At 36.4% G+C, this 144,179-nt stretch overlaps 1 protein-coding gene across 1 annotated transcript; it reads left to right on the top strand.

Moving 5' to 3' along the window:
* Positions 1-35,350: 35,350 nt before the first annotated feature.
* Positions 35,351-133,673, top strand: NETO1 (neuropilin and tolloid like 1). The gene is made up of 11 exons (XM_070940993.1): positions 35,351-35,400; positions 38,647-38,860; positions 56,076-56,211; positions 61,045-61,182; positions 66,767-67,015; positions 97,017-97,058; positions 97,151-97,278; positions 108,335-108,563; positions 121,716-121,829; positions 128,334-128,892; positions 133,625-133,673. The coding sequence occupies exons 1-11, from the start codon at positions 35,351-35,353 to the stop codon at positions 133,671-133,673; spliced, it is 1,908 nt and encodes a 635-aa protein (XP_070797094.1).
* Positions 133,674-144,179: the final 10,506 nt, after the last annotated feature.

Below are 144,179 nucleotides of genomic sequence, written 5' to 3'. Positions count from 1 at the left end.
AAAATGAAAGCTCTGTAGTACCTCCATTAAAGGTCAGTATATGGGCAAATCCTGTCACCTATGATATCCAGTTACTTGCTGGATATCATAGGTGACAGGAACCTGAAGAAAACTTACACATGAGGCAAGAGGAAAAATGAGAAAAGATTATGGGTTTTGAGGTTTTGGTAAGAATTTCCCCATATTTTGTAAACTTATTTTGCATTATTTGCTTTTTTTCTTTAAAAAAAATGGAAGAAAGCAAAACAAACTTGTCCATCTACAAATATAGCTTAAGTGTAGTCTTAAGAGTCAAGATTTGAGTAATGTCTCTCAGTGGTGGGTTCCTCCCGGTTCGGCCCAGTTCTCCAGTTCTCAGTGCCTGCAAAAAATAAATGAGTAGATCGGTACAGCTCTGCAAGCAGTTAAAAGCCTGGTAGACCACTACCTCTGCTAAATCCTAAATAATTGTCACATGACTATCAAGCCACACCCACAAAATAAGCCACACCCACAGAACCGGTAGTAAAAAAATTTAGAACCCACCCCTGATGTCTCTTTATTATGCATCTATAAACATTTCTGAATTAATGCTTAAAAAATTGTGATCCCTTTTGAATTTGAAATATCCCTGCATAAATATAACCTAAAATATAATCTGTTCCCCATACAAGTTCTAAAACTAGATATACAGAGCACAATTAAACAAATGAGTCAAATCCATTATACTTGTTCATTTATTTATTGAGGAAAATGATCCATTTCCATTACTTATTGAGGAAATGATCATTTCCATTAGTTCTGCGAAATTAAAATTACTAGCCTCTTTTCTGACAGAAGTCTAATTTTTCACAGCTTCCTAGCGCCTTTATTGGAATTAAATATTTGGAGAAGGAGCTGTTTATTACGTGCTTGGCTTCTACCTCATGTATGCAGAAACCCTTATTTATTAACTTACCTGGTCAGATTCATCTCCACATGATGCTGAAGTTAAATAGATTCTCAAATTACTTTCTGTAAATAACACTAATTAACCTTTCTACCCTGAGAGCATTTTCAATTTAAGATGCTGTCCAGACAAAGGAGCCTGCATTTTTAATCCTCCTGTTGAATATTCACTGTCTTCTATCTTACTGTTAAAGATACTGCTAAAATTCCTCAAGCAGCTTGTCTTAGTAGATGTGGCATATTATGACCTTTGGGAAACTAGTCGAAATTAATTTCTGGGGATTTAAAACCAAAGTATACAGCCCAAATGTTAATTGTGTCCATGAAAATATACTCTTCTTACTTTGTAGAATTATAAAGTAAGAGGGGTCATTGCCTCTGCTCATTGACAATATCCAGTTTAAAACATCTCAAACATTCTGTTGGGATATTTTGTATGACAAAAATTGACATTGTCCTAATTTAAGATTCTTTGCTTGTGTTTCATTGAAAACTATATTTCTGTAATGTAAGGTTATTATTCCTGTCCAATATTGAGATGGTTTTTCTATATAACAACTCTGGCTATAATTTATGTATGTGTCCTTGTGTGTATCATTATAATACCTCCCCGATGACAATCAGAATCTCAGTTTCCTTAATTCTTATGCATATTTAAGAATTGCATAACACTTAGATGCATTCCCTAATCTTTTTAATGTCCTTCTCGGATGTATTTCTTTGTGTTGCACACCTGGTCAAATTCAGCAAAATAACTATCCCAACGGAAGTGTCCATCTTGCTAATAGTTATAAATAATGCAAAATGAATAACTGTTCAGCTCTATAATTTCAATGCAGAAATTTTAATTTTACAAGTGCTCCAAGGAAAGAAAGGTAAGAATTAAAGGTTATGGTGTATTTCAAACCAGATTGATTATGATCCCTTTATCAAATGCTGTTCTGTTTATTTATGTAGCCATATATTTTTCTTTTTTTGTTTGCTTCTGTTTTATCAAATGCCTTACTGAAGTCCAAATAAATGATTTCCATAGCATTTCATCTTCAGGTTACCTTACTCAAAGACATAGGAGCTGACAAAAGATGAAATGAGAGGCTATGAAAACATAATCTGCTAATTACCAAAGTACACATAACTGTCATAGATGTATATAGGATTATTTTGTCAGATTAAATCACAATCTGAAAACTTGTGGCCATAAATAAAATCATATTTGTTGTGTCTTGTTTCAAGCTCTCCTGTGTCTATCTGAGTCAGCCTTTTATTTTTAATCTCTCAAAGGTTCCTGTGTTTGTTCTGGCCTCCACTTGCTTGTTTGGTCAAATTAGCATTCATTATTTATTTGTTAATTTACTTCCAGGAAATGTATCATACTTTTCTCTTCACTGATATTCAAGGTTAACAATAACAATACAAATGTAGTAAAATGCAACCAAAACCATAACATCCAAAATAAACATAAAAGCAGTATAATCATTAACACCTTTCATAAGGTAGAGGCTATATACTTTGCCTTGCTCTCTTGGAGGAAAGGTGAAGTCTACATCTACAAATAAAGGAATGAAATTAATGTATATTTTGTAATAATATTATTTATAATAACACTTTAATGTCAGAATACAGACTAGACTAGACTAGACTAGACTAGACTAGACTAGACTAGACTAGACTAGACTAGACTAGACTAGACTAGACTAGACTAGACTAGAATAGAATAGAATAGAATAGAATAGAATAGAATAGAATAACACAGTTGGAAGAGACATTGGAGGTCTTCTAGTCCAGGGGTCTCCAACCTTGGCAAGTTTAAGACTTGTGGACTTCAACTCCCAGAATTCCTCAGCCAGCAAAGCTGGGAGTTGAAGTCCACAAGTCTTAAACTTGCCAAGGTTGGAGACCCCTGTTCTAGTCCAACCCCCTACTTAGGCAGGAAACTCTATACCATTGCAGACAAATGGTTATCCAATCTCTTCTTAAAAACTTCCAAACACTAAATATAACCATACATGGCCTGATGAAAAATCATCACATACTGGATTAGATATACCTCTCTTGGCTAGGAATACCTAAATCTGATGGGTGGAACAAAATTGCCTCTCTTAAGAACTTTTGCCTTATTTCTGTATTTGATAATAATCAGGAACATATTTTAAGTTTTGCTAGATATTAACACTGAGAAATGAAATCTTAAATCATACTGACATTTTTGATGACTGAAGGGCTCCATGATGTATGGGCAATTTCAAGTTCTCAGTTCTGAGTAACATAGACAGGGTAGACTCTTATAGCATCCAATCTGACTCAGTCACCTGAGTTTTTGTCTTCTGAGCTTTTGGACTTGTGCTGGAGCCCAACTTCAGGGAACTTCTAGCTAGAACTTCTGGCAATAGAGAAGTTCCTGATGATGGGTTCCAGCACAAGTCTGAAAGCTTGGAAGACAAAACCTCTGGTCCTGATGACCGAACCAGATTGGATCCTGCAACATTATCCTGGGAGATGTATATATGCCTTCATTCATAGACTTTTATGACCAACTCTGGCTTTACCTTCTCTGTCTCCCTGCCCATTCACGAATCCTTGTCTGTTTCAGTACAGTCTTCCCTGCATCCTTATGCCAGACTGGCATAGATAAGAAGCTCAGAGGCCAGAAGTTGTGTCATCTTAAAGCCTTTGGCAGACAGTGGATGTGAGCTTAATATTACAAATAGCAATAATGCACTTGTGTCCATAGAAGATGGTTCAAAACAGAGTCCTGTGATTTGGCCAGCTCCAATACGGCTAATCTGTGAGCATAAGCAGAATTGAGCCTCTGTTTTTGTTCTTGGCAATTATCTATCCTAAATGCAGCTGGCTCAGAAACACCCTTGGGAGGTTGCTTACCCAGCAGGAAAGGAATTGCCTGTTATTTCAGCAGAACTGAACACAATAGGCTGGACCCTGTAGTAAGTGACAGTATTGCTGAGTGGGGTCTGATAAAGATTGAGGTTGAAAAGACAACAAATTATTGCATGTTAATCATTGATGAATGTTCCAAAAGTCATTCTACCTTCACTTTACTGTCTTATAATTATCTCATCAGTAACATTTGACTTTGCCTAGCTAGTCATTATTATATCTGCTCATAGAAAAAAGAAATGTCAACAGAAGAGAAAATGGAGAATAAATGCCTGGCCAGGCAACATTTTCATCATCATCATATCAGAACCATATAATCTCTTTTGCTGAATTTAAGTTTCTGGCAGCCAGCTTGAATGCTTCCTTTAATCTTAATGGTGGGGGAGGTTGGAGGTGGGAAGTAGGTAAAATCTCAAGAACTCATCATTTCAAAGGGTTGGAAGCATCTTGAAGTTCTTGCTTTCTATGTTGAGAGGGCTTTATGACACTTTCATGAACAGAAAGAATGGGCTTGTGATTCATAGGGAAGATGTTTTCAACTGCTGAATTTCATAGGTCCTACCTGGTTTCACAGATACTGGTAGGCTCTAGTGTGATTTTATTGATTTTGGAGTATGTTATGCGAACTTAACCATTATGGCTTGTAAGCTAAAGGAAATCATATTTGTGTACTGTATTCCACAAACAAATGGTAATTTGTAATCATATGTACAAAAGATCATTCTTGACCTAGGACAATAACCCTCTTGATTTCTCTTTGCACATGATCTGGCCAAAATCTATTTCTTTGGAGAAGAAAGAAGAGAAATCCTGGAAAAACTTTTTAGTGGGTTTCAACAACCCAAATCAATTATTAATGAGAACAATAAACTGAAATAATTCTTCAGGACAATATACAGACCTAGCGAAAGGCTTTTATTTAAATGCTAGTGAAGTAACATCTCTGATGATGGGGCACACAAGGTTTTGTACTTCATTTCTTACTTTTTTAATATCTAGAGATGGATGTTGAGTTGTTTTTATACTTTGGAAAGATATCAGCTTATTATTAAATTGTAAACATTCTGGGAGAGTACATGTTTATATCATCTATATTCTACATTGTGAGACAGGTAAAATAAGGTTTCTTGGAAGGAAATGAAAATGCATACAGAAGGTTTTCTGGTTAAATATTCTCAGGTTGCTAAGGAAATCAGAACATCCCATTTCAAAGTTGACCACTTTTGGTACACTTGGATTGGTCTATTCAATTCAAAATATTTTGACTATCCAACATTTTGCACATTGGTAGGAAATGAGAATAGAATTCTTTCTGATTCCATTGCTTCTCTTTTTACTTTAATGGATACATAGTATAAGGGTTGTAAGTGTGCTGAAAGCATGATGATGGATTTTCACATTTCAATGAAACATAATCTATATGTAAAACAGAGACAGAATCAAGCTGCAATCATATTAGAACCTTTGATGACAGTTCATTTATTTTATCCTAGAAAAACCAACATTTCCCTGCCATCAGATGAAGAAGAAAAACAAAACCCAGAGATATGTACAAATCTTTACATTCAAGCCATTTGGAATATTATCCGGCTTCTACACATGTATGTGCATGCACCTATATTTTCCAAACTATTTGATAGGTTCTTAATTTTTTTTTCATTGTGTCATCTCTGTTTGAGATAGGATCCTTATGGTTTATGCTTATTCTTGATCCCCAAGTGTAACATGGTTGGGGAAGGTTTTGTCAGATGTAAATGCCTTATTCTCTAATGTGTAAATAATGTATATATGGAACATCAGGGGTTAACTTATTCTTTGGACTTTAATGTATTCATAATTTACCACTCCCATTCCTGGCTCCACCCCTTGTATATATAAGGAGCCATCCTCCCCATTTTCCTTGCTTCTATCTTGAATATTCAGCGAATATAGAATGCCTATTATGATTAAAGAGAGATATATTTAAATCTTTAACTTCTATTATCTTTATTGAGTCTGATCCTGAAAATATTGCAACAAGCTGGTAGCAGAGGATGGTTAATTGACTCAATAAGTAATTAAAAATGTCCAAGAAAGATAGGCCCAACACCAGGGCCTACAGCAAAGAAATAGAAACTGATCAAGAGATGATCAACGAATCCACTAATGCGATTTCGAGAGAATCCGAAGAATACACCACTGAAGAAGAAGAACTGATGAGTGAAAACAACGACCAGGAAAAAATTGAGATAGAAAATAACGAACTCAGGTCAGAGATATTAAAGATACTAAAAAGCCAAAAGAATGATGAAAGCCTCATCGCGGACCTCCAGGAGATGCTGAGGAACAGCGGAGCAGCGAGAGAGAAAAACGTCATTAAAGAAAAACCCAAAGATCAAAAAACTGTGAGTGAAATGACTACTGAGAAAATAGTTGTAAAAAAGAAAAGATGTGACCTCGCGCGAAATTTTGAACGGCAGCCATCTTGGTTTCAACGAACTTCAAAAGAGAGTGAAGCAGAGCCAATCAAAACGCTCAGTTCAAAATTTCTGGCGCGAAAAACGCTATCAGACGAAGAAAGTGAAAAAGAAGTCTCAAACTCTTCAGATGAACCAAAATCAGAAAGTGAAGACGATTTAACAAAGTCTCAAGTAAAGTCAGCAATGAAAACGCTTTTTGCTGCTTTTGGGCCAAGATTGAAAATCTCCAAGACATCAACGAAGAAGCAAGAAATCAAACCGACAACTCAAGATCTGCACGCTCCCATCCTGACTTCGAAAACGACGACACCCGAGCCCAGAGAGCCATGCCGATTCCGTCCTACACCGCAGACAGAATCGAGTGCCAGCGCACACAAGAGAAAGAGAAGAACCGTCGCCATCACCAAAGCCCCAAAAACCGAGCCAGAGACCGACTCATCTGAAGAGGAGCGGATCGAGAGAGCTGAAATGGAGAGAACCTTCCACAACGGCGCCAAAGAAGAAATGAGCAACGCGCATGTGCAAAACTACGTAGACGGCCCCGAAAGACTTGAACTGGCCAGAGAACCGCGCAGACTCGTTACAAGCATCCCAATGCCGTTCTGTAATTTCCTGCACTTGAGAGACCACGGACTGCCTCAGGTTGTAAGTAATGGACAAAATAATGTGGGGAACTTACCCAGTGACTTCCCAAAACTTAGAATTGATGGCATTAATTTACAAGAGTGGTACCAACAGCTTCAGGTTATTTTCATGAAAGAAAATTTACTATTCTTTATAACTAGTCCTCCAAGAAGACCTTGGACTTTAAAAATAGATTGTTTACATCATAGAGCATTTTTCATAATAATTTCTAGCGTGTCTCCTGCAATGTATCATAGCATCAAACCAAACCTAACTGTATCAGAAATAATTCAATGCATGTTTAATCTATTTCACAGCGATAGCGTAGCCACAACCACAAGAATGTCTAAGGATTTCTTTTCTTCTAGAGTGAAACCAGGGGTTTCTATAGTTTGATAAATCTAAACAAAATAAGAGCTGAGCTGCAATTGAGGGGGGAAGTGATTTCAGATCAAACAATGAAAAGTGTTATTATCAATTCACTTGATCCATCATGGGATAGCTTTATGTCACACTTAGATACCATTAATTTGGGATATTTATCAATAGAAAGTCTATCTAACAAATTGATAGCAGAAGACAATTCAAGAAAAAATCGTTCCAGTAACCAAACAGAACACAAATCTTTTAGGAAAGTAGTCTTTCAAGATAAATATAATGAGGCCTTTAGATGCCACAATTGTGGATCCAGGGAACACAGTAGAAGAGACTGTCCCAAAGTCCCAAGGGAGAGACATAGGCCAGAATATAGGAGCAAATACAATTACAGACAATCTTCCACAGATAGACACAAATATAGAAGTCCACCAAATTACAGAGAAAGTAGAGGGGGTAGAGAAAATTCAAAAGAGAGAAAATCTGGGTCACTAAATGGGCTAAATAAACAAGACAGCACCAGAACACAACAAGATGAGAACAATAATTGGCTTATTGATTCTGGTGCAACAAATCACACCACTAACAACAAAAGTATATTAACTTCATTTACAGAAGATAAGTTTGTGATAAAGGTAGCTAATCAAGAAAAGGTTCAAGTATTAGGCAGAGGAAATGTGACCTTGCCTGGTTTAGGGAAAATAGAGGGGGTATTATTAATCCCAGAAATACCTCACAACATACTGAGTGCTATAAAACTAAGCAGAGAATCTGACATCAATATAGTTTTCTCAAAGGGGAAAGCAACTATAGAAAAGAACAAAACAAATGTAGGTACTGTGATGATAAAAGGGGGTCTACCCTATCTGATAACCAAAGAAAGATGGTTACATAACATTGATTCAAATATGGAAGATTGTATTGAAGCAGATGATGAAAATGTCAGTAACAGTGACAATGATGAATGTAAAATAACTCATGATAACAAAAATACACATAATGAGAAGAAACCAAAAATAGGTAAACCAATTCATGATGAGTGTGCTCACATCTTACATAGGAAGTTAGGACATGCAAGCTTTCCCGTAGTACAAAAAATGACTGAACACGCAGAAGGTGTCAAAATAAAAAATTGTGAAAATTATTTGGAATGCTCAGTATGTAAATCCACCAAACTAAAAACCAGTCCCAGACCAAAAAAATCTAACAGATCAACTAACAATATTTTTGATTTGGTACATATGGACTTAGTTGGTCCATTAACTCCATCAATTACCTATAGAAAACGTTACTTCCTAACAATAGTGGATGATTACAGTCGCTATGGTTTTGTTTACACATTAAAGCACAAGGATGAAACTTTTCAGAAATTTAAGGAATTCTACAAACGCATAGAAACACAGCATAATATCAGAATAAAACAAATTATGACAGATAGGGGATGTGAATTCATGTCTAAAGAATTCTCCCAATGGTTAAAGGATAGAGGGATGCTACATTTCACGTCCAATCCATTTTCTGCATTTCAAAATGGGATTGCAGAGAGAAAGAATTCCACACTACAAACCATGATTAGATGCACATTAGAGGATGCTGGTTTAGGCAAACAATTTTGGTCAGAAGCCTTACATTATTCAAATTACACTCAAAATAGAACATGGTCCAGTATTGTGAATAAGACACCATATGAGGTGATGTACAATAGAAAACCCAAATTAGCACACATGCACATATTTGGAGTTACTGCAGACGTACACATACCTAAACAATTGAGAAGAAAGGGAGAAAACGTATCCAGGAGATTAAGATTCATGGGATACGAAACTGGAACCAAAGGGTACAGATTCATTGATAATAATAACAAATTTATAGTATCCAGAACAGCTGTGTTCCATGAGCAGGCCAATTGGTCTAAATTGCACCTTAATGAAATATTTCCTAATAAAAGCAAAGATAATATATCTTGCGAGGAAGGAACAACAGAAAATCAAAATATTAACAAAAGTAAGAACAAAACCAAAACTTGGACAAATAGTCAGCATAAAATAAAGACAGACACATTAACAAAAAAGGAAGCCAGATATTTGCATGACAACCATAGCAAACCTGAAAGAAATATTAGAAACAATAGAAACCAAATACCAAATAAATACAAAGATTACATAATGCATATGGATGGAGAACAAATAACACCTAATACATATGAGGAAGTATTGAAACTTCCCCGTGAAGAAAGAGAAAAATGGGAACTAGCTATGGAAAAAGAGATGGAAAGTTTACAAGAATTAAATGTATTTACACCTGCGATCGCACCTAAGGATAAAACAATTATAGGTACCAGGTGGATTTATAAAATTAAGAATTTGGAAGGAGGTAATACCTTATACAAGGCCAGACTAGTTGCACAAGGTTATGCACAAAAATATCCAGAAGACTATACTGACACTTATTCACCAACAGTGAGAACAGAGAGTGTCAAAACAGCTCTTGTAGTAGCATCTGCACTCAATCTGGACGTGTTTCAATATGACATACAGACTGCATACTTACACGCAAAATTAGATAAGGAAATATATGTAAGAGCACCACACAGTCAATACACTAATAAGAACGAAATTTGGTTATTAAATAAGAGTTTGTACGGATTGAAGCAATCTGGCAAAAGATGGTACGATTGTTTGGTAAAAGTACTTAAGACCATGGATTTCAACGCCACCACTGCTGATAACTGTTTCTTTGTAAAAAAGAGTAATGATCATATTGAATTTGTATTAATTTATGTGGATGATATTTTATATATTGGAAAGCATAAAGAGAGCAGGGAAATCTTTGTAAATAAGTTAAACGAACATTTCTCATTGAAATCACTAGGTAGAGTGAATAAATACCTTGGTGTACAAATTAACAAAACTAAAAGGGGATTCAAACTTACTCAGAAAGATAAAATTATTGAACTCCTAAACAAATGTAACTTAAATAATGCCAAAACATGTGACACACCTATGCAAACTGATTTTCTTAGAAACACTGATGAATCTTCCCCTGAGTTTAAAGACAACACATTTTACAGATCAGTTATAGGTTCACTCCTTTATATATCTAATTGGACTAGGCCAGATATTGCATTACCTCTCAATTTATTGTCAAGATATGTTAGCAAACCAACCTTGTATCATTGGGAAGCTGTCAAAAGAATTTTAAGATATCTGAAAAGTACATTAGATTTTTGTTTAATATTGGAACCAAATAATGACAAAGAACCAAAAATTACTTGTTATGCTGATGCAGATTGGGCTGGTGATACATCATGCAGAAAGAGTACCTCTGGTTATGTTTTTCTATTGAACGATTGTCCAGTTTACTGGTATACTGGTAAACAAGAACTGGTAGCCACTTCTACCACAGAAGCGGAATATGTTTGCTTGTCTAAAGCTGCAAATAACCTTGTATGGTTCAATGATTTGATCACAGATGTTTGGAAGAAACCTACTTTACCATTTATTATGCATGAAGACAATAAAGCGGCCATTGAAATATCTAGATCCGATGCAATTGGACAAAGGTCCAGGCATATTGATATAAAATTTAAGCACGTGAGACAACTATCTCAAGACGGATTCATCAAAGCAATACATTGTGATACTTCTGAACAATTAGCTGATATATTAACAAAACCCTTACCTTCTAAACAACACAAATATTTAACTTCTAAATTATATGTATTATATTGTCCTGAATCTGAATGTAACTGGTGTTGTGTAACGAACCGGCATTTAGAGGGGGATTTGTCAGATGTAAATGCCTTATTCTCTAATGTGTAAATAATGTATATATGGAACATCAGGGGTTAACTTATTCTTTGGACTTTAATGTATTCATAATTTACCACTCCCATTCCTGGCTCCACCCCTTGTATATATAAGGAGCCATCCTCCCCATTTTCCTTGCTTCTATCTTGAATATTCAGCGAATATAGAATGCCTATTATGATTAAAGAGAGATATATTTAAATCTTTAACTTCTATTATCTTTATTGAGTCTGATCCTGAAAATATTGCAACAAGCTGGTAGCAGAGGATGGTTAATTGACTCAATAAGTAATTAAAAATGTCCAAGAAAGATAGGCCCAACACCAGGGCCTACAGCAAAGAAATAGAAACTGATCAAGAGATGATCAACGAATCCACTAATGCGATTTCGAGAGAATCCGAAGAATACACCACTGAAGAAGAAGAACTGATGAGTGAAAACAACGACCAGGAAAAAATTGAGATAGAAAATAACGAACTCAGGTCAGAGATATTAAAGATACTAAAAAGCCAAAAGAATGATGAAAGCCTCATCGCGGACCTCCAGGAGATGCTGAGGAACAGCGGAGCAGCGAGAGAGAAAAACGTCATTAAAGAAAAACCCAAAGATCAAAAAACTGTGAGTGAAATGACTACTGAGAAAATAGTTGTAAAAAAGAAAAGATGTGACCTCGCGCGAAATTTTGAACGGCAGCCATCTTGGTTTCAACGAACTTCAAAAGAGAGTGAAGCAGAGCCAATCAAAACGCTCAGTTCAAAATTTCTGGCGCGAAAAACGCTATCAGACGAAGAAAGTGAAAAAGAAGTCTCAAACTCTTCAGATGAACCAAAATCAGAAAGTGAAGACGATTTAACAAAGTCTCAAGTAAAGTCAGCAATGAAAACGCTTTTTGCTGCTTTTGGGCCAAGATTGAAAATCTCCAAGACATCAACGAAGAAGCAAGAAATCAAACCGACAACTCAAGATCTGCACGCTCCCATCCTGACTTCGAAAACGACGACACCCGAGCCCAGAGAGCCATGCCGATTCCGTCCTACACCGCAGACAGAATCGAGTGCCAGCGCACACAAGAGAAAGAGAAGAACCGTCGCCATCACCAAAGCCCCAAAAACCGAGCCAGAGACCGACTCATCTGAAGAGGAGCGGATCGAGAGAGCTGAAATGGAGAGAACCTTCCACAACGGCGCCAAAGAAGAAATGAGCAACGCGCATGTGCAAAACTACGTAGACGGCCCCGAAAGACTTGAACTGGCCAGAGAACCGCGCAGACTCGTTACAAGCATCCCAATGCCGTTCTGTAATTTCCTGCACTTGAGAGACCACGGACTGCCTCAGGTTGTAAGTAATGGACAAAATAATGTGGGGAACTTACCCAGTGACTTCCCAAAACTTAGAATTGATGGCATTAATTTACAAGAGTGGTACCAACAGCTTCAGGTTATTTTCATGAAAGAAAATTTACTATTCTTTATAACTAGTCCTCCAAGAAGACCTTGGACTTTAAAAATAGATTGTTTACATCATAGAGCATTTTTCATAATAATTTCTAGCGTGTCTCCTGCAATGTATCATAGCATCAAACCAAACCTAACTGTATCAGAAATAATTCAATGCATGTTTAATCTATTTCACAGCGATAGCGTAGCCACAACCACAAGAATGTCTAAGGATTTCTTTTCTTCTAGAGTGAAACCAGGGGTTTCTATAAGTGAGCATTTGATAAATCTAAACAAAATAAGAGCTGAGCTGCAATTGAGGGGGGAAGTGATTTCAGATCAAACAATGAAAAGTGTTATTATCAATTCACTTGATCCATCATGGGATAGCTTTATGTCACACTTAGATACCATTAATTTGGGATATTTATCAATAGAAAGTCTATCTAACAAATTGATAGCAGAAGACAATTCAAGAAAAAATCGTTCCAGTAACCAAACAGAACACAAATCTTTTAGGAAAGTAGTCTTTCAAGATAAATATAATGAGGCCTTTAGATGCCACAATTGTGGATCCAGGGAACACAGTAGAAGAGACTGTCCCAAAGTCCCAAGGGAGAGACATAGGCCAGAATATAGGAGCAAATACAATTACAGACAATCTTCCACAGATAGACACAAATATAGAAGTCCACCAAATTACAGAGAAAGTAGAGGGGGTAGAGAAAATTCAAAAGAGAGAAAATCTGGGTCACTAAATGGGCTAAATAAACAAGACAGCACCAGAACACAACAAGATGAGAACAATAATTGGCTTATTGATTCTGGTGCAACAAATCACACCACTAACAACAAAAGTATATTAACTTCATTTACAGAAGATAAGTTTGTGATAAAGGTAGCTAATCAAGAAAAGGTTCAAGTATTAGGCAGAGGAAATGTGACCTTGCCTGGTTTAGGGAAAATAGAGGGGGTATTATTAATCCCAGAAATACCTCACAACATACTGAGTGCTATAAAACTAAGCAGAGAATCTGACATCAATATAGTTTTCTCAAAGGGGAAAGCAACTATAGAAAAGAACAAAACAAATGTAGGTACTGTGATGATAAAAGGGGGTCTACCCTATCTGATAACCAAAGAAAGATGGTTACATAACATTGATTCAAATATGGAAGATTGTATTGAAGCAGATGATGAAAATGTCAGTAACAGTGACAATGATGAATGTAAAATAACTCATGATAACAAAAATACACATAATGAGAAGAAACCAAAAATAGGTAAACCAATTCATGATGAGTGTGCTCACATCTTACATAGGAAGTTAGGACATGCAAGCTTTCCCGTAGTACAAAAAATGACTGAACACGCAGAAGGTGTCAAAATAAAAAATTGTGAAAATTATTTGGAATGCTCAGTATGTAAATCCACCAAACTAAAAACCAGTCCCAGACCAAAAAAATCTAACAGATCAACTAACAATATTTTTGATTTGGTACATATGGACTTAGTTGGTCCATTAACTCCATCAATTACCTATAGAAAACGTTACTTCCTAACAATAGTGGATGATTACAGTCGCTATGGTTTTGTTTACACATTAAAGCACAAGGATGAAACTTTTCAGAAATTTAAGGAATTCTACAAACGCATAGAAACACAGCATAATATCAGAATAAAACAAATTATGACAGATAGGGGATGTGAATTCATGTCTAAAGAATTCTCCCAATGGTTAAAGGATAGAGGGATGCTACATTTCACGTCCAATCCATTTTCTGCATTTCAAAATGGGATTGCAGAGAGAAAGAATTCCACACTACAAACCATGATTAGATGCACATTAGAGGATGCTGGTTTAGGCAAACAATTTTGGTCAGAAGCCTTACATTATTCAAATTACACTCAAAATAGAACATGGTCCAGTATTGTGAATAAGACACCATATGAGGTGATGTACAATAGAAAACCCAAATTAGCACACATGCACATATTTGGAGTTACTGCAGACGTACACATACCTAAACAATTGAGAAGAAAGGGAGAAAACGTATCCAGGAGATTAAGATTCATGGGATACGAAACTGGAACCAAAGGGTACAGATTCATTGATAATAATAACAAATTTATAGTATCCAGAACAGCTGTGTTCCATGAGCAGGCCAATTGGTCTAAATTGCACCTTAATGAAATATTTCCTAATAAAAGCAAAGATAATATATCTTGCGAGGAAGGAACAACAGAAAATCAAAATATTAACAAAAGTAAGAACAAAACCAAAACTTGGACAAATAGTCAGCATAAAATAAAGACAGACACATTAACAAAAAAGGAAGCCAGATATTTGCATGACAACCATAGCAAACCTGAAAGAAATATTAGAAACAATAGAAACCAAATACCAAATAAATACAAAGATTACATAATGCATATGGATGGAGAACAAATAACACCTAATACATATGAGGAAGTATTGAAACTTCCCCGTGAAGAAAGAGAAAAATGGGAACTAGCTATGGAAAAAGAGATGGAAAGTTTACAAGAATTAAATGTATTTACACCTGCGATCGCACCTAAGGATAAAACAATTATAGGTACCAGGTGGATTTATAAAATTAAGAATTTGGAAGGAGGTAATACCTTATACAAGGCCAGACTAGTTGCACAAGGTTATGCACAAAAATATCCAGAAGACTATACTGACACTTATTCACCAACAGTGAGAACAGAGAGTGTCAAAACAGCTCTTGTAGTAGCATCTGCACTCAATCTGGACGTGTTTCAATATGACATACAGACTGCATACTTACACGCAAAATTAGATAAGGAAATATATGTAAGAGCACCACACAGTCAATACACTAATAAGAACGAAATTTGGTTATTAAATAAGAGTTTGTACGGATTGAAGCAATCTGGCAAAAGATGGTACGATTGTTTGGTAAAAGTACTTAAGACCATGGATTTCAACGCCACCACTGCTGATAACTGTTTCTTTGTAAAAAAGAGTAATGATCATATTGAATTTGTATTAATTTATGTGGATGATATTTTATATATTGGAAAGCATAAAGAGAGCAGGGAAATCTTTGTAAATAAGTTAAACGAACATTTCTCATTGAAATCACTAGGTAGAGTGAATAAATACCTTGGTGTACAAATTAACAAAACTAAAAGGGGATTCAAACTTACTCAGAAAGATAAAATTATTGAACTCCTAAACAAATGTAACTTAAATAATGCCAAAACATGTGACACACCTATGCAAACTGATTTTCTTAGAAACACTGATGAATCTTCCCCTGAGTTTAAAGACAACACATTTTACAGATCAGTTATAGGTTCACTCCTTTATATATCTAATTGGACTAGGCCAGATATTGCATTACCTCTCAATTTATTGTCAAGATATGTTAGCAAACCAACCTTGTATCATTGGGAAGCTGTCAAAAGAATTTTAAGATATCTGAAAAGTACATTAGATTTTTGTTTAATATTGGAACCAAATAATGACAAAGAACCAAAAATTACTTGTTATGCTGATGCAGATTGGGCTGGTGATACATCATGCAGAAAGAGTACCTCTGGTTATGTTTTTCTATTGAACGATTGTCCAGTTTACTGGTATACTGGTAAACAAGAACTGGTAGCCACTTCTACCACAGAAGCGGAATATGTTTGCTTGTCTAAAGCTGCAAATAACCTTGTATGGTTCAATGATTTGATCACAGATGTTTGGAAGAAACCTACTTTACCATTTATTATGCATGAAGACAATAAAGCGGCCATTGAAATATCTAGATCCGATGCAATTGGACAAAGGTCCAGGCATATTGATATAAAATTTAAGCACGTGAGACAACTATCTCAAGACGGATTCATCAAAGCAATACATTGTGATACTTCTGAACAATTAGCTGATATATTAACAAAACCCTTACCTTCTAAACAACACAAATATTTAACTTCTAAATTATATGTATTATATTGTCCTGAATCTGAATGTAACTGGTGTTGTGTAACGAACCGGCATTTAGAGGGGGATTTGTCAGATGTAAATGCCTTATTCTCTAATGTGTAAATAATGTATATATGGAACATCAGGGGTTAACTTATTCTTTGGACTTTAATGTATTCATAATTTACCACTCCCATTCCTGGCTCCACCCCTTGTATATATAAGGAGCCATCCTCCCCATTTTCCTTGCTTCTATCTTGAATATTCAGCGAATATAGAATGCCTATTATGATTAAAGAGAGATATATTTAAATCTTTAACTTCTATTATCTTTATTGAGTCTGATCCTGAAAATATTGCAACAGGTTTTATACTTTGTTCTTTTACTATGTGGCATAAAAGTCTACCTGTAGAAAGCCAACTAGGAAAGATTTCAATATAATTAGAAAAATACTGTAGATGTTCCTCTGAAGAATAGCACTCTTAAATCAGCAGAACTATCTGCTGCTACTTTCATTAGACCATATTATTTAGATTGCAGGGGGAGTAATAGTTCTGTCAAATTTAAAATATCCTGCAGATACAATCTAGGTAGGACAAGACCTCCTTGTTATGAGAATCAATATCCATCTGATAATTCTCTGGAGAAATTATAGCAAACAAGTGCAGTGCAGTCCCACCAGCCCAGTTATTCATCACGCTAAAAATTTGCTTGCTAAAATTAAATGGCAAAGCTAGGCATGAATCCCTAGTGTTTCACCCACTAGACACCAGATCCTTGGCTACAACCTTTTATGAAAATAATCCCATAGCAATACACTGAAGAAAGAAAGAAAGAATTTGAAACTATAGCCTAATTTAAATCTGATAAGCGATTGCTTATCAGATGCTGAACTTATCAGCTAGAAAGATGACAGCTCGGTTCAAGACCGGAGCTCCATGTGACAGGGTGAAGTCCTGTTACTTGCCCTTGCTCCTGCCAACCTAGCAGTTCCAAAGCATGTAAATGTGAGTACATAAATAGGTACCACTTTGATGGCAAAGTTACAGTGTTCTGTGCACCTTAGTATATAGTCATGCTGGACACATGCTAGCTACATAACCACAGAAGTGTCTTCAGACAATGCTTGCTCCTCAGCTAAGAAATAGAGATGAGCATCGTTCACTAGAGTTGGACACAACAGAGGGAAAACCTTGTTTTTGCCTTTCACCTAATTAAAAGAAGAAAAAAGAAATTTAATTGTTTCTAAATCATCTAAATAAATGTTGTATACTCAACATTGAGTATTAAGCTCATATTTTGATTTTTGTCTCTCTATTTTTTCCTCTAAATTAAAATGAAAACCCCTTTTTTTGTAAGCCAATTTGTTTAGACACAAAGAAGAAAAGTACATGAATATGGGATTAAATTCTCAAGAAAGCAAAATTAAATAGTTAACATAAAACTTTACATCAATGTTCATATTACATTAGTATTATATTCATATGTGAGCCTACCTGTCTCAGAAGCAATATTTTCTCTTTCAAAGGTTTGATCTCTCCCTACCCCCTCCTCTATTGATTCATCCAAGTCCAGTGTTATAAAGTACTAAATTAGAAGTTTACATAATCAGTGGAGTGGTTCTACTTATATTCTTATTATTGTGTTTCAATTGCTATTAACAGCCATAGCTTCACTTGAGAATTAATTGCCTATTAAAAGCAATTGTTTCAAGGAGCATCTGAAATCTTATGCTAATTAGTACTTTGAATATTGTCATTTTACTACAGCATAAGCATATCTTCTGTTTTGGGAATATTACATTTAAGCTTTAGAAGGAGCAGGGGAAATATGCTTTATTTATGTCTTATTTTTCTTCAACATCTTAAGACCAGATATTCAATAGTTGTAGGGGACATCCCAACGATTATTTTCCTCTAGAAAATTCCTGTGAACTGTCAGTCTCTGGAAAATTGAATATAGCTAAGAGTGGCCTAAGAATGCAATTGAAATGGTATTGTCTTACATATTATTTGACCTGCACAGATTAGCACATTCCTTGTTAAAGACAGCCAACCAAGGGTTTTACTTCACCAATGACTGCTGAGGTATTTAGCTGGTGTTTAAAACCTGATTGCTGGACCCCACATAGAAAAACTGGGGGAAACTGTATAAAGACCAATAAAATGTACCAAGATTAAAAGATGGATTTAGACTGTAGTTCTCAAAAGCCAAGTAAAATGAATCTTCATGGCAACCATAACCTTTTTCCTAATTCATTTCATTAATCTGAACTCAGAGCTGCCTCTTTTCTGTTCTTCAGTCCTAATCATTGCTAAAGGAACATATAGGAACATATAGATCTTAGAGATCAAAACCACTAGGCTTAAGAATCCTATTTAAAAGTGTTTGTGTATGGGGGAAAGGGTGGGGCATTCATTTAAAAGCTTAGTCTTTGAGAGTGGGAAAATTCCTGTTCTGTCCCAATCCAGATGGGAACACACATGGGAAAGATAAATGGACCTTAACTACCTGTCCTATGTGTAACTTTGTTTAGCTTGAAGGGATAGTTACTATTGGCATAGTTTGCATAAAACAGCATGAACAATGAACATACTTGATTGAATGCGAGTACATAATCAGAGGGGACATTTAGTGAGCTGGGGAAATATTATTTCTCAAAGTCTACTTTCATTTTCATTTAAGTGAAAGTGACTAGTTTCTTCCTGGGACAAAGAAGAAGTTGGATTGCAAAGCTATCAGTAAATTTGGGGTTCAATTGGATAGTAAAGAGAAAAATAAAAATAATAGGCCTGGCTACATGAACAAGGAGAAAAAAAGTTCATCTGAAAAGAAATAGAAGGGCTTTCCTAAATGACAATGTTATCCGAAAATAGCAATAATAATAGACCAATCCAGGATTAATTGCAATCAAGGAAATTTCAATAAGAAAGGAAACTAACAATTTTAATAATTGAAGTAATTAAGTTTCCTACTGATATAAATAATTATACAGATGTTATCACTAAATGCTAACTTGCAGCTACTAAATGCTAAACATTAACTCTAAGGCTAACATACCATCATTCAAATTGCTTCCAATTAACCTATTTGTTCTTGAAGAGATACTTGGCACTAAAACTTCTAAAAAAGTTAAATCTAATTTAAATTAATGAAAATATTTTAAAATAAATAATTTTATTGATCCTGGATTATTTTCTTTCTTATCATCACACATTCTCTCCTAACCTTTCTGCATTATTTAGTTTCTCAGTTTTATTTTATCTGCCTAATAAAGCAAGGAGAAAGGATGTTGATCGTCGGAAAAATCTAGCAGTTGTTTACAGGTTTTTCTGTTTAGAATACATAACTGTTGTTAATCTATTCCCAAACTTAAGAAATATATTTGAAAAGAAGAATTTCAGTTTCTCATTAATTAACCCGTTTTGTGGTCGAGTAGAATTCATATTTTTTACGTATAAACACCATGTAGAGATCTTAATCAAGATGGTAGGAGAAAACCTCTCCTTATAATTATTGGGAAAGGTTTTAATTCTAGTCATCCAATTTATATAGTATATATTCAGATTGCCTGCATGAAGCCAAAGAAAAAAATCTGCTATGTTACGTATGTTCATTTGCTGACTGCTAATTCTGCTGAAGATTATAAACTTCACACTTTCACATTATGCTTGAACTTAGTCCATTAGATCAAATTAATCTAGATGATATTTTTCTTCATATTATGATTGAACATATTCTGTATAATCAATCTAATGTAGATGACATTTGCATCCACACTATGATTGGATTTTTTTATATAACTCATTTAATTGAGAGTACACTCATGTCTATAGCATAATTAGGCTCTCTTACAGCTATTCAGCTGTGACCTCAACTGATTATATAAAGCCCCTTTCCAGAGTGTAAGAAAAAGAATACATTAAAAAGTTGTATACACACACCTGTTGATAGAAGGTTTAATGAGAATCCATGCAAAGGTTGTTGTTGTTTTTTTTACCACCAGGGGTTTTTGTATTCAGTGAAGGCTGAACGATATTATAATTGTGGTCCCATTTTCTTTTCTGCATTGGAGTAACATCAAGAAGCACATGAACAGATTTTGTGTCTCTAATTGTTCTAGTAAAATAATTATGGTGTCTTGACTTTGTCATGCTCCAGCATAAGAAAGCACATGGAGTCAGACATTAGGAATTACTAATGTAAGAACTTCTGTTTCTATAGATAGCTGAAGTAATATTCTCTTGTATTCCATAAATGTGTAAGTCGTGCTAAGCTTCTAGGCATTTTAATTAATCGATGCTTATGACACTCCACACTATTAGGGAAACTTTTGTTCCAATTGTTCACCTTATTCAACTGTTGAATTTGTTTACACTTTTATCCTTAACTTTGGCTCAGCAGTTATACAGAATACTGACAATACCAAAAGAAAAATCTCTTCTTGGCATATAAAGATGATTTCACAGCAGGCTGATCCAAGTTGGATTTATATAGTTATCTATGGCATGGTTGCAGAGGTAAGTCAAGAAATTAATGTCAATAAAAAGTGAAAAATTTAAAGGGGTATGCATTATGACATAAGATCAACTTTGAATAGTCAACTAGGCATACCAATCCATACATATAGATTTTCTTTATCCATGTTGTGGTATGTGTTATTTAGATTGTATATAAACCAGCCCAAAGTGAAAAAAGATAACAAGACAAGTTTATCAAATTAATGCAAGACAATATAAGCAACACACCATGCTACAGAAGATCCAATGTTGTACAAATTGGTGTCTGGAACGCTGCCAATAGTATTCAAGTGTAGGAAACACACCTCTGGAAGAAAGTGTGTGTAAACAGATTTTGATTTCTCTACATTAGGTCATTGGGAACTAACATACATACAGGGAACACCTTTTTTCACTATTACAGCCTGCCCCTCTCCCTCCCTCTCCCTCTCTCTCTCCCCCCTTCTCTGTAACAAAACAAAAAGAACTGGTAAGGCAATTTAAGGAGTTTAAAGGAGTTTAAAAACTCAGTCTGCAACTCCAGAGCTAATATTCTGAATAACATGTGCAGAATCCAATCTGGAAAAATGCAGCAATTTAATGGTAAAGGAGTCTTTATCGTAGACAATTGAGATTCAAATGCTGCATTATTAAACTATCAGGTTTTCCTAAAATCTTTTGCAAAGGAGAGCTACAAACATCTTCACTGAACATATAGGCACTTTACCAGATTAATGTCTGGATGGGCTAAGTCACCTATTGAATTTTAGCTCTGTATCTGAATACGGCTAATACGGCTACTCTGAATAAGGCTAAAATCTTCCATGAAATAGAGAAAAAATATTTTAAGTACCCAGTATTGAAAGTCACCAAAATTCCCACTGTTTTAAATGGAAAAATAAGCACAAATACTTCCTAGCATTAGGAAATACAACCTCTTTTGAGTTTCTCATCTCAGTGAGATGAAATTCAATAAAATTTTTGGTTACTGCTCTGTATATATTTCTATGGAGAAATTGAATTGATTAAATGTTATGATAATACTATGAGATGTTTTATCAGGTAATAAGTCAAATAAATATTCAGTCATTCCTGATCAAAATACTGACTTATAAAGGAAGTAACTATTAGAATTTGGTGCACAGTTTGAAAAAACAGCTGGTATTGAAAATTGCCAGAGAAAAATTCAGGAGTTATTCAGTTTTAAATTGTTAAAAGTACATTTATTAGTGTACTTTTACACTAATAAATTGGATCAAAACTGGAAAGTATATGTGATAATTATGTTATAACTTTCTGGTTTTAATCCAAATATCACATAATGTACAATAATACTATATTGTACATTGTACAATAAGGAATAATTTCAAAATTACATTTTGTTTATTCTATCATAAATTGTGTAAGATAAAGTGTATTTAAATTCAGTTTACTTATTGTTGATTTCATGGATATACCAATGCATTTTGTCTGTTAACAGAACGGAAGCAGTTTGTTATTGTCTTTTACTAGGATTTTTGGTGACTTTCCAATTTAGCATACAGCTTTGATATTTCCTGATAATTTCCCATCTAAGTACTGGCCCGGCCTCAGCCCAATTAGCTTCTGAGCTAAGGTAAAGTCAGCCAAGGGCTATGACCTACAGAAGTTTCAAATGCTATAAAATTAATTTGGTCCAATTGGAGCTTACAATTCCCCCTCCCCCACTAAAACGGCACAAAGAACTTATGCATTCCAGCACTGTCATTAATAGAATAAATTATTTGGGCTTCAATTATAAATATTTGGAGTTTTTTTTTTCCTATAAGGATATTGTCCATCCCAGTTTCAGATGAAACATTCCAGAATGCATAAACCAGCAGAGTTTCTAACAAGTGTTACCTGTTCAGTGAACCTAAAATCTAAAATACAGGTTTTCAAAGCTGTTCAGTTGCAAGCAAGTACAATTGTGTCCAAACAAAACCGCCTATTTTTTTTTATAATGTGAGGTCTGAACCTAAAGATTGTAAAAGTCATAAAATTATGTGTTCTTCCTTAATTGTGGAGGAAAGCTAAATTCTTCAATTTTATAGGAAGCAGTACAGTGTTTTAAATGAGAGAACAATTTTGAATGATACAATTTATGGCTAAGGAGCACTGAATTTGAAAGATCCTCCTATTATTTCTACTCAGGCATTTCACTGAATTATCCCCCCTCCCCCCCCCCCCCCAAGGCTTATGTTTAATGTGGCTGTAAAATGGTTTAAACGGTAATTACTCATTCTTTGTAATTGCCAAGGAGGCTATGAGGCATCTTTACTCAAAGTGTAGCAGTTTCATGTAATCCATTGATGAAAGATTTACTATAAGTCTCTGGTAATATTGAACTATGATAGCAATCACAACATTTTGTCTTCCTAATTGGCAACACACACATACCCAAGTGAATACACAGAGAGAATCACATTCTTACTGTTTTACAAGTGATGAAAATAAAGTAGTACTTAAAATAGTAAATAGAAATAAACCATTAGGTGAGCTTTGGTAATTAATTCTACATGAACCAGACAATTTCTCTTTAATGCTACCTGTCACTTCAACTTCATGAAAATACATTGTGTTAAGAGTTCCAAGTCTGATACATGTTTGGGAAACTGTTCAGTAAAGAGCAAGCTGCAGAAACCATCCACCATATTTTCTGCCAATTGATTCCTCTAATATAACATTGTTATAGGATGATAGAAAAGGTCAAAGTAGATTATCATTCTTAATTGTATCCATGCTATATTCTTACCTATCCTATGTGCTCAGATTGGGTACATTTTTGTGTTTGGTTTTACCCCAAACATGCTTTGAATAAAGTAGTATCTCTAAACAACAGTTATCACTTGTTATTTGTATCTTATGATTAATGATTGCAACTATAATTTATGGTCCATGACCTATCACTTTGTATGTTGTATGTATGTATGCTGAGAGTTGATGCATTAGAAACAAATTCCTTGTGTGTCCAATCACACTTGGCCAATAAAGAATTCTCTATTCTATTCTATTCTATTCTATTCTATTCTATTCTATTCTATTCTATTCTATTCTAGTCTAGTCTATTCTAGTCTAGTCTAGTCTAGTCTAGTCTAGTCTAGTCTAGTCTAGTCTAGTCTATTTCTATCTTGCATAATAACTTATTGTTGCCCATATCTCACCAGGCTGGGGAAATATGTAGTGTATTGACATGTACCTCAATAATGCTGCTTGTACCATTTCTATTACAATTCCTAGACCAGAATTTCTATTTGCATGGGTGCATCCAGAAATCTGTTCCTTGCTGGATTAAGACAAAATGTAGAAGATTCTGGAATAATTATATCATAAGAGAAGACATTGTACTGGAGATCCAATTGAGAAAAAGGTATTGAAAATGTTCTACATTATTAAACTAAAATAATAAAGAATTATTTTCAGGCCAATATTAATAAACACAATCAACCCTCCATCTGTTTATATTAGAAAATGAAGCATATACCAATTTACTTTAAAAAGTCAGTGAATTCTCTCACAAACGGCTGATTCACTGTATAGGGCTAAAAGTGCCCTATATTATTAAACGGAAGATTTTCAAGACAATGTTAATAAACACAATCTGCCTTCAGTTGGTTTACTGGTTTAGATGGGGATATGTCAATTTGCATTTGGGATTCAATTCTACTACTTACTGATGTCTCCATGAACAAATTCTACAATCTCTGCAAAAGCTATTAAACAGTAAATACTGGAGTGGGGGCATTGTAATTGAAACAATAAATTCAGAATCAATTAAAATTTCAGAGACATTTTTCATTGCTTTGCTATTTTTGTTCTTAAGTAATATGATTTTTAAAACTTTACTTTTGTTCACAGAAATATGAAGGCAAATGGCTAGATTTATTAATACAAAAAATTATAGGGCACTCTTAATCAAATGATTTCAATATGCAGTTAATTAACAATTAAAATATATTTCTGATGGAATAATTTGCCTACTTTAAAAATGAAAAATATCCTTTTAAATAGGGTTAAACAACTATAAAATACAAAAGGAAACTGGAATAATTATCCCAATTGATAATAAGGGCTACTGAATTCAATGGAACTTACTTCTGAGACTGTACTATACAGTACAAAGTTATCATGATATACCACGTACAATATTGTCATGAAAACTGCATACACAAGCATTATTTGTCCAGAAAGATTATGGAAATTATATATTGATATATGTGTGCAACTATAAGTACATTTATAGACTTCTAATTTCATTATCTGAGATTTCTCTGATACATGAACCAACCATTCTCAATTGATTTAAGAGACCTTTCTGACATTATGTACAAATTTTTCCCAGGTTTCCTTTTCTGGGTCAAAACGATTTAATATTTAATTGACAGACTCATAACAAGAAGTTTAAAATTAACGTATAAGATAATTGGATTCCTGTACAACATTGCCAGCAGTCTGGTCTGATTTCAAGCACAAGCATTGCATTTTTGAAATCTACTTAAAATTTATTTGAACAGACTTTGAATATTTTAGTGACTTGTAAGAACATAGGTCAATGTCTGAACCATCACTGCTAAAATAGCTTCTATTATTCAGCAAAAAATTAATAGATTTACCTGCATGGAAGTTGCATTCAGCAATATAACATTCTTTAACCTTGTAGGAGGATGTCAAATTTTATTAGTAGCTTTATGACAATTTACTTATTCCTTAAATGACACCATATGCTGAAAGATATTTGCTATAAATCATTATTACATATACTGAACTGAATAACAAATTTTGAGATATGTTTGAACAATCACCCTGTTCTAATTCATGGAATTTGATCATGGTCCAGTAGTTTCACCTTCTTTGATATAAGCGGACGATCTAGCATGAAACTATCCACTTTTGTTTTTCTGAGATATACACTAGTGGCCAAAATTGTGGAAACCTTTTTTGCAAAGTGTATTTTCCAAAACTAGCTAATAACACCACTTTCTTTTGGAGTAGTATCATAAAATTATATATCAATGGAAAGATAATTTAATCAAGAATGTAATGCAGTAACTTTTATGAAGGATTTGCTATTAGAAGAGCAGTTACAGTATAAAGAAGAAAAGTGAAACACGTAGAAAAAATGAGATATACAAAAATTATCACCATATAAAAAACGAGATGTACAAAAATTATCATGTCAGTTAATACTTAGTTGGGTAACCTTTAGCATGAATTATGGTCTTACAACATCTTCCCATGCAGTGAACCAAGTCTTTTAGTTCTGCAGCTGTTATAATGTGAAACCAAGATTGAATGATTGCTTCTATTAACTGGGTTTTATTGCTGGGTCGCTTCTGACTAACAAGTTTCTTTAGTCGGCGCCATAGATTTTCAATTGGGTTAAGGTCTGGGCTATTCCCAGGCCATTCCAGCAGTGGAATATGATTATCTTGAAATTCCAGAAAAAAGTGGTGTTATTAGCCATCAAACCTCAAAAATACACTTTCCCCAAAAGATTTCCACAATTTTGGCCACTACTTTTACAGTTTGGATATTACACATAGAATCAAGTATTGGAAGGGGCCTTAGAGATAATTAGCGCCAGAAGTCACTTCAGGATTTACACCTCTGACAAATGTTTTTCTAGTCTCTGAAGACTTCTAGCAAATTAGAACTCACCACCTCATGCGTGGCAATCTTTTTGAACTGGCTGACAATTCCTTCCTTCTATAATAACCTAATGATGTTGTATGAAAACTATGCGTAAACTTCAGTTCTATCGTTTCCTGCTCTTCTCCCATGCAGATATGGAAGTATCTATTTGATATTTTAAAATCAAAAATTAACCAAAAATTGCTTTGTGTTAGAATCAAGATAATCATCCATGGCAACATTTAAAATGGTTGTGCATTAGGAACTAGGGCCAAGGGATGCTAGGACACTTGTTGCCTTGAAAATAGGGCTTGTTAATGCCCAAATTAAACAACTTAATTAATGCAAATGAATGTAATTGGCTGAGCTCTCATATGAGAATCTTAACATTTTGCAAATCCTGTGAAAAGGCCCAAATATCAGTCAAGAAATTGCTAGACTATGGCATTTCTCTGTGAGATTTGGCAATCTGCCAAGAAAACCTGAACGTGAAGTCCAAGTACTTGGAACATCAAAAGCTGTCAACCTCTGATTTCTGGGAAAAAAAAAAACACGCCCCCAAAACAAAGCAAGATCACACTGTTATTAAACTTCAAAACTCATGTTTTGTTAGAGGATTAGAAAGAAGACAGTACTTTGGCCATCTTTATTCCTATAATTTGAAACTATGAATTTGCATTGTAGGAAAAGAGCATTCAATCATTTAATATAGTGTACAATGCTACAACCTAGATATTTTTGACGCTTAATTGAGGGGTGAAATCCAGCAGGTTCTGGAGAAACGGTAGCAGAAATTTTGAGCAGTTCGGAGAACTGGTAGTGGAAACTTTGGGTAGTTCAGAGAATTACCACCTCTGGCTGGCCTCAGAGTGGGGTGGGAATGGAGATTTTGCAATATCCTTCCCCTAGAGTGGGGTGGGAATGGAGATTTTGCAGTATCCTTCCCCTGGAGTGGGGTGGAACTGAAGATTTTGCAGTACCCTTCCCCTGCCATGTCCACCAAGCCACACCCACCAAACCACACCACGCACATCAAGCCATGCCCACAGAACCGGTAGTAAAAAAAAATTGGATTTCACCACTGATCTTCAGATAAAGTGTTTCTTTACAAGAAGTTGTTCCTTTCTCATGAACAGACATATAAGAACTCTAGTTTTTAAATAAAAGAATAAATGGAAAACCACATGACAACATTTCTTAACTGAGTGTATTTTTAAGACAGTGCCGGCTGGCGACCCCCAAGGGGAGAGCCTTCTCTGTGGCAGCACCTGCCCTCTGGAATGACGTGACCCCTGAGATAGGCACGATATCAGACCTCCAAACTTTTCGTCAGGCCCTGAAAACACACTTATTCCATCTAGCCGGGCTGGCTTGATCCCATCCTCTCAGTTTTTAATTGAATTCAGTTTTAATTGGGTTGTTTTAAACTTCGGCCAAAATTATTTAATTGTTTTTTAAAGTGTTTTTTAAATTTTATATGCTATGTTTTATCTTGGCTGTACACCGCCCTGAGTCCTGCAGGAGAAGGGCAGTATAGAAATTAATTAATTAAATAAATAAATAAATAAATAAATAAATAAATAAATAAATAAATAAATAAATAAATAATCATTGGAACAGATCAGGAAAACTGTGGAAGTTTCAAAGGTGCTTTTTCAATAGGCAACTGGATTTTCTGATTTTTCTTTGAAAATGTTTTGCTTCTTATCCATGAAGCTGAAGAAGCTTCTTCGGTAAGAGATGAAATGTCTTCAAAGAAAAACCAGAAAGTCCAGCTGCCTCTTGAAAAAGCACCTTTGGGACAACCATTACCTGGATGACTGAGAATCTCCATCGATATATGGACGTTTCACAATATTTTTAAGACCCTATTTTCCAATATTTCTACTGAGAAAGAGAATCAGTTTAGTTTACTTCACTATCTGAAACTCTAGATCATGAGCTACAAATAGAGAAACCTCTATCTCTATTTAGTCTTGATCCTGATTTAGATCCATGATTTCCTTCCAGTGATTAAAGGATTATTGGTAGTGTTTTATGATCCTGTAGGTAGTCCCTGGTGCAGACCTATTTTTTTATTTTTTTAAATTTTCTATTCTTTAAAATAAATACATATTTTATATATTGCAAAATCTGAAATTGTAAAATTGTTTGCATTTTGTGAAATCCAACATTCTTGCCCAAGCATCCCAGTATTTCAAGCAGAAAAGCTAACATCTTGTGAGAGTCATAATTTTTTTAAAGTAATGCTTTTTAAAAAATTGACAGACAAATGGTGACAAGACAGTAAATAGTTTTCATTTTAGGTCCACTGTGTTGATCAGCAGGGGCAGTAATATAGTTCATAGGTGAACCGTCTCAAAATTATTTAGAAATGGGTTTTTGTTTCAATTCAGTTTAAAGTCCTAATGTTGTCTACTAATGCAACTTGCAGCTTGATACCATCCATATATAATATGTATGTCTCAAAGTGAAATATAATTCTCTTTAGATTCTTTAGAAATGTCTAGATAATTGTTTCTTCTAATCTGAAAAAAATCAGCAGAACAATGTTTCTTTTCTGTTGTTATTTAACTATGGCTCTAAAATGTTACCCAATTCCTGAAATTTGGCCATTAAAGCTTTCCAAAACCTCATCTAATGAAAATTATGTAAAATGAGTTACAGACCAACTAGATAATTTTAGTCCTGAAGCAGCCAACAGTACAATGCTATCTCACAGCTGGTATTCTGATGGCATTCATATGGGTCTATAATAAAGCATAAAACAATAAAGGCTTTGAAATTAGTGATAAAACCATTGATGGCTAATAGAAAAAGAAGTATAGAAAAGAAGAAAAGAATAGAAAACATGTCTTGTGTTTACAAATTAATGAAAATATTGCAGAAAATGTCAGTCTGTGAAGTAGATTTGACTATTGAGAATTTACTTTGATAGACACAAAGGAGATGAAGTGATAACACTGATAGAATACATTTCTGCAGGAGAAAAATAGTGAATTTCAAATTGTAATAATGGGTAGAGTTAACAAAGTCATGGTGCTATATATCCCTATGTAAATTTTACTACCATTAATTGAGAGGGGGACCCTTTTTCTCATTTTGTCTTATGGAAAATAACCCAATGGTTCAGCAGAAGATATTGCATAGTTAACCTTGCTACTTTAAATGAACTTGTATGTTCTACCTTTTTCTAAATGGAAGTTTCACATTTTATTGCAAATCATTCTGATTGTAGAAAAGCGGGATATAAATTATTTTAATAAATAAGGGATGTCCTGTTAAATTGTCAGAACACCTAAAGATGAAATATTTCATGCATAAAATATTTTAAAGCACTACTGCTAAATCATACATTATATTAATCCCATCACTGGAAGTAATGACAAGTTACTATTTAATAATCAAATTATTAAATAATAATTTGATTAGTGGAAATTAGTTTTCTAGAAGAACATCTGGTAGTTCTAAAGAAGATTCTTGAGGTTTAAATCCTTTATAAGTCTGAAGATTTGTAGGAAAGGAATGCTAAAAACATAATTTATTAACATTATGGGACTACAAGTTTAGGTTTTATTTTCTGCTAAAAGTAATTAATGGATTTTTCCTGAAACAATAAGAAAATAGTTGCATGCACTCAACACTAATGCAATATTACTGGCAACATTCTGAAAAAGAAAGAGCAGTATATCCATAAATATCATTACCTATATTATCATTTATTGAATAATAAATGATACCTATATTTATCATTTATTGAATAAATTTAACCTTTTTCAATTCATGCTTAGAACTTGAATAATTGTGTTGCTGATTTTGAATGAAGAAAACAGAAAAATAGACAATAGTTCCTCAATTCCCTTCCCCCAATCTATCAATTACTTATCTATTATCTATCTTCAAATTCTGAATACACAAAGAGATGGTGTCATCCTTCTTCCACTCCCGGATGATTTGAAATGAATAACCAGCTCTTCCTGGTTTCAGAGCTTCTAAGCACCTCCAGAAAAATCTAGGAATGAAAGATCAAGCTGTTTCTTATTGATGGAAGAGAATATACGTAGCCCAAGGTTGAACTGTGGGTACTTTGGTGCTCTATGAGCTTACATATTTGCTTACAGATGTTTCATTACCAGACTAGGTAACATCTTCAGTGCAAAGTTTGCTCTCTGTTTAAATCCAGTGATTTGACTGACAGTGTTGGTGGGACTTTCTCCTTGGTAGTTCCCTGATTAGGCTGTATATTTACTGCTTGATTATTTGTCTGAGTTGGTTGTTCCTTGATTAGGGTTACTTCTTGATTGTCTGGTGTTAATACAGGCATATTCCCTGCTTATCCAGGTGTTGATTGCTGAAGAGGTGGTCTTTTTGTTTCCTTTATAAGCTTTATTTATTGTCTTTTTTGAAGACAATTTTTGGTACATAAACACAGGTAATTTTTATTCCTATGTAAAAGTCTTCATGGTTTCATATACTTTTATGTTTTTATAATAACATTTTATTAAACTTATCAGTGTATAAAGTACAAATGCACATATTATGTTTGTGTGTGTACACAAATACACACAAACACACATAGAGCAAGACATATACACAAATTATATACAAATGCAAAATGGTTCAAAAGTGATGAAATATTTTTGTTTTTGTTTTCGTTGCTTTTTTTCTTTTTTCACAATCTTCCTGTTTTAATCTGCGATTATTTTTTTCACAAGCATTTCAATAATGCATCATTTTACCATTTGCCCAGGTAGCTGATGTAGAAAGACATCCTTCAGGCAGCTACTTGGAAACTGAAGGTGAATTCCTCCTAGATCAGGCATCTAGGAAAATTGAAACTTCACTGCTTTTTTAAAAGAACAGCAGAATATAAACCGTAGGAAACTTAATTAACTTAATTTGGGTTTTGCTTTCAGTTGTTTCTCAGTCCTGAGAAGCACATTTCCACAAAAACATACCTAATTTAGATATACTTTTTCATCTTTAAAACCAATATTCCAACCATATGAACAACATTACACAATTTTATGTACGGTTTAATTGTTTGGCTACCATGAATTAATAAATGCCCTAGTCCCATGCTCCCATGCATAAGAATGGATGTAGAAATACAAGATATTTGTGATCTATCCCATGAGAAATTGTTTTCTTCCAATATGATCTATCCTCAGCCAACTCTTTTAGGTCTCTCAGAGATGCATTCCTTGCCTTTGGAATGTTGTTGTCTTCTTCTTCTTCTTCTTCTTCTTCTTCTTCTTCTTCTTCTTCTTCTTCTTCTTCTTCTTCTTCTTCTTCTTCTTCTTCTTCTTCTTCTTCTTCTTCTTCTTCTTCTTCTTCTTCTTCCTGCTCCTCCCTCTCCTGCTCGTCCCCCTCTTACTCTGGATATAATATGTCCAAACTATGAATTGAACCTAATTATTTGTGCCGTGAGTGTTGCTTATTTTCAAGGATCTGGCCCAATAACTCCAGCACACAAAACAGATGTTGAATCAGCAAGTGTTTATTTACAACATGTCTATCTATCACAGGTGGTCAGCTGGAACTGGACTCCGGACCGCATGGATAGAGCTTATATACCTTGGAGGTGGAGTTAAAGATGAGGAGGGGTCAAGAGGTGAAGGGGGCTGTGGAAGTTAACCCTCACAGGTTTTTGCCTCGTGGTGTGGGCATATGGGTTAGGCATTTATACGTGACAGTGAGAACTCTGGTTTTATTTGTTCTATAATTGGTCTACATTCTTCACGAACATGGATTTTTCCTTTTGTATAGAGGAATAAACATGTTAAACTATCATACAGCCATATGTCTACATACAGCTGTAGACAAACCATATGCATATTTTAGCATTTCTCCAGTTACACCATTTACACCTTCCTAGATGACTTCCGGTTCACCAGTTTTTCAACATTATTATTTAAATTATGTTCTTCAACATGTGACATTCATCCCCTCCTCAAAAAATCACTACAGTACTTCTTATAGTTTTTCTTTAGTTTTATTCCAAACAATTCCACTGCTTCCGTCCTTAATTCCATTCACTCTGTTGGAGGTACCTTATTTTTTTTAACCCACTTCAGAATCAGTATCTTTTTTTCCCCATCAAAACCACTCAGAACTTTTTGTGCCTCTTTATAATTAAACCATTTCTTTCTTTTAGTGACTGCATTCTTTGCAATTATAAATGTATTATCTATGCACATTAAATAATAACCTTCTCTCACAATTTTTTTCACCAGTTTTTTCTTGTTAATTTCCCCCTCCTCAATCCATTCATTTTATCATTCCATCAAACACCCTTTTCATTAGAATAGCTCCACCCTTTTCAGCAGCTCTTTGTAATATTCTTTTCATTCTCAGCTTCTGCAGGATCTTTCATTATAACCATTTTTCATTTATTCTGCTGGGAGGCCTTTTAATCTATCGTCTATACTTTTTCATACAGGACTGATACTTATTCATCTTCAAAACATTCTACTTTCCTTCTACTTTCTTTCACTTTTCTTCATTTTTTTTTAAAAAACCCTCCATTCTGACATTGCCAGAAAAACACTAATCCTCCTTCTTATAGAAGCTCTCATTACTCTTCACTAATTCTTTCACTCTCACCAAACCCAGCAAAAAATATTCATTTAAATTCATTCTATTAAACATTTTTTTTTAAAAAAAGTCCTTTTCCTAAACCAGTGATGGCTAACCTTTTGGGCTCAGCATGTCAAACATTTGGAAAATGCCTCACTTGACTCAAGTTAGCACATTTCTACAAAAATAAACCTACTTGCTTTTTCATCCTTATATCACAATGTTCCAACCATATGAACAATATTCCCCATTTTTATTTGGTTTGTATTCATAAATGAATTAGCCCCATGTATATAGTGCCCCCATGGATATAGAAATACAAAGCCTTTTCTGAGCTATGTCGCATTTACAGGTAGTCCTCGACTTATAACCACAATTGAGCCCAAAATTTCTGTTGCTAGTGAGACAATTGTTAAGTGAGTTTTGCCCCATTTTATGATTTCTCTTGCCACAGTTATTAAGTGAATCATTGCTCTTAAGTTCTTAAGTTAGTAACATTGGTTGGTAAGTGAGTCTGGCTTCCTCATTGACTTTGCTTTGTCAGAAAGTCGCAAAAGGCAATCACATGACCCCGGAACTCTGCAACCATCATAAATATGAGTCAGTGGTCTTTCTTTACACTCTGTGTGTCTTAGCTGTGTCATGTGTGCGTGTGTGCATGTGGACACACGTGCATGTGCATCGTTATCTCTCTGTCAGCTACTTAGGCATACATACAGTGGTGGGATTCAGCCGATTCAGGCTGGTTTGGATGAACTGGTTGTTAAATTGCTGGCTGGCCCAGCCTGGCCTGACTTATTGGCCTCGCAAATCTTGGTTGGTGCTTTAGAGTCACACTGCGGCATAGCTGCAGTTCTGCTTTGGCTCCCTTGTCTTGACTACGTGGCCATGCGGCCCAGCCTGTTTGCCTGCCTTTGCTGCGGCCTATGATGCAGTGGCCTCCTGCTCATCTTGGCCTGCTCCCAAACGGCCACCTTGGGCATTTCCTGATCACTCCAGCAGCATAACAGGTAAACACAGCCGGGTGCCCCCTCAGGGAAGCGGGGTTGGGAAGGGTGGTTGACCTGCGCCCACCTGGCAGCTGGTCATAGCCTACGCCCATCTGATCGCCTCACCCTACAGCCAGTCCCATAGGCCTACGCCCACCTCTCACCTGGGTGGCAACTGCCTACCCCCGTTGGATCACCTCGCCCTGCAGCCGGCTGTATCCAGGCCTGGCTTCATCCCAAACAGCAATCCCAGCACCGATCCAGAGGCCAGCACTGCCTTGCAAGCCAGCCAGCCTGCCTAGCCTGAGCCCAATAGACTCCTGGCCAGTCTCCCGGGAACCAGGTGATTCTACGCAGCTGCTGGGTCTCACCTGCCAGCAGGTGTGGGGGGGGGGCAACCAGGGAGCACAAGGCTACGCAGCCTGCATCTTTCCTCTGCCAGCCACTCCTCCCTCACCTGCCCACTAGGCCGAGCTCTTTGGCCAAGTGTGGACCGTTGCTGTGAAAATGGTGTGAGCCCAATGGGCTGGAAGGTAAGGTTGACGGTGGGGAAGGAAGGTCTGCTCTGGGCTTGCTGCGATCAGTCAAAGGGCTGCCTTGGGGGGGGCACATTGAGGCTCAGCCGCCTTTCGGGCCCAGCTTTGGCTTCCATGGGGCCTCTGGGTGGGAGGCTTGAGAGAAAATGCCTCCCCCAAGGGTTGGCCACTCACCCATCTGCTGGCTTGGCTGGCCTGGAAGCGGCATGTCTCCTTGTCGTGGGCTGGATGCAGGACCTGAGGCAGAGAGGAGGTTGACCAGGTGGCATCTCAGAGCAGGCACCTTTGCCTCACTGTGTCGTCCCCCCCCAACGAAGCGGCTCTTCGGCTGAGCACAGCAAGCCTGGAGCAGATCTTCCTTCCCCGCCATCAGCCTTACCTTCCAACCCATGGGGCTCGCACCATTTTCACATCGATGACCCACGCTTGGCTGAAGCACTTGGGCCGGCGGGTGGGCAAGGGAAGGGCAGCTGTCAGAGGGCCAATGTGGGTGGCATAACCTTGTGCTCCCTGGTCACCCCTGCCTTGCGCCCACTGGCAGGCGAGGCCCAGAAGCTGCAAAGAATCTAGGCAGGGGGCAAGATGCGAGCTGGTGGAGAGCCGAGCAGCGATGACTCATCCTGGCTCTCTTTCCCCTCTGCCACCAGCCACAGGAGGAAGGTAAGGTTGTAGTCAGAGCCAGCTGGGAAAGCCAAACTGCTGCCCAGCCCAGAGCTGCCGGTGGGGATGGGCGAGGCTGCAGTACATGCCTCGCTTGAAGTTCCCAGCCCTTTGTTGAAAATCTCCCAAAAAGAGGGAGGGGAGGAAGTCCCACCCCTGGCCCCTTTGTTGGGCCCGGAAGCCTTGCCTTCCGGCCTTTCCAGGCAACCTGGGACTGAACGTGATTGTCCCTTCATGCCCAGTTTCTGGGAGACTGGCCTGGAGTCTGTTGGGCTTGGGCTTGGCAGGCTGGTGGCTGATTCGCGAGGCAGTGGTGGCTGCCAGACCGGAATAAAGCCGGGCCTGGATATGGCGGGCTGCCCTCACCCAGGCAGCTTCAAAATTAAATGCTTCCTTTTCTTGCAAGTACGTACAAATATCATTAAAGGGTGAAATGATGAGCAAAGGAGAAGGGAAGTTCTGTAACCAGAAAAACTGAGAATGAAAACAATTAGAAGTGGTTCTTTGCGAAGGATCTGTGAAAGTTTTGGAATATTGCAATAAGGCCCAAGAAAAAAAATAAAGCAGAAAGATTTAATTAAAAGAGAAGAGAAAGAATGGTAAGACATCCACTGACTGCTTTGAAAATGCCTTTCAAATTTGTTTTCATTTACAATGGATTGGAAATATTTGCTTGACTATATGCTTTAATGTTCAAAAAGAATAATCTTTATCAGTATAAACAGAGATGTATTCTTCAAGCTTTAGTGCATTTTGCAAAAATCATGTAGAATGCAGAAATAAGAAGAAATTTCCTGACAGTGAGAACAATTAATCAGAGGAATGGGATGCCTTCAGAAGTTGTGGGTATACCATCACTGGAGGTTTTTAAGAAGAAATTTGTTCATAATAGTATAGGGTCTCATGCTTGAGCAGAGGTTGGGCTAGAAAACCTCCAAGGTCCTTTCAACCTCTGTTATTCTTTATAAATCTCTCCAGTCTTACCAAGAGAATGGTGATAAACAATACTTGGAAATGTGCATCAGGTCTTCTGATAACAACATCTTATCTTATTGGCTAGTATCAAGGAGATGATGACTTTGAAAAAGCTTCCTCTCTCACCATAACATGCAAGACGAGGCAAGGACTGGCTGGGAGGGGAGGGGTGAGGAGAGGCCAGGCGAGGTGCCCCTCGATGTGAATGATACCGAGTTGGCCATGCCCACTCAGTCACATGCCCACCCAATCACATGACCACTAAGCCACGCCCACCAAGCCACGCCCACAGATCTGGTAGTTAAAAAATTTGAATCTCATCACGGCATGCATAGCATTTTTATGAGAGAATACATGGTATCTTCAAACTTTTTCCACCTTTAAACCGTGAGGCTTCTCTTCAAAATCCATCATGTTTCTATTTAAATTCTCTGCATTTTCTCTTTTTTAACAGTTCCTTCCGTTTAATTTGCAACTTTCTCTGAATCATGCTGTTAAATATTCTTGGAATGGGCTGCAGGTTTTACTCACACCCCCTTGGTGTGTCTCAAATTGCCTAACGGTTCGACTGGCAGCTGCTCCTGTTTTGTAAGTGGCTGCTGAGTGGGATGAGCTCTCTTTTAATCAACCTCCATGCTGTTCACTTAAACATGAAATCCAAAATGGAAATAAGCACATGCGAGTATTGAACAAAAGGAAGAAAACAAAACTAGTTGTAGAATCGTCATTAAAAATTAATGCAAACTGTAATTTAATTATACTTCACACAGCAGCTTGTAATGCCAAGAAATATACTTTTAATGCATATACTGCATCTTAACACACACAGAAACACACACAGTAGCAGCTCAGTTACACAGTTAAAGAGTATCTTTTATTTTTTTCCCCAACAACTTTAGGAAAATGTGTATGAAAAAAGGTTAATTTGTGCTCACATGTTTAAACCTTAGAAGGAAACGGCATTGTAAGTGCCTTTAGCACCATTTGCAGATGGTCCAAGAGCAGTGATGGGTTGCTCCCAGTTCGGTCCGGTTCTATAGAACTGGCAGTAAAACCAGCGGGAGGCTCTGCACACCTGCCACAATGTTATCATGGGTGATCTGCGCATGTGCAGAAGCTTCTGCGCAGGTGCAGAAGTGCACGTGCGTGCTCCCGTTGCAAACTGGTAGTAAAGGTAAGTACAACCCACCCCTGCCCAAGAGACATCTTTCATCACTTAATTCTAAGACACAATAATTACTGTATATGTAGAAGTTCTCCTTGATCAAAAAGATATACCTTCATTTATAAAGAACACCAAAGGTAGGAATTTTTTGCTGAAGGTACACTGACTGGCAAATGCATGGGTTTCACTTTTCACTATGGATATTTTACTGGGTAATCTAAAATATGTCAGTTATGAAGGACAGGTATATTTTGGCAGTCTCTCACAGGAATTAAAATGAATTATAACAAGACAGGCCAGTTTTTTGCTAAGCTATTGCCATATATAGCATCTTGACAAAGATGGAGAAACATAGCCCAGATGTTCCAAGGAGGAAGAACTAAACGATGGGTGCCCATCTCGAAAGTGAGAGAGGTATCTAATATCTCCCTTTGCTACCCAGACCAAGGAAAAGCAATACATTAGAGGTAAGGGTTGAGGAAGTGGTGGTATGGTGACAAGATCAAGCACCAGAGCTTGGCTGGAGTTTGATGGCTGGGAGGAGAATGGACTAGACCAGGGGTGTCAAACTTGTGTCATGTTGCCATTACGTGACATAACATGACGTTTTTCCCTTTGTGGAGCTGGGGTGGGTGTGGCCTTCATGTGACACATCCAGTCCCTGGGCTGCCAGTTTTACACCCCTGGCCTAGACTGATCTTTTGGGAAGTCCATTCAAGTATTTGCAAGATAATAATTGTCCAGGAGCAATAGGTTTTCATGTTCATTGTGGTATACATTTTTATATGGTCCACTTTTCAACATTAGTTTTTCAACATTCTACAGTTTTTAAAATTGCTCTTTGCTTTACTATTAGATGGATATCCTTTGGTGATGTAAAATAATGAAGTTGACTGTTTCACCAAAGGGCCACCCCTAATTTTTATATGTGGAAACATAACATATTAAAAAGAGGAAGGGATTTAAATCATACAATTATGGCTACCATCTTTACTCTTTTCAGTCTCCCTGAATTACTTCTCTTCTCGTCCTTTATTAGACCTTTTCTTGTGCAGTTTTTTTCTTCTATTTACTACTCTTGATTTTTTGGGATTTTTTGGTACCAGGAACAACAACAATCGTAATTATTTTAAGTCAGGCATTCAAAAGGAAACTGAAGTGCTGACTCTAAAAAACAGCCAAGGGGCCAAATGGAACTTAGGAAAGTTGTATAAAAAAACCAGACCAGACCAGACCAGACCAGACCAGACCAGACCAGACCAGACCAGACCAAACCAAACCAAACCAAACCAAACCAAAACCAAACCAAACCTTAATCTAGTAAATCCTAAATGGAGCTGAGGAACCTAATTAAATTGTTGGTTCTGAAGGGTCTACACGAAACATACTTTTCTCAGAAACAATGATGGTTCATTGACTTTGGTGGAGGAATTGTTCAAGCTGTTTAAATGTTAATTAAATAAATGTATTGTCCCTCTTGATATTGAAAAAGAAAAGGTTTTCCTGTCCAGTTGTGTCTGATTCGGGGGGGGGGGGTGCTCATCTCCATTTCTTAGCTGAGGAAGCCAATGTTGTCCAAAGATCCTTCCATGGTCTTGTGGCCAGCCGAAGAGTCCAGAATGCTATTACCTTCCCACCAAAGTGGTACCTATTCATTTACTTGCATTTGCATGCTTTCAAATTGCTAAGTTTGCAGGAGCTGAGGCAAGTAATGGGAGCTCACCCCATTGTACAGCACTTGGGTCTCAAACCCAAGCTGTCAGGTTTCCAGCTGAAAAGCTCAGCATCTTTAACTGCTGAGCCATCGCACTCCTTCTTGGTATGAGAGTGGGCATTAATCCTAAAAGACCATAGAGATCCAAAGGTAAGAAACCACTCTTTTTTTGTTTTAAATGGCATGTTTTGGCACTTGAGGAAAACAGCAACAACAGCATCAATTAACATGGCATAAACATAAGCACAAAATCTATTAGAGTGTAAAGATGAGTTTGTTTCCTGCAACAGATTAATGGACTGTTTCTGAAATTCAATATACTCCTTTTTCTGTCCTTGTGACAGTTCCCATTACTTCTAAGACTTTGAGCAGCAACTTAGCCTGATTGCCTTCATTATGTATATACAATCCCCACTTGAAGCATCTTTGAGAGATATATAGGGCGGTAACATATAGCACTGATATTGTGTATCAGCACTCCCAAATTTCTTTTCTAATGTTACTTGAGAATCCTGTCACTATTGCCTTTTGTGTCTTTGTAACTAGTGAGAAACAACTCAATAAAATACCAGTTTGCTCTAATCACCCCTGCAATAGTTTAATTGCTTCTTTTTTATCAGTTCTGCCACTCAGCAGAAGAAAGGGCATTCTGATTTTATTACAGATCAGAACCAAGGTGAACATCAACAGTTCCTTGTGACTAAGCTAGGATTTATTTTATGGGCCTTCCCCCTACCCCAAGCTTTATTATCTGATTTTGTTACCACTTAGGGTAATTTGTCCTTTTAATGCTTAACTTCTTTCTATAAATCTTTTCATTAGCTTTTATATTTCTTTTGAACAACATTTGAATGACTGCTTTCCCAAATACTAACCCTAGCTGGATTCTGCTGAAAATGTTAGGGCTATCAGAGCTAGACTGCAATATCTTGCAGAAGGATTCCAGGGTAGCAAAGACGCATGGAAAACTCTTTGTTGCTGCCTAGTGATTATCCAGAAAGTTGCAGCCCAAACAGGATAGGACTGCAACTGCTTTCTTTCCAAATAAGTTCATGTGCTGCAGTGTTTGCATGTTATGTACATATAAGACTAAAGCCACAGACCTCGATACATGACTTGGCTGTTTGAAGGATTACCTACCTGGAGAAATCGGTCATGTTGAATACATTTGGGTCCCTCTAACCATGCCATATATTGTTACCTAGGAACTGTATTTCCTGCTGAAATAGCATCATCCCCCCCTACTCCAAAACAATCCATACAGCTCCCACCCTGATGATGTTCAGAAAGTCATTGAAAACTTGGCTTTCCTCCCAGGTCTTGGGCACAGTGATGGTTGAGTCCCTCAAGGGCATTTGTTCTTACATAGAGCCTTCTGGATACTTATGCTCTTTTTCCTTTTTTAATTGTACTTATCTTTTTTTTTTTTTAAATTGTAAGCTTGCCAGATCCTTCTAGAGTTGGGCAGTCTCTAAACTATATCAAATCAATAATAAAGCCAACACTGCATTAAATGGATTATATAACTGAAATGAGTTTTGAGTCTACTCTGTGGGATTGCAGTTAGACAGAGTCCTTACTTCTTCTGCCCTCTTTAATAATGATAATGTTAAATAACTATGTGAATTAATAGCGTTAATATTGGTGTTAACATTTTTATGAACATTATAAACAAATGTTTATGAATATATGAAATTAAGTCTCTCTCAGAAATAATTCATGCTGACTTAATGTTTTGACCACAAGTATAGAGACAATTGGTCAGCCAAAGGTTTGCTGAATGAACATTAGTAAAAGCAACAGAATGCTAGAAGAAAAAGGGGGGTGGGGAGGTCGATCTACACAATGTTTCATGGTGATCTTTTTATTTCTTTCTCAGCCATGACTACATTGTGGAAGATGTTTTAGTGGCCATATTCTACAATTCTTGAACCACTTGACTAAGAACTGTTCATTTGCTTATCTAGTTTATCTTTCAGGATAAGCTTAAAATATTTTGATTTGGATAAGCTTCAAACCATTGAGTTTTTCTATTGCTAGCTTGGCAGCCTGGCTGGGAGGTGGGGAACTGGGCCAGTTTGACTTGTGTAAGCGGCCGGCTGGTGCATGCAAGTGATAGTACCCACCGGCCTGCTGCTCATGCACATTGAGTTGTGCATGTCCTCCGCCAGCCACTCACGTGGGCCAATTCAGAATAGGCCACAGCCCAGTAATGGGCCTTGGTCCAGGGGTTGGGGATCCCTGTCCTAGGGCAGCATTGTGTGAAAAAGCAGAATTCTTCTCTCTCACTCACTGTATCTGAGAAAAGAAAGCATTAGGTATTAGAAAGTACTTTTATATCACCTGGCTTTACTGATATTTATCTCATTATTATTTTAATGAAAAAGTCATTTTTATATAAAGGAAGTAGGTAATCTGTATTTTAGCTGACCCATTATAATTAGTAGTCAAAGGTGATGCGAGTTACAATTCAAGATCATCTCACTTACATGATAAACTATTAACTATATGTATATTACTTAAATATAATATGCCTGTCTGCATCCAGGAAAATTAATATCTTTGATCTTGGATGGGGTTGAATTACTCCATGCATAATCTTGGGATTCTAGTAGACTCACAGCTCCTGCTCAAAGATTAGGTGGCAGGTGTGGCAGTTGTGACTAGTTTGCTCAACTTTGTATAACAAAAAGGTTATACCCTTTTTTTGGATACGGAGGCTTTCCACTCGGTCATTTATGCTCTGGTCATCTCTTATTTGGATTGTTTCAATGCACATTACATAGAGTTACCCTTGAAAAGTATATGGAGGCTTCAGTTGGTACAAAGTGAGACCAATCAAACAATTTGGGGTTCCCAAAGACTGGCACATGTAATATCAGCTCAAGCACATGAGCTGCAGCCCAGCCTGCTTCTGGGTTCAAGTCATGGTATTGGTTATCACCTTTAAAGCCCTACATGACATGAAGTCAGAACCATCCATTACATCATCCTTTCCCAACCAGTCAGACAGGGAAAATATGTTGTGGGTTCCATTAGTCCAGCCCAGCCAGCCCAGCCCAGCCCAGCCCAGCCCAGCCCAGCCCAGCCCAATCCAATCCAATCCAATCCAATCCAATCCAATCCAATCCAATCCAATCCAATCCAATCCAATCCAATCCAATCCAATCCAATCCAATCCAATCCAGAATTAAAATACATTTATAAAATAACTAGTATCTTACAAGTGAGATTCAGGATGTAGCCTATTTTAAAAATTCTATTAAGTTTGATATCTAAAATTACAACAAAGTAAAGTAATTCAGGAAGAAAACCTTCTGTGCCATTGCCCCCAGAAGTGAGATAGGTTCCCATTCTACTGGCCTTCTGGAAGGACATAAAAACATGGCTCTGCAGCTTTGCTTGGCACTCACAGGGATGCAGGCAGATATTTGTATGACATTTTTCTTTTGTTTGTTTGTTTGTTTTGGCACCTTTGAGTCATTTTTCGACTACTAGTGACTGCCTGGACAAATCCCTGCAGATTTCTTGGCAAAGTGGTTTGCCACTGCCTCCTCCTGAAGGCTGGGAGGATGACTGGCACAGGATAACTCAGCTGGATTTGTGCCTAAGGAGGAACTAGAACTTATGATCTTTCAGTTTCTAGCCTGATACCTTAACCATTACATCAAACTGGCTCTCAATTCATAATTAACATTGTATTAACAATGTTATTAATCCTTGAGACAGAATTGCCCATAGTGAGGTGCAAAAAAAGTCAGCTAGATGGTAGTTTTGATCTAGATCAGGGGTGTCAAACTCAATTTCACTGAGGGCCACATCAGGGCTGTGGTTGACCTTGGGGGCCTGGGTGGGCATGCCAACTGGGTGGGCATGACCAGCTTGACACCACTCCCCAAACTGCTGGCATCTTTCCTCTTTGCATTGGGTAGACTGGGCTGAAGCCACGCTGGCCTGATGTTTCCTATTCGCATTGGGTAGACTGGGCCAAAGCGACGTGGGTAGACCGCAGGCTGAAGTGACAGGGCCCAGTCCCTTACATTTTCCAGGACGGCCCCATGGACTGGATCCAACCACATCGCGGGCCGGATCTGGCTCATGGGCCTTGAGTTTGACAACCCTGATCTAGATAATTGCCATCAATTTGAATTTCTGACTTTTCCCCAGAAAAGTCAGAAAAACTAAGAAGCAAACAGGATTATTGGGAGGGGTGAAATGCTACTGATTCGCTCCGGTTCGGGAGAATGGTAGTGATAAAAACTACCAGTTTGGGTGAACTGATAGTAAAAGAAAAAGCTACCAGTTCAGTTGAATCGGCAATTAAAAAATCTACCGGTTCCTCTGAACCGGTATTTCCGACGATCAGTAGGGTTTAGCTTTGCTAGAAAGCAAGAAATCCTGTTTTCTAGCAAAACTAAATAGCGTGCCACAGTTGACCCCCCCCTCACTGTTCTACTTACCTTCCCAAGCCTCCTTTTGGCGCGTACTGCACAGCGGGGGGGGGGGGTATCAGCTGTGCAGCGAGGTTTAGCTAAATCGTGTGGCACAGCTGATTCCCCCCTTCTACTTACCTTCTCAAGCCTTCTTTTGGTGTGTACTGCACATGTGCGACCAGCGAACCAGTAGCAAACTGGTTTGGATTTCACCACTGATTATTGGGTGTTCATTTGTAGTGATGTTACGAAACTAAATAGCCTAAACCTAATGCAGGGTTGCTTCCACCCTGCAAATCAATAATGCCCATACACTAGGAGTAGTAGCAGATGTGGCCTTTAACTTCTCTGAGGTATTTAAAGAAATAGAGGCTGGATACTTTTTAGAAATATTTGGGTTCCTGATGCATTCACTATAAATATAATCCAGAGAAGCCTTGAAGCTGTAGCTTGCTCAGCTTTTGTCTAAATCCATCTTTGACTTCATTGATACAGATAAATGATATTCTTGGCATAGCCTATAATAGATTTGCAACTGCTTTCTTTCAGAACGATTTTCATCTTCCTAGCATAATCTACAGCTCTGGTATCTTGTGGTAATTGCTCATCCAAGTACCAACCAGGTAATCCTATTAACTCTAGGCTCAGTTAATGTGATTCCATAGATATTTCAGCAAATCAGAGGTATAGTGAATATTTGTAAATATAAATATAGCAAAGTTGTGAACTCAGTATCTTGGGAATCCAAATAAGGAGAGGAAAAGTGACTCAATGAAGGCCATCTTGTCAAGAAATATGGACTTGTAACTTTCCAGATCCCTTTCTGCTTCTGAACCATTCCCCAAGTTAGCTGCCTTTATTTTCAGTCCTTCACATCCAGACGGAAGAGAGAATCAACACAACCCCTTTAGTTCTTTTTCTTCTATTACACTTAAAAGAAAGTTAGACAATAGTTCTTTGCAAAGAAACCATCACTCCAAAAATGGCCCTACCTACAAGTGCAGTGATTACCTGCACTCTCCTGCAGGAAATTTTCAGACAAATCTTGTCTTTTGCTCCAGTTCTAACCCTATTGATGAAGGGAGTAAGGGGGGAGGGGAAAAATCTTGACGTTGTTACATTTATAGAAGTTGGTGGAGCTGCATGTGGTGACAACTGGGGCCGAATTTGGGAAAAAAACACCCTCCAAAGGGCAACCCGCAGACACAAAATGAAAGTGCCTTGAAACGGTGAGTCTTGAGAAAAGAGCAGTTTGGTTGCAGAGAATTCAGGCAAACATAAGTTAAAGAAAAAGGAGTCCTCTCCAAGCCGATATGATAAGCTCTGTTCTCTTCTTGTACCTGCTTGGGCATCATTGCGGAGAGCGTGGATTCTACAATCGCTATGACTAAGCGCCTAGCTCCCGTTAACGCATTGGGTAATTCCACCGGAGGCGTGAATATTAGTCCCAGCTCCCAATAAGAACATCGTCGGTTGAGGGTTCTCGCCTTTGTGTTTAGAAATAGCCACAAGCCCTGCGTCTCATCGGAAGCGAAAAGCAGATTAGGCGGCTCACTTTCCTTAGAAGAAAAGGATTTGGGAGCCCAGCGGAAGTTAAAACTCCAATCCATTTGAGGCGGCTAAGGGGCTAACTTGGCAATGACCGGAAAATTGCAAACAAGCGGATCTGGGACCGGGAATTCTAAGTCAATGGGCTACCTGTCCTAAAATCCACAAATTTCACATCATCAGGTTAGCTATGACTGGGGTTGGACGTTTTTGCAGAAGCTCACAAAGCCCGAGCAAGAAGTGAGATCTATACAGAATGCAGCGTTTTGCGTTCCCCTTATCTCTATTCCAAGAAATCTGTCTTTCCTCTCCTCGGATCGCAGCTGTCGGACTCCTGGTTTGGAGAAGTGGCTTTTGCCGATTGTTACTTCTTGTTTCTCAAAGACACCCCTCCCCCCCTTAAGAAAACGCTCCAGTAAGGCACTGCATGGGATCCGTCGTGACCTTATTTTTGGACCACGCCGAAAATGATCATTTGGATGAAGCTTCGCGTATTAGTGCCAAGGCAGCTGACTTTTGGTTTACTTGGGACTCTCCGCCGTAACTGGTGTGGCTAAATCAAAAGACAGTCGCCGCCTCCTCTCCTTTTTGTCCAGCTCGACTCCGGGTGGTATATTTTCTTCGCAACAAATACGGAAGTCGTTTAGGATTTCTTCTTCTTCCAGGACACTTTTTGATTTTTTTCCATTTTGGGGTTTTCTGACTATCTGCTATCTAAGTACTTCAACGCCGCAGATCTTCCCAATGAAAAGCAAACAGATCTGCCCACTTGCTTCGTGGGGAACACTGCAAAAGGTTTGGTAAATTTCCCACTCGATTTTTGTTTTTGTTTTTTAAACCTATAGATTCGGCTTTTACCGGAGGCGCGGTTGCGCAACTGGACTTTCTTTTCCTGTTTCAGCTTGTATATATTACTCTGTTCCTTTCGGCAGCACCTTCGCAAGCAGCAGGTGGGGAGGATTATCAACATCACTCACAGAAGCTACGGTTAGATTTCTCCTACTCCCCCCTCCTTCCCGGCCCTGCCTTATTCAGCGGCTATTTCTCCTCGCTCACCCCGCCCCCTCCTCTCCCCCTCCCCACGCGGCTCTTCTTTTTGCGTGGATGCCACTGACGGCGCGCGCGAGAAGCAGCGGTGGCTGCAGGCTGGGAAATCCCTGTGCGTGAAAAAGCAGCCGCTATTGCGGACTTCGTCCTTTTGGCGCGGCTGCGGTGTGTATGTGGGGGGGGGGGGGGGGACTGAGCGCAGAAGCCACCGAGTGAAAAAAAAAAAAGAGGAGAGTTGAATCCGTTTCAAGGGAATCTGCCTCTTTCCCGCTGCTGCGCTCAGGATCGCCATCCCGGCTCCGCCTCCCCTTCTCCTCGGCGATCTCTCTTCGCAGCCCAGTCTCGGATGGTGCCTTGAGGGTGGAAGAAAAAGGGATCTTACTGGAGAAGAAGAGGAACCCGGAGCAAGGCTATTCCCTTGCTACCTCCGGACAGAGGAAAAGAGATTTATTGGCGGCCGCCGGCCTGACACTAAACTTTTATTGCAGTGTCTCCAGCCCGCCCCACTCTTGCTCTTGGACCCAGAAAGACTGCAGCGCGCAGAGCGAAGATCCTTCGCAGGTTGGCGAGGGTGGAAAAGACGCCATCTCTTGCTTGGGGCAGACACTGAAGGGCGCTCGGTAGGCGGCGGCGGCACCTCCAAGACTGCGTGGCCCTCCGGGGTCTCGCTCCCAATTTCTGCTTGAGAGATTCTCCTGGGTTAAATCGCTTCTGGGCTGAATTGTGATTTGTTTCTTTCTCTCTCTCTCTCCTTTCCTGGTCCTACTACGCCGGCCGGAGGAGACGCACTTTTACTTCGGCTTGATGTGCTGCCACGAGGCGGGCGACCTGAGCTTAGCTGACTTTAAAGGGCTTCGCCTTTAATAATAAGGATTGCGCGGCGGGCCCCCAAAGATGACTAAATCCCCCACTGGGTGAGCCCATTTTTGCCCTCTGCCCCCTTCCCTTGTTCTCTTCCCTCCCCCCCTCTCCCTGGAGAAGCCTTTTCTTCCCACTTTGGGGGCCTCACCCCACCTCGTCCCACCCGGGAACTGATGACAGGCCCACCCGGCTTCTTCCCTTCTGTGCGCCGTAATAACTCTAAAAGGCCGGACGAGCTCGGCCTCCAAATTCTCTCCGAAAGACTGGTTGCTGTGTGGGAAACTGGCGATTAAAGCGGGAGGAGAGAAGCCCGCCTCCCTTCCGCGCCGGAGCCTGGGAGCTCCCTGTTGGCGGCTGTTTGCCGTCGCCCGGAGTCGAGCTTTTGCGTCTCTTCTTCCTCCCTCGCCTTTCTTGGCCGGTTATGCAGACTCCCGGCGGCTGCGGCGGCCGCTGCTAGCCCCTGAAGCTGGCTGCTCTGGAGCCGAGCGGTGGAAATGGTCGCTCCTTGCCAAACGGCGGGGCGAGAGCGCGAGCGAGTGCAGAGGGGGACGTCGAGCTTCTGGGCTGAGCGTGTGCCGCGCGCGTGGGCTCCCGGTTGCTCGGCTCTCCACCGTGGAAGCCCTCCCGTCTCTAGATGGAATTAGTGGAGAGCGAAGCCCCTTGTGTAAGGAACAGACATGATCCATGGACGCAGCTTGTTTCACAGTGAGTACCGCTTCCCCCGCGCCCGCCTTGGACTGAGACTTGAACGCGCTCTGCCGGGCACTCGAGTCGGCCAACCCCCTCTCCCCTCCTCCTCCCCCCTCCCTCCGGCGAAAGGTTGTTGCAAACTAGGAGAAGGAGATCAGTTGCGGAAAAAGGTGAATGGCGTAGGTGTAAATCTTTCCCCTGCCGCCGCCTCAGACGCTTCCCCCGCCCCCCTCCCCCACGGAATCGCGAATCTGGACACCCTGACTCCTTGAACTAGAACCGCGAGGGAACTCCTGGCTCTTCGATCCGGGTTGCGATCTAGAAGAATCCAGTTGGGGGCAAATCTGCCCCACAAACCCATATGCGGAAAGAGGAGGGCGGATGGGGCCGAGAGACCTTGTCCGCTAAAACTCTTCACTTTTTTTTTAAAACCCCCTTATAACAGTTAAGCTAACCGAGATTTTAAAACCGCGCAGAAGTCGGTGCATTCTGGAATTTGGCCAATTCCGGCTGGTGGGGCGCCGGGGGCCCGCTTCAGTCTATTATTTGCTCTCGTTGGGAATCCGGTTCTCTGAAATTCACTGGAACTTACTTCTGTGTAACCAGGTTCAAAATCAGAATGGCCCTGTGTCCCTTCCCCCTCATCTTCAGTTCTAGGTTGTGTATGTAGATTGAGTCCCAGGTAGGCGTGAGGGTGAGATTTTCACCGAATGAATGGCAAATATCCGTCCCTGCAGCCAGCTGTCTAAATTAATCCAAACTCATTAATTACTGACATTATTCAGGATTAAAACAGGCTGCTGGACTTGAGTAGTTCTATTCTTCCTCCTTCAGGAAGCCCTGTTATTACATTTAAGTCACTGGCTGGTGATTACTGGCTAGCTCTAAAGTTACAGTTTTCCTTAGGTTCCCTAGGTTTCTTTCAGTATTTAAAATTCTCAAGTCGTATGGTATAATCCTTTATTAAGCTACATGCTTTCACAAATACTAGTGGAAACTGAGAGAAATATTTTCATTTAATGGTACTTACATATCCAATTCCATAAACAGAAATAATATCTTTATTTATAACCCAGATTAAATAATGAAGTTAAATATGTTTAAACACATCTCAGCAAACGTAGTACAAAACTGCCTCTAATACATGATTTATTTGACTAAAAAGATCAATTTTTTTGAAGGGTCAGTGATGAGCCCCTAGATAAATTTGTTTTCAGCTTATTTTTTTCTGTTCTCACTGGATACAGTACAGACAAGCATTAGTATCTTGAAGGAGGATGTGAATCAGAAAGCTTAATGGGAATGGGATGTGAAAATGGAGACAGTACTATTCTTAATTTTGGCTTTAAAAGAAAACTGCTTTCTTTCAAAGCATAGTGAATGGATTTTTTTTGAGTCAGGATGGTAGTAGTAAGATGTTCATTTTCTCCTTTTCTGTACAACTTTATTTGATGGAGGTCATAGCAAATCATCAGATGAAAGGAAAAGGGATTTAGCATTAATTCATTTCTAGTCAAGTGAATAATTTAATTTAAAAAGTTATTTGTAGTTAAAACCATCTGGTTAATATTCAAGTGCTCGGTAGCTAATAAGATTCATAATTTCTCCAATAATGTGCAAATAGAGTCATACATTAAACAATATTAAGCTCATTTGATTACTATTAAATAATTCTTCCATTAAATTTAATGGGGTGTGTCCATATCTTTTAATTTACATCATATCAATAGTCATCTCAAGTGTATTGGTTATTACTATGCCCATTTTTTCATAAGTAGATGAAGCTGAGGGATATCATCCTGGCTTTGAATTATTTTAGTTATTTCAGTAATTCTAATTCAGTAATTTAGGGTTAAATTCTGTTAACACTTTGGAATAAACATGGTAGAACGTTTTGCAAAGTAAACCTGCAAAGAACGTTATAGTATGATTACGAGTATATAGTACATGATTCAATAGCAAACTACTCATCAGCTTTTCTTATGAACATCTAAATAAATCTTATGTCATTTATATACACTGAATCATCTTTCACTATATAAACATAAACCTTCATCTAAATATTTGTTAAAGGAGGCAAACATATTCTCTGGATGTTTTGGACTACAAATCCATGATGCTTATTGCTGATCAGGTTTCAAAGCATTAAGAATGTAACAATTTGATTCATATCAGTGAATGGAATTAGGCATGAATAACTGAGCACAGGTTTCCTACTTTAGCAAAGAGGGATGCATATTTTAATACTGTGTATGATTTTTTTCAGAAGGTAGCTTGAGTTTCAACAAGGATGTTTCCAGACAAGATTTCTGGTTTATATTTATAGAATTTTGTTTGTGACTTTGCTTTCTCACCTCAACTTCCTTCCTTTTCTTACCACAAATCATTCACTAAAGACAGAGAAGCAGAAGGGAGTAGGAAAGCTCAATGGCTTTTGATTGGTAATACAAAAAGTTCTCTGTCTGAAGTCTCCAGTTCATAGTATAAATGTCAGAATCTGTCTTTGAAAGAACAACATATAAATCATGGTTTTCTCTTTCTTGTTTTGGAATTGTGGAAATATATGCTCAGTCTGCCTATTTAAACATAAAATTTAAATACTTAGTATATTCCATGGTGGCAGCTATTGTTTAGGAACAAGAAAATAAAATGACAGCAGTAGACTTCAAGTATATTCCCTCCCCTATGGCCCCTGTCTAAATACACAATTTTTCTCCTTTCGCTGTTTCTTAAATGTACTGATATAATTTCAAAACCCTGAAATTTCTTTAAAGTGTTTTGGAAATCCAAGATGAATAATGCATTTAGTTAATAGCAGAGTTTTCTCTTAACAGTATTTCTTACTAAATACATTTTTGACAGGACAGAAACCTTTTTGTTCAATCAATTTATTATACAGTGGCGTTTGTCTCAGAATATATTGCTGACTTCCAAAACAAAACTTTTGTTTCAAAGAAAAGTGGGTTATGTTGGTATTATGAAATATAAAATACTGGTAAATAATATTTAACTCAGAATATCATGTTCTCTCAACTAAAGTTCTTTGACAACTAACAGAACTATGTGCATTGATTTGGGCACATATGGGCAATTCCACAATATGAGGCTAAAAGCTCAAGGAATAGCTTGAAGTTGGCTGGGCTTCAAACTTGTGAGTGTCAAACTCACACGGTCAGGGTGTAAAGTCAACAAATGACCACTATGGGGAAACAAGTTTTAGAACTCTGGTGTTCCAGTCCAAGATTAGTAACAATAGTGATTATTTCTCTAGTTTATTCATACTTTGTCTCAAACCTAGAATGTTCCCAAAATCACATTTAGCAACAGGCTGGAAGTGGTATCTGTGTACAGACATTTCTTATCTGCACAGTTTATTATCTTTTTATAACCCATACAATACCAAGGTAGGATTATGAAGCAGAATTAAAAGCCCAAGAACTGTGCATGACAAAATGCTGTGATTCCATCATTTTAAGAGGAGGATAATAAATAAAATAACAAGATAGCAGGTAATATCAAAAAGTACTGGGGACCATATGTGGACCAGAATTGACCAAGCATAAACTAAATCTTTTTTAAAGTAGAACACTTCTTCAGCTGCTATGGTACTATTAGAAGGCAAGGAAATTTGAAGTTTTAAAGTATTAGATAGCAGGACAGAAGTTTTTAGAATCCTAGAAGTATCCACAGTGATTTGAGGAAAAATGCGAAGAGTAGATAGTTGAGGGACCATAACCTGTCAGGCCTCAGGACTTCTTCAGAACCAAAACAACATAACTTTGAAACAGTTCGGAAGGGACATTGCAGGTGTTCTAGTCCAACCACTTGTCCAAGGAAGAGATTATACCAAATGACTATCCATCTCTTCTTAAACACTTCCAGTGAGGAAGCACCCACAACTTCTGAAGGCAAGCCATTCCACTGATTAATTGTTCTCACTGACAGGAAATTTCTCCTTAGTTCTAGGTTCATTGTCTCCTTGACAAGTTGCATCTAGTACTTGTCATGTTCTAAGGTGCTTTGGAGAATAGGTTGACCCTCTCTTCTCAGTGATTTATCTTTTAATATTACAAATGGAGAAATTTGTAAGCTTTATTGTACTATCAAGCTTCAGTTCAGCCTTATGGAAAGTGAATCAATGTAACAAGTTCCCAATGACAAATATTTGTAAATGGTAATGAATTAGTGAAGTGCGTACCATGGCCATACCAAATCAGTTATATAAGATCTGGTTGACTCAGCCTTCTAGCCTTCCAAGGTTAAAATGACCCAGATTGTTGAGGGCAATATGCTGATTCTGTAAACCACTAAGAGAGGGCTATAAAGCACTATGAAGTGGTATATGAGTCTAAGTCTATTGCTATCTGAATATTGCTTATCCTCCTTTTTCTTAGCAGTTGCTAGCGCTTTTAAATAATGTTTGCTGATCTGTTGCAAGGCACCCTAAGAGGAAGATCTAAGAAAAAGTGGTAATGGGATTCTAAGATTGTAACTAAAGAAAATTCATAAATGATACATTTAAGTTCCCAGTAGTTATGGGGCAGCTAATTCTATGAAGCCACTAGTGGATACATAGGGGAAGAAATTCTGCAGATTATTTTTTCTAGGATTTCCTTAAATTAATGCTTTTAAGTAGCTTACATGCATCAAAAATAAAAAAAAATGCTATGATCATAAGATGTACAGAACATCAGAGATAAGTTTTAAACTTCAGCAGCATATACCGTATGTATTAGGTGCACATATTTCTTGATTGGCATACCTGTATAAATGGGGAAAGGGGAAAATTATGCTCAATGAAAGCACAACAGAGTTGGTGTAACAATGTCAGTGGACTCTAGATGTTAGAACTGAATAGGTGCATTATTATTATTATTCACCTAATTTTCTAAATACCCAGCTTGATTCTGCTGTAAATATATGAAATTAAAGTACTCATTTACAGGTAGGACATTTTGGTAAATAATCTTATGAACTAAGCTTAGGTCGGAACATAGACGGCATAGTTCGAGGCTATCGAGGCCTAAAATTTCAAGCCTGTTGGTATAGGGAATTTTATTTCGAGCAGAGGATTTGAGTACTCTTCTAGTAAAATATAATGAGACAAACTCCATTTTTACAAGTTTTCATTCCAATATCTGACACAAGTACACCAGTTGCATTATTGCTATCATGATACCATCAACTGTTATGGCCATGTAGCCCAACACATTTTGGATAATCTCAGTCAAACCTGGTCAAGATTACAAAATGATGGCCAAGTTCTAAAATGGCAGAGGTAATGTCTTGGAATGTTTTGTGGGAGGTTTATGAGGCTATGTATCTAAAAGCAGTAGATAGGGCTTTCTGTGAGACCATATCCACCATTTGAAGACTTGATCCCGATTTCTCCAAGCTGGCAAAATCTTCCAAGGAGGAGACAGGGACCTGGCTCTAGGGAATAATCAACACCTCACTGTAGGGATGGGAGATAATAGCTGTTCTGCAGAAAATCTGAACAGCTATCCATGGTAGCCTTCTAGGCTATCAGCAGTAGTTAGCAGTAGGAAGACACCATTTTACTTAAGAGTAGTTCCAATCTAGTTGGGGGCTATAAGAAAGAGATTGTTCCATGAGGCACTTCAGTATAGGGTTAATCCTCTCCTCCATTTTATTCAACATTTGCTTTATATTAGACTGTCCTTGAAGACTATCTAGAAGATTCAGCTGGTACAGAATTCTGCTTTCCAGTTGATACAATTCACTATTACCTCTACTGCAAATAACTATGACTGGGAGTTGCAAACTAATAATAACTGGAGTCCTAATACTGAGCTTTCCAAACTAGCATCTTATCAATTGATTTAAAATCTTAATGCAGACTTCAGTAAGTCTGATAACACTTATTCTCCAGTGTTATCTGTCTTTAATATTGTTTTTTTAAAAAAAAAACAAATATTTTTAGCTAGTTTGGCCACTCATAATAAGGACAAAACATTCTGAATATCTGGGAGGACACTTTAAGTCCTTCAAAATCCACTCTTTGGCACAATCTAAACAGTCAAGTAACCTGAAGATTTAATGTGACTTGGTCTGTTGGGCATGTATGTTGTCTCATATGTATATATATTACTGTTTACAATTGAAGTTTCCCTTTGAATGTTTGCACAGCATTTTCAACTCTTTAAGTTCTGTTGAAACTATTTTGACAAATTAACTATTTTGCACATAACTACCAATTCAGAAATTAATTTTCCACTGAAATAAATCAACAGTACTCGTAACAATAATTTCACATACCTGGCCCTTCTAATTATTTTACACTGGCTATTATATTAAGCATCTGTAGTACCTTCATTTTCTTCTGCTCTGCAGTCAGATTAATGCATAAGGGTAAATTGTTTTGCGCCCAGCCTTCTGAACTAGATTTAACAATCCAGACTGCAAAAATCTGGTGAACTCTACATTAAAGTTAATATTTTTTTGTTTTCTGCTTCCTTACTCTCACCTAGTAGTACTCAAGAGTTTTGAAGCTCAGATCTGATAGCCCTATAATGAACATACACTTAGAAGAAATCAATTTGAGGTAGGAAGCTAGCAAAGTTAGCAAAGACAATACTTGACAAGGGGAACAAAGTAATGGTTGCATAAGCACCATTTCTGTAGAATGGTATGGCTTTTGATATTATATTCAAAGAGTCGTTTGCACCGAATAGCTGCTTACTGAATATCATTTGCATTAGGATATACAATGTACAAATGACACTTGCATTCTTTGTATATAGGATGGTCTATATGCTCTTCAGAGATGAATTGTTGCAGTGAATGGAGGTTACTAAACTACAAAGCTATTACAATTTGAAATGCAAGTGCTGTAAAGTTGCCCATTTACCAATATGTATTTTATGTGAAAAGAAATGCTAAATTTTATCCTTATTGAAAGTACTATTGCATGCATTCGCATTTTAAAACAGAGCTTCAATCATTGTGAACCAATGCCAGCTTCGGTTTGAGAGCTTTAAAAATTGGTCATTCATACAAAGCATTCATTATATAGTTTCCTACAATCAAAATCTGTAATAATCCAGTGAATGGATTAACTCTTTCTATGGTTTACATTTTGATATTTAGTATTTCTTCAAGGTCATCTAATGAATGAATTTAATAAACAGCCAGTTGAATTCTCTTTCATCCAGCTAGTAGGCTTTTGAATACCATTAAGAAATACTTGTTTTAAAAGTTTCTGTGCTGTTTGTATTACATTTTTTTGCAGGCACTAAGAAACATTATTTCAACTGCAATAACACAAGGGCTATCAATAGATTCAAACTCAATGTAATTAGCTCTAATCTTGATTGTAGGAAATATGACTTCTGCAATAGAGTAGTAAATGTCTGGAGCACACTACCTGATCCTGTTGTTAGTCTCTCTAATCCCCATACCTTTTACCTTAAACTGTCTACCGTGGACCTTTCATGTTTTTTAAGAGGTCCCTAAGGGGGTGCGCATAAGCGCACCAGTGTGCCTACTGTCCATGTCCTACTGTTCCCATTTATATGTACTCATTTTATGTATTTATGTCTATGTTTGCTTATTTATTTCTTTTATTTGTGCCAAATTTTTTCATGTGTCCATGTATATGTCTATACTGTTACTTGTTTCCTTGTACTTGTTGACAAATAAATAAATTAAATTAAATTAAATTAAATTAAATTAAATTAATAAATAAACTTTATCAGTGGTATCAGATGGCTGAGAATTGTATATCAGAAACATCTGAGGGAGGACAGATTGCCTGGCTAAATACATCAATATACTATTATTCAATATTCCTATGGCTAGTTAAATGTCATCACTAACTATAACCATAACTATAACTACTATAACTATCTGGTGTGCACATAACTGACATAGTTAATACCAAAATCTCATAAAATATCATCCAGGTTTTTTTCTTTCAAATCTGTAGTGTAGATTTATGCAGAAGTAAGTTCCACTGATTTTCCTGAGACTTATTCCATGAAAATAGCATAGGATTGCAGCTCTGGCTATATACAGTATTTAAATGGTGTCTCCTCAATGTATCTCTTACTAAATTCTGAGCACTCATGAATCAAAATGTTTCATGCTTAAAAGATAAGTCTATTTATTCCTTTTGCTGTGTGGCTTTTATTATGAATATGTAACCACATATTTAGGATTACTATGTTCTTATAAAAAATAAGTACAGCCAAACAAAATATACCGTTTGTTCTTTCTTTAGCATTTCCTACATTGGATTAAGGTTAACGATAGGGTTGTCCTAACTAATTTCTTATTTCAACTAATATGTTTTTATTTTCCAGTTGTAGCAAGTTTTATCATCCTACACTGTGCTGGGGCAACAAAAAAAGGAGCAGGTATGTTTTTAGAAGAAAATAATCCTATGAACTGGTTTTGTTTAAAAATGTTTAAAACTTGAAATGATTTATGTTTTTCTCAAACAATTTAGTAAAGAGGGGGGCGATTGTAGTGCTTATTGTTCTGAACAGGTTTAAAATAGTTTAAAATAAAGCAGACTATGACATTTAATATTGAAAACACATCTTATTTCCAAATGTAGATCAGCACTGAAACATGTTAGCCAAAAATTAATGAATAAATTTTCTGAATTCCAATGCAGCTGCAGGTCTAGCATGTTTCTGTTTGAATCAGGAGGCCAAAACAGGTAAAATAAGATCCTAAAAATTGGACCCTATAATAAGAGTAACATTTCAATCACATCCTGGCCAACAATTATATTACAGTTGGTAAACTTAGAAACGGATGATTACATTTATGGAATCAATGAATGTCAAGCCCAGAAGACATATAAATCAAATTAAAAAAAAAAAAGACATAGAAAGTGATCTAGTACAAATAGAATATTTGTAGCTTACGGTTGAACTATGGAGTCTTTGGTACTGTCTGAGCTTGAATATTTGCTTGCAGACATTTCTGTAAAAAGATGGATTGGTGACATTGCAAACATTTATGCTTCTTGGCTGGAAATATGAATGAACAGGTGCTGCTGCTACTTTCAAATGCAAAACAAGCATTTCATCTCCAACAGTTCCTTTCTGGCTAAGAATACAAATGGAATTCCTAACTCACAGATAACTTTTTTTTTTAAATGCTATTAGTAAGTCAACTGGAATATAAAGTAATAGTAGCAAGAATTTTCTGATCTGATTCACAAATTTAACTAAGCCAAATCTTGTTTCCCCCAAAGTTTACAGAGGAAACAACTGACTGGTTTAAAACATGTGTTCCATTATAAAGCCTTCTTTGCAAAGTCTTGGTTTACAAATCACAATGAAAACTAAACCTGCCACATTCTGGATTAATGTGATTTGTGAACTCAGCCAATTTTAAATATTAATTACTATGCAACCAGTATTGCCTATCAGCTCATCTAAAAGATGGATTCCTAAAGATATAGAATTGCTGAAAAATGATTCTGACAAAATTAAAAACTGCAAACATAACCCAGATATGAAGCTTTCTTAACAAGTAATTTGTTTGATGCTATTTTAGTACATTTGGAATCCTAAATATCCAATGTAATTCTAATCTGATATAATTTATAGGTCTATGAAGTACAGCTAGTCAAATTTCTACCTCAGACCAAGAGCTATAGGTTGTCCTCAGAATGCAACAGCAATTAGAACTAGGATGGCTCTTGCTAATTGATCCATTAGTAAAGTGTGAATCACATAACTTCACCACCTAGCGACAAAAGTTCCAGCATTCGGTTGCTATTCTTAAGCAAAGACTTCATGTGAACGAAATTTCTGATTTCCTGCCAGCTTCTGTATTGGCTTTGCTTGTGGGAAACTGGCAGGTAATGTCAGAAACTGAGACATAACCATGAGCTAGGTGTTGAAGGCTCAGATCACAGTTACATCACCTGAGGATGTTGCAACATCCAGAACTTCAAGGATAAGTTCCCCTTGTGTTCAGTGCTGTCACAAATATGAATGGTCATTGAATGAGTGGCAATAATTCAAGGACCACTTGTATAAAGATTGAAAGTAAGTAAACTCATCCTCCTTCCTGTCTACAGATATGGATTACAAGGAACTAGGAAGTATAAATTACCTTCAATACTTGTTGCCTGAGTATACTTTGAATAGTTTTTTCTCCTATATGTAATTTATCTAGTACTATTGCCACACATAACAGAGTTAACTAGCTTATTAATCAGAATATTCTTAGGTATGTTATAAAATGTTTTACTGAATTAAAGATACATTATGTCCTCAGCTTTCCCATGTAGGCTTTATTTTTGACAGTCCATGTTTCCTGTAGGATTTCTAGGAATTGAATTTCTTTATGTGCTGTAGAGTTTTCCAACCTACTGACATGAGATTTACAGATCGACCAATATCCTGAATCTTCTTTTTTTCACTCTTTTTGAAGACAGAGATAGTTTCTTTTTCCTTTTCTTGGCTTCTGACATTTTGCAGGTTTTCCTAAATTCAAAATGTAGTCTGAGAATCTGTGAACAGATTCCTTCTGTGCCTAGGAAGTTATTCATTTGGAACAAAAGAAATGAACTTTACTGAAAAGTTCTTAGATACTCCCTAAGATTTTTTCTGTCATTTTGAAGTTTTTGGCCTGCCCATGCAATCACCTTATCATGCTTGCTTAATAGAAACAGATATTTTTCTGAGGGGAAAAAATTACATTACCTCTGAACAATTTGTCAATTTCTTATACAATCAGTTTTCTGCTCCTTTTTTAATTGCATATATGTAAAGACAACTTTTTCTGGTCATCACTTAATCTTTGCAATTCTGGGTTTCTTGTATCTGCCCTTCTTTCATAATTAGTCTTTCCTGTCCCTTCTATATGTGCCCTTTCTCATTTTTTTGATTGCTTATGAGCTTTTTGTGCTGCTGCATGGACTTCCTTTATTTTTCCTTTTCCTTTCTAATTGGAAATTTTTATGATTGCATATTTAATATTTCCTTTTTTAGAAACTTCCATTAATATCAAACTTTTATTCTATTAATTTTTCATGCAAGAACAGTCTATTATCATTGTTCTGAGTTTATTCAAATCACCTTTCCTTGCAGCCCAAGGAATATTTTTTTCACTTGTCTTTATATTTCTTAAGTCAAATACTCTACCATCATATGGTTGCCTCCTCCAATAAATCCTTTCATATTACTAACTTTTTTTCCCTATTGGTTAAATCACATTACATCAAATCAAAGAAATCCAATTGCTTTCTTCTTTTTATAAAATCTTGTAACCAAAACCAAACAGGAATTTCCTGGAAATCCATATATAGCAATTGCATTTTACCAGATAACATTGAGATTAAATCTTCTCAATACCATTACAACATTCTCTAATTTGATTTTGGAAAATGTCATCCATAGCTTTTCCTGATTGGATGGTTGGTAATCAGATCAGATTCTTTCAGTTGTGTTGCCATGCTATTTGGGGGGATTGTATATAGGTAGAGTTATATATTTTTTTTATTTATAATGCAATTCCTTCTTTAACATACAGTTTCTGGAGTATGATGAAATCTTGATATTTTGTTATATGTGAGAGTATCAGTAATCAGTAATTATTTTTTCTAGAAATACCATAACTTTGCATCGGTTATACATGCACACTATATTATTTTCAGGCAGAAAAATAAGACTATAACTATATAGCATCCTACCCTGCTGTGTTCTGTTCTTGCAGATTCTGCCATTGTTGTTATTGTTTTAAAATTCTGTTTTATTTATTTATTTATTTATTTATTTATTTATTTATTTTATTTATTTATTTATTTATTTATTTATTAAATTTTTATACCGCCCCCTCTCCCGAAGGACTCGGGGCGGTGAACAGCCAGAATTAAAAACACACAATACAAATATTAAAATACATTAAAACAAATTAAATTATCTTTGGCTTCTCCAATTTTAAAACCCCTTACCCATAAAATTCACCCAATTAAAAATTTTAACCCAGCCTGGCTTGCTGAAATAAAAAAAGTCTTCAGTGCCCGGCAGAAGGTCCGGAGGTCCGGGATTAGTCGTATCCCTGGGGGTAGCTCATTCCAGAGGGCGGGTGCCCCCACAGAGAAGACTCTTCCTCGGGGGGTCGCCAGCCGACATTGCCTGACAGACGGTACCCTGAGGAGACCCTCTCTGTGGGAGCGTGTTGGCCGGTGGGAGGTTATCGGAGGCAGAAGGTGGTCTCGTAAATAACCGGGTCCTAAGCCATGGAGCGCTTTGAAGATGAGAACCAACACCTTGAAGTGCACTCGGAAGACCACTGGAAGCCAATGCAGCTTGCGCAGGAGAGGTGTCACGTGGGAGCGCCATGTCTCCCCCGTAAGTACCCGCGCGGCCGCATTCTGCACCAGTTGGAGCCTCCGAGTGCTCCTCAAGGGGAGCCCCATGTAGAGAGCGTTGCAGTAGTCGAGGCGGGAAGTGACGAGGGCATGAGTGACCGTGCATAGGGAGTCCCGATCCAGAAAGGGGCACAACTGGCGTATCAGGCGAACCTGATAGAAAGCCCCCCTGGCCACGGCCGTCATATGCTCTTCTAAAGACAGCCGTGCATCCAGTAGGACACCCAAGTTACGCGCCTTCTCCGTGGGGGCCAATGTCTCGCCCCCAATAGTCAGCGATGGCACCAGCTGACTATATCGGGACGCCGGCAGCCACAGCCACTCAGTTTGATATCTTGTATTTCTTTATAGCTGATAGAAGAAAATATTTGTTAAACTGAGGGGTCCTTGGTGCTCTCTGAGCTTGGTGGTTTTCTTGAGACATTTCATTACCAAACTAGGTAACATCATCAGTGGTATAGGCACTGTGCTAGCACTGATGATGTTACCTAGTTTCATAATGAAACATCTGAAAGAAAACAACCAAGCTCAGAGAGCACCAAGGACCCCCATTTTCCTTTGAAATGCCCTTTCTGGTAGTCAGTATAATTTTGACTGCCTTATCAGGCTTCACTAGCAAACTCCTGTTTAATGTCCCAAAGCATTTCCAAAAGTTTACACTTGGAATTTCTTCCTTCTTGTGTAACTGTGGAAAAAGAAGATCTCATCTTTGAGGTTGGATTAATAAACACAGACCCTGATTTTATGGTATAAGTAGAAAGTTGTAGCAGACTACAGGTGAAAGCAAGTGATTACACATTATGTATTTAAGCCAAAACATCTCATCTTCCTTTCCCTCCTTCTTTTCCAGAAAAGCAAAGCAGTTCAGAAGGACAAAAGACAGTTCAGTGTGGAGTGTGGACAAAATACACAGAAGGAGGTATTTTCACTTCCCCGAATTACCCCAACAAATATCCTCCTGACAGAGAATGTGTCTATATTATAGAAGGTAATTTAAGACATTCCTTTCTCTCTCTCTCTTTTTGATTGTTCTACTTATGATTATTAAACTTAACCGGTTCAAAAACACGAGCTTAATCTATCTAGTAGGAATGTATAAATGTTCATTTTTGGGGAGGGACATCGTATGAAAACTTTGTATTCATAGAAAATGCATACGTTTCTGAAAGACTCCGCAGAAGCTTGCAAACTGATAATTAAATAGAAAGCATTCTCTTCCATTTTTAGACTCAGTAATTTGACAATAAGATTAATGCTGTTACACATCACTCTAATTTTTTGTGGTTGTTTTTGAGTTATAAGAAATGGGATGTTTCATAATATGGTTAGACTTTTGGCAATATTTCAGAATTATTGGCAGCAAATCCAGGTCAGTCACAAAGTTATCAACAGGAAGTTCTAGCCAAATCATTCTTTGTAAGAAATATGTTTGTATGATGTTCACATTAGATAGTTCCAGGGTTGCTAAAACATTTAAAGTATTTTTTAAAATGTGATAGGTAGTGTTATTTTTCCTTACATGGGCTGCTTTAAACTCATACCAATTTCATTACAAAATAGAGACCCCTAAGAGATTGGAAGCTATATATAATTAGCAGAAAATCATATTTTTATGGTACTTATTCTTTTACTTTTGTGGACATCATGATGGAGGTTTGCTAATCTAAATGCACATATATAAAATTATCTACTTAAATGATAATACTCCCTCATTTCTCTCACATATAAATATTGTTATTTGAAACAAAGATTATTTTGGCTCCTATTGTTCAATTACATTTTTTTATTAAAAAATATATATTTGAAAATTATTAAAGGTAGTTCCTGAGCCCAAAATTTCAGCCCAAAATTTCAGCCCAAAATTTCTATTGCTAACAACACAGTTATTAAATGAGTTACGCCCCATTTTATGTCCTCTTTTTTTTTTACCATGATTCAGTGAGTCACTGCAGTTGTTAGGTGGCTCATGAGGTTGTTAAGCAAATCTGGTTTTCCCCATTGACTTTTCTTGTCAGAAGCCAGCTGGGAAGGTAATAAATGGTGATCATATGACCCCGGAGCAGTGCAACTGTCATAAATACATGTCAGTTACCAAGCACCCAAATTGTGAACATGTGATTGTAGGGATACTGCAACAGTCGTAAGTGTGAAACCAGTCATAAGTCACTTTTCAGTGTGGCATTCTAGCAATAGAAATAGCAGTTAGACTTATATACTGCTTCACAGGGCTTTACAGCCCTCTCTAAGCAGTTTACAGAGTCAGCATATTGCCTAACAATCTGGGTCCTCAATTTATTGACCTCAGAAGGATGGAAGGTTGAGTCAGCCTTGAGCTGGATCGAACTCCTAGCAGTGAGCAGTGTGTTATCCTGCAATTCTGCATTCTAACCACTGCGCCACCATGGCTCTTAACTTGTAACTTCGAATAGTCACTAAATAATGGTTGTAAGTCAAGGACTATACCTGTAGGGTATAGTCAGTTACATCATCCGTATAGTAACTTTGAAAATGTACTTATTTTTATTTTTTATTAGCAAAGATTCTGAATTTCTTTAGGTAGTAGATATCTTGACTATTTGAAAAAGACACGAACTTGTTCCAAATATATTGGACAAATCCTATTCATTATGGTTGTAATTCATAAATTATATTTTTCAAAAAGGGTTAGGATCCACCTTTTTATAGTACTGATTCTCTCCTTTATTTCTATAGTTGTGCTTGAACAACTTCAGCCAAAGAACTTCAGTTCTTTATAACAAATATATTAATTCTCTGCTTTGAGGCTGTGAGTTCTAGTTCCACCTTAGCCAGAAAGCTGGCTGGGTGATTTTGGGTTAGTTACTTGGTCCAACCTGAGTTGTGTGGAAAACAGGATGAGGAGGAATATTAAGTATGTATGCCAGCTTGAGTTACTATGAAGTAATAAATGTAGAATTAAAAAAAGTAATAAATAAATAATAATTTTAAAAGTCCTAGCTGAAATATTGGTGGTGATTTAGTGTTTTGTTCTCAGTCATATCTATATAAAGACAGCAGTATGCTACAATAACATCATACTTTCTAAAAAAAGTTTTTATTTTTTTATATGATGTGAAATAATGTGTAATATGAAGAAATAACTTGGTCTAGCATGCTTTTTTAAAATTTTGGGAATAAAGAAAATAGGACTCCTGAAAGAGAGAAAATTTTATCTTTACCTCAATTTAACTCCTAATTGTATTTCCCATACTTTAACCTTTCATTGTTATCCAGTTCAAAACTTAGTAGCAGTCTGTATAATTTTGCTGTAATACCTGTAAATACTGTAAATACATGTAAATACTAAATAAGAATTTAACATTTGCTTAGAATGCATTAAAAATCAAAGAGCTTGGCTTCTAACTTCAGACTGTTGCAAAAAAAAAAGAAAGAAAGAAAGAAAGAAAGAAAGAAAGAAAGAAAAAAGGAGAATTCAATTTTGTCCATTGTAGCAAATCTAAATTGTATCAAAATGGATGTTTATTGCTGTTTTAGATTTTGAGTTTCATTTAGCAATGAAGTATTTTAAATTCTAAATTCCTTTTATTAGGTTGCTCACTGCTAACTAATGGGAGATATCAAGAATTATTCCAATCCATTTGTGTGATACTGGCTCCCAGTTATGCAGGAAAGATGTTTAGATCAATCTTTCATTTCCAGCCATTCTGTTAAAATGAAATAGATTATTTTTTTTTTTTGCTTAGCTTCAGCTGTCAGCTACATAAAATTACAGGCTGGTAAAAATTAAAGCCTTAATTGTATGTCCCTCTTTCATTGCATCTATTCCTCTGCTTCTTGTTAGAACCCCAAGTCATTTTAAGCAGATGTAAAACCTCAAGGCAGCACTTCTATAAGATAATTAGATGAAAAAGATGACAAGACATGCAAGCATTAAGCTATCTTTTCCATGTTATTAGGACTCTTTGAAGAAAGGTAATTAGAACCTAAATTAAAAAGATAGCTAAGAGTTCAAGTAGTAAAAGCTCATTGCAGAACAGCTGTACCACACAGCCACTGTAGTTTGCAACATTTTCTTGCCTTTTTGCTTTTACTATTGCTAGAGATGAAAGAAGAAACATATCTTTTTTCTGAGATGACACTTGCAATATGGGCTGGTAGAATGAATGAATAAATATGAATAGATAAACATTGGTGTAGGTGTGTGTTTTAGGTGTGTGTATATACTGGCCCATGTTACAGATGGGTGCAGATATCTGCAGTGATTCTCCTTCAGCGTGGTAAAATTGCTCTTGGAGAGCTAGAGATGATGGTTAGGAAAGGTCAGGGAGTAAAACCTAAGCAAGATTTCTTGGGATAGTCTACTGTACCTGAACTGCAAAATCAGCATAATCACTAAACTGCATTAAACTCCAACTTTGCTGCAATCAACTAACTACTGAAGATTTTGCATTAATTATCACATAATTATTTTGAGCCTAGTATTATTTTGCATAAGAAGAAAAATGATCATCCTCATTAAAATAGACATCCTTTTTGTGATTTTTTTTTAAAAACTCCAAATTTTAGTGATAAAGAGAAAGCTTTTTAGAACAAATCTAATATTATCTGTTTCTTGCTTTTTATTGTGTGAACCTTGACGAGAGCGTGGAAGGTTCTTAGTGTTTCACAGTAATTCAATCTGTTTTGTTTATCCAGAAGTCCAGTTTTTAATTGAACAGATTCTACACATGAAAGTTGAAATACTTTGATAGTTAACGTCTCTAGAATGCTGCTCTGTGCATGCAGTTCAATGAACACTAACATGTGCAGTATGTCTACTTTGGTTTATCTGTCAGAGATACAATCCTGGAAATTAAAATGCATTTTTAACTTGAAATATTAAATGCAAACCTTGTTTCCATTGGCTGAAGTTCTTCCTGAACAATACCTAAGATCTTCCAGGATACTTAAGCTTTCATGAAACTAGTATGAAGCTTCTGTATCCTGCTGTGATTCCCAATGACACCTACTGTACCTTGCTGTTCTAGAGGGTTTCCTAATTCTCAAGAACAAATGGTCACAAAGGAAAGCAGGAGAACGAGGAGAACAAATGACATTTCCATATATGGACGTCTTCCATTGTTTGAAAATTCTTCCATTGTTAGCGCAGCACATTTGCGTGATTCATTAGTGACTCAAAATGTCAGTGCATTTGCTTTGTTTTTCATTACCAAATAGATTGCAAAAGCCAAATCATAAAGAATGTAATCTGGTTTTGGCTTCTGCATTTGACAAATGACAGATTAACCTGTATGTGGGAATAGGATGCAGCCAGTTCAAAAAATAGATGTTGCTTTTCACATTAAGCTTTAGATAAAGGGAAGAATTCTCTACAAGTCCCCAGCAGAAATCGAGCATAAATCTAATCTACAATGTTACCAAGTTAACATCTCTTTAATCACTTTTAATGTTTCCATGAAAGCATGCAAATTTGTGAAAGCAAGCTCGTTAGGCAGCTATATTTGGGCTACAATTTTTTTTTAAAAGCTAAAGAGCCAGTATTTGAGTTTTCTTTCAACATTACTTCTGCTTTACCATTGTACAATAGGATTTCAATTCCTATGCTGTTTAATGGATCAGAAAATATGCTGAAAATTCTGTAAGTTGAGAAATTTCAGCAGTGTTTGACAAAATAGTGCTGCACTATGGTGGTAATATATATTTATATGAGAGGAACAAAGTTTATGAATCTTTTAGAACTATTTGAAATTTAGTGAAAACATGGCACCATAATGGATAGTTTTGGGTCTTGTTTGTTTAACTGGAATATCTTATGTATGAATGAGATTTAGATGAGGCTCAAGATCATACTGAAGGTCACAGTACAGCAAAACTAAAGGTAGGTCTACAAGGTTCACAAGCAGTTTTATCACTGTAGGATTCTATTGCTACAACAAAAACATAAACATAGATATTGCTGAATGTAGTTGCTACTTAGGCCAGCCATTACAAACAACACTAGCAATACCACTTATACCGCTTCATAAAGCTTTACAGCCCTTTCTAAGCAGTTTACAGAGTCAACATATTGCCCCAACAATCTGGGTCCTCATTTTACTGACCTTGAGCCTGTCAGAATCGAACTCCTGGCAGTGGACAGAGTTAGCCTGCAATACTGCATTCTAATCCCTGCGCCATCACAGCTCTTCAAATAAACAAATGTACATTTTCTTTGCTTTGTAAATCTCTTTAAAGAAAAAAATAATAATTGCAGGAAAAGAAGAAGCAAAGGAAGACGTAGATGCCTATGCACGTTTTTTTTAGCAACTGGGCCATACTGTTACCAATTTTACTTGTCCTGCAATGCAGAATCCAAGTTTTTTTAAAAAGTAAAAAAGTTTAAAAAGTTTAGTAGGAAAGCCAACTGATATGATTATTGAAATGCATTATGTTTATGCTTAGTAATAATAGCTCTGAGTAGAGTAAGTTTCTTTGCCTGAATAAAACCTCAAGACCCATAAAATACTGCGGTGCATAGATTTAAAAACAGCCCATTTGGAAGCAAATACATTTCAGTGCATAAAATTATGGAAAGTCTTTGTTTTATTTTTCAGCTGCCCCAAGACAATGTATTGAGTTGCACTTTGATGAGAAATATTCCATAGAGCCTTCTTGGGAATGTAAATTTGATCATATTGAAGTGCGAGATGGACCTTTTGGATTTTCTCCAATAATTGGCCGTTTCTGTGGACAGCAAAATCCACCTAAAATAAAATCCAGTGGCAGATTCTTGTGGATTAAATTTTTTGCTGATGGCGAACTTGAATCTGTAGGATTTTCTGCACAGTACAATTTCACACCTGGTAAGTAATTTTTAAAAATAATTTTAGAGGAAAATATTTTAGTGTTTATAATGATAGACTTTAGAAATATTATAAAGTTATGCAATAATATAGTATAATTAAAATGCGAAACTTTTAATATATTGGTAATGGGAATGGAAAGAAAATGCTTTTTTCCCCCCTCCCCAGAAAACAGATGCTTATTTTTTCAGAATTTAATCTGCACTTTGTATTTATACCAAGTGATTTTATTTAGTTAACTGGCTGTGATATATATATCACAATATATATATTGTGATACAAAAAAAGCAATAAAGCAAAATAAAACTACAAAAATAGGAGCCAAAGTTTTCATTACAAGAAAAGTATTTTTTAAAACCCGCAATTATGATGTCTAATGAAGCATAATAAAGGAAGTATTGTTGTGACCCCAATCTAGGAAGTGATTTTATAACTGCAGCGTTCCTAACGTTGAAATCCTGGATGTACAGATGTTAGAAATAAAGCTGACATGATGAGTCCAAAACTTCTCAGGCTGGTAATGATCATTATGTCAACAAATCTCAGATTTTTTTATGACCTTGAGACAACAGCCAAAGAACCATTAACTTGGAAAGACAGGAAGAAAAAGCTTCACATTTAATCCCTGCAGCACAGGGATATATAGGGCATGAATGCTCTCTCCTACAACAAGGAGGTGGTTTATTTTTTTTTATTATTTTTTTTTGTAGTTGGCTTCATTCTTCTCTGCAATAAAGTATCTACACTGGCTAAGTGGTGCCAATTCTAGAATAAGGGAAGATTTTGGATTTCAGCCAGGCTGAATCATGACAGTAGAAATTTCCAGTGATAGTTGCAAATTCTGGGCAAGTACTATAAGATGAGATAATTATCTAGGCCCGTAATGGTGAACCTATGGCATGCGTGCCACAGGTGGCAAGCGGAGCCGTATCTGTGGGCACGCAAGCGTTGCCCTAGCTCAGCTGTAGCATGCACACGCACACCAGCCAGCTGATTTTGGGGCCTTTTGGGGCCACCAAAAGTCAGGAAACAGACCATTTCCGGCCTCCGGAGGGCCTCCTGGGAGGTGGGAAAGGCCATTTTTGTCCTCCCCAGGCTCCAAGAAAGCCTCTGGAGCCTGGGGAGGGTGAAAAACAGGTCTACCGGGCCCACCAGTAACCTTTTTGCTGTTGCGTGCCAAAAGTGAGGGGAGTGAAGTGGGGTCACACGCACATGTGTGGGGGGGCGGGACGCAGTAGGGCATTCAGTTATGGGTGTGGGCACGCTTGTGCGCAACCCCTTGTGCTCCCCCCGCTTTTGGCATGCGATGGCAAAAAGGTTAGCCATCACTGATCTAGGCTGTTGCAGTAACCTAAAAGAGGACCTGGCGACTGGAATAAAAACAAAAAAGCAAACAGAAGCCTATGGTAACATTCTGATTTAATGAACCATTGAGATGGAGGGATATCCATTAGTTCCAGTTGTCCATTAAATACAAATATAAGCAATTTACATAATTACAGAATTGGTATAAAAAGCATCATTTGCAGTAAAATGTCCATTTAACAAGCAGACTCAATTTAAACATATTTTAGTGGGATTGGGAGCCACATGAAAAACATGAATCCTACACCTGTTAAGCCATGGTCCACTGAAGCAAGTTTAACTGTACTATGATTTTATCTGGGTAGTAATCATTGATGGAATGCAATATATATATATTTATGCTGGGAGAATTATAATTACGTGGAAAGAAAATAATTGAAATGTTCACTATGTATTGGTTCTCGTCATAACATATTCATTTTGTATATGTAGATCTTGTCAGCTAGGAAGTTATAAATGCAATTAATTATATGAATATGTCTTCAGCAAGTAATATTCCTGGCGTAAGAAGTGGAAATATGTTTTAACATCATCTCAAGAAAATGGTGTACATTCTACTAAGAAAAAAAATGGTTTTCAGCTCCTGCTGTTCTTCTTTCCTTTGAACATTGTCTTTTATTAAAAACAAAAGCTACTGTCGTGATTTTTACCCCATCTTTTAAACTGCAAATTGTTTTGCCAGAGGAATCCAAGATCCAAAGCATGGGATGCATTCAATTAAGCAGTTCTGTGAAATCATCTTAATTGCTGTCTTTCAATTCTGCCTTTCATCAAATTGTCTGATTTTATTTCTGAAAGCAAAATGAGTTTCTGAGGTCAGATTTGCAATGAAAGTTTGCAGTAACTTGCAGGAGCTATCAGAGATTTCTAAAAGATTAATTATATGGAATGAATAGTGCTACATTCTGAATGTATGTCAATATCCTCCATATATCTCCTAGTTGGAGAACTGTGAGCATCAATATGCTGGCTTCCAAGGTGGTATCTAGAATAAAGATTGTAGCTTGCATAGAATAGATTTATTTATAAGGGGTAAGGCTGGATTTTCATTCCAGTTGTAGCCAAAATGACTGATATTCCCTAATGTATATGGCATGGGTATCATTAAAATTGATAATCTACTATATACCTTTTCTGTCTTATTAGAAGGCATACATTTGAAAGCCTCAATTTTATCAATGCCACAGAAGATGGTAGATAGCAATAAATTACTGATTTTTTTTTAGTATGTTGCCTGTGAAACTAAGAAAAAGAAGAGGTGCAATAGAGCTGAATAAAGATGGACTTAATAAATACAAGTAGAGAAGTGAAGGTTGAGGTGTCAGGATGGGGTTGAGGTTTGTCCCCAAACTGAATCAGCTCATGAGCAAACACACTAGGACTGAAATAAAACTAACAGAGGATTCTTGTATAAAAATATACTTTACTTCAAAATGTTTAAAAAACACTATATCTTTAAAAAGGCACATTAATAACAAAGTCTTATCTTGGTTAAATGAAGCCAAGCCATCTCCCTAAATTCCTCTCCACAATACCGAAACAGTCCATAAGGAAAAAAACTAACATGACATTAAGCAGCTTCGGTGTCGATACATCATCGAGGTGGTAGAAGGGCAGCAGCGTAGGCTTCACAGCTAAAAGTCACCTGTAAAAAACAATTCAATCAGCAAACATGGCTTGAAGCTCCTGGGAGGGAAACTGTCCAGCAGCAACAGTTCAGATGTTGGCTTGCATGCTTCAACTCAGCAAAAGGCAAGCCGAAATTGGAGACTTCAAAAGGCTCCCAACTATCTCAACTCACAGTTGCAGCTAGCTCCATGGGAGTATTTTTACACAGCTGTTCGGCTCCTCTTCTGCTGCTATCTCTGCTGCAGCTGTCAGGACTCCTTATCTGAGTTCTCCTCCCTTCTGCAGCTCTGCGTCCAGGTGCTTCAGCACTGGCTCTGCATCTAGGCCTAAACAGCGTTTAGGCCCAAGTAGCAAGCAGAAAGGTCTGTGCTTATATGGGGAGTTAACCTGCAATTAACTAGGGTGGGGAAGGCTTGCAGTTAATTGCAAACAGGAGATGGCTTGATTGGATCCATACTGTTTGTGACTGATCAAGTAGCCACAGCAATCCTGAAAACACTCGTGACATGAGGTTTAACCATGACTAAAAGTGCTAAAAGATATGTCAGAAAATATGAATGGCTATAATTATTGTGGATGAGAGTGAAGGTAGAATCCGTAAGTTGGTGATACTTTCATGTTAAATTCCAGTGAATTGTAATAATGAAAAATGGGGGATGGGAACCAAGGATGAATGGATGGGGAGAGGAGGAAATATACAACATTCTCAATGAATTTGAACCAAGGGAAAAAGTGTTTTTTGTTAGCTGAATTGAATGAGAAAAGAATGCATAATATAAAAAAAATAACTAGGTTATTTTGACACCCAATAATGAATGTCTGATGATTTGATGTATATTGGCTTTAAGAAAAAATGTCCTTGGAATACATGGTTAAAGTTTAAGCCTGTTGATAACCTACACATGAAAAAGGAATGCTTTGAAAAGCATGGTATATTTGTGATAAAAGACTAAAAGACTTAATAACGGACACCATGACGAGAGGTTCTAACAGAATAATTTTTGCACAAATTTGACATCTAAGAGTAGAAAAGATGTTAAAGACTCTAGAATAAAATAAGACTGCAAGAAGAGAAAGTGCAAAATTGCTGGGAGGTAGAGGCAGATTTCTTTTTCTTGTTTTCTTCACCAAAAAAGGTAGGTGCGACTTATAGTCCGAAGCATCTTATACTCTGAAAAATACGGTAAGTCCTTCAGTTACCTTGGCAAGATTTTCAGAATCATTTGCTATTGCCTTCTTTCTAAGACTGAGAGAGACTAACTAACCCAAGATTACCCAACTGACTTTGTGCCTAAGGTGGGACTAGGTTTTCTGTTAGTGCCTTAACGACTACACAGATATCTGTTCCCCTCCTTCTCTTTCTGCATCCCTCACTCCCTCTCTCCCCCTCTGTCTCTTGGTTTCTCTCTGATATGAAATAAGGATATGTAATGTCAACCAAATTTCTGAATGCCAGATATTCCTGTACATTGGCAGTATTGTGTGCCCAGATTAGCTTTAGTTTAAATAATTTATGCATCTGGCATTAATGCTCAAAATATAAAATAAAATGTTCTGGAAATGGCTCCCAATAAGATCAACTTGTAAATAAATTCAGAATTAGGAAACTTACTTTCAGTGCATTATGAAGTAGTCCTGACCAAGTTCATTGGATGTAATATAGTGAGTCATAATCGCTGTGGGTTGGGCTTTAATTCCCATAATCTAAGACGAGAATTAGCAAGTAAAGGAGTTCACTTAGGTGAGTGTACGTAGGTGAGAAGCTTTAACTTATTCCATATTCTGTACATGGTACACCTACAACTACAGTAGCAAATAATTAGTGTTAGTTACTGCAGATGTAGATTAAAATAGTATACTTTATTTTTCCCAATTAGCTCCAATAATTTGATTTTTTTTCTTTTTTCTTTCCCATCCATGGGAAACATTGGAATCCTTACAAGCTTGTTGTTTTCTCCATTTTTTAAAAAATATGTTGGTCCTGTGAGCACTCATACCCTGGAGTTACTATTCCAAGGGGTGATATCTGACAGTAGGGCTGAGATAAACTTTGAAAGCGTGCTTCCTTTCAGTGAACTGAATCCTTTTGAATCTGTTTCATGCAACAACACAATCCTTTCACTTCTAAGAGGAATGACACAGTTTCCTCTCCCCACTCTGTGTTGGAGCTCTTCTCAGCTTCTCGTCAGAATTCACAATATGGAAGAAGGCCAAAGGAAGCATGCGATATCCTGGGCATGTGCTGAACGCTGGTCAGGCTGGGCATCCATGATATGTATCATTGGCTGTCTTGAGTGGCTTAATTCAGGTGGTTTCTTTGCTTTGGTAAAACAAGCACTTGTGCCTCCGTGGCTTGTGTTGCTTTGTTGGAGTAAATAAATCTCACTTTATATGGGTCTACTTGATACAATAGTTCATATTATGGTTTTTCAGTTTCTGCAAACCAAAATAATAATAGGAGTTTGGTCTGATTAGTGTAGTTACAATGGGCAACCATTCCTTTTGACAGATCAAGAAGCCATAATATGAATAAGACTGTCCATAGTTAAATTGCACAAACAGCTTGATTTGTGGTGTTTTCACTGATTATCGTATGAGCATGTATTTCTACATTGTAAGCATATGGATTTCCTAAAGAAACCATGTCTTTCATTGAGTATGTGAAAGAATGGAAACAGGTATGATATGCCTCTCTTCCACAATAGGAATTGGAGTACTGACCCCATACATTTCTGAATTGTCTCCTGTTCCTTTGTAAAAAATTTACAGAAACGGATTATTATTTTGATAATAATAGCAGGCATGAATGGATTAACTTTGAGCAGAATTTCATGACATGATACATACGGTATGGTATACTTCACTTTTGTAATTTTCTAAAAAAAAAGGTATTATGTCATCCATATGAAATATTGGAGGAATGATATAGCTGATTCAGTTTTCCCACATTTTGGGGGGAAATGGCTCATTGGTGAGATGTTAAAAAAATTTATTTAGTAAGTTTCTACTTTTAATGGTATGGAATGCTATTTTCTCCTAACTACACAAAGAAATGGTTTGAGGGCATCTGTTGCTCAGAGCTGAATCAATTTTGTAGTACTGCAGACAGAGGGCCAGACAGAATAAACTGTGCTTTAAGCTGATCACTTTGATTCATCTGGAATAATCAGATTTCTTTTTATCTTGGTTTTCTCCTCTTGGAATCTGTAAGTCTGGCCTCAGATGGCGCACTATTAAATTCAGTTCTATTCACTGGTGGAAACCATCTGTGTTTGCATTTGGCTTCATTGATATGAATGACAACAATGTACGCTCTGCCTTTGAAAACAAAAACACTGTGGCACACAAGGAGCAGGAAGGTGGGAGGAATAATTTCTAGGAAATTGCATGAACATAAACACATATTCTGCCTTTGTGTGTGTGCATACATTCTGTATGTAAAAAGATGAGTCAAGACAAGTAGCTTGCAGAATTTTTTAACAAGAAAATATGTATATCTATACTCCCATCTTCTGCATTTTATACTTTTTTAAAATTCAAATTAGAACAGTTTTAGCTAATCTTTGAAAGGCAGATGAGGCAGGATTATTCATTCTAATTTCTTGGCCACGAGTTCAGATAGTCAAAGACCACTCTTTTGCTGATACATCAGATATCGTGCCTTGTAAGAAGTCAAGCAGTGACTTGTAATAGCAGTGTTATTCTCTTATTTGTGCCTGCAGGGAATATGCTATGGTATTTGTTTTGCATTTTGGAATCCCCTGTAGAAGTTTGGAGCAGCAGCAATTCATTTAACACAGGGGTCGGCAACTTTAAACACTCAAAGAGCCATTTGGACCTGTTTCCCACAGAAAAGAAAACACCGGGAGCCACAAAACCCTTCCCATGCCTGACTATTTCCTGAGCAGCCACAAAACTAACATATGTAGTTGAATTAAACATTCTGTTTTCTTCTGAAACTTTTTTTTCCTTGGATTTATCCATGATTGGCCTACTGGGGTAGAAAAGCTTAATAAATCACGTGCTGGTGGGTGTCGCACATTGGCAGTTGTGATGCATATTTTGAGCGACGGAGCTGCAGCAGAGGGATGAAAGAGCCACATGTGACACCAGAGCCACGGGTTGCTGACCCCTGATTTAACATTTTTATCCAAAACGTTTTTTTATAGTTAATCACTTTGGGTCACGTTCATGTTCCTCTGAATAAAAATAATTCTATAGCATTGAACCTTCTATTTGTATTAATTAATGAATTGATTGGTTTTTATTTAAATTTGTTCTATAGCCACCCATTTGCGGGCAGCAAATAAATAAAACCAGAAAATAGTAGACTAACTCAGTTAATTAAAACGTTTTAACCATAATCAGTATAACATTTCTGAAGAACTATTGCATTGTACAGCCAGTAAACAAAGCAACCACCACAAACCAATCTAACAGCCTGCTCCAAAAGTTTGAAGGAACAACCAGGTCTTTAGCAGATTTCTAGGAATGACATCACAACAGAGAAGACACTACTCTCGGGTTCCCGAAGTTGGCATTGATTAATGGACTTGGAATATGCGCATCCTGTCGGTTTTGATTGGGTAAGCGGAAACAATTGGAGACCGGCAGTCCTGTAAATTACCTGGCCCTTTGCCATGTAAGGTTCTACAGATGAAAACTAGCACCACGAATTGCATCTGGTTCACTGGAAGCCAATGCAACTTGCAGAACAGTGGTGGTATATGGGTGTATTATGGGACACCTAAAAACTCCCAATACTGGACAAGTTGAAGCTTCTGAACGTTTCTTAGAGCAGCCCATATAGACCAGATTATAGCAAGCAGTCCCAGAGCTTGTGCATTTCTGAGGCTTCTTGCCCCTCTGCAAGACAGGGAAGCAAGAGGCCAAAAGGACATTTATGGGTGGAAACACAGGTGCGGGGATGAAGTGTGGTCGTAAGTCTAAATGGGTTGCCAAGCATCCAAATTTTGATCACATGACCAATGGGACACTGCAACTGCCATAACTTTAGGCACAGGTCGCAAGTCCATTTTTTTCAACAGCATGGTAATTTTGAATAGTCACTGAATGAATAGTTATAAATCAAGGACTAGCTGTATAGCTTTTTACAAGAGACAGAAAAAAAAATGCATGTGTCATTTTGGTTTGGATGATTAGAAAAAATGGATAGTAGAAAAAAGTGACCTTTTTAGTGGAAGTTTTTGAATAATACTGCAGTCGCAGTTGTTGGAATTCTCAGAAGAATGTTGATAGTGAGCCTGGGAAACAGCTTAAATTCAGTATATTAAAAACATGTAATTTGGGTTATATTGCAGAAAACAACTCACGTGGCTTAGGAATAATCCTGTGCTAATTTTTACGTGGGAATGGAATATGAAACTGTTAATATTTCTAACTGCAATGATTATTGAAATTATTCCATGTGCATCTGGAGCTAGATTACAGATATTGTTTATATCTAGCTGTTTTGTGCATTTACTTCTTAGGCTTGTTATTGCATTTTGGGTATTTAAATAACTGCTTTACTTTGTTTTGATTTGCTTTTCCAAAGCTGATATTTGTTTAGGATTATTGGATTAACTGCTTGCAGGATATAAACTCATTCATTTTTATTCACATCTGTCTTGGGATTCTCTTATTGACATATTTCTGTCATACTAATTCATGTGCAAAATCCCTTAGGTATTTGATAAGTGGATGTGGTTTTGCTTTTATAGGTTTTAGAATACATCAAACACATCAGAGAGCAGTGATTTTTTTTTAAAAAATCATTCTTTTACCTATAATTCCATTGAGAAAAATAAAAAAGATGCATTATGTCATTATTTTTGCTCTTTTAAACTGTTTTGTAATTTCTGATACAACTTTGGTTGTTGGCAGATTAGAAATGTAACAAAAGGGGAAAAAAAGAGGATAAGAGCAGGTTATTTGTTCTTGATTACTTAATCTTAATTAATCAATAGTAACATATTGGTGTAATAGAAGAAATATTTCTGTAGATCTATGATAGCTTCTGTAACACTCATTATGCATCTTTGCACATGTCCCAAGGGTATATTTCTGTTCTATTTCATATTTGAAAGGGTGCTGATGATGCAGAAGTGATATCCATGATCTTTTGTTCTAGGCTGCTTCCCAAGCAAGTTTGCAGAAAAATTTTTTGTTACTGCTTATGGTAACAGTACTGCATGAGAAAATCTGCAGCAGTAAATTTGTCATTAAATATAAAGATGCAAGAGGCTTGAGAACATTTTCTACTTTCCTGTTGAAAAAAGATACATTGCCATGTTAGGAATAACATATACTTCCAGCATTATTCAAGACAAAAGGTGAATAATAGCAAACTGTAGCAAACACTGATAGTCTGCTGGCCACCACTTTGCCAACATTCATATAATTCTAAGATTATTTTCAGTCCTCCCCCAATCCCCAAATGTCCACATAGGATATACAACATTAGAACATGCACATTTATTTTTACTGTAATAGATAGCATATTAAATATAAAAATGGAGTTAGTAATAGTCACACATATAAAATTATAAATAGCAATAGCACTTAGATTTATATACCTCTTTGCAGTGCTTTATAGCCCTCTCTAAGCATTTTACAGCCTCTTGCCCCTCCCCCCAACAATCTGGGTCCTCATTTTACTGACCTTGAACTGGTCAGAACCAAACTCCTGGCAGTGGACAAGAGTTTGCTTATAAAAACATTTATATCTCAATAAATTCTAGACAAATAATTTAATACATTTACAAGGATAGATGCAATAATATGTGGAACTTAACTCTGCTACGGAGAATACCATTGTCAGCCAAGAAAAGAAACCAATGGATTATTCAGTAGATTGACCCACAAAATCACTAGACACACACATGACCAGATTCATATTATGCCACTTCGGATACATTATGTGGACACCCAGGTCTCTAGAGAAGGTTACAATGCTGGGAAAGATGGAAAGAAAGATGAGAGAAGGACAGCTTCAACAAAGGAGAATATTTGTAGCTCAGAGTTGAAATGAGGGAGGGCGTCTTGATGCTCTCTGAACTTGGTTGTTTTCTTGCAGGTGTTTCATTACCCAAATGATTTTAGGTAGTTTGGTTAATGAAACATCTGCAAGAAAACAACCAAGCTCAGAGAGCACCAAGGACCCCTCAGGCTGGAGTCAATTACAGCAGTGATAGGTGTACCATTAGAAGAGATAAAGGATCTAGACCTGGGTCAGGTCTAGATCATCATAAGTTTGGTGTAGTGGTGTAGGGTAGTGGAGCCATTTGGTATAGTGGTTAAGGCTAGAAATCGGGAGACTAATTTTAATTCCATCTTGGGCAAAAAGTCAGTTGGGTGTTCTTGGATCAGTCACTCTCTCTTAGTCCTAATAGAAGCAAATCACTTCTGAAATATTGTCAAGAAAACTTTAGGGACTTGCTGAAACTGTTGCCAGGAGTCAACACTATCTTGTAAGCATACAGAGTAATAATAATAGTGACATATTTTCCATCTGTCAATTCCAAAAGGCCCCACTGTTTGGATCTGCTGATTCTATATTACTGATGATGCTATATTACTGCCAATATATTACAACAATTTTATTATTTATTTATTTGTGAAGAAGCCAGTGATTATGAAAGCCAACACCAGGTAAAGATGTGATAGCTGCATTTTCATATTTTTATGTATATAATAATATCAATTATTAGAAACCTCTAATAATATCAGAATATGGTTTGTTTTGTTTCTGCAGTTTGGAGAATGAAATTCTGTAAAGAAAAAAAAAGCTGAAATTTCAGGATGATTTTTTTGAAAAGCTTGTAATTTTCCCAGGCCATGCAATAATAGAATCAGTAACTCTGTTTACAGATGCATAAGCCTGCCTCTCTTATCATTTCGCTCCAGTCACATCCTTTTTTTAAAAAGGCCTTTGTGTTTTCAGTGCAAACATCTGCATCTGAGAAACCTCTAGTATAACCCTTGTATTGGTCATGTAAAAGATACAACAAATGCAACATGAAATTTGGTTCCAGAAAACATTTAAATATGAGCTTAATTTTCTACAGAAAAAATTCATTTTAAATCACTGTAGCTGGAACTTCCAACCTAAGCATAATTATTTGGAATTAAGCCTCATTCATCGTAATGAGATTGGCTCTTGAATTGGGTCAAGCTCCAAGAAATATGCTTGCTGAATGTATAAATGTGATTATATCTTCCGAAATGTTCATCTGTTAATTTATATGATAGCTTTATTGAACTATTTTAATCAATGCACATCACTGAAGTTTCTCAAACAAAAATACAGTGAAATTTAAAGGATGTCATTAGCACCTGAAGTCTATTAATTCATGTACTGTTGTTTCAGAACATTTCTCGTCTCCCTGTGACACCCTCCCTCTGTTTTTGTGTGTGTGCATGCTACTCTTCAGTGCAAATTATGCCTCAAAAGATACTATAAAGATATTTGCCTTTCTTTTTCCATCTAATCATCCAAACTGGCAACCTTTGTTTGCCCATCATATTTATAAACTAAAATGCAGAAGCTTTATGGAATAATAAAAAGATTTTTTTAAATCCTCCTGTGAGAAATACATCCTCAGCCCTTTTATTACTGGATTATGCCATATCTGCTGTGTAATTTGGAGGAGATAATTATTAAGGGCTGACATTTTAAGAAAAAGACATCATTTATATCTATGGCACCTCCATTGTTAATGATTCAGATCTTGACTCCAAGCCTAGACTGATTAGAATGATAGAATTACTGAATGTATGAGTTGGAAGGAAAGTTGCAGGGATTATATCCAACTCGCCTCTCAGTGCAGGAATCCATTGAAGCATCCCTGACAGATGGCCATCTGGATCTATTTGAAAAGATCCAAATTACAGTTTCTAGGAAGTGTGTTTCATTATTTAATATTAGGGAATTCATCCTAATATTCAACCCAGATCTCATTTCTTATATTTCCTCTCTTTGGACATTGCCCTGCCCTCAGTCAAAAAAGAATAGCTAGATATTTGTAAACTGCTATGATATCTTCCGTCAGTCTTCTTTTTGCAAGCTGGAGATGCCCAGCCCTTTTAACCATTTGTCATAGAGTTTGGTTTCTGGGTTCCTTTTCCTCTGTGTTGAATCCAGCTTCTCCGTTCCCTTTTAATATGTAGCATTTAGGAAAAAAACCCAGTATAATCAGTCTGGGTAACATAAAACACAATAGAAATAGTACCCTTACTGATATGGGTGCAACATTTTGATAAATTAATTCAATATTTTATTAGCATTTTTAGCTGCTGCTCATTTAACTGCTGTTTGACCACAGAGATCTCTAGATTTTGCTCATGTGAACCATTGCCAAAGGAGGTTTCTTCAGGCTTGAAACTATGCATTTTGTTTTTCTTACTAATTGCAGACTCTTGCAAGCCTTGAAGTTGCCTCAATGATCAATTCTATCCAGATCATGTTGAAATTATTTTGAAAAGCTTCCTGTTATATGGCCCTCTCTTCATACAAAGTTGTTGAGTAACACAAGATCTATTTGATTCTTCTCTCTGGGTCAGCCCAGAACTAAAGTTCAACGATCATATGGATCCAATTATTCAACAAGTTGTGAATTGACTGAATCAAATTATCCTCTAATGTGTCAACTCATGAAGCTTTCCTGACCTGCTCCCGAGTTGCCATAGGCAGAGGGATGGGAAATTGCACCTCACAGTTGCACCGAGGAATTCACACCTCAGTCAAAACAAAACACATTCTAGCTGTCTGAAGTCAAGGCCATCTCCACGGAAACCTGCAACAGCTGGAGGGAGTGACTTCTATGACCTGCGAAATTGTTTCGTTGGGGAATGTGACTGGTGACACACGTTGAGGGGAGAGGACAACAGGGTCAGATGCAAGGCGCGAACTGGGTGAAGTCAGAGTTGGCTTAGTTCATGCCGACATGGCACTTCTTAATAAACAACTGGATTTTTCTTGCTAAATGGCTCAGGGCTCCTGCTTTTATTAGGACATCGGTCGGAACCTTGACATAATGCACATTTATTCATAGTCTCTCCAAAAATACCATAAGAAACTTCCTTGTATTCCTTAACCTACCAAGTATTCATACAGTCATAAAAATAAATAAGATTAATCTGAAAGGACTTGCTCTTGATAAAACATTGCTGGTACCTGGAAATAGTAGCAATATTGTCTAAGTATCACAGACATGATGTTTAACATGTCCAGGATAACTTCATCCTTGTTTTTTATAGCACATTTTGAAAAATGAAATTGGCAGTAAGAGTGATCAGAAATCTGTTAGACCTCCTACTTTTGTGAAAAAAGAAAAACTTAGCAAGTATTGAAGTCTCCTATTAGTATAGCTTGCTCTTTTGAGAATTTGGTGAGTTCATATACCTAGGAGGGTTTCCAGCAGCTGGTTCAGTAACACAGTAAGCTGAACAATGGTATTGATTTTTTTTATCTTCATGCTTTCAAAAAGGTTACTATATTTATAGATTTTTTCATAGATGTAGGGTCTTTTGATATTTAGTGCTACATTAGCTCCGTTTTTTAAAAAATTCTATCCATATCTTGGATTTTGTGTTCTAGTCCCAACTCATTCAATCAGGCCTCTATGATACAAATATTCCTCAATTTACAACCATTAATTTAATGACTTTTCAATGTTATGACAGTACTGGAAAAGTGACTTATAACTAGTCCTCACCTTTACAACCATTGCAGGATCCTCACAATCACATGATCAAAATTGGGGTAATTGGCATGTATTTATGATGGTTCAGCATTCCATCATCATTTGATCACCATATGCTACCTTCTCAGGGAATTTTGGACAGGTAAAGTCAATGGGACAAACCAGATTCATTTAATGACTGTGGTGATTTACTTAACAATTGCAGCAAAAAGCTTGTAAAAACAGGACGCAACTCCCTTAATGAGTCCATCGCTTAGTGATGGAAGTTCTTGTTCTGGTTGTCATAAATGGAGGACTACCTGTACTCATCAGATCATATATGATGCCCAGTGTTAGGATTTCTAGTTCCCCCTGTTTGTTGTTCAAACAGTGTGCATTAGTACTCAGCTATTGGCATCTGGACATATTACTATTTGCTGGTCTCCTATCAATGTGTTGAGAATTTCCCATGACCCTTTCTTGCCTTGTACTGATTTAGTTCCTAATATCCAAGTTTTTTCTACCTGAGACTGTGCTTTCATCACCTCCTTTCTTGTGATTTAATTTAGTGGAGAATTCTTTAAAATCTTATACAGGAACTTTTCTGTGCTATCCACTATCTAATAAAGCAATCACAAGTTTTAGCAATGAATCCAAACCTGAACTGGAAGCAGATTTTGGTGTTAGAATTTTATACAATTGGAGTTATTTAAAAGGATCCTTCATCGCACATAACTTTCTAGCTATGTTGACACTCAGGGTAAGTACAAGCTGCAAGTAGATGAGTTAACCTTCTCCCCTAATTGCTTACTGAAGGCTTGTATCTACTTAGTTTGTATAAAAGATATAACATCTCCCTCAAGTTGAACATGACATGGTATGATCACATATGTGCGTCTTCATTTTCTGGCAACAATACGGAAGGATTTGCTGTTGCTTTCATCTGTGTTATATTTTATTTTTTCTAATTTCCCAATCTGGCCTGTATCACTGGAATCTCATGATGGTCCATCTTATCAGAAGAATAAGTTAGATTAAATTGTATTTATTTCTAATGCTTGGTAACTACATGATGTGTAACTAGCATTGGGCATTAATAGGTTGTATCTGACAGAATAGGAACCATCCCATCTGTCATTGTGTACTGAAAAAGAACTGCTAGCTTTTTCAGACAACTGCTACTAGAAAATGCAGTCTTGTTTCTCTTGATTCTTATACTACATGGATGTGGGTAAGAAATTTTAATATTATTGTTTTGTTCTGCTCCCAAGACCAGCAGTCTCTGAATACAGTAGCAATTTTGCTGTGTCAGGGAAATAAATCAAAGCATTGTTATATGTCTGTGATAAGATAAAAGGATGATTAAATATGATAATTGTACAGAACAAGTATTTTACTACTGTGATATATTGGTATGCCACAGCCAAAGCAAAATCTCTAGAACCCTTGATTCAGCATGTAATATTTAAACAGATTTCTCCTTAGTGACAAAAGAAGATTATTGTACATTAAAAGGTCTGAACTGTGTGAAGTTTCTGTGCTGTTCTTGTAAAGAAGAGAGACTGACCTCCTCAACTTTCTTCATCTATATGGATCTTCTGTTCACATTATTAATTCAGTGGTTTTAGCAAAGGAAACTGTTACTGGAGAATTTATCCTTCTTCGGAGGAATTCTCCAACCACAAGTTACAGTGCCAACATAAATCAGGAATTAGGCTTTATAAGTAACTTATCTTCTCTTATAAATAACTTCTCTTCAGCACATATAATTATCATTCCCATTTCTGTGACTCCTAGTATTATTGTGAATACATGTATAGTTAGTTTCCTAGTCTAGCTTTAGAAGTATTTGAATCATTGGGGTGTTATAAAGAAATAAGGTAGGCCTCTTTCTTTCATTTTTAGAATTTTCCATGAATCATTATGACACAAAACATGAGTCAAACACAAGCAAGTTGTGCGCTATCACGAGTGGTTCAATTCCATTGGGCAATGTATCACTACAGTACTGTTTCCAGTAATGAATTTGGCTCTAGTACATTTTTATTTTTAGAATGGGGTGGGGTGGGGAGCATATAAAGAAGAATGAATGAAAAAGATCTTCCATGTGGTATATGTGCTTTCATTTTATCTGTGAGCCCATTCATGTGTTAAATGCTCATCTATTCTTGCCTGTCAGAAATATTTCTATGCTGGTTAGCAGTCTATAATGCACAGGGTTATCCATATGGCTTCATTCAGAAGTATTAGAGGTACGTACAAACAGATCTTGTAATATTGCTGTCAGTGGAACTATTCTTGAGCTTGGAAAGCAGAGGCAACAGATTTTTGCTATGATTAACATGCTTATCAATAGCAATCCAGCAAATATTTGCTCTTGTTTGTAGTTCTACTCATTTTGTACTTATCCAGATTCTGAAGACTGAGCTTATTTATATCAAAATTGAAATTGTTTCCATGCTAACAAGATGGTTATATTGCTCATTATTTCTTTCATCCCTTTTGACTCAAGGGTGAAGTTGACAAGCTGAAAACAAATATATACAGTGCGTTATTCAGTATGTATCATTATGTTGTCTGACTTTTGAATGATAATACCTAATAGATCTTGCTCCTATGGCCAAATGTGAGGAATACTGAAATGGCTCCTCATCTTAATAAAATTTGGATCTGATCTGGTTTATTTGATTAGTAAAAGGTCTGAATTCAAGAGTCAGAGCCCAGGAATTAAATTTGTCTAACTAGAATGACATTACATCATAAGTGTGGGCCAATAATATTTCTCTTTTCCCAATTCTTTGTTCTATTATTTTGATTTTACTTCTAATACATTAGTCTTTTGCTGTAATTTGCAATTCTAAATATATATGGCTAGTCAGTAACCATCAATAATTATTACTTATGATTATCCCATTATTTTCTAAAGGGAGCCATAAATAATATTTCATTTTTTTGGTTTAATTTTCATCTGTATTATTACAAAATGTCCCACAACAGAGACATACCTAAAGCCCCCAAAATAAACAAACCACAGCATGGTAATCTATACATTCCATAAACTTAAACATTGGTATCATCATAAATGAAGTTTTTTGCTTTAGGAGGCTCCATTCTCAGATCCATTGACTCTGTCTCTAAAAATTATAAATGTTGCCTTAATGATACTAGAATGTAATCAGGCTGCAGCTACATCTAACTATCAATTGCTTTCACATAAAGATAGTCTTCTACTTATGATGACAGTTGGACCTTGAATCTTGATTGTTAAGCAAAGCAGTGATTAAGCAAGATGATTCTCTCAATGACTGGAACACTGGTTCTTACAGTTGTGTTCATTAAGTGGCTATGCATGCCTCCTATGGTGGAGTGGGGAGAGGACATGGGCCTTCAACCATACCCAGGAAGCCCTCTTCCCACCCAATTAGAGAGATTGATTGCGAAGATGATGGTGTTTATTAGCATTTTCACCAGATTTAAGATTCATTCCTTCAGTGTGCAAGATTTCCCCTCTACGTTGGTGTTAGACAAGGGTCAGTGGAATTTAAGAAGGGTTTGATTTAGTCTGTTTGTTGCTACATAGAGACTCTAGGCAGATTCCTCTTTTAACTCTACCCCTAGGTTCTGCCATTCCTCCTGCAAAAGCTTTCTTAGCTTCAATCTTCACTGTTCCTGGAATTTTATTTTACTATTAGTTTATCCATAAACAATCCAAGCAATAGTTTATCTTTTTAAACACTAAACATGGCTAGAAACATATTTTTAATATACCATATTTACCTGAAAATAAGACCCTGTCTTATATTTTTTCTTGAACTCTGAAATAAGTGCTTGGCCTTAATGTCATGCGCTCAAAAGCCCAATTGGGCTTATTATCAGGGAATGTCTTATTTTGGGGAAAACAGGGTACTTTATTAATTTTTTATTAATATATATATATAAAAAAACAAATTAGAAAAGAGAAAAAGACAGGAATGAAATATGCAAAAGAATAAAGTTGGTTTGGCTGGATGCCAAGGTCATTACTACACTGTCCTGTGTGGCATCTTTATCACAAATACTTATTAAGTTTGATTGTTTAGATTTCAGAGGTTTTAGCAAAAAAATTATCCTAGAAAGGATAATATATGTAACTTTAATAAGTAAAAAGGAAGACACAAAAAGATCTGCCTTGAAGTAATAATGTATAGTATACAGTAGTACCTCACTACTCATTGTTAATTGATTCTCAGAGGCATGATACCAAAAATGATGAGTACCAAACAGTTTTTTCTCATATGGAATAATGTAGGAGTTACAAAGCAGCTGAAACCAACAAGTTCTAGCTTGTGCATTGAGTACCAAAGAATGATGCGGCAAAATGTTTGCATCAAAATGTGCTGAGTACCAAATTCGATGAGTTTCAAAGCAATCAAGTAGCAAAATACCATTATATAAGCCCATCTATGGATAAACTCACCTTCAAAATTTTCATATCTCTTAATTTTCACAATGTTCATAAGTGGCAGTTTTTCATAGTATTGTGATTAAAAACTGCTTACCCTTGGATGGGCTTATCAATAAGCATATATATAGGTTATTTATTTATTTTATTTTTTATTTTTATTTGATTTATATGCCGCCCTTCTCCGGAGACTCAGGGCGGCTTACAGTGCGTTAAGCAATAGCCTTCATACTTTTGTATATTTATACAAAGTCAGCTTATTGCCCCCACAAACTGGGTCCTCATTTAACCTACCTTAGAAAGGATGGAAGGCTGAGTCGACCTTGAGCCTTGGAGAGATTCGAACCAGCAGTAAATTGCAGGCAGCTGTGTTAATAACAGGGTGCTTTAAACCACTGTAGTACCAAGGCTCTTATGCTGGTATTTTCATAAAGCTGAAGGAAAAAATTACTGTATATACTGTAGGACAAGTCCTTCTGTAGATAAATGAAACCCAATTTTTTGGGTTATAGTTTGGCCTACATTTTTCAGTGTATCTGTCAGTATATATTGTAGGTGTGATATTACATTTTCGGCATCTTTGTCGTGATCTTATCTGGCTTAGAGGAAATCACTCTAATCAGCAGTTTTTATGGGGTAAACCTTCCTAACATTCTTCTGGGACAGGAGAACTATTCATGCACTTTAGGTACTTTTTATGTACAGAATAATGAGGATTTAAACCCTACATAGTGTCAAAAAAAAAAGATTTCTGGTTTTATAACGAGCTGCTGGTCATTATGTGCAGAGTTTTCTCTTGGAAAAAAATTGACTGCTTTAATTTGAGAGGTGTCTGAGTAGCTATATCATATTTGACAACATATAAAGTTCCCCAGTACAATTTATTGTTACATACCTTTGCCTACTATTAGCAGCCCTGAAAGTTGATTCAGGTATGTGTAAATAAATGTATTGTAAATACATTTACAAATACATTTATTTACACACACAATATAGATGTAAATAAAACAGCATTCAATAATTTTAATTAACAAAATCAGTATTCAAAATTGTTGGTATTACAACAATACTGCTACAATACAAAATACAAAATGTTGGTACTACAATATTCAGTTTCTGACTCTGGGTAGAATTTTCTGGTAGGACACTGCCTTTGTAGCTGAAAGAAGGAATGATTTATGAATGGTTGAAAGCTGCCATTACGCTGAGCAGTTTAGTTTGGAGTGATTTGTCTGAATTATTTGTGAGTGTTTAATCTGCTTGCAAAGCATGTAAGGAGAGATGCGTATTTTGTGACTTCAAGGACAGGGTAGTTTCTTGCAGGTTGATCTTGCCATGTCTTCCTTTGCTTTAACTTCTCAGTGTTATCTGTGACAGGCACGCAGACTATTGATGAGATAAGCACCTGTCTGCAGAATTTCTCAGGCTTCAAGGGAAAAAAAAAGAGTATTATTCCTTACTCAAGAAGATTTGTAATAGCTAGACTAGAATGTTCTGTCATTCTGAATGTTCTGCTGTGATAATAATTTATCATTTTAAGGCTCACCTATACTCGTGTTGATTTTTCAACCCTTGAATATTTTATCACTTTTTGAAGGGAAGTGAACCAAAACCAAATGTCCAAAGTGAGGTATATTTTGTGTTGCATGTTGCTAGTGAAATCTGTATTTTGCATTTTTACTCATGAGTCTTGTTTTTGGAATCCATTGGGTGGTCAAAAATAAGATGAGAACATTTATCTGAAGTAGCAAAACATAGACAGTGATTGACTCCTCTTATTCTTCTATCATATATTTTTGTGGTTAGAAAGCTGTGAAACAACAAGCAAGGCAAGGAGTTTAGATTAGGTCATGTGAGGACTGCATAATCTAGAGTCAGGAGATGGTTGTCACTGGTAAACTTAGTAGTATCTTATATCAGAATTGAGCAGGAGGAGGAGAGCAGTACCAAGTACAATGCTAAATATATAGCTTCACTGCAAGGGAGATTTTTTTTTTTTAAGGAACAGATGGGGACAGAAATGGGCTTAACAGTAGCAATTATTTCTAATTATTTGTAGTTATGACTGAATGCAAATTAATTCTTAGGAGATTGGTTTTGTTTATAACAAAGAGATTTTTTAAAAATTGAAAAATGTCAATAAGTAGATAAATCAATCTACTTGTATTATTATAAAATCTAAATTAGTAGCTCTTACAAGGTTGGTTTGGTTATTTCATTAATAGCTTAAGATGTTTCATACTTCTTCAAGCGCCTTCATCTTTCAATGAATCTACAAGAAAGCTTTGCTTTTGAAAGAAGTCGGGGATGTGTTTGTGATCTCAAAGGCTTTTTCCTTTGTTATACTTGGTTTCTTCCCTTTGATCTCCCCCCTCCTCTGATTTTAGACATTTGAAAATAAATTTGCTTTCCTTGTCACTTAATCTTCCCTGATCTATGCTACCGGCATTAGCTCTGTACTTTAATTTACAGACTGGAGTAGGAAGGGGTCAAAGAATGTGCATTTCAGTTGATACAATTTAGATGTAGCACAATTGATTAATTCCATGTTAGTATTCTCTGTACTATCAGCGCTCATCATGTTTAGGATACTAAAGACTAGCATAGTAAGGACACTCTTGGTAGAAAGTGACTATACATCTATTTTATGCTGCTATTGATTACTGGTATCCAGACACCTCATGATGTCTACTTACATTATGATGGAAGGTGCTGAACAAGGGTTTCACTGCTTGTTACTGCTATCATTATATGGATTCCAACATAACCAATACAAATGTACTGTTCTACTTTATTAAAAATAAGAAGTCAGAATGATTAGGCCCCACGATCAATATGTGGGTTGAGATCTGGGTTAAGATTCCAGTCTTTTCACCAGAAAAAAAACCTAAATGTGAGAAAAAAAGGGCAGCAATATGCAATGTAACATATATTTTCATTGCTGATAGAGTTAGATTTGCAAGTGTGACTGGCATGTAAAAGAAGACTTAGATTTTTTTTCGTACATATTTCCTTTATGTAGTTGCATCTGGCGAACCTTCTCTGAACTAGGAAGCCTAGCAGTCAGTACTGGTTAGTTATATAGAAAGGAGACCTCCAGAGAATTCCAAGGGTTAGAATAAAGAGGCAAGTCTAAAAATAGTCATTAAGGGATGCAGTGAAAAATCATTTCTACTACCCAGAATTGTATGACTGGGCTAGTTTGTAGATATCATATGCAAATACATAACGTTGCTGATAAAATGATATTGATGTACATGTTGAATTAATCTCCCTTGGATAGCGTATTTCCTTCTTCCTTTTGCAGCTGGCCTGACCTTCCAACTTAACTGCTGGCATGCTGTCAGTTTCCAGCCTCAGCTACCTGCTAAAAGATTCTTGAGACTCTTCTTTTGGTCTATTCTTGTATCTGCTCAAATATTTACCTGGAATCCTGCAGCACTGAAGATGGGCTTTAGGTCTCCTGGGTCTTGTGTCATTTAATTATTTTGCCTCAGGTTTGTTCTATACTTTCCCCTTCAATTCTTTTCCTAGGCTCACTCCAGTCCTTTCTGTAAGGCCCACAAGGGGAGAAAGAAGCTGAATCAAGCAGAAGCAGTTGGAATATTGGCAGGTTCAGTCAGACAAATAAAGGTAAAGCTAGGCGGGGGAGACAACTAAAAATATTACAAATTATGTCATTGTAGAATAATTGATGCCAATTGTAACAAGGAAGGTACCACTGAGCAGGAAAAAGGGGCATAAATGATTCACAGCACTTCCTGCTGCATAAGCTATAGAAAGATATCTTTACAAAGGACTGAACTAATCCAGAGCTTTGACAATCTTTAGTTCCAAAAGGGCACAGGGCCACAAGCATCCACTGCTCTGGATGCTTTTGTCAGAATATCCCTTTTGGATATGATGATGGTATTATGTCCAATGTAGAAAGTCTAATGCTTTCATTAGACCACATTCCAAACAAAGGGACCCTTATTGTAGAGGGCTTTTTACGTCACCCTGTGCTTTACAGTTTGGTGAGATCGTGAAATGCTACAGGGATGGCCTAAGAAGAGCAGAATACCATGTTCTCCTTCTAACCTTTTTCTGGAGTAATGGTTTTTTATTTATATTAAGACATTTTCATAGAATAAAAACAAATTGAAGGAAAATGGGAAAAATGGGGACCTCCCAGAAACAAAAAAGAGGGGAACCCCCCCTAAAGCCGTGATGGTGAATACATGTGCCAGAGGTGGCACGCAGAGCCCTTTCTGCTGGCACACGTGCCGTCGCCCCAGGTCAGATCTCCATGGAGTTTCTTTCATGAGCTTCTGTTTCCCTGCAAACAATGAAACAGAAGCTCACGAAAGAAAAAGATCTTACCTCTTGCTGTGCTGTCGGAGTTGGGATGCCCCATCTCCCGCTGGTGAGCTGGTCTTCGGGTCTCTACTGTGCATGTGCGCATGCGCACATTCGTGCACCTTTCAGTTTGGGCATGCACACACATGTAGTTTGGGCACTTGGTGTCTAAAAGGTTCACCATTACTGTCCTAAAGTTAATAAATATATGAATGGCTTTTAACCTTCTTTTCAATGGATAATTACAATTTTCCTCCCTTTTAGCTGTTATATCAGTCCTTTCAACCTCTTGTTTAATCCACTTGTTTCTGCCATCTTTCAGAAATGGGGGTTATTAAACCGGAAGTAATCATCTCAAAGAGGGTATTTTGGGCATATTATGAGAGAAATGGGTCAATTCCTTGTTTGTGAGTTGAAGATCCAATTTGGGTGCCTCTTTTGAAATGCTTGTGTAAAACAACAAGGTCTGATTTCTTGAGGCCAGGGGATAATGACATTATTTTAGACTGGGAAAAGAAGTATTTGGATCAAACAGTTTTAAGAACTATTCGTTTGGAGAGGAGCTGAGTGGACTTTATGATTAAAACTTTCTCTAAAACTGGCACGGAGAAACACCCCATTACTACAGTTGGGGAATGCAGGGTATTAAAGCTCTTCTGTCACCATCACTTCCTGCTATCAGTGGCCAGGCCAAGTTCCAGGGGACTAATTGCATTCTCTGAAACCAAGGTCTGTATATCTACTCCCACTTATCAGACTATAATGGCCCCATCGTTGGAGGAGGAGATGGAGCTGGGGCCAGCACAGGGGGATGGTGCAGTCCCTATAGCTCAGGAGGAACGACCTGAGAATGTGGACAAGGCAGTCCCAGGTCCATCGGGCCTCGGAAGAATAGGCAGGGAGGAAGAGAAGGCTCAGGCTGATCAAGGAAGGGTGAGGAGACGGAAAGGGACGGAAATGGTGGAGCAGAGGAACTGCAGAGCTCTAGAGATGATCAAATACCTCCCCTGCCTGATCCCCGAGTGTGAAGAATGGAGAGAAGGTAGAGTCAGCAAAGGGCGACCAGATTACTCGGGACGAGGGCACCCCGCCCCTCTTCACGAGGTTCACCTGGAGAGTATTACTTAAGGAGATGCCGTGAAGTGGGGCTTTTGCCAGGAACAAGTGTTTGTTTTCGGATTACACTCCCTTGGCTGTGATTCAGACTGCTTTGTTTCGAAGATTGCTTTTGCCTTGTTTTGAGGACTGTTCTTGGCTTGCCCTAGCCCTGAAGATTCTCCTTTTAAACCTGCCTTGCCCATCTTGTTTTGAGAAGTGTTTTTGGCCTTTTGGTTTGAACTGTGCCCTTGTTTGTGAACTGCGTTTGTCTGTTGTTTCACTGTGCCCTTTGGGAAAACTGCTCCTGGTCTTGGACCTTTGCCTTGCTCTGAGCCCTACCCTTGCTTTCTGTCTGGTCTTTTGCTTTGTGGACTGGTCAGGTAATTTATGGGCTGTTGTTTGGGGAACTGAGGGTGGAGCCTGAGTGGTCAGTGGAGGGTCAATTGTTTAACCCTTTTGAGGAGAAATAAAAGACTCTCTGGAGGCCTGCCTAGTGTTGCCCACCTGGGTCATAACATTGAGAGTCACAACTGAAAAATATTTATCAGCCTACAGCACTCACAGAAAAGTGAAAATAATAATGAAGCACAGTGTGAAACCTAGGAATGAGAAAATCGAAACAGAAAATGTTGTGCTGCTTGTTAACTTGGAATTGTAGTCATAGCATTATTTAAACGTAGAATTAACTACCCATGACTTATTTGGGTTGATAAAATTCATAGACTTTGATATAGGTGAGTACTTGTTTATCAAATTCTAATTGAAAATTGCTATTTGCCAGTAAGAAACAGATACAGACTCACAACTAGAATGTGACAGACACAAATGCCCAATTTGTGAATATATCGGGAATATATTTCATGGCCTTCCGTTTTCATCTACAGCTCCTTAACTCATATGTTCATCTTCCAATGTGGTATATGCTATCATCTGCATTTGAAATAAGGAAGGGTGCAATAGGCAGAGGGACACAATTATAGTATCAGAAATGTGTTGTTTCCATTCCTTTGTTTTTGGGTTACAAAGTAATATCGAGAAACTTCTGCTTGATTACTTGGGGAAGTAGACTGTCCCACAAGATTCTGATTTGTTTTCCTCAATATTGATATTGACATGAAGGTATTGGAAAGGATAATTTCCGGGCTAGGACTAGTTCCATTAATATGCTAATGATAGTTAGCTATAATTATTCTCTCTGAGAACTCAGCTAGATGGTACTTGAGCTACTCTGAATATAAAGGAGTGTAAAATAAAATAAGATGCAGCTGTGTTTAGAGCAAAGACTACACTTTTATTTCTAGGAGCTGAATGTCAGGATATGTGACATGCACCTTTTCTGGATGGGACTGTATCCCTGAGGAACATCTCTGCAGTCTGTGGATTCTCCAGCTCAACAGCCATATAATTTCAGTGAAGGAGATAGTCATTTATTAAACTCAGTTGATACAGCAGTGTGTCCCATCTGGGAGGAAACGGACCAGTGGTTCAAGACTTGCAGTGTGCTCTTTGTCAGCCAACCCTTGAAGGTGACCTGTATCTAACTCAAAAAGCAATGCTGTTAGTGGTAAGGGGATCTCATTTGAGTCCCATATTACCCCTGTGTTGAAATAACTTCATTTTTGAGCTTTTGAATATTAATGGAACAACTATGGGTCATGACACAAATATAATTAACATATTACAGAAATATTGAATCAACTCTTTCCTCTTCCTAGCAAAATGTGCAAACCCACAACTGTTTATAGAAAAGTCCCATTAAGTTTTTTTTCCCCGTCTTTCCGAAACTTGATCTTTTTTCTGAGTCGGATCTCATGCTGTATGATCCAGTCCACATCTCTTCTTGACTGTGCTAGATTCAGTCCTTCCCAGCTAAACCTCTGGGCAATTTTAATAGAATGTAATATATGTAGTTTAGATTTGAACCATGGAATCGTTGGTGCTCTTTGAGCTGGAGTTGTCTTCCAGCAGTATACACACCAGGCAAATAGCCAGTGCTAGCAAATTCCTTTTCATGTGTATTTCCCACCATATGCTTGCTTATCCTCTTGTAATCCCTTTCTCTCCAATATCTCTGCTGTGCAAGATGTAAGAAACCAGGTCAGTACAGAATAGTACTTACTAACTGACTATGATGACTGTAATGGTGAATATGTAACAGAGAAAGAGAGATACTGGTTGCAAAGTTATGTTTTCAGAACAATTTTAACTTTGAATTATTTATGCATGAGAAGGTTGGTAAGCAAGGTGTACTGGAACTCATTATTGTATCTTTTGAACTGGAAAATAATTATCTTGAGGAGATTGAAATGCTTTCCTTAAAATTGGTCAATTATCCCCGATTTTTCTTTTAGTGTAACATATTTATTTATTTATTTATTATAGCATATAACTATTACAATATGATTGTATCTGACTTATAAGAAACTTTGATCAACATCAAAGATAAGAAAAGTACAAAAACATGTAAAGAGTTATTGATTTAACTTTGTGGTACCCAGATTAAACATGACAATGAATACCTTGGTTATAGTTGATCATGCCCAAATCACATTGATATTTCAAATTCAACATGGGTTGTTCTGGAAGAATGGTTAGTAATGATAATTTCAACAAAGTGCTGTTGCAAATATTGATGAGAGTGATACAGTCAGAACATAACCACTCATGTTATTTGCTGTGTAGTAGTTGCCATTATTTTCCTTTATGTATGCTTGTTACTTTGCCTGGATAGTATCATATAGGTTAAGTCCAAGCCGCATAATAATGTTTTGTGAGTATAAAGTGGCATTACTTCATGTGTGAATAGGCATAGCTGAGTTCATTGTTGGAAGAGAAAGGTGCAAATGAAATTAGTGAACCATTTTTAAAATTTAATAATTAAAAAAATATTCAGCAAAAAAATTTTCAGCAACATAATTAAGAAAAACTTTTATTTAAATTTTATGTAAAACCAATGAATTATTATACATTTACAAGAACAAATGTATAACAAAATATACATTTAAAAAGCTAAAAAATACAAACTAAAAAGAAAAGAAGAAATACTAAAATAATTTTATAAGAAAAATAATACATTACAATTTCTAATTTCACTACTCTTCTATGACACTAAAATAGAAGATCATATACAATATTAAACATGGTATAAAATCCAGTTTTAGCATATAGGATAAAATTGTGTGTTATTTGTAAATATTTCAGTGCATATGTTCCATTTCCTTCTATTTTTTAATTGTACCATATCCTGATGGTACATTTTCTAACAATTTCAAAGATTCAAGGATAAAATGACCATTGAGTATTAGATACCCAAAATAGTCATAATAACACAGTTGGTTAAAATCTTAGTTTACTTCCTCTGAATTTAATGCATTTTATTTTATTCGTTGTTTTGGGGGAGTGTCTTCTAGCAATTGACTCCTGGAAATTGATTGACTAGTCCCTATGGTGTTCTTGGTAAAGTTTTTCAGAAATGATTTGCCATCACTGCCTTCCTAGTCACCCAGCTGGCTTTATGCATAAGGTTTCTAATCTGATGCCTTAACTACCAACCCAAACTAATTCTTGCCTTAATCCCAGCTATGGGATATATCTTTGACACAGGAAAAGTAGCATTTGCAGCATGCTCGAGGTTTGTAAATCTCCTAGAGCGGTGCTGATGTGGTATTATTTTATCTCTGGTTATTTAGTTTTCTTGAAGATATGGACAGAATGATCCTCCATTTGATGTAGTAAACCCTTAGTTGTTTAGCGAACTGTGAACAAATGCTATATAATTCTACTTGTTTGGACAACTCTGTTTGTTACATGTTCAAGATGATAGATTTGAATAGTTTCTTGATGGTTCTTGGAACTGAAAGGCATCAAGGCAGACAATTCTTCAAAAGCTTTTGGAATAGGAAATAGAGAAGAGTCTTAGGTATTAGATCTATTTTTCAAGGGACGTGCAGTAATAAAATGGATGAAGGAGCTAGAGCTGTGATGGCGAAACTATGGCACGCATGCCAGAGGTGGCACGCAGTGCCCTCTCTGATGGCATGTGAGCCATCGCCCCAGTTCAGCTCTGCTATGCATGCGTGTGCACTTCCCGCCGGCTAGCTGGTCTTTGGATCCCTGCCGTGCATGTGCAGGGGGCGGGACACATGCGGGGGGCTGTGCACACATGCGGGGGGGTGGTGCGCATGCAGGAATGCTGCACGCACATGCATAGGGGGATGGGACACATGTGGGTTGCACATGTGCGGGCAGGGTGCATGCGCAGGGCCATGTGTGCATTGCATTTTGGGGGTTTGCGCACACTTTGGGGACTCGGTCCAAAAAAGTTTAGCTATTTATTTATTTATTTATTTATTTATTTATTTATTTATTTATTGCGATTTATATGCCGCCTTTCTCCCTAGGGACTCAAGGCGGCTTACAAAATGACAACTTCAATACAAATCACAATACAATACCAAATTAAAATCAGTAACCCAATTAAAAAACGATTAAAAATTATACCAGTGTACCCCCAAACGGATCAGTTTAATTGGCGGAAGAGCCACGTCTTCAGCTCGCGACGGAAGGAAAGAAAGTCGGGGGCTGTCCTGAGCTCAGTGGGCAATCCATTCCAGAGGGTCGTGGCTCCCACAGAGAATGCCCTCCCCCTGGGGGTCATCAGCCAACATTGTTTGGCCAACGGCACCCTGAGGAGGCCAACTCTGTGAGAGCGCACAGGACGATGGGAGAATGGCTGGAGATGGTCCTGCAAGTACCCCGGGCCTAAGCCATGAAGGGCTTTATAGGTGAGCACCAGCACCTTGAAACGTATCCGGAGTGCCACCGGTAGCCAGTGCAGCTCACGCAGGAGAGGTGTTACACGGGAGTATCTAGACGCCCCCGTAACTACCCGTGCGGCTGCATTTTGGACTAGCTGAAGCCTCCGGACACATCCCAAGGGCAGCCCCATGTAGAGAGTGTTACAGTAGTCCAACCTAGAGGTAACAAGGGCGTGAATGACCGTGGTGAGGGCATCCCGGTCTAGGAACAGGCGCAACTGGCGCACAAGACGGACCTGTGCGAAGGCCCCCCTGGTTACGGCCGTCAGATGGTCATCTAAAGACAGCTGAGAATCCAGGAGGACACGCAAGTTGCGGACCCTATCGGAGGGAACAAGGGTTTCACCTCCAATCATTAAGGATGGAACCTCCAGATCCCGGGATGCCGGCATCCACAGCCACTCAGTCTTGGAAGGGTTGAGTCTAAGCCTGTTCCTCCCCATCCAAACCCGCACCGCTTCCAGGCAGTGGGACATCACGGAAAGGGCATCCCTAGGGTGGTCAGGGATGGAAATGTAAAGCTGGGTATCATCAGCATATTGATGATACCTCACCCCAAAACCACGGATGATCTCACCCAGCGGTTTCATATAGATATTAAAGAGCAGAGGAGAGAGAACCGAGCCCTGAGGCACCCCACAAGTGAGAGGCCTCTGAGAGGATACCTGACCCCCCGCCCAAACAGACTGCAGACGGCCCGAGAGATAGGAGGAGAACCACTGTAAAACAGTGCCTCCTAACCCTATCCCCCTGAGCCACTGCAGCAGGATACCATGGTCGATGGTATCGAACGCCGCTGAGAGGTCAAGAAGGACCAGGATGGAGGAGCAACCCCCATCCCTGGCCCACCAGAGATCATTTACTAGGGCGACCAATGCCGTTTCCGTGCTGTGGCCACGCCTGAAACCAGAAACTCAGCTATCACTGAGCTAGAGTGATATGGTAGAACATTCAAAGAGAATCTGACTTAATATACCAGTCCTGGTTAAATTGTGATTCCCTTAAGACTTGAATGAAGCTTCTAGAGCCCTGGCATCTAAATTGCAATGTTTAACATGACAGAAGGAGAAAATCATTACATTCATGGAGAGCAATCATTTAAATTACATTTAAAATAATTTTCATTTAATAAAATGTATACTGCAGTTAAATCTCATTTAACTTTTATATTAGCCCTGTCTTTTTCTAAGAGTGCAGATAATATGCATTTTTAGCGAAAGAGGAAATGAAGCTCGTTTCTCTGTTACTTTCTTGCACCAGCAGGTAACTATTATATAGTTGGGTAGACCTCAGCTGCAGCCTCTGGGTTGGCTGTTCAGATGAGTTATAATTAGTTGAATTTAGTCTGTTTTATGGGGATCATTTTAATTGAATTTTTCTTGTGTGCTTAAATGTATTTGCTTTTGTTAGTCATTACCCTTTGTTGGAAAAGCAGAGTAGAAATTCAGTAAATTAGCAAATTAACCACCTGAGGGTAACTTTGCTTTTTAAAAGAACAAATCTCATTTTAAAAATCCAACTTAATAGTTCTCTTCAGATCCCCATAATTAAGATTAAGATAGATTATAATGTTTCTAAGAGTGTTGGGAAAACAGGCTAATTTGTTTCTTCCTTGGTTTCACTTTCAGATCCCGAATTCAAGGATCTTGGGGTTTTGAAACCATTGCCAGGTCGGTATGTTCAGTTTTCCATAGCACTTCAAAACCTTTGTATTTGATCTGATTTTCTTCTTGCTTGATCTTTATGTTTTGTTGTTATTCAGTCTGTGAGTTTCAAATGGGAGGATCTGAAGGAATTGTGGAATCGGTGCAGATCGGAAAAGAAGGGAAAGCTTCTGATTCTGAGGCTGTTGATTGTAAATGGTACATCCGAGCACCACCACGATCCAAGGTCAGTTCTGTTCCATTCTTTGATTTGGGGTCATCATTTAAGCAAGTGACTATATTAATACAGGAATTTATTGCTTTCTACAAATAGCTTTTGTTTAATAAGCTGTATCTATGAAACATGTAAACTTACATTCTTTGCAATACGGAAAAAGTTATAATCAGTGTAAATATTTTAAGTGGTATGGTAGATTTAGAGCAATTTGATGCGCAGACAATTTTTAGGCTTAGGCCCTTTCCTATGTATCAGTAAACATGTCATTGTTTAATATTTTCAAGGACTCCAAAACGTTCAGTTAGTAATTCTGTAATATAAGTACCACTTTTCTAGAATTAAAGAACAACGTTTTGAAAGAAATGTCATAATCATACTGTTCAATTGCCCTACTATGTTCTATTCACCCTCAATATGCTAAAATGCAACTTTCACTGTCCTCTGCAGATTCTCCAATTTGTCAACATTCGTTTTAGAGGTGTCCAGAATTGGATACGGTATTCAGATGGGTACCTGATTGGGATAGAGTAGATGGGACAATTAGTTCTCATGGTCTTCAATCTGTGTTCCTATTAATACATTGTAAAATTGCATGTCTTTTTAGCAGCTGCATCATGCTGTTGGTTCACATTCAACCTGTGATCTACTTACACGCCCAGAATCTTTTCACATGTACAGTCAGGTTTATTTCATATTTTTACCCAGATGTGGAGTTCATGTTTCTCTCTATTAAATATATTTTGTTCATTTCATTCCATTGTTCAAGTCTATCTGTGGACCTTTTTGAATCTATATATTTTTTAAAGTATAGGTCCATCCTCCTAAATTTGTGTCATCTTCAGATGTGATGATCATTATCAACTTGTTAATAAAAATGTTGAACAGCACAGAACTCTGTTTAGTACCTTTGACACTGCACTCAGTACTATGATCTAATTCAGTGTTTCTCAACCTTGGTAGCTTGAAGATGGGTGGACTTCAACTCCCAGAATCCCCCAGCCAGCGCTGCTGGCTGGGGGATTCTAAGAGTTGAAGTCTACCCATCTTCAAGCTTCCAAGGTTGAGAAACACTGATCTAATTTGATATAGAGCCATTTAAGAGTACTTCCTTGACCATATTTCAGTCAATTATAAATGTCTACAGTTGTTTTCTACTTACATTGTCATTTTATTAATGAGGACATCATAAGAAGCTTTGCTGAACTTTTTGCTGAGGTCAAAATATTAAGTTAGTCACTCTCAAAAAAGGAGATGAGAGTAGCATTGCATGACTTGTTTATGGCAGATCCTTGATGACTCTTTTTAACTGTTGCATGCTTATGCAAAGACTCCCAGATATTCTGTTAAATTATCTGCTAAGGTATCTTGCTTGGTGTAGATATCAAGCTGAGGGGTTTGTAATTTTTCAGGATCTTCTCTTTTCTGAAAATAGACACCGTTTGTTCTCGTTCAACCTTCTAAAACTTAACAGTCCCTGGGAGTTTTGAAAGATTATAATTAATGGTTCTGCTATCACCTCTACAACTTTCTTCCATATCTAGGATGTAATTTATTTGGCTCCCAAAAAATCAAGTAATTTAAATTAGCTGAGTGATCTTGCTTGGCCTGAGATCATTTCCCACTTTCTACCAGTAGTACCATGGCTAGCTAGAGCTTCATTTCTATTCAGAGAGGAGAAAGACCTAAAAAACACAATAAAACATTCTGCCTTCTCACCATCATCCATAACCTGTTCCTCGCTTTGTTTTTTCAACAGACCTACATTGTGTTTTTTTGTTTCCTTTCCTTTTTTCAGAGATATCTGAAATAATGTTTTCTATTCCTTGGGGCATTTCTTGCAAACCTCAGTTCATTCTCACCTAGTCCTTACCAATCTTTCTTTCTCTCATTATTTTGTTTTAATTCTGTCTGGTTTATTCCTGAGAATAAACTGCAAAATGGATATATGTCTGGGGTGTCAAACTCGATTTCATTAGCGGCTGCGTATTTTGAAATGTATATGTGAACTACAGTATGTTATATACTTTTTCTACCATAAGTTGTACAAAGAGAGTAAGCACATTTTACATTAATTAAGTACTGTAGATAAAATGGTTTAGATTCCCTATATAGTTAGTGTCATTGATTCATGAGGCAACTAGTGTAGCCATGGGTTTCTTGAAATTTTTTACTGGATTATGATGGAGAGATTTTGAGAAGTGGTTCTTATGATTCCAAGGGTAGACATTAGGAGTGACGAGGGAGACAAATGATGACTTATGTGTGATGTAATGACATAAATGTTCACTTATGTACTCTCATTAGACATTTTGAGAGAGACATGCAAGTAATTACCTTATTAAATTGACATTGTTGAAGACGTTGTTGTCTTTTGTTGTAGAAAGTAGGATTAAGGGGCACAATGGGTCCAGTCATACTTCTGTTGGCAGGATCAGGATAATTTGTTTTTCCCCAGGTTTGAGTAGGTTGTCTTGGAGCAGTTTTTTTGCTTTTTTAAAAATATTTACACAAAGTTGCTTTTGCTGTTTGTTATTGGCCATAACAAAAAGATGCAGATACCATGTATGCTTCTGGAACCATAGATTTCTCTCCTGTATCATACAACATACAACTATACTTTGATAATGTGACATACAAATTCATATTCTCTACATACCAACAATAGGATATCACATTAGTCATATATGATGCATGTGCATGTGAAGATGGGATTCCGTGAATAATTATTCTAATGTAGTTCTTCTTCTATAGTATGTTGCCTTTATTTTTATTGAATTTTTTCCACATATATGTAAACTCTTATTTTAATTATTATGAAGATATTGATTTTTTAAAAATAATATATCTAATTTAACAAAGTTAAGATAAAACAGATTTAAGGGTAGCCAGCTGATTTGGAGGGATTTTTCTTTTGTTTGTCAATCTAAAAATGATGATACAGGACTAAAATATATAATAGGAACTTATTTTAAAAGTATGGATAGAGAATTCCAGACATTCCTTATTTCTTGGAGATTTTTTTTTTTTTTGCATAGAGCTCCATTTGTTTTCATGCATCCTGTAACCTTAAAAAATAGGGTTTGACTCGCACAGTAGACACTGTTCTGAGAGTGCAAAGATTGTAGTTGGAATAGGCAAGCCTGACATGCCATATATCTTATTGCAATAGTGATTATTTGGATGTAATTTTTCATCAGATTGGATTAGTTGGAGTTATGTACACATTTTTCTTCTTTCTAGTAGTAGATGACTAAGCAAAATAATTATGAAGAAGTGGAATTCTAATTATGTAAAAGATGGACGTGAATATGCAACTATATTAGTACAATAAGAAATATTGGGGTGGATGACATGTAAACTTTTATTTATTTATTTATTGGTTTGATTTATATGCCACCTTTTTCCAGAGACTCAGGGCGGATTACAATGCGTTAAACAATAGCCTTCATACTTTTTGTATATACCTGCTTAGTAGGGCTTTCGCCCCCCCCCCCAAAGCGGTGTTCTTTTTTATACAAAGTCAGCTTATTGCCCCCACAAACCGGGTCCTCATTTTACCTACCTCAAAACGATGGAAGGCTGAGTCAGCCTTGAGCCTGGTGAGATTTGAACTTGTAATAATTGCAGGCAGCTGGTGTTACTTAACAGTGCTTTAGTCTGCTGCGCCACCAAGGCTCTTTTAAGACCCTGAGTTAGCAAATATGACTTCGGACAGCAAAGAGGATAAATACCAGAAGTGCCCCCTTCCCCCCCAAAGATTAAGGTTATGAATATGAGAATGAAGCCACTCAGAGATTTTCTTTCATATTTCCACTTTTAATGCTGTTGCTCCAAACCTGGAATGGCAAAGGAAGGTAAGAAGAAAAGAATGTTCTTCTCCCATTCCTTGGAAACATATAAATTTAATAAATAAGTAAACTGGCTTAACATAACTCATGTATTTTCTAACAATATGTCACACCAAGAGCACCATAGGGGTTGTATAAAATCTATTGCTCATGCCCAGAAATTACAACAGCACCATAATATGTAAGAGAGGTGGGCAGGTCATCAAGACCAGAAACAAATTCTTTATGAGCGTATAAACCTCTCTTCAGTTAGAAACGAATAAACCATTTCTCCTTCTTAAATATGGGGTTTTGTTTTTGTCAGATTTCAAAGTCTTTAATATATTTGAGGGGAGATTTATTACTTTTCCAATAGATACACTTTTGCTAGCTTCAGTGCGAATGAAATGAATGAATGAAAAGTGCAAAACTGTGGTGAACTTTGCTTGAATACAGACAGGCTCTTATGATGGTTTTCTGACTTGCCCAATCAATCTTGTCAACGCAAATGTACAGTGACTGATGAAACAGGATTTATCAAAAATGATTCACTGTGAAGAGCTTATGAGAGAGTTTTTACTGAAGTTATATGTTATTCAGAATTTGGAGTAATTTTCTCTTAATATATGTCATTGGGTTATTGTGTTCAAATTAAAATTAAAAAAAAACAAACCAGTTCAATCTGCATTGCTTTTTTATCATTTTAAAAATACCAACTTTAAAAGTGACAAGACAGTAATTTAAAACTGTAATACAATCAGGGCTACTAATTACATTTTAGTGGCCTAATTAGCTGCGGTGAGGTTATTTTATTCTTGTTGGTAACAGCTCTGCCATTTTGTAGTGACATTCCAAAGCTGAAACACCTCTGAAATCCTGTCGTTTATTTTGGTTAAAATTACAATAAGATCAAATGGTTCAAAAAGTGGATTTTTCAGACATTTTAAAACAAGAATGTAGAACAGTGTGGATTTCCCTCCCTCAATCACATAAAAATGTTTCATAAGAAAGTACTTATAATGCAGGACATACAAATGTAGGTTTCTAAAACAAGTAGGTTTCTAAAATAAGAAGATACCATCTTGCTCCATTTGAAGTCATATCAAATAAACAAAAACACTTGCTGGATTCATTTATATATTTGACTTAAGGCCAGAGATTTTTATGTCTTACATTACAACATATTTTTAAAAAATGGATAAAAGAAACCATGTGTGACCAGGCATAACACACTCCATGTACTACACAGAACACCCAACAGCAGCAGTAGGTAACAGTGGCGACTTTACAACCTATGAACTTGAACTCCCAGAATTCCTGAGTCAACTCTGGGAGTTGAAGTCCACAGATCATAAAATGGCCATAGTTGCTCATCCCTGCCCAACAGGGACATATGTATGTATGTATGTATGTATGTATGTATGTATGTATTCATGGATCCATGTGTCTGTATGTGTATGTATGTGTGTGTATATGTATGTATATGTGTATATATATATATATATGTGTGTGTGTGTGTGTGTGTGTGTGTGTGTGTGTGTTTCTATCGAGACACCTGGTCTACCCCAGCATGTGGGAGGAAGCATATTGCATCCCTTTTGCCTTTCAGCTCCAATCCAATCCAGGAGCCCTCAAGCAGTCGCATTCATGACAAACCATTTAATACCAAATTTATATTTCACTGATAAATAAAGTCTTCCTTTATTTTTTTATCAGCAAAATATAAATTTGGTGTATGTATGTATGTATGTATGTATGTATGTATGTATGTGGTGGTATTGACTTACCTTCGCTACCGGTTCGCAAATGTGAGCATGCGCATGACACCTCTGTGCATGCGTAGAACCTTCTGCGCATGCACAGAGCATCAAAAATGGGATGTTATGACATCCGGGCAGGTGGGCAGAGCCTCCCGAAGCTGCCGCTACCGGTTCACCCGAACCAGATAGAACCGGCTGAATACCACCACATACATACATACATACATACATACATACATACATACATACCCGTTGAAAATAGCAGTGTATAACGGGACAAAATATTTACCTATATAGTTTTTGCATCTTAACTAATATGTATAGGTAGGTCTCTTTCAATTCCTCTAATGGAATAGCTATTTAGTTACTTTTAATGGATATATGAGGTTTGCACCCACGCTCTATTACAGTGAAAAATTAGAAAATTTTCTTTGTAAAATTCTAGTAATTGTTACTGATTTAAAAGGGAAGATTGAAACTGTGCATTTTCAATGGGATTTTTTTAAAAATACAGCAATGGAAGAAAAGAGTTGTCATTGTGATCCTATCAACTCTGTTTTTAATGCAACATAGTAATTACTACTATTATACTTACTTACAATGTTAATCTTAAGTAATATTATTATTTATTATATTTATCTTGAACTAATATATAAGAAGACTTGGTGACTCATTATTTTATCATAACAAAATGCTTTGGCTAGTCTCTACTTAGGCAAATGCAAGAAAAAAATTAGAAGGAATTATAAACAGTGATAAATTTTACAAGAGAATGAAACGAGCCTGGATAGCTCTGCAGACAAAGGCACTGTAATTTAACACCAGCTGTCTGCAATTAAAGTAAGTTCGAATCTTGCCAGGCTCAAAGTTGACTCAGCCTTCCATCCTTTCTAAGGTAGGTAAATTGAGGACCCAGTTTGTGGGGGCAATAAGCTGACTTTGTATAAAATATACAAAAGTATGAAGGCTATTGCTTAACACACTGTAAGCCACCCTGAATCTCCGGAGAAGGGCGGCATATAAATCAAATTAAAAAAAAAAAACAACTTCTAGTACTCCAGGCAGATAAACCTTTATTTATAATCAAAGGATTCCACTGAAGGTGTACCATTACTACATATTTATAACTATACTTCATCATATAGCAGTCTTTGAGGCTGAGCCTTGAAACTGAAAGCATAATTGAGCTATTATTTACAAGGGGGTTGTATCATGCCAAAATCAGGGTAAGTGATCTTTGGGGATCAGTGGGTCTGTTTAAAATGTTAAAGTTATTTTATAGACCCAGTGAAGAAATAGTCATTCACAAAATGAGGTGGGGCTCAGGGGATGACAACATCTGGCTTACCTTATTTGGACGTGGTTGTTATGTAGATGAAGACTACTTGCTGTAGAGTTTCAACAGGAGACTTCTGGGGAACAGCAGAACTGCAGACTGCAGTTGAAAGTTGGACAGCATCCCAGAAAAGGGGATTGGTGATGAGTTCACTTAGAACTCAGACTTTATCATTTAGTAACTCAAACCATTACCATTTAGGAGACAAAGGATTAAGTAAAAAAAATATCTATAATTAATAAAAATACACAAAACCTTAAATTAATTAAATTCACTTCCTCTGTCTATAAAAAATACAGTTTCCATTCATACAAAAACAATGGCAACAAATAGATTTATTGTACACAGACTTTGCAAAATTGATGTACCTCTAATCCTCATCTGTATAATAATTGATTTCTTCTACCTTTTTTTTTTTAAAAAAAAATGAATTTAAAAGCAGATTTTCCCCTATGTGCTTTTTTCTGTGCCAGTGTTGTTTCCCAATGGTTACAGAGATAATATGGCTGCTCCAGTGATGAGCCTAAGAGAAGAGTATCAGTTATCAGTTTGTTATCCTTCACTATTGATTTAGTGGTTAAGCACCAGGCTAAAAAGCAAGAGACCATGAGTTCAAGTCCCACCTTAGCCATGAAAGCCAGCTGGATGATCTTGGACCAAGTCTCTTTCTCTCAACTCCCATCTCACAGAGATGTTGTTGTAGGAAAGAAAGGAGGAGGAAGGGCGTGTTGGATATATTTGCAGCCTTGAGTTATTTGTAAAATAATAAAGGCAGGATACAATTAAACAAAATAAAATGGATACAAACGGATCTCCACTGTTCGGTTTCACTTCAATTGATGTCAAAAATATACATTCTTAGTCTCTTTCTTTTCTCTAACTAATGTGTGAGGAAAAGCATATTCTCTACATTTCTTGTCCAGTGGGAAAATGTTCTTTACCAGTTCTCTAAGTTTTTGGAACTTGATCATAATGCAAATATACAAAGAATTGCAACTTAAATCTTGCTTTTTTTTCCTATTTAAAAAATAGGAATGAGATGAAACACAAAATATTTCTTTTTAAAAGCTGACTTATTGACCAAGAAACAATAACAGTAAAATATTTTCCCCTTCTCTGCTGTATAGGATATAGCAACGATTGCTTTGAAGTAGTAGCTAATAATTATTTGACTGGAAAGTTAAAGAGCCCCACTACACACCGTTAATATTTGAGTAAAACCAGGGTAAAACTCCCTAAAGCCCTGTTTTCTATTTGTAAGTGATAAATGGTCTCTATCTAAGGAATCGGAAAATAAAATCAAGACTGAAAAATATTCTTAAGAACCCACTAAAGAACTCCAATGAAAAAGTATTGATATTTAAAACATCCCATTTCAGGTCTCTAAATGAGAAGTATATACTTCTACAGGCTTCAGCAAAATAAAAGGAACCGAAAGAGAAGGAAGGATTGGGTTTTTAAAGATAGACATTCAGACTGAACTCTTTTAGCAAACTGTTTTACATGCATTACTAGATCAACCGTTATTTAAACTGATCCCATTTATAAACCAAACTGCTTTTAGATCTCTTTCCAGAAACTAGTACTTTCGAATTTGGATAATTAATCTCCATCTCATTATAAGTGCTAAAATAGCTAAATTTAGAGCTGATCTACTCAGAAGTGAAGAGAGGTAGTTTCTTAAGTTGACAGGATGACCTTTCAAGATGAGATAGGTTTTTTTTTTTTAAAAAAAAATCATATCTTATTCTAATTTATTTTTAAAATTTCTGTCACTTTCTCAGAGCAGCTTTTCACCTTGTATGACTTTAAAACATAAATGAGACATACTTGATTAAAAGTGAAGTGAATTAGTGAGTTGATAACCAATTAGCTTAGATATTTCCTTTTTTAGTTCTGTAAGATTTTGAACCTTGCTAAATGTTGTTACGGCTGTTTTAATTATGTCAGGTAACCAATTGCCATAAGTATAATGTATTTGTTGCAGACGTATAATAGAGTTATGAAATGTCAGAAGTGATTTAGATTACTTTGTAAAGTAGTATATGTATTAGGAAATTACTCAGGAGAATAAAATTACTAGAAATGCCACAATATTTGAATTAGTTGTACTTGATTAGTCATATGTGAGATTCACATTATTTACTGTAATGTAATCTACAGATAGGTATAATGGATGATCAAAGCCATGCCTTTTTTTTATATGTGTGTCTGTCTGTCTGCTGTCTGTCTTTCTGTCAAGTTTGAATATGGAGTATCATTATCTCTGCATCTCTTTTCTGCTTTTTTTTGTGTGTGTGTGAGAAAAAGGACTCGTATATTAGCAAACACTGAATTCAGCCAGCAGATGATAGTTTTGACCACCTGAAGAAAATTTCAGTCTTGCTTTATTAATATCAAGGTGTACGTACAGCATTCACAGTGGATAGCAATGATTCCTAGTTCAAGAAGACCGAAATAAAATACATTTTGGTTCCATCACTTTTGAATTTCTTAACTGATTAGAAAATAAACTTTGCAACATTTCCACTCACCTAAAACGTCTGATGATCCAGCAAATTATACTGTTTTATTTTGAAGATGTTGCTATTTGTTTTAGGACAAATTGACTTGAGAATAGCATTCACTTCAAATATCTGTGGGTCATTTTTCATCTTTTTTGGAGCCAAAAGTAGGACTGAGTATGTGGCCTCATAGCATCGACACAGTATTGCAGCAATACTGAGTTCCTTTTCAATTAGAAATGCACAGTATTTTCTTGATCATTTAAGGTTCTTCAAAACTAAAGACCTTTCTCAGTTGTTGGACCCAAAGTTTATAAAGTACTATAAATTCGTTCTTTTGGAAATAGTCCAACAAAAATTTTAAGATCTATTTTCTAAATATACTGCATATCAAATACATATCAAAATCTATTAGACGCTTTGAGTCTGGATGCATAAAGGCTGCGGCAAAAATTTGGATTGACATGCTTATTTTATTACTCTTTTAAAAAAAGAAACATGTATTTCTGCAGCTGTAGAACAACCACTGGTTTCTAGAAAGAGCTAGATCCTTGTGTATGAAATTTTGATATTTACAATGTAATATAAGAGGAAAAAAATATTTTCCTTGCAACATCTTTGTTCTGTTGGGCTGTACCTCCCTTGCTTCTGCCCCATCAGGTTGTATATTTCTTTGTCTTCTTATCATCCTAAACATTTTTGATTATAATCAAGAAGATGAACAAAATAAGATAGCCCTTTGTCCTTTTTTGTGTTTTATCCAGCATGTTAGAAACTATTTGTCATTATTGTAATTATAAAGAAATTAAATGTGCAGGCAGTAAAAGACATTCTTTTTCAATGGAAGAATGTCTTATTTCCCAAACTTCAAAAGCTTACCTGTGGCATATTAGTTGTCTTTTGGACACAAGGGTATTTACTAAATTATTTTGGACTGATTATTTTAATTGCTGATACTGCATTAGGTCTGATTAGGCATTGATCAATTCTGCTATGTATTGCTCTGGACCATTAAAGTTTCAAGTGCAGAGAGAGAGAACACCTGTAGAGGAGTTTTGATATTTAACAATTAAATTACAGAAAAGTTAACAAATTCTATATGGTTTTATTTTATTATTTAAAAATAAGCAGGTAATGTTCTCACTATTTAAAGAAATAAGAAAAGAATGCCAAAACCCTTTTTTCTCTTAAGCATTCCTGGATTTTAAAACAACTGATCTACTAGTTTTGAGACAAACAGAAGAAAAAAGGACAAAATATTTCTTATGTTTTTCCCTTTTCTGTAAATAATGTAACATGCGGTGAAACTATATGAAGACACATACTCATTTCCTATTCTGTTCTGAGTAATATAAAGACCTTTGATTATTGTTATGTACATACCTAGACTTGATCATAATGAGTTTGTGATAAGTATACCTGAGAAAATTCTTCCAAGGACAAATAAATTGTTAGAAAAAGGATTCTGAGTTCCATTCATGATCCTGTTTTCTTGTGGTATGCTACCATTCAAGAACATTAATATGATCATTGTTCACTGTTTTGCTGTAGAGCATTGGATTCTTTGAAAAGCAAAAAGTGATGTAGAAATGCAAGTGTTGGTCTATGCTGTCATATTCACTGTTCTCTTTTTTATAGATATATTTACGATTCTTGGACTATGAAATGCAGAATTCTAATGAATGCAAAAGGAACTTTGTGGCTGTCTATGATGGAAGTAGCTCAGTGGAGGATTTAAAAGCAAAGTTTTGCAGTACTGTTGCTAATGATGTGATGCTGCGTACAGGTCTTGGAGTAATCCGCATGTGGGCAGACGAAGGCAGTCGAAATAGCCGATTCCAGATGCTCTTCACATCTTTCCAAGAACGTAAGACACTTAATAAGTATTCCATTGTCACCTAACATTTAATGGTGTTTTCCTTCATACCAAATAAATATGATAATACTTTATGTGATAACCAAGTAAGATATTTTCTATCAAGTCTCTACATATGCTCTATCTCTATATAAAAGGAACCCTAGGTGGTAGTGACTTGGATTTCCTTGCTTGTCAGGAATATGTATGAGCAGTTTTAGATGAAGATGTATGAGTTTTAGACAGTTGCCAAGCTATAGAGAATAATAGTTTGATTTTATTCTACAGGTATCAGAATACCTTACTTTGAATATCTAATTTTAGACATAATTTAATAAGGATTCAGAAGAGAACTGGAACAGATTTAAGGAGGGATGTCAGTCTAGAAACTCTAAATCATAGGAGAAAATTGTGGACTATCCCTGTGATAGCTAAGTTCTGGAAGACCTCCAGAAAAACCAGAATATAGAGTTAGGCATATTCCCCTGAAAAGAAAATGAAGGAGTTTGGAATGTTTTCAAAACAAGAAGACCATGGGTTTATATGATAGTACTTTTCAATTAACAGAGAAGGAACTTCATTGAAAATCAAATTTATTTTCTAGTCTTTGGGACACAGATTAATGGATTTAAGCTCTAGAAAGACAGATTCCATTTTGTTTTTAAAAGCCCTTAATAACAGAAATTATTATGACATTGGAACCAGTGTTGTTATTCAAAGAGGATGTGGGATCTTCTTCAGTTGATAGGTTAAGCAAAAGCAGAATGACTGTTCGTCATGGGTCATTTAAATTGTATTTCTTTACTGAGCAGTAAGTAAGACTCAGTGGTCTTTATTGAGCAATGGGTAAGACTTTGAAATCCTCCTCGTGCAATCTTGAGAAAGCTGTTTTCTTGTCTTTTGCATATTGAATTGCATATATCAACCCACACACTTGATGTATACAAGCTAATTAAATGCACTTAAGTTTATGCAATCAAACTTATTGAAACCTCAGTACCAAATAACTAAAAATAACCAATATTCACATGGTAAGATTTATTAATGTAATTGTATATACATCAAATAAACCTGATTTATAGAAGACAAATAGTCAGGAAGAATTCCCTTCTGAGGTATTGATTGCCAAAGACTGGAAGAAAACAATTGATTAACAGAAAATGATTTAAATGAAATTAAATATATGTGGTTTAAAGTTCCCCTCCCTTTTTTTTCAAATGCAAATCTGTACTTATCTTTTAAAAATCTACTTATCCAACTAAGTGTATATTATGGAATGGAAAGAGGTAAATGTTTTTCTGGAAGAGATTGATAAAAAGAAAATCAAAAATCAGCAGTTAGGAATGTGCCAAGAAAGCTGTTTATTTCTGGGAAAAAACCGAACAATTATTTGACATACTTTTTTCTGATACAGAAGATGCCATTTAGAACAGCACTCTGAAAATGTATGGAGAAAAGTTATTTGGGTTAGGTTAACAAAATTCTGATGCATTCTGAGTAGAGATTGTTAGTTTGCATGATACAGCTTAAATGATAGTTTACAGTTCCCAAGTTCATAAATCAAGCTGGCCTTAATTTCTGCATAACTCTGATGCTGTTCCTAAATATTTTTTCTATGATAAAACTTTCTTTAATATTCCGTTTTATTTATTCAAATCAAAGACATTGTGTCTTGTTATCTTAGAAACAACTGTGAAAGCATTGAGGATTCAGTATTTTTTGGAAGTGTATTTCAAAAAAGTGACACCATTCTTTCCGTCTTTTAAAACCATGTTGTCTAAGTGATTGGGTTTATTTTTCAGCTACATTATAGGCTGTATAACAACTAATGCAAGGAAGCTTTCTGTTTACCTACAGAGCTGCCTGATGTATTTTTGTGATTTCTGTTCAGGGAATCTTAAGATGTTTCTGAGGTACCAAGCCAAATTTTGGAGTTTAAGATATTTAAGATATTCATTTATTCTGCAAACTTGAAGCATAGTTTAATTCTAAGACGAGTTTTGAACTATGGTATGAATTGCTTATCTATTCCACCCTAGTTGGATTAAATATGGTAGGTAAAAATAGTAATGGCATATAATGCATAGTGACAAATTAAATTACTTATGAAAAATGTGGTAATAATTACAATGGGTTAAAGATATGGTGGGATTTTCTACTTTCCAAACTATAGACCATTCTGAAGAATATTATATCAACATTTTGAGAAGTGTATATATAGTTGGTCTAAACAAACACAACATTAAGTGAAAATACAACAGCAGAGACAGATGGCATTTCACATCATCTTCATAAATCACTGCATTTAGCAAGTTCATTTTGCTAGAAAAGAGGGAACTATATTATAACAGGATGGCAGGGAAAGCTGTTTCTATTGTTATTTTAAAATAGTTGGCAACCTGCCTTTATCCTACTGATTTTAACACTGTTAATGTGTGAATATTAATGTAAGTAAATTGAAGAACTGATTACTGAGAGTTAAGAGTTGGGAATTCCAAAACTTTGATATGAAAGCATTGGAAGATGTTATAAGAAGAGGAAAGATGGAAACATGACTGTGGCAAGCATTTAAAATTTCAGATTTCAGAGGACAGACAAATTTTGGAAATAATATTTTTTTCCTCGGGTATTGTTGTTGTTTGGTCACTAAGTTGTATCCAACTTTTCGTGATCCATGGACCACAGCACACCAGCCTACTACAGAAGACTTTATGTCCATCTTTAAGTTTTTTGAGCCTAGCAGAAGCAAAATGGAGGTAATGTGAAGTGTGCATGTGTAAAAAAAACCCTGCATGGTGTAAAAAAAAAAAACTACAATGTATAGGAGTGAAGCGGGGACATTTATTCAGTTTTGGGCTTTTTAAATATTACTTTTAATTGAAAGATACCATGGAACTTAATGATGAAACCAAAGAGACAGAGTTGGAATGTTGTGCCCAGATTTTCATACCAGAAAATAGTACTGAACTGTGAATCTTAATGCGAAGAAATAGAATTTTGGCATGTAACTAGAATCTAGTGTTAAAAGGCAAAAATAGTTTACAAGTGAAGTAGGATGGAGAGTCTGTTAGTTAAAGGCTTGTACCTGTACTGTTGTTGGCCAGCTAAGCCACAGTACCAATAAGCAGCAGGAGTGCACAACATTAAGATACCAATGTACATAGTACACACAAAGAAGTTGTTTTACTGTATGTAATAATAGAGACTCAATCAAATTTTCATAGGTTAGTTATTAAACTGAAAATTGTCCTTATTACTATATCAATGCAGACTTTCCAAAAATCCAATGACATGGTCTAAATAGTCCTATTTAAAAATGCAAGAACTCAAGTTGGTTCCTGCTCAGTTGCTGGTGAGCTACCAAGAAGACTTTCAACACTGACGAAGCTGGCAAAATGTCAAGTTACCAAATTAGATCATAATCTATTAGCCTTGATGCTCCTCATTACTATATGTCTTTATTAGCTTGATTAAAACAAAATTCATTTTGTTCTGTTTTTAAAGAAATTATTTCATTATTTATGTATTGCCTTGACCACCTTGATAAATAACTTAGGGCAACTAAAGTATTTAATATTCCTTTTGTTCCCCCACACCAACCTTGTAAGGTAAGTTGGACTGAAAGAGAATGACAAGCCCAAAGTTGAGCTAGAACTTTCAGTTTCTTGATTTCTAGCCTGGTGCCTTAAGTACTACCCCAAACTGCTGTAATGAATTAACAAAATTCCGCATCACAAGAATTTTCACAACTTAGCTAATGTAGGGGGTTTTTTTAACTACAACTGAGAAATGATATACGTACATGTATACAGCAGCACCTCCACAGTGGGAAAGAGGGAAGGGCAGAATGATGAAAGTAGGGTTGTATCACAATGAAAGTCCTCCCTCTTTCTGATACGCATCATGCTGTTGCATGTATTTAATTATTTACAGGTAATTCTTGACTTACAAACATTTGTTTAATGACCGTCTGAAATTACAATGGGACTGAAAAATGGGACTTATGACTGTTTTTCACACTTACAACCATTGCAGCATCCCAGTGGTCATGTGATCAAAATTCAAATGCTTGGCAACTGGCATGTATTTATGTCATCACCTTTTGTGACTTTCTGACAAGTATAGTCAATGGGGAAGCCAGATTCACCTAATGCCCATGTTACAAATTTAAAAACTGCAGGGATTTACTTAACAATCTTACAAGAAAGGTTGTAAAAGGGGGCAAAACTCACTTAATAAAACTACTGTCTTGCTTAACAGCAGAAATTTTGGACTCAATGTGGTCATAAATCAAGGACTACCTGTATTTATTTATTTATCTATCAAACTTAACATGCCATCCATTCGCCCATATATATCTCCTTATTTTTCTGGTGTGTAGCAAATGGCATCTATAATAATGTGATTATTATTGGATAATGGTAATCTGTTGGCTCTGACCACTAGTAATTGGGTTTGGACTGTCTTGGATATATTTGTGTTTCTTTGGAATCATCACCACCAGTATGCCATGTGCAAATAATCCTTGGTTAACAATCGTAATTTGGACTGGGAACTTTGTCACCAAACAATTTAGTTGTAAAATGTGATATCACATGACCATGCCATCTTACAAAGGCAGTTCCAGTTGTGGTTGTTACATATGAAATCATATGATTGCTATTTGCAACCCGTTGCTGGCTTCCACATTGACTTTGCTTGTTGGAAGAAAGCAATGAAGATCACAAATGATGATCACATGACTACAGAATGCTATGACTGTCATAATTATGAATTGGTTGCCAAGTATCCAAATTGTGATCGCATAACTGCAGGGGTGCTGAGACAGCTGCAATTGAAGACTGGCTATAAGTCTTCTCATTGTAACTTTGAATAGTTGCTGAATGAATGGTTAACCGAGATCTACATGTAGTAGTGTATTGTAATCTGTTGAGTCTCTGTAGACATGTATATGCCAGTGAAAAACTTTTATCATATCTAAGTACATACTTTGTTTTATAAAATTGTAAGGATCTATCTTTTACTTGATACATATATTAAATGCCATTATTGAAATGATTGGTATATGCATTGATTTTATTTCTTTCTCAAATCGGTCTATATTGAAATCATTAGATTTATTCAGTGACATTGCAGAGAAACATACAAATTGATTTTACATTTTAGGGAATTGCAATATCATACAGTTAGAGAATTTCTGAGTTATTGAATCATTGTAATTTCATTTCATAGCTGCATTTGCCAAAATAATACATTAGAATGAGATTACCAATGATGAGCAATGCAGCAACTATGTTTGTATATGACAGTTTTATATTACTCTTGTGGGTAGTTGGTTCCTAAAAGTTCCTAAAAGATGTTTATGTTCTTCTTGAACTCATTGTTCTTTTCATTTCATTGTAGTTTGTATGTTTAGATAGATATAATAATTTTACACTACTACACTCAGGTCAGAAGCACTTACCAAGGCACTTCCGGATTGGAAGGGCATCACTATTGCCCAGGAGACCCCCAATGGGGCCCCTTACATATCCCTGAAGAATAATTTTATGATATTATATTATTTATGATTATAAATATAATTATATAAAACCATGATTTATGAAGAATCATTGTTTAGAAAAAAAATTAAATATTCAAAACTTCAAAAAATATGAATTAGATTCAGTGGTTCTCAACCTTCCTAATGCCGCGACCCTTTAATACAGTTCCTCATGTTGTGGTGACCCCCAACCAGGGGTGGGTTCTAATTTTTTTTTACTACCGGTTCTGTGGGCGTGGCTTATTTTGTAGGCGTGGCTTGGAAGTCATGTGACTGGGTGGGCGTGGCTAGCTGATAATGTGACCGGATGGCCATGGTTATGTGTATAGGGACTACTCAGAGGGCTGAAAAAAGTCATTTCTGACAGGTCCTCGCACTTTTGACTGGTCCTCACACTTATGACCATCCTCACATTTATGCCTGTGCAGCATTCTTAACAACCATGTCACTCATTTCACAACTGCTTCTCTTCAACATGGTATAAGATAGGGCAAAAAACGTAAAATGTGAGGTCAGTCGTAAATTCGGGGACTGGTCAAAAGTGCGAGGACCAGTCAAAAATAACTTTTTCAGCCCTCTGAGTAGTCCCTGTGCACAAAAGGACTACCCAGAGGGCTGGAAAATGTGATTGCTGACAGGTCCTCGCACTTTTGACCGGTCTTCGCAGTTATGACTGGTCATCATTTATGCCCATTTTACCATTCTTAACAACTGTGTCACTCATTTCACAACTGCTTCTCTTCACCATGGTGACAAGATAGGGCAAAAACATAAATTGTGAGGACAGTCGTAAGTTCGAGGACTGGTCAAAAGTGCGAGGACTAGTCAAAAATAACCTTTTCAGCCCTCTGAGTAGTCCATATGCATAAAAGGATACAGCAATAGAGAGGGATGAAGGAAGGGAAGGGAAATTAGAGGAGGAGTGAACGTAAGAGAGGGAGGAAGAGAGGAGGAGAAGGAGAAAGAGGAAGTAGGGAGAAGAAGAAGGGGGGAAGAGAAAGTTAGTAAGAAAGAAAAGACAGAGGTGGTAGGTTTGAGGAGAAAGATTGCTGTACAATAAAAAAGATGAAAGGGAAGAAAGCCAACCCCAAACAAATATTAAGATATTAAGATAAAGAATGAATTGTTAAACTTTAAAGAATAAAAGAGAACAAATAGCAATAAATAGCAATAATTAGAAACACACATACAAACATACAACGTATTTTCTTTGAACAGAGTATTTGGCCGATTCACAAATTTAAACAGTTGTAGGAGGTTAGCACCCACCCCTTTCCTAGAAGAATGAAATATTTTGGGAAATATTAAAAAGGCAGAATATTATATTTCCCTGGATGAGAAATGGAGAAGCATATTTTACAGACAAAGCAGCTCCCACCTTCCTGGCCCCCACCCTTTGTTAATGGGCCAGAGGCAGAAAGTCAATCCTTTGTCAAAGGACATTTGCAACACAATAGCAACAGAAACTAACACAATGGGCCCCATCAAGCCATGTGATCCTGTCCACCATTAAACCATCTTTCCAAGCAGTCTCCATGTTTCCAGTGTCTTTTTCCCCACTTGGAACAGAACCCAGAAGGATATTTCTTCCAACACAGTATTTAGTCATTTCAATTAAATTTACAATTTCTATATTTCCTTTTTACCATATTTATTCCTCACCTATTTTTTTAAAAAAACAATATTGCCCTTCATCCTCATCTCTAATCTTAATCAAATTCAATTTTTCCCTTCTATTCTATATTATACCCCTTCGCATTGTCATCTATTTTTATATCCATCCTCACATTGGTTAATTATGTAATACAGTTGTTTAATACAAATTCAACATTTTAATATAAATCAATTAGTTATATAACTATCTTTTTTGTATATTAATCAATATGAACATGAATATTCCAATTATTTCCATGCAATCCAATTTCTTACAAATCAATTATATTTACCAATAATAAAAAACCAAATAATTTCCCCCATATATTCCTCCAAACCACAACCATTTCTGCTTTCAACACAATATACAATTAATAGTATCTCAATTATTACAATTCCCTAGTTAAATAGAGCTTTTTTTCTTTTGTGTTTTAAAATCTTGAACCTCCTCTTGCCCTAAATTTCCCATTGTTTGCAGTTTTGCACTTACCTTTTTTGGTGAGGAAAAAGAAAAAGAAATCTCTCTTCCTCATTTTGTCACGTTGCACCAAAGACCCTTCTTTATTTTCAATTTCGCTTTTTAGCATAGTAGGGGGAAAAAATTTTGCTCCAGGAATTTACAGCTTTGCAGCTAGCTCTTTGAAGCCCCGCGGCAAGAATTTAAAGTTTTTTTTCCCTCTAACCACCAGCTGGGACTCCGGAGGCAGCAATAGATTGGGAGTGGGCGGGGTAAGCGAACGGCGACCGGGCGATCCAACAGAGGCAGAGGGTGAGGGTGAGTGAAGGCGTGGCGGGGGGGGGGAGAGGGCTTTGGCGACCCCTGTGAAATGGCCGTTCGACCCCCAAAGGGGTCGCGACCCCCAGGTTGAGAACCGCTGAATTAGATGGTCAAATATTAAGGAAAAAAATATGACTGCATAATATCACTAAACCAAAATGTACTTCATTGATTATAAAAAAAATCCTTTGATTGTGTCAATCATTTCAAACTATGGAATGTGCTTAGAAAAAGGGGAATCTCAGAACATCTATTAACCTCATGCAAAACCTATGTATAGTTCATGAATCTACAGTCTGGACAGAGAATAATGAAATGTAATGGACCTGGATTAGCAAAGGAGTATGACCACACCTACAAAGGTATAGTTCAAAATAGTATAGCTTATGGCTTTCTCTGTGGAATTCTACGGAAGTGAAATTTGGATTTTGAAGAAACAGGATAGAAACTTTGGTTTTGGAGGAGACTCCCGAGAATTAACATGAATAGTTAGGAAAACAAAAAAAGGAGCTCAGTAGGACACAAATGACCAGGTTCACATTATCATATTTTTGATACATTATGTGAAGACTTAACTCTTTGGAGAGGTATTTAATGTTGTGAAAGCTGGAAGGAAAGATGAGAAGAAGATAACTAGCATTAAGGTGGATGGACTCGGTTCCAATGGGAAGGAGTGTATTGTTGTAAGACTCAAAAAATCATACTTGGAGCAGATCCTACTAGAGAAAATATTTCTACTTTGACTTGAAGGCACATTCTTACTCAACTACATAATAATAAAAAAGAAATGTCTATATTATTTACTTTAAAATATTTCTTCTTTATACAACTTTTCATTGTTAAAGAAGCTGAATCTTCCTCCTGATACTTTGGACTGCTTGGATAGTAACAAAGTGGAAAAGACTAGGATAATTTTCTTGTGTCTGCAAACGTTAAACAGTTTCTTAAGCCTTCTCCTTTGGAACATCATACCAAACTCCCTAGATGAGATTTGCACCAACCCTTCTGATCTTCCATAAGGGCCATTGAAGACCCAATGGGGGTGAGGTGGGTGGGCAGTGTATCACTCTGGAGGTGGTTAGTAGATTGAGAGAAGACTCCATCACACCATGTTCTTCGTGTCCCTTTCCCAACGCCCATCTTTTAATCATTTAATGATAAATTTTAGTATAACTATGATTCTTGTTATCACTTGTTTCTAGTTTTAAGGTTGGTAAACTGCTCAGAGTTGCCTCCGGACGAGATGGGAGGCACATAAATCCAATAAACAAACAAACAGTGGCTTTTAGCTCTATCTAATCATTGTTCTTCCATTGTAAGCTAGAAATAGATGTTATTGCATTTTATTTTTTCGTACTTCCTGTCGTATTCTAGCCAAACTAATGAGGGTTTGGATCATAGTTATACAGACTTTCTAATCAATCTCTTTAATTGGTTTTTTTAATTGTCACAATTTCCATCTAGAATATTTTGAAAATAAAGATAGTATGTTTTAAAACTAATGATACAATGCTCTTGACTATATTATATATAATGGCATATCAAAGAGGCCAGGTCAGTATATCACAAAGATTACAGGACTGCTACTTTATTGATACATAGACTAACAACATCTTGAATATATGTCAGAATTTTCTTCTGCCCATCTTACACCCAACAGAACCAAGGCTTTTACTTTTATGTCTTTCTCATCATGTCTTCCCCATTCTCAGATGTGTTTTGTTAAGCTTTAAATGCTCCTGCATATTTTGATCAAAATTATATCTGCAATCTCCTGCAATGGCGCAAATATTTACCATCAAGTTAATTTTAATTATACTTTTAAGTTGATTTTTTTTAACTTAACATTATTGTGTTGTATCTTGTGGCAACAATACAACTATATGTTTTTTAATATTAATTGTAATGAACTGTTAAAATGGCAGTATCACCATTGGGTGATTTTGGATAAGTGATGTCTGCAGAAGGGGAAAAGAAGTCAGACTAATGAAAGTAGAGTTGTGTTGCAACACTTGCCCCAGCCTTTTCTATATGTATCACAATATCAAATACATGCTTGGAAAAGATAAGTTTGCAGCACAATGTGCCATTCACAACAGCAGTAAAAACTGAGTTGGGTTTCTTATTTCAAGTACTTCATTGCCACATCACAAGGTGAGTTGCATAAAAGATGAGAAAACACCCTTCATATGGTATTTCGCTCTTCTGTCATTGTTACATTTAACTACTTTCTGCACTCTGAGGTAAACATAACAATTTGGATCCTTAAATAAGGCCTTGTGATCCCAGAGAACTTTTGAGGAAGCAAAGGAAATGACATGAAGATAATTCTTGCAGAAACTTTTACACTGATTTTGGACCTAAAGTTATTGGTGTGCAACAACATTCTGACTTTCTAATTTTTTTTTTTACACACATCCTTATATATTTGAGTGATTGTTCTGTATTCTTGTCCTTAATCACTTACCATGATTTAAATAGGAAACATCTGCTGTTTTTCTTGAAACCTAATAATAAAATTAATTCATATCCTTGGGGTTTAAATCATATGTGTAGCTCCTTTAGACTTAGGTTGCCACCTTGTGACTAGTGTTTGCAACAGAGAATCATAATTTTCATTGTTGGATTAGATCAGATTACCCTGTAAATTAGATTTTTCTCATGAACTGAACATTTCAAACTTTGCATTTCTGGATAACCTACAAGGTGGTTATTCCTTGTGGAATATGCATCTTCTTATTAGAATAGTGCTGCCTTTGAACTGCTGCTCTATTTCTAGCATCCAATACATCAGCCTGGATGTCCCTGGGACACAGTGGGACAGGTTGAGATCTTTGTTTCAAATGAGAAGAATCTGTACATTTCCTGAATTTATCACTTTTTTGCTACAGTATTTTCCATTCTCTTACTGTGATTCTACTTTTTGTTTTTTTGTTTTTAACTTGTAGGTCTGCTAGGAATTATTATCATAATCTCACTTTCCTTGCTTGGCCATTACTGCCATTCTCCAGAAATATAGCTTTGATCCCTGTTTTTCTCATTAGATGTTGTTATGTCTCCATTGTTTATACTTGTCCAACGATTTGCAAAAGAAGAAGGTTGACGTGAAGGTGGCAAGGCAGTAACTTTTGATAGAAGATCCTATATTGATAGCGGGAAACACAGGTATAGAAAATGAGTGAGCAGTAGAACGAAGAAGCATGGGAGATAGCATGTTAGATAATCCTAACCTTAACCCTTTGTATACAACTAAACATAAAAGTTGTTGGCATGTATATCACTTAGAGCACACTTCTAAGCATGTCTATTTGTTCAATGCCCTTTAGTGGGATTTACTTTCAGAAAGAGGCATAGAGGAATCTCAACTCCTTTTCCTGGTTTTTGAGTCTTTTGGTGGTGTGCTGGTTGTGGGTGGATGTGGGTGGGGGAGAGTTATTTTGTTATTTTGTTCAAATGTAGAAAGCTTCAAATGAAGACTGCTTTTAGAACTCCCTTTGCTATTCTTCCTGTACTGTTTTTACAAGTAATAATACAACCCAGTAGTCCTCAACTACTGGTATGCCCAGTAGGAATTGAAAAGCAGCATTGTAGCAGATGTATCAGTGTTTTTATTTTTCAATTTCATTACATGAAGAGCCTGCCCTGACCTCACTAAAAGCTAAACATTATTATTATTGCTCTGATGTTATTCTTAACAACAAACTTTCATATCAGGATCTATGATAGAGGTTATCTTTGAAAGATTATAGGGAAATGCCATTTATTTCAGATAGCAAAATCTGTCTATCTATCTATCTATCTATCTATCTATCTATCTATCTATCTATCTATCTTTATATTTATATTTATATTTCTCTCTCTCTCTCTCTCTCTCTCTCTCTCTCTCTCTCTCTCTCTCTCTCTCTCTCTCTCTCTCAGATGTTCCTTCTTAAAAGCAAACACTGCATTAGAATGTGGTTGAATTAAACCTATTAATCTCTTTTCATTTATCATTCCAAGGTATTATATTTGTATTTTTTAATGCTATCTATATTTGGGATAGCATTCCTCCAGATATTCATACATCTCCTCTCTTCTCCATTGATGTTGAGAAAGTTATTCTTCCATACCTTGAGATTCAATGGGCTCTTGACTCCTATAAGGTTTTTTGTTGTTATGTACGGTTTTTCTTCTGCATGCATATGACCTCTACGTTTTTAATTTCATTGTTCTTACTTTTAAGATGTAAACCTCTCAGAATCATAATAGTCTGTATGACTAAATAAAAATAGAAATGATCATTGAAATGTCCTCCAATCCAATACAAGGTTATTTGTAAAATATATGTTAAAGTCTGCAGAGAGGTTAATATAGCTTTAAAATATGTCATTTTTTCCTTTAGTGCCACTTAAAAATTCTAATGGCAGCATTGTAGTAATTATACAGATAGCCATCTAGTTGCATGAACATAAAAATATATCATTATTGAGTTGAATTTAGAAACGTTCAGTGACTGAACGTGAATAATCTCTGGATTGTAAACTTCTCCTTGAGAATTTTGGATTTCCCTGTGAAGCCTGATATAGAGTATATAGCCTCCAGTTATACTTTCATTCTGGGGCTTTAGTAATATTAGCAACTTGATTTTACTAGTTTGTGAGCCTTAGGCAATTACGCTCTACCTCCTGCTCAGGGACTGTAAAAATTCAATTTCAGAAAGGCAAGTGTTTCTGCAATTCCTTACCTACTTATACTTAAAAGTATATATGCTTGAACATATCACCAAAATTTTCTTCATTACCATCCCTAGTTTATATCTATAAGCATCAAATTGTTCTGAAGCTGATGGCGTTTTAAAAAATGCATATTAACTATGTTAGATATTGCCATCTTCTTGTATCTCTCTCTCTCTCACATTTAGATACACACATTACAGTGATTTGTAATGAAGACATGAATGTGTTCGACTGCAGGTGAAAACTGCACTTTAAATCCTAAATTTTGTTTATACAATAAACAGTGAAGCCATTATGCTGATTACATAGAATTACAGCCATCTGGCCTACATTCAAAATATAAAGTTTTTAGATCCAATATTGCAGATATCTTTGCTTGGTGTTGCATTAGATTTACTAATAGCTCTATTGCTACTGAGTAGGAGAGTAAATACACTGTGCAGTCCTGCTAATGCATTTTTTCCTTCTCTTTTTAGCCCCCTGTGAAGCCAACACATTTTTTTGCCATAGTAATATGTGTATTAATAATACATTAGTCTGCAATGGACTCCAGAACTGTGTATATCCATGGGATGAAAACCACTGCAAAGGTAATGCTAAGCATATGGATTAAACTTCCAATTAATGCCACAATAGTTTTAATTTAATTATTTGAAACTTGCCGCGTAATTATTCTCATGCTTTTCAATGAATGCATAAGACTGTTTATCACCTAGGTCTAAAATTTGTTAGAACTTGTTTCAAAAGTTATTACAAAATAAATAGAGCGTTTAATAGCTAGAGTGAAAAAGTCCTATATTTTCTCTGGAAAAGTTAAATTGTTGGACTTTGATCAGTATTTGGATAGAGAAATACTATCACTTGGGTTCCTCATTTTGTTCGTGGTGCTTAATATTCAGTGCTTGTGAAAATATAAACCATTATCAAAGGAGCACTCACAATATAAACTTACAGTTATAATGAGATACAATGGCTGATTTGTGAAATGTTGCAATATTTTGAGTTATTCATGGGTATATGGGACAAAGCCAGAGCATCGGTGTGTTAAAAGTAAAATATATAACACAATAGTAATAACGAAGCATGTATATGTATGAAAAGTAAAAACATACAATACATACTTCTATGTGTGTGTCTTGAATGTGAATAATAAAATATATGCACTTGCCCTTGTGTAAACCTGCTTTTGTTTCATGAGAAAATAACTCAAAAACAGCAGAACAACTCATTTCTTTGCATTGTTATGGGAAATAAAACCAAATATTTCTTAAGATAAAAATCCAACTTCCAATGATAACTAACTCTATTATACCATGTTTAAGTGGAATTTTCTATAATTCATTGGTTTCTATTGTGAAAAATTGAAGCCTAAACTAGAATTTCAACCTCAAGCTTTATAGTACAGTTAGATAACAATTGTTTTGCCATAGTTCTCTAGATTTGGGGATTTCTGTATCTGCATTTGTCTTCATTATAAAGAACAAGAGGGATAATTTATTTCAGCAACAGCTTCCATGGTTATTATGCCTTTGAAAGCTTTTTGGAGAAGGGTAAAGGACATCATTCATTTAGGAAGAACTGAAAAAAGCTTGCAAAATGCTTCACCTTAACTGATAGCCAGCATAATGAGCCAAGCAGAAGAAATTGAAGTGTAATTCAAAAAGAGGATTTTAAAATGGCAAATAATCTCTCAGAAAAACAGTTATAATTTTATGTTTGTTGTAAATGCAAGCAATCTGTCCACTAATTGATAGTTTTAAGTGCCTGAATGATTGTGATGAGGCAGTTCTATTAGATAGCTTTCTTCCATGCCTAACTGTTCCATATTAATGTTATGAGAAGGACAGCAGGTCCATATCAATGTCTGGTGTGGTTTGCTGGCTCTATTCTACCAGTATCTTCCCAGAAAGTATGGCTGGCCTACACGTTTAGAATTCTACATAAAGTACCTATCTATGCATGATTGTGAATTTGACTCAAATGTTTAATTCAATTAAAGTATAAGGAGCAGGACTGGGCAATCATGTGATTCAAAAGTTGGAACAAACATACAGTTTTACTGTCCTTTTCAACATGTTAGTTTCCTTAGGCAATTAATGAGTGAAGAATTGCCAATCAATCCTTGACTTTTTACCTTCATCTTTTCAAAAGTGGTGCTGACAATATTTCTATACTCTTATGAAACAGATCAAATAAGAACAGATTAATTTTTACCACCAAATGCTGTAGGCTACTGGATTATGAAGAGCATTTCCAAATATGCCACTGATCAGAAGCAGAAGTCCCTGCTAGCAAGTCAGAAGCGATCAGTATTTATTCTGAATATTAATTTTATTTCAAAGCTGAATAAAAGCTCAACACATAATTCATAGCATGCTAGGACAAGTGGCAAATCATCAGCGTATTACTAATTTTAATTAAGTGCAATACAAAGAGAAGAGAATAAATTTTTAATTAAAGAGATTTGAATCTTGATCCTGGATTGTTTTTGAACTATATTAGTTCTATAACTAGTTGCAGTTAGAGAAGATTTGAGAGGGATAGCTTTTATGGTAAGTTTTTGGAAGATTTCTTCTGGAAATAAAAATGTTCCTTAAAATGTCAAAGAATGGCTGAATTCTTCTCCACAAAGGTTGAGTAGTACTGACAAAAATGCAGGACAACACAGGCAAAACCCTTTCAAGAAGCTGTTACCTCTTATATGGACCTATTGCCCTTAATGGAGAAAAATTGGATACTTCTAATAGAAATAAGAAATAAATAGATTTTGCTTTTCACGAATAACCCTGAGACCCTCCAGTGCTTGATGGTATTGCTTGCTTATCTTCACATTGGAAATTCACATGAGAAATTGTCTCTGTAATGAATTTAAGAATAAAACTATGGTTCTGAATTCAGAATTACAGTTTTTTGGGGAATATAAAATGCTCCGGACTATAAGACACACCAACCTTTTTTGGGGAGAAAAACAAGAAAAAAAATCTGCCTCTGCCTCCCAGCAATTTGCCTCCTTGGAGCAAACAGCCCATTTCAGTTTCAGCTTCAGCACAGCCTGATTAGCACAAGCAGCTGATTGTAGGTTGGATCGGCCTCCCAAAGATCAGCTGTTTCAGGCTGCAGGGATTGCCATAGCCTATTGCCGCCTCCATGCGTCTGGTTTTTGGCCTCCATTTTCCACCTGTTTCGGGAAGCAGGGATCAGAACGGGTGGAAAATGGGGCACGCAGAGGCCGAAAATGAGGCACGTGGAGGTGGCAATAGGCAATGACAATCCCTGCAGCCTGAAACAGCTGATGGTCGGGAAGTTGATTCAACTGACAATCAGCTGCTTGTGCTAATCAGGTTGCACCGAAACTGAAACAGGCTGTTTGCTGCAAGGAGGTAAATTTCTGGGAGGCAGAGGCCAAAGAGTGGGGGCTGGTGGATGGGCGGAGCTACATTTGGTGTATAAGACGCACCCAAATTTTCACCCTCTTTTAGGGGGGAAAGAGTGCATCTTATACTCCGAAAAATACGGTAATAGAAAAGACAAGCACACTTGTATTTGACTAATACTTATGTTACCCAGAATTTATTTTCCATTGGCTAGTCAGATGCTTCTAAGAAAGTTACAACAAGGCATACAAACAAGCAATTTCTTCCCAGATGTCACTTCTTTCCACCTCAGCAACTATTGTAGTGCAGGCAGTTCTCGACATACAGCCACTTGTTTAATAATTGTTTGAAGTTACAACGGTGTTAAAAAAAAGTGACTAACAACTGTCCCTCGCACCTATGACCACAATCCCCACAGTCATGTGATCAGAATTTTGGCACTTGACATATTTATGACACAACCACCTTTTCAACCTTCCCAGGCGGCTGCTCCACAAGAGACAGAAGCCAACTTTGCTTAATGACCATGGTGATTCACTTAATAACGATGACAAGAAAAGTCATAACATTAGGCATGTTAATTTGATGACTCATTTAACATATGCACTGCTTAGCAACAGAAGTTTCAATTCCAATGGTGGTCGTAAGTCATAAGGACTATCTGTATATCTCTTCCCTGGCTATTAATGTTAAAAGGTGGACTTCTTTTATGTTATAAAAATATCCACTCACCACCATTTGATAAATTAGCCTCTTCCTTTTTCTAAACATTAGAGCAAGTAAGATCTTGAATCCTAACTCAGAAATAATTTAGAGGAAAGTTGATTCAATATGAAATGGAGTAATACAGTTGATTAATTGCATAAGGGCTGCCAAATTCTGCATCAGTTGTAGTTTCTGAATATTCTTGAAGACCATCCTGACATTTACTAACCAAAAAGGGAAACAACTAATGAAAGTGCTCCTTCTTCTACAGCAAGAGAAAATAATCCAAAACTAGGCAAAGATCCAAAACTACGCAATATCACTGAATTTTCATTCAGGTGTCACAAGTAGGTCCAGTAGGTGTGGTCTTTGATTTATGAAAACAAATGTTTTACAACCTGCATAGGATTGCTTAAACTTTTACACTGGTAAAGATTAGGAACACATTATCTCACTACTAAAATAATTTGGAGAATCTCTATACTTTCTTTCATCTAACTCCATAAACTCATAACCGTTTCTTTTCATTGCCCTAGTTCAGGGGGAAAAAATGGCAATTTCTACAGATGTACAATAATAATAATAATAATAACTGAAGTAAGGTGGGCGAGATGAAATGTTACTTTGCCCTAGAAGTAGATTGGGGTGGTGTTTGAATGATTATAATCTCAAATTTCATTTTAACTGTTTAAAATCAGTACAAGAATTTATCACCTTTTAACTTATTAACACCAGTGAAACAATCCCTCTCTTTTTGCTGTTGTATTTTGTATTTTATTGAAACATTTATTATAAGCTCACATCGCATGGGAATCAGAAAAAAATGTGTGAGGAAGGATAGGCTAACCCATCCTTCTTCATTTCTTTATAGTATGTATCCTCAACTTTCTCAGGATGTACTTTAATTTTCACACATGCTCCATACTTTTTTCTCTGGTGGATTTTCAAATATGCTAAATACATTGGTAGACATGATTATCTCAGTCCACTTTGAACTATATTATCTCTCTTCCCTCTAACACCCTTATGAGTAATAAATAAATTGCCCCGTGGACAAACAATTGATTTTATCCCTCCTGGAAAGAAAAGAAAATACCCTGGCATTTAAAGGCTTGCTACTTTTCTTAAATTGAAAACATTTTTGTGGTATATATTATCATGTCATAAGGTAACTTCAATGAATAGAAAATCTTTACCATTTCAATTTATTGCACAAAAGTTTGATCATAAGCGGTCTGGAAAGCCTTCAATTTTCAAATGAAAGATGCATTTCCCTTGCTAGTAAAATATTGAAACTATAATGATGGGAATAAATTTGTTTATGTATAAGATAATTTATCATGTACTGTATTATGTTTAAACACAAGCATTGATTCAGACCATTTTTCCTATCATATTATTCATATATATACAAATATTTTTAATATTTGTATTTTATGTTTTTTAATTCTGGCTGTACACCGCCCTGAGTCCTCAGGGAGAAGGGTGGTATATAAATTTAAAATAAAATAAAAAAATAAATAAAATATAGTAATTGCAGCCATCAATTGAAAACGTAACCATTGTAAGATGCTCTCATGTGTTGAATAGGCAAAAGTGGTTTCCTGTTATTAGATGTTTTATTAAACATTAAAAAAATGATCTGTGTTAGACCATCCATATTATATACATTCTTAACTTGGTATAAGAACAATATATATGTTTAACAATGATTACAGATCCACAGTAGAAACATTTAACAAAAATGTGTTCATAATTTTCCTTTAGGATAAAATGTAATATAAAAATACAACAAAAACAATAATAAAATATACAAAACAGTAATATATTCCAAACTTTTCTCCCTCTAAATTCCACAATAGTATTACATATAGTTTTACTACATCCTAGATTCAAGTTGCTTAATGAATCTTGATTTTTTTTTTCAGTAAATGGCTGGCCTCTTAAAAGTATTACTTGAAATAGTTAAAAAGTTGCATAGTGGTGGTTTTTTAGAATGGAATTAGAAAGAAGCACCCAACTCATACTATAGGCCAGGGGTGTCAAAATCACGGTGTCATGATGGCGTCATGATATATCGGGACTTTCTTCCCCTTCACTAAACTGGGCGTCGCCAGCGCGGGACACATCCAGTTTGACAGCCCTGCTATAGGTGGAAGGGATATGAGAGTGACTTGATTATTAAATGTGTTGAAGTATCTCAATGGCCATGGCTGTAAATTGTGGTTCATCTAGATTGACTCTTGATCTAATCCAATGAGCAATAAAACAAATAAACCTATAGCAATTTCTTTAGCTTCATCAGGAGATTTTTAGTCTGTAGAGCTAACTGTCCATACACACACGCACTTCGGAATAGTTTCATTTTAACTCTGTGCAGTTTCATTTTAGCTCTAAGATAATTAATGCAAACCTATTTGACCTACTTTCAGATTCCAGGACCAGTTAAAAAAAGATTTGTCCATAGATATGAACATTCCAATGCCTGACTAAGGAAGAGATAACAAATTAACTTTTCCCTCTAAGAACCAGGTTATTATTTTAGAGAATTCATGGTAAAAGACTAGCTATCCTCTCTTAGAGATGTCACCATAATGGAGAAGCTTGAAAAAATCTGTCATTGCACTTTTGAGAATTTGGTTAAATAGAAAAAATGAATGTATGTATATCCAACTATTTGACTTACAGAGGTTTATAAAGCTGGAGCAAATCCAGAGAATTGAAATCAGTTTCTGATCAGCAAAATGCTGCCCTGCCATATAATTCTGTTTCTTGTATTCTTTCTTATATCAGTTCTATAGTCTTCAATGTATTGGGACATAATTATCAAAGTGTCCAGGTGTATAGCCAAGAAATCTATTGAAACATGCAGTTGCAACACATCTGGGCAGTACCCAGTTTGGAAAGATTGAGAAAGAATCATCATAGTAACAATCCATAAAACTAATGGTCATTAAAAAAAAGGCTGATTTTAATTTTCTGTTTTATTTTTTTATTCCCTTTCCCATCTCACAGAAAAGACAAAAGCCAGCCTGTGGGACCAGCTTACAAATACCAGTGGGACAATCATTGGGGTGACTTCTTGCATTGTGATCCTCCTTATCATTATCTCTGTTATAGTCCAGATCAAACAGCCTCGTAAAAGATTTGTCCAGAAGAAAGCAGACTTTGATCAAACAGTATTCCAAGAAGTTTTTGAGCCTCCTCATTATGAGTTATGTACTCTCAGAGGGACAGGAACTTCAGTGGACCTTGCAGATATTGCAGATGACTTTGAAAATTATCATAAACTCCGTAGATCATCTTCAAAATGCATTCATGACCACCACTGTGGATCACAGTTATCTAGCACTAAGGGCAGCCATAGTAATCTTAGCACAAGAGATACACCAATCTTGACAGAAATCCAACCCCAGCCTGCAAAGCCCCTTATCCAGCCTGTGAACAGAAGAAACATCCTTGTCATGAAGCATAGCTACTCACAAGAAGCTGCAGATGTGTGTGAGATAGATGAAATTGAAGAGGTACCAACCACGAGTCACAGGCTGTCCAGACACGATAAAGCTGTTCAGCGGTCAGTATCAATAGAGTTTTGATGAGGACTTTTGCATGAAGACTGGGTTCAGCTCTTATTTTCTATTTATTTATTTATTTATTTATTTATTTATTTATTTATTAATATGTATATCCGTTTACAGTCCAACCATTGTTTGTGAGCCGTCATTCTTCTTTATTCATGATGGATGATGGATGAGTATTCTAAAGAGGGGTGTTTTTTTGTTTTTGCTTTCTTTGGCGGGAAGGGGCTAGAGGAGGAGAAGGTGCTTTTGGTATCATCCCATGAAAACAGCCAAGAATCACTTAGCAACTCAGTGATTTTGCTTGCTAAGAATCCAAAATTGTCTTTATTTATATTTTTAGGCATTTACTACAACTTCTAACCCAATACAATCCATGGCAATATTCCCTGGCAAATTTTGGCAGATGAAAATAGGTTCTTTCTATTTATATTTACCTGCTATTTGGCATAAAGTAGCCATGGAGACCATTACAGTACCAGGCTTTACTGTCTGGCTTTGATAATCAAGAAATAATGAAGTTTAAACTTTCCCGTCTTTGATTGTTCACTAATCTAGGCTCTAAAATAGTTTTAGTTCTGAAGTGCAGCCTTCATCCTTTCCATACATGCACACTCTCAAGAGCTAATTGTATGGAGGAATTTATAGCATAGAAAGGTCAAGCAAGGAAAGAGTTAAGCAGCTCTTCCTAGGGAGGCTTATTTAATTTTTAAGGTGGCTAAAGAATACTGTTGATTATAATTAAGTTGGGCTTTTCATGTACAGTAGATATACTTATTTTGTGAAAAATTCTAATTGCAAATATTCCATTGGCTGAACGACTTCGTTTTTTCTTTATTTGTTTGTTTTTAATCTTTCTAATACTGCTCCATCATCAAAAATTGTCTCAGGAATTGTTTTCAGGAGTGGGGTATGGTGTCTTATTATTTTAATTTCATTAAATATAAAAATGTATGAAAGGGTAGATAGACTTTTACCTACCAAAGATACTTTTGATTTAATTAAGGGCAGTTTTCTTTGAAAAATTAGCATGCAGAACTGATTTCTTAGAGAGCTTGAATGTAATATTTTCTCCTTCCAGATTGTAGGGAGGGATAAACCAATGAGAAAATCCCTTTGCCTTCCCCTCATTGATCATGTTTCTTTTATACAGCAAAACACAATATTTTGAAATACGATATGGTGATTTCTGCAGTTGATATATCATTACTTGTTTTGTTTATTTGCAATTTAGACTAGGGGATAATTTTTATGCTTTAGCTTGATATTCTTTTAGATTTGCTTATGAAAAAAAAGTAGCAGAGCAAAAGCTTTCTAAATCAAATCCGGCAGAATGACTGTTTCAAAGAAAATTATGGGGACTCTTTTGCTGTGAAATGCACCCTGCATGCTTGTTAATAAAAATGCTTAAAAGATTATGAGTAAATACAAAGTGAAAAATATTTACATGCAATGTACTTGGAAACTGCCAGAAACCTTGTGATAGGTTTAGGCTGTACACATGCATTTTATTATTCTCCATATTATCGTGTTCATGTGTTCAGTCTTTTCCATCTACATAAAAGCTAGCCAAATCTGGGGTGTCTACAAGACACAGGAGGAATAAAACAAGTTAAATTGATGGATACAGCCATGTGATTGGAGCCCCATTATTATCTTTTTTCTGCATTGCTTGACATACCCCTCCTCACTGAAAACACTCCAATCCAAACCTCTCAGTGCACTTTGTCAATTAGTTGCACCAAGCCATTTTAGTGGACTAATTTTAAAGGATTGATAAAGTTAATAAGAGCATTGTTTTTGCCTACCAGCCTACCAGTTTTAGGTATCTTAAATCAATTTGCCTGAATCTTTAGATATGCTTCAGTAAAGAATGTATATGCATTTATTTCTTTTTTTTACCTATGCAAACATTATTATGTTGAATGAAATAGCCATAACATTCCAGGTTCTGCCTCATTGGGTCTCTAAACAAACATGAATCTGAGTACAACACAACTAGGGTGTAAAAGACAACTGAAGGTAAGCGAACAACTGAATATATTGTTCCCAATTCACCATCCCTGCATTTCATTTGTTTTCTTGGAAAAAAAATTGAGATCTTTTTATAATTTGGTTTTTGTGATTGTGTGTTTTGGCTTGTTTGAAAAATGTTGCTACTCCCTGAATGTACAAAGATATTAAAAAGGTTTGCTCTAATTTCAATAACACATACAATTTATTCAATCACTTTCCTCCGTTCCATTATAACATCCTGCAAAATATGATTCTGAATATTAAGCTTGATTGTTTAGCAGCGGTTTGGCATGACCATTCAGTTTGATTGTTGTTCTTTTAAAATCCAGGGTTTAAAATGTTTCAAAATAACTTCTAGCCTGCAGCTTACACATTATAGGTTTATAGAGAACCTATCTTTTAGATCTATGTATAGTCATAATTGATGGTATGCTTATTTTAGGGAAGTTGAATTAATATGCAGATTATTTCTTGTTTATCCTCACAATTCACTGAAGCTGGTTTTACTCAACGCCTATTGGCCATCTTCATGAAGTAGGAGTTTGAACTTGTTTCTTATTGAACTCTTAGAACTCTTATACATTTTTCCATTCCCATGATAACCTTGTTATATCGTCACCCAACAATATACAACCACATTTGGCTATAGTCCAAGATCTTTAGGCCAAAATCAAAATTTATTTTATTTAATCTATTACAATAAATTAATAAAATAGAAACTCTTTGTCCCTATAAATGTAATATTTTTGTCCTATGTCACTTTGCAAAGCACAAATTTGTGCCATTTTTTTTGGCCCACACCCAAGTTTTGGTGACAGTGTGTGACCCAGGTTCTAAACACATGATTCATGAGCATTGAAAAGATGAAGGAAACAAGAATCTGTAACTAAACATATGGCCTGGGTAATGAACTACAAAGTAAGTGCAGAAAATTAATTTCTAAGACCCAGCAGGAAAAACATCTTGTGTCTTGAACTGATCCTACTTCTCACTTTATTTTAAGGCGAATTCTATACACTTAGTTTCCCCTATTACTGAAAATAAATCTAGGAGAACAGTATACACTTCAGAGGTAGCATCAGGGATGAAATGCTCCCGATTTGGACCGGATCACCCGATCTGGTAGCGATGGTGGCGGGTGGTTCGGAGAACCGGTAGCAAAAATCCCTGGGCTCCCCATGCCCAGCTGAACCATGCAATCATCAGAGGCTTTTTTTTTTTTACTTTTAAAAGCATTTTTTCTACAACCTCTTCGGCGGAAAAAATGCTTTTAAAAGTAAAAAAAAAGCCTCTGATGATCCCGCGGCTCAGCTGGGATCGCCAGAGGCTTTTAAAAGCATTTTTTCTACAACTTCTTCGGCCGAAGAGGTTGTAGAAAAAAAATTCCTTTAAAAGCCTCTGATGATCCCAGCTGAGTTGCCTGATCGTCAGAGCCTTTTAAAAGCATTTTTTTCTGCAACCTCTTAAGGTTGTAGAAAAAATGCTTTTAAAAGTAAAAAAAAAAAAGTTGGCCACGCCCACCCAGTCACATTACTCCACCACCACCACCACTACCACCACCACCAAGTCACGCCCACAGAACCGGTAGTAACAAATTTTACATTTCACCACTGGGTAGCATATAAGTCACACAATATGTAGGCAGTTTCAAATTATGTGTATTAAGTGAAGTTTAACATTTTGGTTATCACTGAACAGTAAGGTACACCTAGTGGCATATTTGGGGGAAGGAAAGGGCAAAGGCCATTGTTTCATGCATGCCAAAATGAAAAATGATTAATTTTAATGCTGCTGATCATTGTCAAAAGATCTTTCCTGAAGAAGATAGTTCCATATTTCCATTATTTTTTAAAGCTTGGCTGAAATGAATTTAAGATTGTTTATGTGTGATTTTTTTTTTATTTGAAATATAGTTTACTTGGAAATTGATTAATAGTGGTAGCTAAACCAATATTTTAAATATTTTGTTAGTTTGTCTGCATCTATATGATCTAGTTTTTACATGTGAATTTATGTGTACTATATGTGTGTGTCTATATCTATATATCTATATGTTTTGTTTAAAATGTATATATATATATATATACATATATACATATATATACATATACATGTATGCATACACTTATGTGTGTGTGTGTATATATATATGTATGTATGTATACACACACACACACACACACACGTATATACATACACTTATTAAAAAATTATTCTTGCTCCTGGCCAATGAAAGTGTTCAGCAGTCTTCTGTTCACCCCTTCCTGTAAATTATGTGCTCATAAGTGTTCTTATATCCGAATTCCATTCACCAGAAGTGATATTCTATATGTGTCATGGCTTCAGACGTCTTTTTGCCCTCAGGTAGCCAAACTTGGAGGGGAGGGGGTATATCATACTGCCAATCATAAGTAGACACCTTAAAAAAATCCCAATGGACAAAAACCTTTGTCCATCTTTGTCCAGGTATTTCATTAAATCCCTACCGATGGATGGATGGATGGATGGATTTTGGGGCCTAAGGTACAAAAGCAGATCCATGTGAGCAATTTTCATAATTTTGCACAGAACTAGCTTCTACATAAATCACATTTCTTTTCATGGTTGAATTCATGATATCTATGTAACATCCTTCTTATGTTACAGTATTTTACATATTGTGTCAAATAAGATTCTTTCCATTGAACTTGTTATATGTTTTTCATTATGTAGATTGCTTCAGAATAGTGCATTCGGGGTGATTTTGAATATACAACAGTGACTTATGAAAGTATCAGCTCTGGAACTACAAGCTAGAGATGTTCTGGACTCCAATGAACTACTCCGATTTCGTGGGGAAAAAACACCAGTCAATAATAAGCAAAATTAATGAATGGCAATAAGACCCTTATTACTATCATTTATTGTAATCATATTTTTCTTTTATATTGTTATTTATTTTGTCATTTGATTACAAAGAAAAGTTATCCACTTTCAGGAACAAATGATTAATCAGGTATTTATGGATTCATAATCACTTCAACAGAAGAATCAGTTGAAAACATCTAATGATGTGGCAGAAGGTCACGCTGAGAAATTGATCTGCATGTATGTTGCTGAATATTTCAATCGGCAAAAAAATGTTTGAGATTCATTGTAAAAAGCATGCATTCATACTTACTGCTATTCCAATCCATTTCTTTGTGTCATATGCTTGCTAATTGTAAGTTTTTATATAATGATACATAAAACAATGTATAATAATTTCTTAAACTGAGTTTTGCAGTAGTCTTATTTACTCTAGCAGTTAAGTAAGGATTTATAGTACATTTGCTGGGTCACATCTAAATGATGAATCATTTTTAGTAGCTGAAATTCTGAAAGTCATCTAGAACAGGGATCTCCAAACTTGGCAACTTTAGGACTTGTGGACTTCCAACTCTCAGAATTCCCCAGTCAGCATACTAGTCTCAAAATTGCCATGTTTGAACACCCCTGATCTAAGAAGGGAATGAAGCAAGTATGAATAAATACTGAACTTATCTTTAATTTCGCCCAAAAACCCAAGTAAGATGAGATTCCTACAGTATCTTTGTTTGTTTGTTTGTTTGTTATTTTAAAGAATATTGCACACAGTACTTTCTGATAGATTACATTAGGAATAATGTGTAATGTCAAATACCGTAAGCCTTGTTCCTTATGAATTACAGAATTCTCATGTCATTTGCTGAACATTTCTATCTCATTGTCTCAGTGTTGAAAAACAATTTTGCTAAGACTTTTATTTAGCCATCCCAAATGTTGCATAAGAAGCTCTTTATTCACTTTATCAATGTGACATATTATCTGAAATATTGAAAGCTCAAAAGCTGAAGTTCACAGATGTTGAAATCTCAGAATCATTGTGGCTTTGAAGGGTGCACACAGATGGGTGACAGCAGTCAGATTCAAATGAAAACTGATGGTAAACTGTCAAATATTGTAAATTGCTAAATGTAGTCCAGTGTTGAAAGTTATTATAGATTGATTGCAATTATTTAATATTTGTAATTTTTTAAAGTAAATTTCTATTACCTCAAATAGCATATTTTTTAATGTGTACTTTGGAGTAACTACTTTTATAAACAAAGCAGTTGAGTAAAAAGTGTTTCCCTCATTGGCCTCAAAGAACAGAAGGCATTCAAAATAACTTTAAAAATATATATTCACAAACAAATCTCATGATATTCATTGGCAGTTAATCTCAAAGTCTGTGACACGTGATTACACTTCAAGTATAGAGTAGGAGTTATGCTGGAGGAGGAAAGAATGGATATATTTGTGTGTATTTATGTAAATTTTATTAGCAGTAACATTGACTTAGGTTTTGAAGCTTCTACTGCAAAGAAACCCCTCTTTTAAATAGTCAATTTGCTTGCATTTAAATTGAATATTGCATAGATTGGTGAAGTGGGGGGTTATGGAGTTACTGGAAATCTTGGAATAATACTGAAGTGCACTTTATATTTCTGATGGACTGTGGTGATCACTATTCAGTGTTTAAAATGTATGGCCTCATGTATTACTAGTCTTTGATGCTATGTCATGTCATGAAAGATGGCGACAATGTGAAGAGAAGTTTCCTTGAGTTTGATTCAATTAAGCCAAGCTCTCATTGTAACAAGAACAAACAACAAACTCATTTCATCAGTGCTCCTCTAATTTGCTCTGGCTTCTCAAAAACCAGAGGAACTTTTTAATCATTCAGAACATTGCCAAGGCAAAGCAACAAGAAGACTTTGAGAAAAAGGAGCCAGATGGGTTATCCTTTAATCAATTAAAGAAAGAGAAAGTCTATTGTATCTTGGACTGTTGGGTAGCCTAGTCAATAATTTAACTGAAGATGTTTAAGTATGGTAAGTAGTTTCATCCATGCTCATGCATGTTTGTGCACTTTTTTGTGGTGAGGGCTAACTTGACAATGAATGTTTAAATCCCCATGGAATTGTTTACAAAAACTTTGATTTTATTTGAGAAAAAAAAATAATGCCTCATGTAACTGTCTGGAGAAAACATGTTTTCACTATGATGCATTTACATGCCAACAGTATCTCAGATTAAAAATACCTTTATATAAACAAAAGCCTTCTATAGTTAACTAGTTGCTGATCATTGGTTAAAACTGCATAAACAGATGAACCACCTATAAATATAAGAAGAACCTCTTCTTTGTTATCAGTTAGGATAATATTAAAGCAGCCAGCCACGTGGTCCTGTGGGATGGTATCTCACACAGATCAAATTTTTCTACATCCATCTTCTGAGTTTTCTGCTTCTCATTTCCATAGAACTTTCGACGACTTCTGAAAGCTGCTGTTACCATACCTTTTGGTTTAACTAAACTTGCCCTGGTTTGGCCCTTGACTTCCAGCCTTGGCTGGAAGTAGAACCATACTGACCTGCAGTGGAGAATTGTGGATATAGACTTAGGTTACAATTTACTGTTTGCACAGGCAGAGGGTGGGAAAGTGGATTGAAATGCCAACTTGCAGTCTGGCCATTGCAATTCCACATGCAAAGATGTCTGTATAGAAGCAGTGGTTTAGTTGTCTCAGAACTGACTGCTCTTCTGTATAGTTGAGCCGTGGCACAGTGGTTTGAATGCAGTATTGCAGGCTATTTCTGCCAACTGCCAGGAGTTTGATTCTCACTGGCTCCACCTTCCATCCTTCCGAGGTGGGTAAAACGAGGACCCAGATTGTTGGGGACAATATGCTGACTCTGAAAACTGCTTAGAGAGGGATGCAAAGCACTGTGAAGCGGTATATTATTGCTATTGCTTGGAAAATGGAGAATGGTTATAATGTTTGATATTACAAAGTATTTTAAGTTTTGTCTAAGCATGCTGTTGTTTTTCAGCAGCAGTTTTAATTTTGTTTTGCTATAATATCCAACTGTCTGACTTTGCCATTACCAGATTCATAAAGACTTATGTATTTAAGAGTCAGGAAATTAATGAAACTAAAAATAATTATTTTTATTGATATTATCCAAGCGTGATATTATCCAGGCATATTGGCTTAGCTTAAATATTAATCATAGCCAAATCCAGTTTAAAGGTAAATTTCGACTGTACAACCAATCAGGCTGATGTAAATACTTTTGTGATAGATGCCTGTTTGTTACATGCTACAGTCACTTCATTCTTCCCTATATGACAAATGTTTATTGGTGGTTTTCTCATGCATTTTATACTGTTTCAAGGGAAGGACAAATTAGACTTTTATACTTACCATATTTGTGTGTTATATTCTATCTCATTTTTCAGTCAGTATGAATTTTTTAAAGGGCTCACAAAAAATGTATATATTCTGCACATAAATTCTTTTAATATTTACTTTTTTTAAAAAAAATACTCTAAGGTTTCTCCCAATGAATATCACAGCAATTGATAGGTAAAAAGTAAAGGACAATTAAATTTCAGGTTTTGTATTAACTTGTGCAATTATGCTTGGTCATGTGAAAATGAAAACCAAAGAAACTTTTCCCATTATTTACTTTTATGTTTCAATATAATATACATATGTTGACTTGGCATAAGAACCAGTGGCATAATTATGGCATTGCAAGCCATGAAGACGTAAGAGTATTTGTTGCATACTCTTCATTGCAAAACTTTACACAACCTATAATGTGCAATGCTTTGTCCTCAGTGCTGATGCTATATATGCCAATTCTCATTTGTTGGTTGGTCCACAAGTTGTCACAAAGATCCAGAAGAATTCAAGGAAAAACTGACATCATAACTGTGAACTATAAATACGATAAGCTTTCCAGAAGCTTTTTTTTTTTTTTTTTTTGCGCCATTTAAATATTCACTTGCAAAAATTCAGGGCTGTTCTTTTTTGGGTTCACGTATCTGTTACTTTTCTGTACGCCATGCCTTATTTCTTGAAATGCAATTACCACAAGTATCTATGGATATTCTCAATCATCTAGGTCATGCTTTTTCCAAGAGTCAATATTCTCATGAACTAAAGAAGCTTCTTGGATGAAAAGCAAAATGTTTTCAAAGAAAAAAACCAAGAAAGTCGAGTTGCCTTTTACAGCTGTAACTCCTTGTTCTCACATCTTCAACAAGGAACATTTATTTTTGGATCTTCTCAAATGATATTCCAACATTAAGAATAAGATGAGATATAAACCTAACAAATAAATAAGAAAGTCATAGTTCTGATGGTTGAATAGAACATACCAAGTTCTTGGATAACCTGTATGATAGTGCTGCAACACAATTCCTTACTGATTTTGTTCAATAATATTCAAAGGAAGCTGAAGAAGCTTCTTGGATGAGAAGCAAAACATCTTCCCCCAAAAAATCAAAGTCCAGTTGCCTCTTGAAAAAAGCACCTTTGGGACAACCATGACTTGGATGACTGAGAGTCACCATAGATGATCAAAGGAAGTATGTTGTCATAAGAAAGGCCCACTCCTTAATAAGATGGTATAGATTTCTGCATTATAATCCTTTGACATTACTAGATAGTAGGAAACGAATCCTGCAGGGTCCAAATATGAAGGTAGCACTTAAAATGAAGACATACTAAAATTGTAAAAGAACAAATCAGCCTTTGGACACCAGTGCAGTGTCTGTATAGCTCCCCTGAAATAGAAAAATCTGTCAGTCAGGCTAGAAGTACTTTGGGCTATAAATCTCCCTATTTGTTCACCCCGCAATTAGAACAGTGTTGGCTATTAACAGGTATTTTCAGGAAGAGTTTAGTAGGGGTGTCAAACTCGCATTATCATGGCGGTGTCACATGACGTATTGGGACTTTTTCCCCCTTCGCTAAACCAGGCAGGGCCAGCACGTGACGTAATTGGCCCAAGGGCCATAAGTTTGACACCCCTGTTCTAGAGAGACCATCTTTTATTCCTGAGCTATGTGATACCATCTGCAAATTTGCCTTCGTATGGCAATAAAGCATCTTTCATTGGCTGGATATACAAGTCCCCCATGGATGTATTTTTTTCAATTTTATATAAGAGCACCCAGCTGTTTCCTACAGGTAATCTACAATTTACAAGTTGTTGTTTAGTAACCATTTGAAATAACGCCAGAGTTTTCAAAGCTTACTCCCTGCAGTGATGTGATTAAATTTTGGGCACCTGGCCACTGGATCACATTTATGACTAGTTGCAAAGTTCTGTGGTCATGTGACCATGATATGCAACTTTCTTTTTGCTATTTACTGGCAGAAAATGGGGGGTGGACCCCATTGGATATGCTGGATTCACTTAATGATCATGTGACTTGTTTAATGACCACAGTGACTTACTTTACAACCATCACAAAACAGTAAAAAAAGTTTAGTCACATGATTAGGGTTGCAAGCACAATGACTTGGGACTAAAATTGGTCATATTTTGGACCAATTGGTCATAAGTGAAGAGTATGCTTTTATGATTACTGGTGTTATATTCTAAATATTTTGAAATAGTTTTCAAGGTTTGGTAATAACAAAAATAAGAGCTATAATATATTTGACAATATTTGCTACCAAGGTAAGTTTTCCATAAACTTCAGAGAGGACACTGCAGTCAAGTGGCATTACCTTTTATTCACCATCTATATGGAAACTCCATGTGTATGTTTTGTTCAAGAAAATTACTTTTTTGTGTATATCTTTCGGTACTGATTGTTCATTTTGTTGTTCATGTTGATATATCTTTCAGTTCTGACTAGTTTTTGAAATTCAAGCCCAACAAATTTTAAAACATCCTTTTTTCTCCTATCCATCTTCTTTCTAAATTCTAATTCAGATTCTTTAAACAACCTGTTTGTTTTCCTAATTTTGCATTTTACAAAGTAAATATATTTATCCACAACTTTATTGTGATTGTCTTTTTCTTCTTGATTATAGATAATGTAATCTAATTCTTTAAAAAGAAAAAAAATGTCTTTTGTTTTTAGATTCATTTCTAAGTGTGTTTAATGGTGAGTTGCACCTGAAATAGCCTTATTAAATACTTTGTTCGTTACATACAGTAGTTTTGTGTTCCCTTTAGTTGTTTGAGCAGTGTATAAACTACTGTATGTAAAGAACAAAGTATTTAATAAGGCTATTTCATTCATTCAGATCTCGGATGTCTTCTGCTTGTGTTCCCTTTATTTTTTTGAGCAGTATATATATACACACACACAGCACGGTGATTAGGCACAACATTGTTCAGCACTAGCACTTCAAAAAACACTTATTTTTTTAAATGTACATTAGCATACCCATTAGCACATAATAATGCACTTAAAACTCTGCTATTGGTCTAAAAATCATTTATCCATATTAGCATGCAGTATGGAAGTTTAAAGTGCTTTTTAATGTGCTTTCAGTCTTCTCTCAAAATCGTAGCAATGAAAAAAAAAGACTAAATGGAAAATAGAATAGAAATGTAAGTTGTGGTCTTTGAAAATAAAACTGCAAAATGATAATGGTTTAAAAAATTTTTCAGAAATATTACAAACCCAAAAGGAAAGCTTGGTGTGAATATTTAAAAGGCAGTAAGATTTCTGTAATTCTCTTCTTTTTAAAGACAGAGGCCCAAATTTGAACAATAGAATATGGCTTTGATTTATTTTTCCCACCTACTGCCATTTTCCATTGGAACATCCTGACCCTTAAAGCACAGTTGTCTGAGGAATTCTGGGAACTGAAGTCCACAAGTCTTAAAGTTGCTAAGTTTGGAAACCCCTGCCTTAAAGGAATAGAGTGGCTTTGTATCCAAGTTCTTTCTTGGAATTCTTGAACTTGGTGGAAAAAAACTGATCTACTGCAAAACTCAGGAATCAGCAATTCCCCTTATGCCATTCCCCACCCAAGTGACAACTTATCTCTGGTTGATTAAACCAAAATGATTATAAGATTTTGGTTTTTTTAGTGTGTCTTGTGTCTGGCCCAACAAGAAAAGGGCTAATTTGAATTTTTCTCTCTCCCAATGTTGCAACTTGGCACTATAACCTATACTGAGAATCAAAAGTATCAAGAGAAGAGATGCAAATATTTCCGTCTTCCCTTCTGCCTTGTTGGGCAGTAGTTGAGCAAGTAATTTCAGTTAACAAAGCAAAAATATCCTTGTTACCAGTTAAAGGAAAACTGTATGCTTCTCAAAATAAAATACATTTAATATACATTATCTAACAATCGATATAAAGGGTGATTGGGAGACTATACTGGAAAATTCCACAATGTTTAAAGACACAAAACATATGTCTTTATGCCACTTCAAGAGCCTTTTTATTCTGAATTATTTTCAGGTACAGTTTTAAAATGTCTGTCTTTTAAGTTATCTGACTTGAATACAATAAGGAATAAGGCAGCCAGTTCTTAACAAGCATGTGTTTAATGGACAATGGGGTCAGCCAGTGATTCCACTTTATTCAACCCTTTATTTAAATGTATCAGCCAACTTAGTATTTGACCTAAATCTATTCTATTCTTGCATTTGCTGGAGATGCATTGTATTCATTTCCTCAGTTTAAAAGATATTGCTGATGATGATATGTAGTGAAATCTAAATCCTGTTTCATTTAGTCATCCACTTTATAAATTAAAAGTGTTAAAAATAAGACTTATATTTGAGGATTCTTTACCTTTTCCCAAACTAATCCTCTTCCTCCTCCTCTTCCTCTAACTAAACGTGAATCTAAAATGTCATGGAGGTTATATGTTTTCAATATACTCTTCACTATTTATATAGTTATGACATGTTATATTACTTATTAAAGAAGAGTCCAAAAGTTGCAGATAAAGCTTCAAACAAATTATCAATTAATACGGTAGTAATCCAGTTAATAATAATGGTAAACCTAGAAAAACTCAGATTTAAAATGTGGTTCAAATACACAGAATAAAGTATAACCCAAGGCCAGTTTCCAATTAGACCTGAATTCTATATCAAATTTACTTATTAAATAGATAATTTTGGACATTGAAACATAACTGAATTCACATTCTTCCCAGAAGGAATTGAATACTCTTTTCAATAAGCTGCAGTTAAGGTATACAAGAGACTAAGAGGGAACAAATGAATTGACACTGGAGTAAGACAAAAAATGTTAGTTCCTCAATTGATAAGGTAATTAGTATTGGAAGGAAAGAAAGGAATCTAAACAGCCATTTGATGTTCAGCATATATAGATGATTTCCCACCAAATCTTTGTGGAACTGATGTGCTATTTGAAAATGCTCAGTGAGGGGAAATGAAGATTTATTTAAATTATTAGAGGTTTTCATTGATCTGGTGAGTAACAAAAAATTAAAAGTTTGGTTTGAAGACTCTTCAGAATTGAAAACAATGCTCTCTAGATCATGCAATTTCAGGAAATATAATATTGAATCTTATTTTATCTTGTAATCTTTGTGGGCATGATTAAAATGTTTTTAATAAAATATTAAATTTATTTTAAAAATTTAATAACATTTTGTTAACAAATTTTAAAATGTGCATTTTTATGTTGCCCTAGTTATAATAAATACTGTGATTATATATTTGTTCACTGCTATTTAGTGTTAAATATTTTATAAAAATAAGTATTGTTTAAAATGTTTTTTAATGTACAGTCAGGTCCAGAAATATTGGGACATCGACACAATTCTAACATCTTTGGCTCTATACACCACCACAATGGAGTTGGAATGAAACAAACACAATGTGCTTTAACTGCAGACTGTCAGCTTTAATTTAAGGGTATGTACATCCAACTCAGGTGAACGGTGTAGGACTTATAGCAGTTTGCATATGTGCCTCCCACTTGTTAAGGGACCAAAAGTAATGGGACAGAATAATAATCATAAATCAAACTTTCCCTTCTTAATACTTGGTTGCAAATCCTTTGCAATCAATCACAGCCTGAAGTCTGGAACGCATAGACATCACCAGACGCTGGGTTTCATCCCTGGTGATGCTCTGCCAGGCCTCTACTGCAACTGTCTTCAATTCCTGCTTGTTCTTGGGGCATTTTCCCTTCAGTTTTGTCTTCAGCAAGTGAAATGCATGCTCAATGGGATTCAGGTCAGGTGATTGACTTGTCCATTGCATAACATTCCACTTCTGTCTATTCAAAAACTCTTTGGTTGCTTTTGCGGTATGCTTTGGGTCATTGTCCATCTGCACTGTGAAGCGCTGTCCAATGAGTTCTGTAGCATTTGGCTGAATGTGAGCAGATAATATTGCCTGAAACACTTCAGAATTCATCCTGCTGCTTTTGTCAGCAGTCACATCATCAATAAATACAAGAGAACCAGTTCCATTGGCAGCTATACATGCCGACACCATGACACTACCACCACCATGCTTCACTGATGAAGTGGTATGCTTAGGATCATGAGCAGTTCCTTTCCTTCTCCATACTCTTCTCTTCCCATCACTCTGGTACAAGTTGATCTTGGTCTCATCTGTCCATAGGATCTTGTTCCAGAACTGTGAAGGCTTTGTTAGATGTTGTTTGGCAAACTCTAATCTGGCCTTCCTGTTTTTGAGGCTCACCAATGGTTTACATCTTGTGGTGAACCCTCTGTATTCACTCTGGTGAAGTCTTCTCTTGATTGTTGACTTTGACACACATACACCTACCTCCTGGAGAGTGTTCTTGATCTGGCCAACTGTTGTGAAGGGTGTTTTCTTCACCAGGGAAAGAATTCTTCGGTCATCCACCACACTTGTTTTCCGTGGTCTCCCGGGTCTTTTGGTGTTGCTGAGCTCACCAGTGCATTCCTTCTTTTTGAGAATGTTTCAAACAGTTGTTTTGGCCACGCCTAATGTTCTTGCTATCTCTCTGATGGGTTTGTTTTGTTTCTTCAGCCTAATGATGGCTTGCTTCACTGATAGTGACAGCTCTTTGGATCTCATCTTGAGAGTTGACAGCAACAGATTCCAAATGCAAATAGCACACTTGAAATGAACTCTGGGCCTTTTATCTGCACATTGTAATTGGGGTAATGAGGGAATATCACACACCTGGCCATGGAACAGCTGAGAAGCCAATTGTCCCATTACTTTTGGTCCCTTAACAAGTGGGAGGCACATATACAAACTGCTGTAAATCCTACACCGTTCACCTGAATTGGATGTACATACCCTCAAATTAAAGCTGACAGTCTGCACTTAACGCACATTGTGTTTGTTTCATTCCAACTCCATTGTGGTGGTGTATAGAGCCAAAGATGTTAGAATTGTGTCGATGTCCCAATATTTCTGGACCTGACTGTATAATATAGGGATCTAATGTGGGAGATCGCATTAAGGAAATTGA

The sequence above is a fragment of the Pituophis catenifer genome, unplaced genomic scaffold (assembly GCF_029215685.1).
Source record: "Pituophis catenifer annectens isolate HBS135680 unplaced genomic scaffold, rPitCat1.0.hap2 SCAF_3, whole genome shotgun sequence".
Lineage (NCBI taxonomy): Eukaryota > Metazoa > Chordata > Lepidosauria > Squamata > Colubridae > Pituophis > Pituophis catenifer.
This window is presented reverse-complemented; position numbering and strand designations above follow the sequence as displayed.

Excerpts from the sequence above, each read along its gene's own strand:
- NETO1 (XM_070940993.1), top strand. The coding sequence starts at position 35,351 with ATGACTCATCCTGGCTCTCTTTCCCCTCTGCCACCAGCCACAGGAGGA. Across the intron at positions 56,212-61,044 it reads GGCAACAAAAAAAGGAGCAG|AAAAGCAAAGCAGTTCAGAA; the intron begins GTATGTTTTTAG and ends CTTCTTTTCCAG. Across the intron at positions 67,016-97,016 it reads ACAGTACAATTTCACACCTG|ATCCCGAATTCAAGGATCTT; the intron begins GTAAGTAATTTT and ends TTTCACTTTCAG.